Genomic DNA, 144,179 nt, shown 5'->3' on the forward strand with positions numbered 1-144,179 from the left:
ACAGTAAACTTGCCAGCAGTTGGATCAATTCCAGTGCTAAGGTCAGCCTCTGAGGACTGTCCTTGAGTTCTTAAGCTCTGAGCTGCAGAACTACGTGAAGTGCGTCGTTTCTTTTTGATGGGGCCTGCTTCATCTTCTAGTACTGATGAGCCTTCTTCGACATTGGGTTTTGGAAATTTGACAGAAGAAGTAAGTGCTTCAGCAACAATGGTAGGATTTTTGACTGGTGTACGTAAAAGTGCTTCCTGATCAGTAAATTCCATGGCAATAATTTCCTGAGCTGATTGAAGTTTTTCTCTGAGCTGAGCTGGTCCCTTAACTGGTTCAGAGAGATCTTTTTGTTCAGCATAGAACACTGCAAGCTCTTCATTTTGTGAGTGCTTGGTCTCTTCTGAAGTATGCATAAGATCTTGCAATTCCTCATCCATTTCTTGGTGCAGTATGTTAGGCATTTTGGGAACTTCACTTTGACTTTCGACTTCAAGTCCTTTTAGTTGCCACTGGAGCACATTGTTTCTTGATAGTGCTAATGTTAGTCCAACCTTGATAAGAACTGGTTTCGTCTGGAGCAAATATCGAATATACTGAAACGCTTCATAATTTTCCTATTTATATAGAAGGAAAATAATCATTTTGGTGAATAGAGGCTATTAAAAAAGGACACTTTCTATTGCTTGAATAATATGAAGTGCATTGCTATGTTAATTGATTAGTAATTTTTTTTTTCGCTTACAAACAATAGCTTTTAAGTGGCTGAGTTGTTTAGTATATAGAACTTATGTAATTAATTCTCTTATGAATTAAGTGTAACAGAAAAGCATATTACTTTTTCATTTTTTTTGTGTACATTAGTATATACTGAAGTAACTAACAGTTGGTTAAGAAGAACTATCATGCTATTAGAGCTTTGTCTAAACAATTTCCTAAACAGTGAGGCAAATGCAATTCATTGTAATTTTGTTCAAATTTTAGCCAGTTGTGTTAAATTTAAGGACCATTATATTCTGTTGTTTCTCTTACGCATAAAGAAACAGAACTTACAGTGTTCTTATGCAAGAGATATCAGCAACTGATTTTCCTAGGAGCTTTTCAGTATCATCATTGAAGGTTGTGAACGACATTGAACCAGTTGCATCTGCAGCATTGAACTTAAAAGCCACTCTGTAACCAACCAGAAACATCTTCCATTAATTGATAATTACTATATCCCACGATATTAAGCTAGAATGTGGCTTCATACCTGTGTGTGGATACACAATCTGCCTTGCGGCATACACTGCAAGGGTACGGAGTTCCAACTGGCACATTTGTATGCTTTGAGCAGTTGCTACAACCAGCATATGCATTGATTTTCTCCAAGTTTGGTTCTGGAATTGTTACCCTCAACCAGAAGCGGTCATCCTGAAGTGCATTATAAGCGTGTGCAAATGTATATTGAGCAATTATGTTGAAGAGAAATCGCTGTAGAAACAATAACAGATAAATATATCGATGTATTCTTTGAGAATGACCTTTTTTAATTTTAGATCAGCCACTGTTACCAATGTTTTTCCGTCACATGGGTATCTCACTTGTAATACTCTTAATTGTCTATCTAGCAGCACTTGTGAGTATTGTCTGACCCTATTATTTAAAAATTCAAGTCTAAGTTTCATGTTTGAGAAATATATATGTGACTGTTAGATATGTAAATACATTAATACAGATACCATTCACGTAACATATTAGCCCTATCTCCTTTTGGCTCAAAGATAATTCTGGTTGACATGCTTGTGGTTAATGCAAATCCTGTGTAAGAGTAAATAACATGTGTAAAATTTGAAGTCATTTAATTTATAAGAAAACATCTAGAGTTTGTTATGCTAACCTCTTCTGGTGACAAGTCGGAGAGATGTGAATCCCACAATTTGAAATTTCTCAGCCCAATTAGTCAAAACATCACATTCCTTTCCAGTTAAATCATTCCAGGTGGAAATAATTACTGGTTGATCATTGCTGATAACAGAAATACCAATCACAAGAAGTCATGAAATATGAATACTATAATGCATCTGAAAACTGTAATTACTAAAACTGCAACAAACAAATATCTATTAAACCTCTGGTATGTAATGACAATTTCTCGAACAAAGTTTTTCCGACCAGTGCTAGAGATAACCTCACGTGGCTGTTCTTCCACAAACAAGACCACACCTACAACATCTACAGTACATATAGTAAAATAAGTAGTGATCACTATACAGTTTTATAATAACTCATAATATATTGAAATTACTATACCATATTTGGCATCACCATCAACAACACGTGGAATAGAAGCGAGAGGCTGATAGTCTGGTAAAACAGGACCTGCAGTAGCATCAGTACGCTGAATGAAAGTCTTCTGATCAATGTTCAGTTGATGTGGTTGTTCATCCTCAAGCTGCCGGAAATTCTCCTCTAGAACTGCTATGGGTGCATTTGAAATTTCATATTGTCCTTTGTGTTGAATTAAGTCATGGAAACTTTCAATCTGATCTCCAAAGAGGGTGCAGCGCATCTTGTTATTCTACAAAATTTAAAAATTATATGGTTAAAGTAAATGTAAGTTTAACTAAGCACTTTTTATGAGAATTTATAGCTGCAATACTATATGTCATAGTATCGGCAGTAAAATTACCCTTCATGATTAATGCAACGATAAAATATAAGGTGAACACCCAGTCAGGGTGATGCAAAATTGAAGGTAACAAGCAGTGGCTTTTTTTTTTAAATTTACATCCAAATTATTTCTACATTTACTATAATCATCTGAATATATAAGCTGCATGTTCACTGCTTTTGAATTAACCTTATTTAGTTAGTCGTTGAATTGTTTTTTATATTTCAATTTATAGTCTGGATATAATTACACATGCTGATAGTCAAATTCTGCATTGCTTAATTGATCTTTAACTGTTGTATGAATGAGAGTATTTATCGAAGACACAAACATAATAACCCCATAGAATTCAAAATCCTAACGCTTATATAAAGCTACAAGTTAACTTTAAATTCTCAAAAACAAAGTCCTTACATCTTGCAAAAATTAAAATATATCATTCAGCATTAATCCGTCTTAAACTAAAGCAGAGAATGAAAAGATATTATAAATACATACTTTATCATCTCTAAGGAACATTGTTTGGAACCGTATGCCTTTCTTTGGAGAGACTCTAGGTCGCCCTTTTTCGATGACAGTAACCTTGACCTTGTAAGATTGTATTTGTGGTGTAAGTTCATCTAATGACATCTCTTCAAGCTTCTGTTTTCCCTTGTCAGGAGTTGCCATGGTATACACTACAACAAGAAAATAGTTTAGTAAGAAATCAATAGGATAGCGATTTGTTTATATAAATATGTTACTAAGTGCACATATAGAATCAACAATGTTTGCGAAAAAAAAAGCTATTAATAATTTATTCTATGAAATATAATAAAGTGCATATAACTGCTAGTGAATATTCTTTCCAAAAAAAAAATGCTAGTGAATAATACTCTGCTGACAACAGTATATCCATTTACTTAAGGAAACATTAATAACAGAATGCTATCATGTTGTAGAATATACCACTGCTTCTGAAAATCTGATACATTAAGGAAACATATTTACTATCAAACACAGGTGTACATGGAGCATTTATGATAGAAAATTCCCTCTTCAATGTAGAAAATGCACATAGAATATTTGTTGAAAATGAATGATTACATACCTTGTAAGATAGTAAATGGTGCTTCGAATAAAGTATACTTCCTTTTTCTGATTGTGAAGTATAAACCTCCTTTTAAACCCTGAATCTTAAATAGTTAATTTTTAAAACAGTAGTAGCAGTTAAGATTCAGGGTATAAAAGGAGGTTTATACTATAAACAGTGGTGCAGTACTGTAACACCATACTGCTTTAATTTGTATACAACCAACAACCAAAATTTTACTCTTTCATAAATCATAGTCCATACAGGAAATAGTGTATGTGTATCTAGATTTTAACCCAATTAATAAGCAATAGTACAAAATGAAAGCGACTACACTAAATTACTTTTTTGTCAAGCAAAATAGTACAGTTATGAAACTACTTATACCATAAGCTAAGATCAGAGTACATTTGGTAAAGTACACTATCAATAAGCTATCACTTTTAAAGATTAAACTATATTCATTGTTTTTTGAAGTTATATAAAACAAAATATAGCAACAACATATTTTTCATAGCACTTTAAAAAGAAACTACACACAATCATTTGTACTATAATTCAGATCATAAGTCCCTCATAAAGTCAAACTAAGTTTTTCCATGGATTGATAACAATTCGACTGAAAAATAAATACAAAAGGCAATGGCATTACCAAAGATGATCAATTAATGTGTTAGATAGCAGTAATATCAAATACATATCAACACAGAACTTTTATCACAGAAGTTATTTTGATAGAGTTATAGCAGCGGAAATTTATAAATGCAAGACGACCCTTGCACTAATTAACAATACACGTGCTTAGCAGACTGAATATTTGAAATTGCGCCTTTACCAAAATGCATACTTCAAAGGCATCAATGCCAATTGACCTGGTACATAATTTGATGACAACTTCAGTAAATGTTAATAACACAAAAAAAAAAACACTTAGTATAAAGGGTAGATGAATTAGAATACCTTTGATAAAATACCAATTGTCATAAATCAGATGATCCATGAATAATACCAGCCAAACAAAGAACATCATAAGAAAAAACATTTTTAGTGTAGTTCTCAGTATAATGCTCTGGTGGTCTAGCAGTATACACAGTTATTTTAGCAGCCGTTTTTGCTCGAGATAGAGCAACATACAGTTGACCATGAGAAAAACATGGTCGTGGAAGATATACAGATACTTGATTTAGAGTTTGCCCTTGAGATTTATTTATAGTCATTGCAAAGCTCAGTTTGATTGGGAATTGGGTTCTTTCAAACTGAAAAGGATACTTAGCTGAACCAGAAGGTCTAAGCCGAATTCTGTGTATGAATACATGTTTCCCAGCATATTATCCAACATCAATCATACACTCAATGACATTTGGGAATTTTTTTTATATATAAGTCTTGTGCCATTACATAAGCCAGCAGAAGGAAGTATATTCCGAAGCAAAATCACAGAGCATTCCTTCTTTAACACAAGTTCATGCGGACTCATTCCCCCAGGACATAATTTATTTATAAACTCTATTGGGTACACACTGCACATTTCATCAAGAATATTGTCATAACTTTTATAAACTACAGGAGTTCCTGGGAATTCTTCAATCATGACAGAGTTTATAAGATCTACATCATCATTCATTGGTGTAAGTATTGCCCTTTCACTGAAGATATCACTGCAGAAGCCCCCTGCCTTAAATTCAGGGAACGTAGCTGCCATAATTTCTTCAACAGGATCCTTATCCATGACAAGAGACCTCACTATTTCCACGGGAAGCGGAACATATCCATTCTCAACTTGTTGTAACTTACCATTTCCCAAGGACAGCAAAAATGCAGAGTATACAGGATCAGCTCGAGCTCTTATATTTTCTGTGAGTCTGAACTTGTACAACCTATGCCACAAGTATGAAGTTACAATGCTTGCCTGAACTGCTTCTCGTTGTGTCTTTTGCGGAACAATTGGCAACACTTGCCGGAAATCTCCTCCAAACACTACAAGCTTTCCACCAAATAAAGAATTATTCTCACATAAATCTTGTAGTAACAAAACTAATGATTCCATATTCTCTTTATGCGCCATTGAAGCTTCATCCCATATTATCAGTGTTGTCTCTTTCAACAAAGCTGCAAGGCTACCTTGTTTAGGAAAAACACATGCTAATGATGCATCAGAATCAAGTGGTATTTTAAACCTTGAGTGTGTTGTACGTCCAGAATGGATATTTGCTGCAACTATTCCAGATGTAGCTGTCGGCAACACAATCTTATTCATGAGCCTTATTTCAGCGTACAATGCATTATACAGGAAAGTCTTACCCGTACCTCCTGGACCATCAATAAAAAATGCACCTGATTTGTTATCTTTCACATGTTGCATAATGCAAGTAAAAGCTGCATTTTTGTCTGGATTTAAGCAATCTCTACAATTTATACACTCTTGAGGTATAGGCGCATCTAGAGCATCAACAATGTCCTTTGTATGTCGTATCTCTGGATCACATTCCTCATTGACCTCTTCAATACCAAAATCGTTCAGCGACTTACCCATGGTTTCTAAGTACCGTTCAATGTCCCTCACTGTCAGCCTACAAACTTTGGTGGAATCATTACAGAACTGATGATTGTAATCATCAGATAATGAAGAATAGTACTTATTCCAGAGTGCCACAAGGTAAACAAGCTGACAAAAAAAAAGTACGGTTGCAAATAAGCGACATAATGCAGCTGACATCTGCACCTCACAAGCCTCCTGAAGACACAAATTAGCTAAGTCTTCAGCTTCTAGCAACCCCAATTTTAAAGCAGCTTCTTGAAAAGTAGATCAAAGCAATCCATCAACAGTATGTAGATATTCAAATGATGTGGGACTTCGTACATGCAACAGCAATAACCGCAAATAAAAGCGCTCATCTTCTGCTGGGAACACGAATGCCAACCGTCCTACCTGAAATCTATCAATTGATCTTTCACTCCACTCTTTCTTTGATGCATTCCATTTATAATGCTCACAAAATTCACTATATATATACCCAAGACCACCCGAAGCTGCAGCATTCATAGCAAAGAATTCAGTGAGCTGAGTCCGTGAACGCTTTGAATTCCCAACAACAGCATTTAGTTGTTCAGATGGGTGAAGATGTATAATTTGTTGCTTTGGTAAATGCACTTGAAGTAGAAGCACTGGAGGATGCATCTCAAACAAATCAAAAGCAAACAATCTCCATGCAGCTTCACAAGGGGAGATCCATCTCCCAGACTGAAATTGTTGAATCTCATCTATAACTTCATCATGTGTCGGGACTACATTATATGAAATCTTGTCATGTCCCTTGTATACATACTTGTACAAGTACTTAACAACTTTGATTGTAGAACAAACTTCCACATTTAAATGACAATCAAATAGAACCGAAAGATAAGGATTATATGGTATAACCCATCTATTATCAAGCTCAGCACCTCGGATCTTAGTTGTGTCTCCAGTGTCTTTCCTACGATATGTAGGAAATCCATCATCATTTGTTGTTGTCTGTGGGATAAATTGTTTGGGAAAAGAATATTTGCACCGCACTTGTTGGCCTTTCTTACGCATACAAGAGCACTTTGGATTCAAACGACCACATGGGCCGTGCATCATATGCTTAAGCACAATTTTTCGAAGAACTGGTTCACTTGTTGCTGAAATTTCTACACACACAAACTTGTCATAATCTTCTAGACATTTAAGCTTTGATTCACCATGTAAAATAATAAAAAAATGAGCATGTGGGAGACCTCTTTTCTAGAATTCAATTACATATATCATTGCATCCACCACACCAAACACTTGATTATCCATAATTTCCTTTTTCAAGGCCAACAGCTTTGCATGGAACACTCTAGCCACCAGATCAGGTCGATTTTGTGGCAATTCTCCAGGAGCTAACTTGTCCTTAATCTCAGGCCAATTTGCATTGCAAGTGATAGTGAGAAATAAATCTGGCTTCCCATATCTCTGAACCAGAGCCATAGCATTTAAATATCGTTTCTTCATATCTCGCGGTCCACCAATAAAGGTTGGAGGCAAAATAACCCTTTGGCCAATGTTAAATGCTAAAGTCTCTCCACTCTGTAAGGAATCTACAATACCTTGATAAAGATCAGACCTTATCGTTGCTTGATTGTTACGAAAATAGTCCAACTGAGTGTTTTCCATTTTCACATACATGTCAACAATATATTGCTGAAGGAGTCTCGCAACTCTTAATAACATATTACCTATGCGCATTTGCAGCAGGTAAGCATAATACTCTCTTGGCGAAATATACCGGTCTGCTCTAGTTCTTTTACCAGCTGCCCCTGCATAAACAAAATTGGGAAGCTATAATATTCACAGGAACATTGTATAACAATACTATATATGTCATTTTTAAAAAATATATACTGAACAAACACTTACGTGATGCTTCTACATCTAATAAATCTTCAGCGGTATGAATAGCACATGATAATATTGGATCAATGTGTGTCATTGCCTGCTGTCGACCACTCCAAGACTTTTTCTTTAACCCTTGCACCAGCTACTCTCCCCTCGATGAAATAATAAAGGATATTAACAGGGTAAAGTCGTATCCCCTAATCAAAAGTAAATACCTAAGTCCTCTAACTAAAGTAGATAGGGAACTAGGGTCGAACTCCACAGGGAAACAAGTCTTTCTACTCCTAATTAATTATTATAATCTAAATTATCTAAGTAACCAATATTTTTGGGAATAAATTCTATACTACGAAGAATAAGGTCGAAAGAAATAAAGTAGGGGAAAAATCAAATATTAAAAGACCTGGGGCATAGGTTCACTAATAAACAATATTCCAGGGCAAATCATAATAAGCAATCATCAAGCATTGATCAATCAGATTATAAAGGGCTTTCGCTACGTATTATAATCACAGAGTTAATTTACCGGTATTAAATCTCATCTGTCGAATCTAGACTTAACCATTTATAAATTAGTCCGCCTATTGAAACTAAGCCTAAACATCAATTCTCATCTGTCGAATCTCGAATTAATATTGCTAAACTCATACAATTAAATCTGGCCAAACCTAATTGCATAGCATTAAATCAATCAATAGGAAATTAACCAAGCATTGATAATTAACAATCACAAAATTACCCCTTCATATCATTTATTAGATCCCCATAAACCCTAGAAATAAAACTACTCAAGCATCATCATAACCAAACTAATCAAATAAATAAAGCAAAGCATAATCAAAGAAGTAAATAAAATAGCTGAAATTAAAAGAGAAGAAATTGTTACCAAAAGAAATCTGAATTAATGAAAGTAATTAAGAACAAAAGTTGAGAGAGAATTTAAGAGAGAGAAATATCCTAAGTAGAGAGAGAAAATCTAAAGAAGAAGGTAATCCAAAATTACGTACATAATTCGTACTTAAACATTCCTCAAAACAAAAATTAAAACTAATCTAATCAGCTTTGAGAAAAACACGCGCCCGATCGGGCCCGCCTTTTTTGCCTTGCCCGCTGCTGGTGTGCCGCGCCCGATCGAGCTTACGCTCACCCGATCAGGCGTGCCTCTTCCTTGAGGGTCTTTATGCGCGCAGCCACCCGATCGGCGTATGCTTGCCCGATCGGGCCAGGTCTTCTTCTTCGAGGCTTGGATTTCGATTGGGCTAAATTCCTCGGCCCAATCTAAGTTTCCTCATCGGGTCTTGATTAATCGATCCAATAGCCCCGGTATCTCATACCGAGCCCTTAATCATCGGCTCTCACCGATCTTGGGCTTCAAGAGTGGCCGTGTCCTTCTAGCTTCCGTAGTTGATCCATAAAAACCCGGGAAAATGCTCCAAAAGTGAAATTTCCTGTAAAATACAACTAAAACTACGCAAACACTAGAAAACACAAATTAGTAATAAAAGTGGCTCTAAAGAGCCAAAAACACCACTAATTATGACCGTGGGACGGGGGTAAAACACTATATAAATTGGATATATCAAACTCCCCCAAGCCAAACCTTTGCTTGTCCCTAAGCAAAGAGCTCATCAATGAACATATAAAACATTCCTCATCCTAATAAACCAAATCAAGCACAAACGATTCAAGATAAATCTAATGAACATGCTTCAATGTTAATCAATCTCATACATCTAATTATCATTCATCCCTAACAATTGTCAAGTAAAGTAAACCACATGAGCATATAAAATTCAAGACTAGTGCTCACGCACTCAACTCTCATTTATGTGGCGAGTAAAAGATGTACTCGATCGCTCTCCAACCAACCCATTTATTTGTGAACAATGCCCACCCATCTCACACTCTCGTGTGTTTAAAACAATGAACGCTCAACCTACTAGTCGACTCGAAATATGTCAAATCATAACTTGCATTGATAAACAACACTTTCACATTCACACAACTCTATGCACAAAGGTCGGAAGGTCTTTAAAGTTTGTAATGTAAGGCTAGGGTAAAGGGTAGGATAAATTTGGGAATATGTGAGAGAAAAGCTATGCATTAAGGGAGCCAAATCCTAATAAACCCATGATCAAAATAAATGATGATCATACATATCCAACAACATAACTAACTCCAACAAGAATCCACCAAATACAACTCCAAACAATATAAACAATCCCAACACTTACAATTTCACTCATAAAAATATGATAATGTAGAACTTAAGTGAAATACAAACTTTGGACTCATTCTTTTTTTTTTCTTTCTTTTCAAACTTGAATTTTTTTCCTTTTTTTTTTCTTCTTGAACAACTTCAAATAGAACATTTGAACATTAAAATTTTTTCCTTTTGCTCTTTTTTTTTTTTCTTTTTAACTCATATTGGAAATTTCAACTTTGTAACACAACATATCAATATTTTCCAATCATAAAATCAAAGAACAATCACTCTTCTTTTATTCCCACATTGTGCAAATAATGTGCACACCACAACTCCCTCACCTCTCCAACTAATAGCTCCCCCAAGCCAAGCTTGGGACTAGTAACCAATGGGGCACATATAGGCTTGTAATGTGGCTAAATAAACAATAAAAGGGCACAAGCAACAACATGGGTAACAAGAAGGGAACAAATGTATCTAATATCGTCTGAAGGCTTCCTAAGAGAACAAATGCCTTCGTCTTCCTCAATGTGCATAATATTGAGCTATATAGACATTACTAATAGTTGCAAACCAATACTCAAATTCATTGACATACCAGGAACTATGGAACTATCACACATTCCTAACCAAATCAACTAGTCAAGCACTATATTCACAAATAGTTGGCAAAATTGACGCATGTTTAGGAATCCAAACAATTAAACTTCAAATTATGATCAACAAATTCACAAAGCTCATTATCATATACCAAGAATCAAAACAATATTTTCTAAGTATGGGACACAGGAAGCATGAATTACAATTCATTGGAACGTATTTTTGGATTTTTTTTATTTTTCAAATTTTTTTGTATTTTTTTCATAAGGGAAAGCAAAAAAAACTACACTAGGAAAGCAATAAATAGAGAAGAGAGAAAGAAAGTTACCATATATACAAGAAATCTCCCCCCAAGCCAAATCAAGCAATGCCCTCATTGACTTGGAAGGGTAGCTAGGAGAAGCTACTCCACATCGTCGTCCATCCTCTCATATCCTCCTCCATAGCTTGAGCCGGCACCACCCTGGCTCGGTCCAGCACCACCATAACCTGAACCACCTACAAAGTAGTTAGGGTTCACATTCCCCCCATACCCCCAAAAGGAGCGTCACCCCCATATCCATGGACTGAAGAGTAGTCCACATAAGTACCATATGCACCGGGGTGAGAATACCCTCCTTGGGGGTATTGGAACCAATCAGGAACTAATGCCTCGGGGGGAATAGCCCCTCGGCGTGCATAATCATCGTACATGGGGTATAGACCCCTCCCGAGGTTCCTCTCTATGTGTCCTACTCGACCATCCAAGGTGCTTAACCTAGAATCTAGGTTTTGCATCATACCCTCAACTCTCCCTTGCCCCATCTCGATACGGTCCAATTGGCTTCTAAAAGCCGAAAAGTCATAAGGGGCATTGGGGTCGACGTTATAGTCGACCGAGAAAGTGGGTACGCCATAGGTGAAGGGTGGAGGTGGTGAGTAGTGTGGTGAATGGTGATGGGGGGAATGGTCTTGGGGAGATTGGTGGGGTTGTGGTGAAGGGTGAGGTGGTTGAACCTCACCTTGACCGTTAATCTCAAAAGTATAAGAAGGCTTCCCCTTCTCAAATTTGGTCAAGGCGGGGTTGGGTAAGGTGAAGGCTTGGTCCCTCATACCCGATTGTCGGTGGACTATCCACCAAGTGTCACCCCCCACGGGTTGCACCCAGTTTAGACTCCCTAAATAGGCTAGGTCCATGAGGTTTGAGCCTACAACTTTCCTATGCCCATCCGGGTTCCAACCTAGGTGTTTTTTGGCAATGTGGGTCACTAACCCCCCAAAATAAATAGGTGCCTTAGACTTACTTGCTTCGGCCGCATTGGCCTCCCTTTGGAAGTGATTGGTTATCCTATGGGGTATGTTCAATTTTTCAGCGTTAGGAATTACATAAGATGCCAATAGTTCCAATTCATCTCTCCTCACATTTGTCGGTTCATGCCTCCCAAAAATAGTGAGGCCGGCAAATCTTTGCCAAAATTTTGGGACGGGATGTTGAATCCACGTCCCTTTGGCATGTTGGAGGTTAACCAAATCCTCCCCGGTTAGCCTCTTGTAGATCACGGTAGTGTGGTCTTGAGAGGGTTCAATTGGTTTATCCGATTTTAAATCAAACAACTTTCCAAATTCTTTAAGAGTTAGTCTCACATCGTTGTTTAATAATCGGAATTGTACATGAGTGATTAATGCATTCATTTTAATAACATTAAAACTTGAAATAAATTCTAATGTTAAATAGTCATACGTATCATGGCACATTTGAAAGAAACCACTCATGCCTATACCTTTGAACAATTTTTCCATATATTTATCTAGACCTAATCTAGCTAGTGTGGGATGATGAACAAAACGGGTTGAGATTACCTGTCGATCAATGAGGTTTAGCATCCTAGCCCGTTGCTCCTTCGAGGAGATGACAACCTCCTCCCATCCCGGTATTTAAAGGTCCAGGTTGACCGTTGGTTGTGGTGCCCTCGAACTTTCACCCCTTTGTGTCCTTGAACGCTTTAAAGCCATTGTATGTGGAAAATTGGGTATTTGGAGCTTTCTCTCTTTAAGGGTTTGAAGGAAGTATGAGAGAAAGTGGGAGAAAATAGGTGGAAAATGTAGAGGAAGGTGTGAGGATTAAGAATATGTAAGAAATTTGAGGTTTGGATGGGTGAATTTGAGGAGATCTTGGGTTGAAGGTGTAGTTGAAGGTTTGAAAATGGAGGTTTTAGAGAGAGAAAGTGTGAAGGAGAAAGAAGAAGTAAGGAAGAAAAAGAAAAGAGAAAGGGAGAAAGGGGTTTAAAACCCCAGATTCAACAGGCAAGCCCGATCGGGCGAGCCTCGCCCGATTGGGCGAAGGTGGTTCAGGAGGATTTGTAAAGTGCGCACCCGATCAGGCGACCTCCGCCCGATTGGGCGCGAACTCGAACCTGGAAATCGCCCTTTGCTCGCCCGATCGGGCGAGCTTCACCCGATATTTCTTTTTGTGGCACTCGATTTCTCCAAAACTCCTCCCGATCGGGCGAAATTTCCCTCGATTTCTTCCCTGACTTGCGCGCCCGATCCGGACTCCTCGCCCGATCGGGAGAAATTAAGCTCCGATAAAATCAATATTGTGTGCCCGATTGGGCGAAGTTTTCTGCATTTCTAACCTTAGGTGCGCGCCCGATCGGGCCCGTACCCAAGCCTGGAGCTTCTCTTTCTTCGCCTAATTTTTCTTTTTTTTTTCTCTTGAAACCTCCGTACTTTGTGATCTAAAACCTGTACAAAAACACTCATGAAAGTTAAAATTCACTCTCCTCACCTCTCTAAGAAAAAGTAAAAATAAAAAATTAGTCTAGAAAGCAAGAAATACGGGTTACCTCCCGCAAAGCGCTGGTTTATCTAGGTCCCGCACGACCCTTTTACCACAGTGAAACTCAGAGTGAATCGGAACCACTTAGGTGAATTAATTCAACTGCACCGATTGTAGCCCTCTCATGATATAGCTTGAGTCTTTGGCCATTAACCTTAAACTCGTTACCATGTTCGTCGAAAACCTCCACAGAACCGAATTTATTGGCCCTTTTTACAATAAAAGGACCCGACCACCTTGACCTTAACTTTCCTGGGAAAAGTTTAAGTCGTGAGTTGAATAGTAACACTTTATCACCCTCCTTGAATTCTCTCAGAAGGATCATCTTGTCGTGCCACTTCTTCGTCTTCTCTTTGTAGACTCGAGCACTATCATAGGCCGTCAACCTAAACTCATCGAGTTGATTAAGTTGAAGTAACCTCTTTTCTCCCGCTAGTTTGGCATCTAAATTGAGCTCCTTAATAGCCCAATATGCCTTATATTCCAATTCGACCGGGAGATGACATGCTTTGCCGTACACGAGTCTATACGGAGTAGTACCTATAGGGGTCTTGAATGCAGTTCTGTACACCCAAAGGGTGTCGTCCAACTTGTCGCTCCAATCTTTCCTTGACTTTGCCACCACCTTCTCTAGAATGCCCTTGATCTCACGGTTAGAAACCTCAACTTGGCCACTAGTTTGGGGGTGGTAGGCTAAACCTGTCCTATGGTAGACACCATACTTTTTGAGGAGGGTGTCTAACTTCCGTTCATGAAAGTGAGATCCTCCGTCACTTATTATTGCTCTAGGTACGCCAAATCTTGGAAAGATGGTCTTCTTGAAAAGTCTGTGGACCACCTTGGCATCATTGGTAGGAGTGGCGATGGCCTCAACCCACTTGGATACATAGTCGACAGCGACAAGAATATAACGGTTCCCTTTAGAAGAAGGGAACGGTCCCATGTAATCAACACCCCAAACGTCAAAAATTTCAACTTCTAAAATTCCTGTTTGGGGCATCTCATGCCTCCGCGAGATGTTGCCAGTCCTCTGGCAAGAGTCACAAGCCTGCACAAAAATTTTAGCATCTTTAAACATCGTAGGCCAATAGAATCCCGACTCATTGATCTTGGCCACCGTTTTAGTGGGGCCATGATGTTCTCCATATGGTGAGGTGTGGCAACTAGTAAGCACACCGTGGACTTTCCATTTGGGAACACACCTGCGAAACAATCCATCTGCACACTCACGAAACAAAAAAGGATCATCCCAAAAATAATGTTTAACATCAAGAAGGAATTTCTTTTTCTGTTGGTAGGACAAGTCAAGAGGTAGAGTACCGCCCACTAAATAATTAGCAAAATCCGCATACCATGGGTGTCGCTCTACAACTGCATAGAGGTTGTCATCAGGGAAAGAATCATCTATAGGTAGAGAATCCTTACCCTCATCATACCTGATATGTGACAAGTGGTCTGCCACTACGTTCTCTGCTCCATTTTTATCTTTGATTTCGATGTTGAAGTCTTGAAGCAAGAGAACCCATCGGAGTAGCCTTGGCTTTGATTCCGCCTTAGCTATCAAGTACTTCAATGCTGCATGGTCATAAAAAACAATGACTTTAGAACAAACAAGATATGATCTAAATTTTTCTAAAGCATAAATAACAGCAAGAAACTCCTTTTCCGTAGTGGCATAGTTGACTTGAGCTTCATCCAAAGTTTTGCTTGCATAATAAATAGCATGCAAAACCTTGTCCTTTCTCTGTCCAAGCACGGCTCCTAGCGCAAATTCACTTGCATCACACATGATCTTGAAAGGAAGATTCCAATCGGGAGCACATATGATGGGTGCCGATATCAAAGCCTGCTTAATCCTGTTGAAAGCCTCAAGACACTCGTCAGTAAAAATGAAAGGAGCATCCTTGAGCAAAAGTTGAGTCAGTGGTTTAGCAATTTTAGAAAAATCTTTGATAAAACGGCGATAAAACCCCGCATGACCCAAGAAACTTCTAACTCCCTTAACATTAACTGGGGGAGGTAATTGCTCAATCACTGAAATCTTAGCTTTGTCTACTTGTATGCCCTTATCAGATACAATATGACCTAGAACTACTCCCTCTGTCACCATAAAGTGACATTTTTCCCAATTTAGAACTAAATTGCACTCTTCACATCTTTTCAAAATTTTAGCGAGATTAATTAAGAATGAATCAAATGAGGAACCATACACGCTAAAATCATCCATAAAGACTTCCATAATAGACTCTATGAAATCGGAAAAAATGCTCATCATACAACGTTGAAAGGTAGTGGGTGCATTACATAAACCAAATGGCATTCTACGATATGCAAAAGTGCCATAGGGGCATGTAAAAGTAGTCTTTTCCTAATCTTTAGGGTGAATCGGAATTTGGAAAAATCTCGAATACCCATCCAAATAGCAAAAGAATTTATGATTAGCTAACCTCTCAAGCATTTGATCTATAAAGGGAAGAGGGAAATGGTCCTTTTTAGTGGCGATATTTAATCTACGATAATCAATGCACATACGCCACCCTGTTACAGTTCTAGTGGGAATTAATTCATTTTTTTCATTGGTTATCACAGTCATCCCACCCTTTTTAGGCACTACCTGCACAGGACTTACCCATTTGGAGTCAGAAATAGGATAGATAATACCTGCATCAAGTAATTTCATAACCTCCTTATTGACTACTTCCTGCATGTTGGGATTTAATCTTCGTTGGGGTTGAATGCAGGGCTTATAGTTGTCCTCTAGATGTATCCTGTGCATACAAAAATCAGGGCTAATACCCTTGAGATCATCAATACTGTACCCGATAGCCTTCTTATGGGTTTTGAGAACCCCTAGAAGTTGGGAAGTTTGTAGGTCAGTAAGTGCAGTACTGATGATCACGGGGTATAGTTCCTGTTCACCAAGAAAAATATATTTTAAATGAGAAGGGAGAGGTTTTAGCTCAGGTTTCTTGACCTCTGCAGGTTTTGATTCCTGAACTAAATTTACTACCTTCATTGTTTCCTTGGGGCTTAACTCTTTTAAGGAAAGAGCCTTTTCAATATCTTGTACTTCATTACCCCAAACGCTTGCATTGTCTTTAGATAAATTCCCGCAGAGAACTTCCTCTAGGGGATCCCTCGCAAGAACCTGTGGCAAGCTATCATCACAAATATCATCCATTATATCAACTACATCAATATAACAACAATTTTCCTCCAGCATAGGCCCCTTCAAAACCTTCCCTAAATTAAAAGTAACATTGTCGTCACCTACAGAAAGGGTTAGTTTGCCATTTTTAACATCAATAATTGCTCCTGCAGTATGGAGAAAAGGCCTACCTAATATAATGGGTATTTGTGTATCCTCTTCCATGTCTAACACAACAAAATCAACAGGAATAAAAAATTTACCAACTCTGACAGGGACGTCCTCTAAAATACCTAAAGGGTATTTTACCGAACGATCTGCCATTTGCAAAGTTATATTAGTAACTTTTAATTCTCCCATATTAATTTTAGCACAGACAGACAATGGCATGACACTGACACTAGCACCCAAATCACACAAAACTTTATCAATAAAAACATGCCCTATATGACAAGGGATAGAAAAACTACCGGGATCCTTTAGTTTAGGAGGGGATTTGTTTTGCAATAAAGCGCTACACTCCTCTGTGAAAGCTACAGTTTCTACTTCATTAAAGGCCCTTTTCCTAGTCAGAATGTCTTTCATAAATTTAGCATAAGCAGGAACTTGAGTGATTAAGTCAGTGAAAGGAACTATTACCTGCAGGTTTTTCACAACCTCTAAAAACTTACCGAATTGTTTATCGAACTTACTCTTCAGTTGTCTATTAGGGAATGGAAGTTTGATAACTGAGCTCTGCACATCTCCTCCCTTATCCTGCGATTTACCCTGCACAGAAACATTAGTAGAGTTAGTATCTATTTGTAGCCCTGCAGGGCTAGCAGGATTAGCGTTTGGTATAGAGGAATCTAGATCAGGAACTGGTCTATATTCCTTTGGCATAGGAGGTCCATCATAATGTGAACCACTCCTTAGAGTGATTGCATTGGCATGATCTGTAGGATGGATAGGTTGTGATGGTAGAGCTCCCTGCTGACGGGATTGTAGGGTAGATGAAAGTTGTGCAATTTGATTGTCCATGATTTTATTATGGGCTAGGATGGAATCAATTTGCGCATCCCTACTCTCCATATGCTTTTGCATATTGGCAAGCATTGCTCTAATTTCTGTCATGGCAGGGTCGGAAGGTGATGAGGGTGATGCTTGGCTTTTCTGGCCGGAATTAGGATGATAATATTTTTGCTGTGGTGGGGTTTGCTGTTGTGGTTGTTGTGGAGGTAGAGGATTTTGTACATTGGTGCTCCGGTATGAAAGATATGGATGGTTCTTATAACCGGCATTGTAGGAATTGGAATATGGGTTATTCTGCCTATAGGTTCGAAAGACATTAACTTGTTCCATAGAGCTCCTACAATCTTGCTCCCAATGCCCTACAATTCCACAATTTTCACAAAAAGCTTCATTGTTAGCAACAGCAGAAACATTAGCTACAGAGTTAGGAGCAACAGTAAGATTATCTAATTTTTGACAAATAGACGTTAATTGAGCTTGCAAAAAGGATACGGAATCGACATTATGTTTTCCTTTATTTGCAAACCCTCTCGGATTCCCGTATTGGGAATTGTGTATTGCCATGTCTTCGATAACCTGTCCTGCATCGTCCACATTTAAATTCATGAATCTCCCACTGGCTGCAGAATCTAGCACTCATCTAGAAGAATTTCCAAGTCCATTGTAGAATGCTTGGATCAATTGCCATTGTGCTAGATTGTGGTGGGGGCACTCTCTCTAGAGATCCTTGAACCTCTCCCAAGCCTCATATAGCGTTTCGTCGGCCTCTTGAGCGAAGTTCTGAATAGCACTCCTTAGTACCGCTGTTCTCTCTGCAGGATAGTATTTATTATAAAAATTCAAAGCAAGAGTTTCCCAGTCAGTAATACCAAGTGCAGTTCTATTCAAACCATTAAACCATAATTTAGCTTTGCCACATAAAGAAAAGGGAAAAAGAATCTCCCTGATTTGGTCTTGCGTGACCCCGGCTTGTCTAATGGTGTTACAATATTGGCATAAATCAGCGATGTGAAGATTAGGATCTTCACCCTTAGCTCCACTGAATTGCTTCCTCTCTATCATAGTGATAAATTGGGGCTTGATTTCGAACTGAACTCCATCTAGTGCCGGAGTGGGAGTAAGGTGCGGGAAATCTGTGAGCTTCGGCTGAGAGTAGTCACTGAGTTTCTTCTGGGCCGTCATCTCTGATTCGGAGTCTGAAGGAATATCTGTGTCACTAGAATCAGAGGGAGGATCTCTTCGACTGTTGTCCTCCTCAGAACCCGCCAGAATTTGTCTATAGATTTTCCTTTGCCTATGAAAAGAGCGCTCGATCTCAGGATCGAATGGGATGTAACCTGATCTGGAACACCTGGGTATAAACAAGGAACTAAAAGACAAATATGAGAATTGCCTCAAAGAACTAACGTTCTCTAAGACAAAAGGGGATAATCTAGACTACAAAAAATAATCAGAAAATAAAAATAAAACCGTTTCCCCTGCAACGGCGCCAAATTTTGACAGGGTAAAGTCGTATCCCCTAATCAAAATTAAATACCTAAGTCCTCTAACTAAAGTAGATAGGGAAGTAGGGTCGAAATTCACAGGGAAACAAGTCTTTCTACTCCTAATTATAATCTAAATTATCTAAGTAACCAATATTTTTGGGAATAAATTCTATACTACGAAGAATAAGGTCAAAAGAAATAAAGTAGGGGAAAAATCAAATATTAAAAGACCTAGGGCATAGGTTCACTAATAAACAATATTCCAGGGCAAATCATAATAAGCAATCATCAAGCATTGATCAATCAGATTATAAAGGGCTTTCGCTACGTATTATAATCACAGAGTTAATTTACCAATATTAAATCTCATCTGTCGAATCTAGACTTAACCATTTATTAATTAGTCCGCCTATTGAAACTAAGCCTAAACATCAATTCTCATCTGTCGAATCTCGAATTAATATTGCTAAACTCATACAATTAAATCTGGCCAAACCTAATTGCATAGCATTAAATCAATCAATAGGAAATTAACCAAGCATTGATAATTAACAATCACAAAATTACCCCTTCATATCATTTATTAGATCCCCATAAACCCTAGAAATAAAACTACTCAAGCATCATCATAACCAAACTAATCAAATAAATAAAGCAAAGCATAATCAAAGAAGTAAATAAAATAGCTGAAATTAAAAGAGAAGAAATTGTTACCAAAAGAAATCTGGATTAACGAAAGTAATTAAGAACAAAAGTTGAGAGAGAATTTAAGAGAGAGAAATATCCTAAGTAGAGAGAGAAAATCTAAAGAAGAAGGTAATCCAAAATTACGTACATAATTCGTACTTAAACATTCCTCAAAACAAAAATTAAAACTAATCTAATCAGCTCTGAGAAAAACACGCGCCCGATCGGGCCCACCTTTTTTGCCTTGCCCGCTGCTGGTGTGCCGCGCCCGATCGAGCTTACGCTCACTCGATCGGGCGTGCCTCTTCCTTGAGGGTCTTTATGCGCGCAGCCGCCCGATCGGCGTATGCTTGCCCGATCGGGCCAGGTCTTCTTCTTCGAGGCTTGGATTTCGATTGGGCTAAATTCCTCGGCCCAATCTAAGTTTCCTCATCGGGTCTTGATTAATCGATCCAATAGCCCCGGTATCTCATACCGAGCCCTTAATCATCGGCTCTCACCGATCTTGGGCTTCAAGAGTGGCCGTGTCCTTCTAGCTTCCATAGTTGATCCATAAAAACCCGGGAAAATGCTCCAAAAGTGCAATTTCCTGTAAAATACAACTAAAACTACGCAAACACTAGAAAACACAAATTAGTAATAAAAGTGGCTCTAAAGAGCCAAACACCACTAATTATGACCGTGGGACGGGGGTAAAACACTATATAAATTGGATATATCAGATATTGCAGTGGATCATAGCACCCGTAATTATGGTAAATCCGGTGAGGCTCATTTGATTTCCAAGAAACCAGAATATGAGGACTACAGCTACTACTGGACGAAGCATTGTCAAGCCAAATGCCAGCAACTTCATCAACTGAAGGAGCATTATACAGCCGTTGATCTAGCACAGAACTTTGATTTAACACAATGCATGTTTCTTCTGCTACTTCAATCTCGCGCAATGACCGAAAGAAACAGGCATATGGGTTTTTCTCTGACACTCACATCAAAATATCAATTATATCTTATCGAACCTTTGGAAAGGAATTAACCCTTTTTCTAGCCTCGTGCTGGCCATCATAAAAATAGAGCTGTAAATACTTTGCGTGTCCATCACCAGGTATAAGATCAGGAACATGATGATATAGCTGCCCGTGTAACTTGAACACATAAATTCCCTTATATGTGCTAGCACAATAATTCCCACCTAACGAGCGAAATGCAAACAAATTGTTATATAAACGAGCATATTTCTTAAAATGTGCGGCATCTTCTTCTTCAGAAGTAAACAATCTAGCTAGTTCTTCAGGGTATTCATTCAAAGCAATTACTATATCTCCATCACCACAACAAAAGAATTTAGATTCGCATGCAAATAACTTTGCAAAGCAATGGTGACAATAGTATGGGGCTTTTAACTGCAATGATTCCGTGGGTAATGGCAATCCAATTGTAGCAGCAGGATAATTTATATCTGTAAATATAAAACACTGAACAATATATAATACCATACTTTAAATCATTAGCTGAATACATTAGATAGAAGGTACAAGCATAGAATATTACCATATTGGAGATGTCTTTTTTTAGGTAATCTGAGCCGACAATTCCCCAAGTTACTGCAAGATGTTGCAAGTACCAGATCAGTTTCCATCATGCAAATTGTAAAAATACAAGCACGTATAATACCTGACAGTTACAGGCAGCGACTCTCCGAAAAGTGCCCGTCTTCTTTTTGTTGTGCGTGTCTTAGAATTACGGGGCATCTAAAAACATCATTCCACATAACAACATAAACAGCATTCATTTGTCAATACCCAGCAAACAAGTTTTACAAAAATAACTATCAAACAATCATAAACCAATTCAGACAAAAACGTTTATAAATAACAACAGGAAGACTGTACTATCAGCTATAGATACAACAAAGTACTTTGGGAAAAAAAGTCTTTCAAACTTGTATACAATACACTTTCTCACCATGTATAGATCTATGACAGATGAACAATCAAGATTGTTTTACAGCAACTTCACTGCCCAATAACATCAAGCTAGGTTGTCCAATTGCATCAATATTATACACAAATTTCAATTCCTACAACCAAAACACTTTCTTATGTGCAATGGTTTTCTCAAAGCCCTGCCAATCTATTTCAATTTTCAATTTGTTCATATGGATCCATATTCTATCACAAATCAATAACTTATTCATATATTTAGTTGGAAATCATACGCTCTCAATAATAAAACAAACTTCAGTATTCATTTGAACACTGATAATCATGCAATATACAACCATAGATAGAATAAGGTCAACAGTCGCAGTATTCATATATTTAGTTACTGACTTGTGATAATGAAGCAAACTTCAGTATCCATATACAAACCAAAGTATAAAGATTTCCATGTGCAAACACGGCGAAATAGTTGTATTTATAAACTGGGTATCACCAATACTATAATTGCAAAGTTTTTTTCAAAATAAATTGAACATACTAACAACCAAATCAATAACATTGTGCACGAAACACCAAATAAAGCCGATATTACAATGCTTAGAAAAAGCGTAGATATGAACACATACGAAAGTGTTCACCAAAAAGCCTTCTAAGCAATCTACATAAAATGCAAGGCAATTCTACAACCCTTTAACCACAACAGCTTTACTAAAGCTAAGAGCATTATGCCATAACAAAAGCATTAGAGCCAAATAGCTATACAATTCTTGCACGCTTGAAGAAAGCCTCTAAATCTTCAGCTGAAGGCATTTCTATACGCGATGAGGATGCATGTAGTGAACAACCCTCAGCAGGTATAATCCTACGCTTGACAGGTGCTGCAGGTGGAGCAGTGGTTGCTGGAATTCTACAGCACTCGTCAGTGGGAGTAACACACTCAGAAACATTAACACCCATCACATGGAAATCTCCAACCTCACTCGCTAAGGGAGGGGTGTTATCAAACAAACACCTCTCCCTCCACATAAGACCAGCAATGTGGTGAACTACTGCTTCCCCATAATTAGCATCTATAATCTCCAAGTGAAACCAATGGGCTAAAAAATGAATGGTTTTCTTAGCAACTTGTTGTTCAGCAATAACCATCTCATAACAGGGGTCACTAAAAAAAGAACTCCAAATTAGCCCCTGTTTTAGAACAGCTAACCATAATCCAGGAAATAAAACCATTACTATCAACTGAGACTGTCTCAAACGAAAACACTACAGCCCCTGTTTCCCTAACAACAACTGCTAAAAAAGCCACATAATCCACATAAACATGGGCTACTTTGTTAAAGGGCTTCTCATACACAAGTTCCCTTGAGAAAGGATGCAGAGCATTCTCTTTGTCAGGAGAAAGCACTCCACGTTCCTCAGCAAACAACCGACCAGCAAACTGGCACATCCCAACCCTAGCAGATGTGGAGTCGTCAACACATACACCATGATGACGTATCAGGTGTTGAACAGCTTTGTGCGCTGCCTTTTCACGTGATTCCTCCACTGACGTGGCATCCCCACCAACAAAATATACACAACCTGGCCCAACTGCTTGTTGGACACATACATAGGCACAGTTATGTCCAACAGGCCTGGTACCATAAACTGGCTTTGGTAAATGTAGGCATTCAGTTATCCGGACCAATAATGGTTGAAAAGGAATGCAAATTCTTTTCCTTTCAAGTGCCATAACCTGTAACTATAACAGGTACACTATAACAAGCATATACACAATGATCACCAGTATATAGATTACTAACGGAGAAACCCACACACACATTAGAGCAGTGTCCAAACACGTACAGGGTTTCCCAAAATAGCCAACCAAAAACACACTATAACACTACAGAAATATCCAAAATAGACAATAGGCTAACAAACTAAGCATAAAGTAAACACGTCACCTGTAACCAAGCATAATACCCAACATAATCGAAGCTCTTGATTACAATAACTGTATTTACGGCTAGATTATAAGAAAAAAACACTGTCATGGTAATCGTAACAACAATGACAAGAACCAAAGGCTATTCCTTTCCACTCAAAATCCTTCTAATGCATGAAATATTTCCCAGTAAACACACTACTTAATTAAAACAATCTACCGAGCAATAATTTCCGTAAACCATATATTGCTTTATAATTAGCAGACACACCAACACCTAAAATTAGAATATTCAAACTGCTATATAAAGTTCCTAAGAATTTCACTGTAACCACAATAGTACCCATTTCTATTAACTGACTGAGTAAATTAGAATATTAACTACAGCACTAAATCATGAGCACTGCCACATAAGCACGAACAGTTGCAACATATAAAAATCATTAATAACAAAAAATAACTACTTGCGATTGACTAAAAGCAGCAACAAGGGACTTCGATGATACACTGCAGCAACAACAAATAGCCACCCTAAACAACCATAAGCCAGTGTTAAATACTGCTAAGAAATTTCTGACACCAAAAACTCTTTAAATTACAACTCGGACACCAATCATCTTCATATACTCAAGAGGACAGCTAAAATATGTAACAAATCATACAACAATGTCCTACATTAAATCTAAATTCAGATACTGCTAGCTTTTGCACTTGTAAGAGTAAGAAATGTTCTCTGGAGCAAGTATTCTTAAGCAAAAGTCCAATAATAATCAGCATTAATAAATCTACATTCAAATACTGTTAGCTTTTGAACTTATAAGAGTAAGAAATGTTCTCTGGAGCAAGTATTCTTAAGCAAAAGTCCAATAATAATCAGCATTATTAATATATAGCCATAGATATTGGTAAATCCAGTATTCTCAGGCACAAGTCCAATATTAATAAGCAAAACTAACATAACCATAATGAACGAAACTCAAAAAGCTTGTTAACTTAGATACCTTGCTGAAAGCTAAATCTGTCAACCACAACGAAAAATTTACCCAACCCCTCAAATATATAGTTGTGTCCAAACCAACTCAGAAAAGGAAAACGCCTACCCCATAAAAGACAAACTAAATAGGCATATATAAAACAACCTAATTTTCCACCCCGAAATTAAGCATTCTAAACTGCAGACACTGCCAAGCACCCACCCCAATCCTCCCAGATAAGTCAACTGAAGACCTCAAACCCAAGAAAACACCATACCCCGAATAACAACCCCCCCCCCCCAATAATTCTATAATTCAATTAAGCTTAATTAATGTACTTTATTAGCTTCAACCAGGAAGCCTAAAATGTGTTGAAACTATCAATTATTATCCACGGACCTACTAAAATAAAAAATGCTTCACAAAAACCTTAATTACACCAAACAAAACTAAGCAAACACTATAAAGTTCTTACCCACAACGCAATCCACCATGAAAGCTGCCATCACCTCCACAACTCCCAAACAATTACCAATAGACGGCACCAAAACAAATTTCACATCAAATACAAACACCATAACTTTAAATGCCAACAACAACAAGCTTTAACAACGGTACACGTGGCACTAATCCAGAATGCACACAGACCACTTGTACTGTCCACAGACAACACACACTACCCCACACACTACAAAACGAAAACGGACAAAAGCGGCAAAAAAAAATTTAAACAGGAGCATTTCCAGAAGAGCTCTGTAGTTAAGCTACAGTAGAACTTCTCACTTTTATAAGGGTTATAGATAAAGACTAAACATAGTCATGTAAGTACTTGTCAGAATTGTTTCAATGTACAGGATTCACATATCAACTTTTATATAATCTATGTTGATGGATAATGAAAGTTATGCGATGAAATACATGGGGCCTTAAAAAAATCTAGGTATCGGAAGGAGGTCACTATGACACCCACAACGTCACACACTAGGCAGTCAACCAAAATTTCAATCCAATCAACCAAAAATTCTTACACACTAAAATCACACAACCAAATTAGCAACAAATGTTGTAGCAAAACAATAATAACACTGACAATACTAGGAAGAAACAATATCAATCAGCACATAAGAATTATACGTGGAAAACCCCTTCGACATGAAGGATAAAAATCACACCAATGTTTAAGGAGTCAACTCTAACTTCTCTTATTGATAAATTGAGGAAAAAAATTAATTTATAAAGATTCACAACCCACCAGCAACAACAGCAATAAGATGTCAAAATTAGAGAGTGAAAGGAGTATAATTCACCCAAATCACAACAGTTCTATCCAGAGACAATTTTGAACAAATTAGAGCTCAAAAGACAATCCAATTGTCCAAAATAGGCTCTTGATGTCAGAATTAAGTTGTTAAATTTGAGCACAATTTAACGGTTGAATTTTTGAAAGCAAGCGACTGAAAGTTATGTTGAAAAAATCTGAAATGGAAGCACTTTTGAAACCCTCACTTAGCTCTCTATTTTGTGTGTGAGTTTTATCTCACAACTAGCTTAGAAAAAAAAAAAACTATCATTGACATAACACAACTATAACATAGGTTGTGTTTAGTTTCTTCTTATTTTGCTAATATAAAATCAAACATAGCATATAACAAAGAACGATTAGACCATGAGTATATTAAAATTATGTATTACACCCAATGGGGTGGAATAAAAATCCCGTTTTAATGATATTTGGTTATTTTTTTCCCTAAGAAAAAAATTTAAAAAGTGCATACATAGATTAGAGCTTATAATAATTATAATGTTAAGCTATATTGTATACTCCCTTCATCCCATTATGTTCTTCGTATATACTATAATTAGGTGAGAAACCAATTAAAATATTAAAAAAATTCCCATTTTATATTAAAAAAGAGATTCTAATCAAAATATTAAGAACGTAAAAATTGCACCGAAACTTAAACTATTGTGCAGTTAATACACTTTGTAATAGTGGAAAACATAAATAAGTAATATATAATAAATAGCTGAAAATTAAAAAAAAATAAAAATAGAATAATGTTATATCTTTGTCCAAGAAATACTTCGTAAGTTATTAGTACTTAAGTGGGAAGATTTCTAATAAATTAATATTTTGAAATTTCCCAATGAAAAATATTGCAAGAACAAACTAATAATAATAATAATAATAATAATAATAATAATAATAATAATAATATGATAACAATCTATATATAAACTAAAATAACAACCGCTGATGTCATCATTACCTACGTGTCACTTTTTTATTTAATTTTTTCCCTCCAAAATGCAAGAATGATGTTATATTTTTTTTTCCTTTTAAAGCTATCCTATTTAACATAGCTTTAAAAATATATTCCATTTGAATTTTTAAATTTTAAATTGCATATTCATACTTAATTAGAAATTAGTTAGGAAAAATGAGAAAGTTATTTTCTTTCAATAAGTTTTAAAAGTCTATAATTCAATTCTTATTTTAAAAACGTGCATCGCACGGGATTAATCTAGTAAGAATAATAGCAATAATAAATTCATTGGTTTTTTTTTTTTTTAAATATTGTATCACAATTACCTTGTTTAAAATAATTCATATTAATAACTATAAAGAGTAAAATATATATATATATGTATTGTGGTATTTAAAGATATGGTGGGGTAATATTTATAAGATATAAAGTAGTAGATTTGGAAAATATTTTTTAACAAATAAAAAAAAGTATGTGAATAAAAAATAACATAATTATATGATTTGGTGAATATTTTGTGTATAAATATAATAGGTAACATTGGGTAGATTAAGAAATAAATATAAATATAAATAAATAAAATAAAAGGAAAGGGGGGATTTTGGAGAAAAAAACAACACCAGAAAGTGTCACGTGTCATATATGATGTCTGTTTTAGTATTATATAGTATATACTAGTTCTTTGCCCGAGCAACTCCGATATTCACATGAAAAAAAAATTATATTTATATATTATTATAAGTTTGTATTTTTTTTATAGATTGTGTATATTTTTAATATTTTATTTATTTAAATTTGTTGTTATTGTTTTATTATTTAGGCTGTATATCTTTTTTTTTTTTGGTTTAAATAAGGCTATATATCTTTTTTTCATCAATTATCCTTTTATTGTTTAAAAAAAAAGTTTTTGGTGGGAATTTTTTTAATGTAAACATGACACGTGTAATTCTAGAAAATTCCTGGTGATTACTATAGTATATAGTATTGATATTGATTGATTGATTGATTGATTGATATTGATATATTGATTGATTGATTGATTGATTGCTAAGTATTCTCTCGCGAGATAATTTCATAAGACTTCTCTTAGAAGCCACAAAACTCATGTCAAATATAGATCCAAAAATAAGACTCAATAAGTCCATAAAAAGAACCCATAATACGTGAGAAATATATTAATTAGTGAACACTAGACCCTAGTGTAGGGTCTACTACCTACACCCCCATGCAAAACGGTACCGTTTTACCATTTCTCCCACTAACTCCTCACTTCTCATATACTATCCACTTGCAAGTTGCTACAGTAACCATCTATACCCCACACACTACATTATTAAAAAAAAAAAAAATTGAACCACCATTCAAATTCTCTCTCTTCATTCTTTTCATTTTATTTCCCCATTTTCTCTCTCATCAAAATTTTCAATATTTGCAAATAAATTTCAGTAAAAAGTTATAATTCTCTATAATAGTCAAGCACAATGTCTAATACTACGTATATGAGACGAATTTACACAATCGCTGGAAAAAATACCAAAGCAAAGTCGAAAATCAAAATTGTAAGTGTTTTTGTTGATTTTTAAAATGAAAACACAAGTATAAATGTCCTACTTTTTTTTACTGGTTTTAGTTGCAATTGTGTTTTCATGAAAATAAAATAAACATCCAACTTGAAAATGTATCAACGTAAGTATGATGATATAATTTTACTTATTTTTGTAAAAAAAAAATGGGAAAAAAAAAGTAAATTTGTGGTGTGTTATTAGTTTATAAAATTGTTGGACTCAAAAAATTAAAAAAAAAAGAGTTTAATTGTCGCAAATTTCTGGATGATTTAATCTATTTCGCATGAGTATAGATTTGTAAATTTAGTTCGTAGTGGAAAGTTCTATTTTTTTTATGAATGTTCATTTTCAATTTGGTAAATGTTCATTTATATATTAGTACGATGTTATTCACATGTTAATAGATTCTTAATATAATTAATGTTCATTTATATATTAGCACATGATCATTCACATAGTAATGTTCGTTCTTTTTATATTTTGAAGTGGAAAATTCTTTGATAAATGTTCAATCACATAATATTATATGACCAAATACATATTAAGATACATTTATTAGAATTTTGATATATGATAAACATATTTTTGTATCTTTTTCAAATATTTGCTACAGATTTAATAAGGAATTTCAATTTGAGTGTGTGATTTCTTGTACTTCTCATGGAAGCGATTCTTACAATTACAATTGAGTTATATGATCGAGTTTGTGGTGTGCTCTTAAATTATTAAAATGTTCTAGATTTTGAAATGTAAATTGTAAATAATAGATATTCATTTCAGTTTTGAATTTCAATATTTGTCTTTTCTCATATGGATATATGATCAATCACATGCATATTGATAGTTTCAAAAGTTTATTCACGTATATATATTTCATGTTAGCTAATTAATATCTTTAATTTCATGGTCATTTGCAATATAATATATGTTCATTTATATAATAATAGATGATTATTTCTATATTGAATTACTTTAATCAGTATCATGTCGATTGTCGCGTCATACTCATCCGTGTTCATGTTATATATGAAAATTGGTTCATTTCAACACTAATTCTTGTTTAAATCCAATAGTTTATATATTTTATCTATTAGGTAAGAAATAAATCATGGATATAATGAGTTATACCACACAATAACAAGAAAAAAATTGAAGACGACAAAAAGAGGGAAATCAAGAAGGCATGGTGTCGCCAAACAACATGAATCAGTATCATCCATGAGCTTGAATTTTTCGAATTTGGATCAAGAAGCTTGCCGTGTTTGATATTATGTGTGGAGTTGTATTGTATATTTTGATATTCAATATATATTTCAATTTTTGATGATATACAAATTCACTCAGCTTAGATTTTATTAAGAAGAAACAATCCTTTTCTTTTTTTTTCTTGAGCCCTACATACTGCAACCAAATCCTTCAAAAATAAATATCTAGTGATCTAGGTAGTGCCTATTATATATATATATATATATATATATATATATATATATATATATATATATATATATATATATATATATATATATACAATGGTCATACCAAAGAAGAAATTTGTTCATTAACAAAAAACTAAATGTTCAAAATAACTTAAAGTTGTGATTGAGCATTGCCATTTTAAAACAATTGTCAATTATAAATCTTCAGCTAATTGGAAAAGAAATCACAATTAAGCTCCCATCATCCTTAAACAAATTTTATGTGATATTTTGTTCATTAATAAACAGCAATTTGTTCATTTTTATTTTGATACTTGTTCATTTTTCATATAGATAAATGTTTGTTCATAAATAGTAACACATATGTTCAAGGATTAATAATTCCTAAAAAAAAAATACTTTTCAAGCATTAATGAACCATTTTTATAACCCTCATTAGAACAAACAAATCTTTTCATCTGTATTGAATAATCTATTCGCCTCTTACTCTTCCCAACTCTAATTTCAAATCATTTTATAATTAAATACATATTAATTATACATTTCATAAGCTTTTGCATCAAATTTAAACTATTTTTCCACTAACTCAGACTGACTTCCTTCTTCAAAAGCAATATCATTCATTTTTCCCACTAAATAAAATACAAATGAAACAACGTTATAAACTTATAAATGAACAAAAACAGTAACAAAAATGTTCAATTACAATAATACATTTGATCATAAACAATTTTAAAAATGATCAATCATGAATACCTAGAACGAAGGTTCAATAACAAAACTGCACATAATCAAAATTTAAAATTTTAACATATAATATTATCAAAAACAAAACTGTATGCACAAATGATCATTTATCACCTTAAAAATGAACAAAATCAATTAATATATCACTAACAGATGTGCATATGATAAAACATAAATGATTATTTAGCATTGTAGATTTGATCACAAAAACAACAAAAAATAAAATAAATTAAAAGTATCAACGAGAAAAAAAATCTACGCATTTCTCTAACACAAGTTGAAAAAACAACAGCCAAAGAATGTTCATCATAATAAGCCATAACAACAATAAAATTTATGATCTCTCAAAAGGTAATTTTAATTATCCATTAGCGAACACGTAAGCTAGTTAACATATTATAATCACGAAATTAAAACTGCAAATATAAATCGAATAACAAAATGAAGATAAAAAATTGAAATATAAACAGAGTATAACACAAAAACAAGAACAGAGAATTGATAAACAAAAATAACCAAATTAAGATCCTAATAACTCACATTTATGAACAAATAAGTCTACAAATCCAATACCATATGAAAATACAACTTCACAATCACAATCGAAATCCGCAATCGAAAAATTATCCACTAATGAACAACGCAAAGTATCAAAATCAGAAGAAAAATTTAGTTAAAAAATTAGATGAAATTAGATGAATAATAGTGAAAGACAACCACAAGATAGAGAATATAGTTAGTAAAATCAGATGAAGATTAATTGAAGAGAGAGAAAAATGTAGGAGAGAGAATATAGGTAGTAAAATCATATACATAACTTTAATGATATGAAGAGAAAGTAATTAGAAAAAGAAAAAAAGTAATACTCTGTAAAAATATAGAAAAGAAAAGGGAAAAAAAAGAAGAAGATAATGGAACAAATAAGTTTACCATCAAAACAATACTGGAACAGCGATGAAACGACGTAGTTTCGAAGGGTGTAGGTAGAAGACCTTACACCCTGGTGTAGGGTAAAATTTGTAGCAACATATGAGTATGCAAATTGGGCTGGAAACATAACAAAAACACATTCAATTGAATCCATTTAGTCATGCCCGTTGTACTCCACTATATGTGATGCTACATTGCCACTTCCCCTTAACCTTAGCCTCGACGCAGTCCACACCTTCATGGCTCATGCCTGGCCGCGTCTGGCTCGCGCTTAGCCGAGTCATAACTGGTTCATAGCCCAAAAGGTATAGTATATTTCAAACAAGGCCCAACAGAAAGGGTCTTAATTTTAATGTTACACAATTTCACAAGAATACATCAATTAGGCCCTGTTCTTTTGAGCTTCTGGGCAGAGCAAAGCAGATTTCAGTAGAGCAGAGCAAAGCAGAGCAGAGCAGAGCAGATTTCAGCAGAGCAGAGCAAAGCAGAGCAGATTGAAGCAGAGCAAAGCAGAGCCGAGCAGAGCAGAGCAGAGCAGATTTCATTATTATTATTATTATTATTATTATTAATTTTTTCATTTTTTTTATTATTATCATTATTATTATTATTATTACTAATATTGTTATTATTATTACTATTATTATTATTATTATTATTATTATTATTATTACTACTACTACTAATACTATAATAATAATTTTAATGCTTTATTATTGTTATTAAATATTAAATATTATTATTATTATTATTAATTTTAATATTATTAAATATTAATTATATTATTGTTATTAATTATATTATTATTAAATATTAATTATATTATTATTAATATTATTATTATTAAATATTAATTAATATTATTATTAAATATTAATTATATTATTAAATATTAATTATATTATTATTATTATTAAATATCAATTATATACTTCCTCCGTTTTCTTTTACTTGCAACACACCTTTTAAGCACGCAGTTTTAGGAGATGATTAGTCAGGGTAAACGAGCGATTTTATCAATATAATTTTTACACGAAAATTAGAATAGAGTTAAGTATCATTTGTAAAAATTATAATGAAAAATTTGTCCATTTACATTACATAAACCAGAGCTCAAAACACGTGCCACAAGGCTGTGTTGCAAGTAAAAGAAAACGGAGGAAGTATTATTATTAATAAATATTAATTATTATTAATAAATATTATTTATTTATTATTATTAAATATTAATTATTATTATCATTAAGTATTAATTATTTATTATTATTTTTATTAAATATACATTATTATTATAATAATTCAATATTAAGTATTAATTTTAAGCAGAGCAGAGCAGGGCAGAGCAGAGCAGATTGAAGCAGAGCAAATTTCAGCAGAGCAAAGCAGAGCAGATTTCAGCAGAGCAAAGCAGCTCTAAAGAACGGGGCCTTAGTGTCACAGCCAATTTCTGCCAAACTCTGGAATAAACTATACATTCTCCTTCACTATCCCCAAATTCACGCTCTGCCGCCGACTTCAGCGAGACAAGCAGAGCTTTGCCGTGCGAAGAAGATGGAGGACATGAAGAAGAGAAAGCTTGATGATGTTGAAAGTGGTCAAATTTCTCCTGCTTCTGGTGAAAAGCTTCGTTCTTTGCTTGAACCGCTTGCTAAACCCCAGTTGGTTGATCTCCTTGCTAAGTTGTAAGACTCTTTTTACTTAATTTTCATTATTTCTTTTTATTTTGAGATAGTGATTTATGCAATTATTGGGTTTTGTTTGGTTTTATTTCTTGTTTCATTGAATATGAATTGTAAAGGTTCAAGCTGTTGTTATTGGGTTTTCAGTTTTTGTATATAGAGTCATACATACATTGATGTACATGGAATTTGATTTCGCGGCTTGGGTAATATCATCCCGAAGCTTGTACCAATTAAGCTAGTTGACATTCGTAACATGACGCCCAAACTTAATTATAAAGTTTTATAGGGTTTTCTTTGGGTTGTGAAAAGATTGAATGTTAAGGGGTACACTATAATATGTTGATACATATAAGCTTTAAGGTTATAAGCTTTTAAATAACTAGATTAGGCTCGTGTGATGCACGATTTTAACATTATTTTACGATTTTAACAATATTTTTAGCTTATTTGTGTGTAATACGTACGTATTACAAATAATTGAAGCAAATTATAATAAAATTGATAAATTAATAAAGAGTGGAAACCCCAATACATACAATCTGTGTAAAATATACTAAGTAGGAGAAAAAGATAATGTTTATAAGAAAATGAAATAGTCCGACCTTCCTTTAATTTCTCCAATGAAAATTGAATAATTAGTCTATTTCAATATAAAATCTGTTAGGAAAATATATAATTAATTTACAATTTTTAAATTTTTATTTATGTTGAAAAAAATAATGATGTTATTATTAGTTTTGGTGGGAAAATTTTTTATGAGAGGTTGACATGTGAAAAGTAATGACATCAGCGGTAATAATTTTAGTTATATTTATAGATTAGGATTTCAGTGCTTCATGGTTTAACCAGTAGGCAGTAGTATATCTCGAAAGTTGGTCTGAGGCTTATTATGTGTATGTCATATGTTGGTTTAACCAGTGTCTTAAAATGGTGGATTTAGGTCTATAACTAATGAGCGTTGTAATGTTGGGAAAGAGCGCATTCTGCCCATTCGATGCGTGACACTTCAAGCTCTTGTCTTGCATGTCTAAGCTTTTTGAGTGCAAACCCGGCTTTTCAAAGTCAGTTATCTATAATGGGATAATAGGGCTAGCTGTCAAGAGCCAAATATAAAATATGTCATTCTTTTTGTTATGATTTATTTCCTTTTGTTCTCAATTGTCTTTCCGATCTTCCCAATCTTCATAAATCGAAAATATGCTTGCTTTAAAGTGTTATTAAGATTTCGTTGCTAGCAATACCGTTGTTGATTATGTATTTAAGACCACATGCAAGAAAAATGTAGTAATATTATGATTATAGATGAGGCAGTGAGCAAAAGTTAGCTAAGAAGTTATTTTAAATGACAATCACAAGAAGTGTTATGAAGCCATGCAACAAGAGATGATGACCCATGTGTGATAATTATGCTTGTGGAGTAGATTAAGGGATTTCGGATAAGAGACAAGAAATTTCTTGTTAGTAGGTTGTTGTGAAGTTAATATGGTCTCAAGACGTGGATTAAAATGTTTGCATCTTATAGAGTCAATTGTGGTTGGAAGTCTTGAAGAATTATGTGCATGTAGATTAGCATTCAAGGGAATAATTCTTAACCTAGAATTTGTCACTTTTGGGGAAGAAGCCTCCAATTTGAGTTATTTGTCACTTTTAAGGTATTTTGTCACTTTTGGTCAAGAATTCTTAGAGAGGGCATTGACTTTTAAGGTACTTGCCACTTTGGGTGAAGAAGCCTTCAATTTGTGTTATCATTGAATTAGCTAATACTTTGAATTATCATTTTCATTAGGTTGGCAATTTGGCATGAAGGTAAATATTTCGGGGTGACCTTGAATATTAAATCTATGTGGAGTAGATTAAGGGACTTTAGATAAAAGACAAGAAATTTCTTTTTTGTAGGTTGTCGAGAAGTTAATATGATCTCAAGGCATGAATTTTGGTTACATCTTAATAAGATATTTGCATCTTATTAAGTCAATTGTGGTTGTATATAGTAAAATATTGATCATTTAAATTCACTTAGATATTTAGCAATGGATACTTCATTATTAATTTGCTATATCTGGATTGTATCATGGTTCAAACACATGGTTTAGGTCGCAACGCCAGGAACGGTCATGGTGTCGCGAAAAATGGAACTGACGTGCTGATTGGATCGTGTCATTGTTGTTGTGGTGCAAATTTACTTGTAATGTTTTCTAGGATTTAATAATACCTGTAAGCTATTATAATAGCTAGTGTAGACTAATAGAGGCTTTGGGGATACATGGGGAATCTCGCAAGTAACTTTTGAGTGAAACATGGATGTGACATTCAATGCAAGGTGATATGGGGTTGCAACATGTGATTTAAAAAGATTGTGGATTTTTGAAAAACACTGCACTTAACTAAATGATTTTGGTTTGGTCAATTGAAAATCCTTTACAATATGGCCCAACCTAAGTGATGTGGTTGTATCTTTGCACTATGGATGATATGTTTTGTTGGTCATCATACTTGAAGATAGATAATCTAAAGACAACAATGGAAAATTTTTACGCAATTAGAGATTTTACCTGAATAATGAAGATATTATTGATGGATGTATATTGAGATAGAGAGGGCATAGTGCAATGGCTCTCACAAAATATGTAAATCTGCTTTAGATTCAATGTGGTTGAAAAATGTTAAATATTATTCCTTTTGTAAGCCACTACAGCTTAAATTCCCATTACTGCTCTTAAAAGTAAAAGCGAAAGACAAAATTTAAATGAAGCAGTTTTTGCTTGCATCAACTATCTACAACTTTATGTGTGCTTATATACCAGCCACCGGGCTTGATACTGCCTATGTAGTTTGAGCTATTAATCAATTTACTAGATTTCTTCAAATCCTGGTAGAGATACTAAGGAGTAGTATAGGAACAATTGATGTGCTTTGATCTATGCAAGTGTGTGTAGAGAACTCTCAGATGCTGACATGGCTGATGATTTTGATTCGCAATGTTTATTGATTTATATGATTACATTTGTTGGGTGAGCTCAGCCATGGAAGTTAAAATTCAAGAGTCTGCCTCCTTAAATGGAGACTTTTAGAGGAAAACTGGTTTGATCTTTCTTTTTTGCGAGCTTTGATAAACACAAAAATATATATATGTTCGCTTTTTAGAACGGATATTCATTATGAAGCATAGTTTCTCCCTGACAATCTGACATATGTTTTCATTACCGGAAATAATTAGTTTTATTTGATACTTATTATGGAATGTGATCAGGTAATGCAAAGACATATGAAGGATTTTCAAGTTTGCATGCCTCAAATGTTCAATCCCTTATCTAGTTGCTTTTATGAGGTTGTATAGGCTTGTAACATATATGAGGGTGGGCATGCATATAATTGTTTTAGAGAATGGGTGGATGATTGTTATCTTGAATCGGTTGTATTGAGTTACTGCTTGAGAATTGACTCAATTTATATCATTGTTCAACTTATTTCCTAGATCCATTTACTGCTACCCGTTCCCCTTTTTTAATTTATTTTCTAGCATGGATCGAGGAGTTTCTTTGGTACAAATTGCACTAGTATCAGCCTATAGGTTCCTTGTTCAATACATTCTCCTAATGCATATCATTTATAAATTGTGAATCTATGTCAATAAGTCAGATAACGCAAATTTAAAATTAATTTGTCTGTGCCAGTGATGGTAGAACATCTACGCTTATAGTTGTGTGTAATAAATTGACTTTGTGCATGTGTGTTTGCCTGCATGTGTGGCGTGAAGAGGGTCCAAATATTCTCCAGTTGCAGGAGAAATTATGAGTCTTGCAAGTGCTGATCCTGTTCACAGAAAGCTATTTGTTCGTGGCTTGGCATGGAATACTACATCAGAAACCTTGTGTGATGTGAGTGCATTGTATGATTGCTGATCATTTTTGCGTGTCATGATGGGTGATAGTTACTTGTTTGGGTGAATTGAAACATTTGAATGTATGCTTTTAGGTACCATTTCCCTTTGATTTAGTTCTGTTGCTTGTAAAGCTCAAAATTCTCCTTTTCAGGCATTTGCAGTTCATGGAGATATTGAGGAAGGGGCTGTGATCACTGACAAAGCAACCGGCAAATCTCGTGGTTATGGCTTTATTACTTACAAAAATATGGAGTCAGCTCAGGATGCTCTAAAGGCATCTAGCAAATTAATTGATGTGAGTACAACTGCTACAACTCAGATTCTTTTTTTGGATTTTTTTGTGATTAATTAATGAAACTAATGCACTAATTAGGAAAATATGATGGAAAGCAAGATTATAAGGGTAGGCTTGCACTATATTATCTAATCAGTGAAATTATTCAATACAAGCTAATATCATCGCACTTCAAGGGTGTGATTCCTCCAGGTCGTGTTTCCACTCAATACTTTCTCCAATATACTCCCTCATTATTACAAGCCTTCTCCTATTTATACTCCTAATCCTTGCTGCAATAACGCTTACTCTTCAACATAAGTTCATAACAGAATCCCCTTAATTTGCGGTAACCACCTAACAACTGATTCAACAACTTGCCACTTGTGGTTAGTTATTGATTGTTGCTGGCTTCTTCCTCGAGTATGTGTTAATAATAGTGGGTCTATTATAAATTCTTGCAACAACCTTTATAGATTACTTTCTTGGCTGATAATGTGTTTGGTGTTGTTGGAGTTCTGGTTATATTCTTTTGATGGTTTGTAATGGAATACATTTTCTTAGCTTCTTTTATATAAACATCTACTGGAACTTTGAAAGACCCACCTTCAGTAAATTGTTTTCGAGTTCTGAGATATAACATAACTTTCTCTGTTCCATTTTGTATCGCAATATATGTTTTCTGGTGGCCTAACTTTACAGACGCTGATTGTATATTTTTACAAATGTAATACTTTTTATAATTCATGTGAGAGTTTTTTATTTTTATTTATTTATTTATTTATTTATTTATTTCAATGTGTATTTTATAATATCAATTATTTAATATGTAGTTTTAAATTATACATAAGTCGAGTATTTATGGCCAAAGTTCGCATAGGAGCCTGCAAAAATTTTTTTTTGGTTTTGATTAAGAATGGAAGAAATGTTATGCATCATGTATTGAGGATTTCCCTTATCATTTTCGAAGCTGGATTGCTTCTGCTCTGCCGTAGGTCCTGCTCTTGGATTGCTTCAGCTCTGCCATAGGTCCTGATCTTTAAGAGTCTTTTACTTGACCATATTAATAAAAAATATAAAAAACATTGTATTAAGAGACTACATAACTTAATATCTTGCCACAGTTGTATTTTCCACTGGCATGTAAAGATTATCAAAACTACCCCAAGGGCCTCAAGGATTCATTCATTTGGTTGGGAGTTGGTTACTTTGTTTGAAACACAAGACTTGCCGAAAAAGTCCAATTTTGCTTATTTCTGAAAAGTTGTGTCATGTGGCGACTGGAGATTATATATATTTGTATGTTTTCAGTCTTTCATTTGCTCTTCTGCTTGTCATTACTGCAGGGCCGCTTGACTGTCTGCAACCTTGCTTGTGAAGGCTTAAGCAGTGCTAGCACTGCACCTGATCAAGCACAGCGGAAACTTTATATAGGAGGTTTGTCACCAGAAACCACTACCGAGATGTTGCTCAGTTTTTTCAGCAGGCATGGTGAGATAGATGAAGGTTCAGTTGCGTATGACAAAGATACAAACAAGTCTCGGTATTCTTCATCTAATTTTTTTGTTCTTAGTTACTTTTGTGCAGACTTCAGTATCTTATGTCTCTAATCTTTTTTTTTCTTCTGTAGTGGTTTTGGGTTTGTGACTTACAAGACAGTTGATTCTGCGAAGAAGGCCCTTGATGACCCTGAGAGAACTCTAGGGGTAATTGATGTCTGAAAGTTTCATGTCTTTCTATGTTTGCTTCTATGCTCTAAAATCTAAATGCACGATCTTCCAGTGAGAGGTGTTATTAGCTGAAACCGTTGGGCTGTAGTAGCATTATTGCATAAGCATTCCACTTATTTTTCTAAGCTGAAGGCTTTACTACATAATTCCGGACTTGCCCTTTGAACATCTTCTCATTCTTGGATATAAGATAATGTCAAATTAGATTTATTTAGCTTTTAGCTCAGCAGCCTCAACAGTAACCAAGCCCTTCTCTTTCTGTTTGTTCCCTTAACTTTGTGCAACCATGTTCTTAATTTAGTAATGTTGCATGGAGCCTGAACTTTTACAGGAATAGAAATTTGTACTTCTTTGTTGTTGAATTGCTCACTGGAAAGAAAGGATGTAGGAGTTAGCTTGCATATGTCTCACCGAACTATGTCAAGAAAGGTGGCACCTTACTAGTATCACTGCAGTACAAAATTACTTTTCCTTCTCTTTGGGTTCTGTTTCCTAAAAAAGCTTGTGTTGTGTTGATTTTGTTTGGTATAAGAAATTTTTAACCCCATTATCTCCATCTTTTTTCATTCAACTGACAAGTGTTGTGTATAGTTATTACTTATTAGCACTTTAAAGAGAATCAGTGGCAATCAACTGTTAATTGCTTTTGGCAAAAACTTGTATAGTGAGACCTAGGGGGCTTTGTCTGTTTCTCGGCGCGACATAACTTGTTACAATAAGTTATTGTGAGACTGTCTTGCTCAATAATTACTCATTGCTTGTTGAGAACTCCATCATCATTAATTACCTTTGTTAATTAGAATTTTATTGCAGTAATAGGTGACTTTAGTTGATATGTATTTGACTTGAGCAGCATCAAACCCCAATGTGCTTCATTCAATGTCGAATTATTTCTTGCTAGAAATCAATATGATATTCTGTTCTATACGCAGGGCCGGAACATTACAGTGAAGTATGCTGATACAAAGAACAAAACAACTGCAAACCAATATCCCTCATCAGCAGCTCCTATGGTCCCTCCTACAGCAGGTGGATACCCACAGCATGGGAAACCACAGGCACCGCTTGGATACAGTTACCCTCCACACATGACATCATACCCACCGGTCTCTTACGCTAGTCCTCCAGCAGCAGCTGCAACTCCACCTCCACCTGCAATGGCACCAGGGCCATATCCTCAAGGACCACCACCATCCCAGATTTCTTATGCACCACCACCCATGAAAGACACATATGGAATGCCACCTTCTATGCCCGTTGGCATGCAGGGCTACCCTTATTACATGGGGAAACAATGATCAAATACAGCTGCACTGTGGTATTCAAGCTTTGAACATCTCCGTGTTTTCTCTACAGTCTGGTATATGCTTGAGCCGAATTGATGATTTCTGCATCTATCATCTGCTCTTCTTGACTTCTTCAGTATTTTCGCTTCTGTATCTATAGGCAGTAAGTTATAATTTTGATTCAATCAGAGTATAAATGCCTTTTGCTAATTGAAGCATCGGTAATAATTGCGATTTAGAGAATATAGTGGGGAGTTTTGAGGGCTTTCCTTATAGGTTAGAATCCTAGATTACAATGTATCTTGTACTATTTATTAGTTAGACGTCTAGGGAAAGAGGTAAAAGATTTTTTTTTTTTTTAATATTTAATTTTGCGATCTAGCATAGTGTTGAAGATGCTCCATGTTTGTGAAATTCTGGTCCAACAATTGAGTGTACTAGTGAAAGCATTATAAAAGGGGCATTTTCTTGTTTTATTTTTCTCTTAATTAGATCAGAGTATATATTGCAATAATTATTATTTATTTCTTTTGATTAATTATATACTCTCTCCATTTCTAAAAAAAAAAAATATATATATATATATTTTAACCTTTGAGGCTCTGATAAATTGTAATTTGCTTTTATTTATATAGTTCTCATTGTCATAAATTGTTGTTGTTGTGGCAGAACATAACTCTAGTACACAGGTTGGGTCATGGCAAGTAGGTGCAAAGGTAGTAAGGCCCTATTCTTTAGAGTTACTCTACTATTCTGAGCTCCTCTGCTTTGCTTTAATCTGCTCTGCCCTATTCTGCTTAAAAATAATACTTAACATAGAATTATTATAATAATAATTAATATTTAATAATAATAATAATTAATATTGAATTATAATAATAATAATAATAATTAATATTTATTAATAATAATAATAATTAATATTGAATTATAATAATAACAATTAATATTTAATTATTATAATAATAATTAATATTTAATAATAAAAATAATAAAAATTAATATTTAATAATAATAATAATAATAATTAATATTTAATGATTATAATAATAATAATTAATATTGAATAATAATAATAATAAATATTTAATAATAATAATAAGTAATTAATATTTAATACTTATAATAATAAAAATAATAATAATTAATACTTAAAAATAATAATGATAGTAATAATAATAATGATAATAATAGTAATAATAATAATTAATAATAATAATAGTAATAATTGATTTTTTATAATAAAAATTAATATTTAAAGATAATAACTAATATTTAAAGATAATAATAATTATTAATTTTTAATAATAATAATAATTAAATAATATTTAATAATAATTAATATTTAATAATAATATTTATTGATTATAATAATAATACGATGATAATAATAATAATAATATTATTATTATTATTAATAATGGTAGTGGTGGTGGTAGTAGTAGTAGTAGTAGTAGTAGTAGTACTTATAGTAGTAGTAGTAGTAGTAATAATAGTAGTACTTATAGTAGTAGTAGTAGTAGTAATAGTAATAATAGTAGTACTTATAGTAGTAGTAGTAGTAGTAGCAGCAGTAGTAATAATAATATTAATAACAATAATAATAATAATCTGCTTTGCTCTTGAGTCTTGCTCTGCTCTGCTCTATCTAGAAGCTCAAAAGAACAGGGCCTTAAGAATGCAAATGGCAGATAAAGATTGGTGGGAAAATCAGATAATGGCAATAGTAATTACAAGCAAACAAACTATTTATCAATTATCATCAAATCATTAAAACCAACGCATATACAGTATTACAGATTATGGTAAAGGTTAAACTGATCTTAATCATGTTAAAAATAAACTCCTGATATCATAAAACAAATACACACGATTTATTAACATCATGCAAATGGAGATTATGTGGCTATAAGCCTATAACTGAATTTGGATGAAGAATAATTGTAGGTGCAGTAAATTAAAGTTTAAACTAATGACAATCATGTAGATTATCATGATATCATTAGGGAATGACATGTAATCAATTAATATCCAAAAGGGGGACAATGGGGTTAGAATGTATAGTATAGAGCAGAATAGATGCACATTTTTCATGTTGTCAACAAGAGACAAAGAAAACAAATGGAAACTCGATACTAGTGATATTTATATACATAGGATAAAAGCTACAAAGTATTAGAATCAACACCATTAACAATCCATTGATACACATAAATCATTCAAACAGATTAAGAATAAAGAATTGCTAATAGAAAGAAACTATATGAGTGTAAGATTAGAAGTGAGGAAGAAGGCCAAAATGTGTTGGTGAGAACTTTAGTGGGGCTTAAACACCATGTGTCCAAAAGATAATAGGTGTATGAACAACCAACTTCCAACTATAAATGGAGGAAGAACTCTCCCTAATAAAGAACAGAGGTAAACCCTAATTTCACCAAATAGGGAACATTTATTGGAAAATTCATCTGATTGCGTATAAATAAATTATCATTTTAAGGAAATTAAAGGTTTAAAGTAAGTTTTAAGGAGGATAAGATAATGGGGGAGGGAGTTTTAGAAGAAGATTAATCACATTTTTAGATGAAATAAAAGATTAATCACATTTTATGGAGAAGCCAATCTGTCAAATTATGATTGCTAGTTGTTTATGTTACTGAATTTTATTTCTTTCATGTACTATGTTTTAACCTCTTTATCTACGTAGAGTTTTTAACTTTGATGTAATAACAATTAAATAAAAGAAACTTTTTATCTACATAGAATTTTTACGTGTACTAACAAATAACAATTAAAAAAAAAACATGCAAAATAGGAGGTAGTCATTGGGTTAATATTGTCATTCAATTTTAATTTGTCATCAATAAATATACCCTTACATTAATAAACCGTAGAATTTGGCAATATAAAACGTTTACCACTATATTTTTCTTCACTCCTCTCAAGTCTCAAGTGATCCTCACTCTCCCAATTTTTCCTCATTGCTCAAGCCATGAATTTTTATTATTTTATGTAAAAAAATTTTGACAAGAAAATCAATTTTTAAAAAGAAAAAAATGGGGGAAATTATACAAGTAATAAAACAAAGTAATAAAAAACATTTCTACCTTTTACTTGCGCAACCCCTCCACGTCTCCACCCTTATGCCCCTGTCGCTGTTGACTCCCACTCTCTCCTCCACTGGCGTCGCCGCTTTCTCCTACTCCGACGCCTCTGCCGTCGCCGCTTTCTCCTCCTCTGTTGCATCCTGTTTTTGGTTGTTGTCTCCTGCACTTCAAATTCAGGTAAAAACATCCGCCATTGATGTCTTCTTCGAGCTCCAAATTCTAATTGCTTGTTTTTTCTGAAACACTGTAATACAAATTAACGATGACCCATTACCGTAAACTTAGATTATATCCTATTCTCAGATGGGTTTCTTCTGATTTTCCCCTAAACCCCTTTAAATTACCATCAAAATACCCTATTTTTCCAAGCAGTTTCCCATGTTCTTGTAATTATAGTAATTGTAATTATAGTAATGTACAGCATTATTCTAGTTTGATTAGTACTATGAATGTTAATTTTGAGCAAAATGAAGGTATTCAAGGGAGTTCAACTTCCAATAATGGTGATACAGTTCGTAGATTTTCTAAAACTATTAAGAAAGAGGCTCAAGGTGCACTGTTAGATTATTTGCATTCTACTAGAAGCTTACCCTTTTTGGATGCTGAGCATATGAGCAAAAATTCCCCTCAATTTTTGAGGAAGCTGGTAAATAATGTCAAGAATGAGCCTGAAATTGGCCGCTCTGTGGCTCGTTTCTTGCGTTACCATCCTATTAATGAATTTGAACCGTTCTTCGAAAGTATAGGGTTGGAACCCTCTGAGTTTGTTGCACAACTTCCGCGTGATTTGATGTTTTTGAGTGATGAGGAAGGTTTGTTTGATAACTACTATGTTTTGTGTGAATATGGGGTTAATCGCTATCATATAGGAAGGATATATAGAGGGGCAAGAGAGGTGTTTCGATATGGTAATGGGGTTTTGATATCGAAGCTACGAGAATTTGAGGAGCTCGGGTTAAGTAAACCTGTTATAGCTAAGGCTGTTGTCTTTAATCCTTGTCTTTTGATTGATGATGGGGGAAAAGAGTTTTTTAAGGTGTTAGTAAAGTTGCAGTGCCTTGGTTTTGCATATGAATGGGTTGAGCAGCATTTATTGGAGAATGCTTCCTACAATTGGAGACAAGTCTTTGAGTTGCTGCATATGCTGAATGATATAGGCTGTGAAAACGAGGAATTGGGGAATTTGTTGAGGCGACATCCAGAACTTTTATTTGATCATTCTGGTCGATTGACCTTTTCATTGATTGGGTATCTGCTAAAATTTGGATGCACAAAGAATGATATATGCTCACTGTTTATTCACTTTCCACAAATCAAAGTTGGAAAATTTCTTCAGAATCTTGGACGTGCTTTTAAGTTATTTTGTGAATTAGAGATGGATGCTTTGAATATTGAAAATATTATTCAAACACATGTCATGTTGCTGGGTTCATGCTCAGTGAAGAAAGCAAACAGTTTAATTTGTAATTTGAACATAGGAAAGAAACGCTTGTGCGAAATCATTATAGAAAATCCGTTGGTGCTAAAGAATTGGGTTTTGAGAGCAAAAATTAAGCGCTTGCCTGAGACTAGAATGTGTCCTCGCAAGGAGAGGATTAAATTCTTATCAAGCATTGGCTTCACAGAACATTCAAATGAAATGGAAAAGGCACTAAAGCTATTCCGCGGCAAAGGAGAGGAACTCTGGGAAAGATTTGACTGTCTTGTCAAAGCAGGGCTCAGTGAAGAGGATGTTGCACAGATGACAAAAGCGGCACCACAGATTCTCAATCAATCAAAGGAAGTTATAGAGACAAAGATTAGATATCTCGTTAATGATTTAGGCTATCCAGTGTCAAGTTTGAAACCATTCCCAGGGTTCATTGCCTATACAATGGAAAGGGTAAAGCTTAGATTTTCTATGTACAATTGGCTTGTCAATCAAAATGCTGTTTGCAGTACATTGAGTTTGAGTACCATAATTGGATGCACGGACTCATTTTTTGTGAAAAAGTATGTAAATAAACATCCTAGAGGCCTTGATGTGTGGCAGGAGTTGAAGAAGACGATTTATGTGAAATAAGTTTCCCTGCTCATTAGCACTGTTAACTTGTGCATGCTGAGCAACTGATTCAGATTTTCAGCTATTATTACTCCAAGTCTCAAAGCTTTTGGACTCTATTCAGCATAATCACAAAGTGCGTTCAGTACTTGACAGGTACTCTGTAATCACTAAGAGAGCTTACATCATCCATTTGTCTTGTTTATGTTTCATCTTGGTTCTTGAACGTATGTTACAGCTGAATATTTGAAAGCATACCTTGTAAGATTTTTCTTTCAATATCTGTAATCTGCCTTGGTTTTGGAGTGAAGTTACTAAGCTAGGTGCCTTGATTGTTTTAACATGAATTTTAATTTATGCTTAGGTCATCAGATTTTAAAGAATAGGAGACTAGAGATGTCAATAGTCAAGGTTCTTTGAATGTATTTCCAGTTTTCTGAATTGCAGCATTTTTGTATATTAGGGTTGTGCTTATTTTGCTTTATTTTATATAATTATTATTTGGGATTTTAGGATTTTTAGGTTATATGAAAAACTTGGTGCTTACTTAACAATTCAGCCCAACTGAGAGTTTTGTGGTCTTGCTTTGGTACTGTTTAGCTTTGCCTTCTGCAGCAACTATAGGCTACTAATGCAAGTGTATAATTATTGCATGAAGGTAATGTTATCCAGGTCTCTGTCTTGCCGTGGCCTACTCTGTTGTAATTGTGAGCGTGAAGATGGGGACTCATAGCATCATAAATTCTGTATTACGGTTTATATCAGAATAATCTAAAATGTAAAAACTCGAAACTCATTTTCCGACATTAAGCTCAATTACCTATCTCCTGGCCTCCTGGGGCCCCTAAGCACATAATCTACTAAAGAACTTGGTTTGGTCAATAATCTTAAAAAATGAATCTTTTGATGTCGAGATTCCTTTCCTTCAGAGTGTGCTTGTTTTGCAATATCAGCTGGAAGGAGGGGAATCCTCCAAAAAAAACAAGTTAGGCGGAGAGGAAAGGGAAGGAGTTGACTTACATTTTACTTCCAAAATTTATCATTATTGAGAGACTAGTTATTATTCAAGGAAAATGAATTCCTCCAAGTTCGTTCTTTTCCTTTTCCCATTTCATACCTGAACAATGGAAATAGATCTTCATTTTTTCTTCCCATCTGTCGAAGTTTCCTCACCCAAACTCATCATGTAGGCTTTCCGATCCACAATTTAAAAAATGTTCTATGGCAAACTCCTACTCCCCTGAATACGAAATTCCAGAGGAGGGATATAGGGAAAGAGAGATTTCCTTTCTGTTGTTGCAAAGATAGTTGATCTGCTTCTTTCAAGTTTGGTGGTCCTCCTCCCTTCTAGTCTTCTATGTTCTCTTACTGTGTTTCGGGTCTTTACTTGTGGACATTGTGGTGCATTCCATAGTTTCCAAGCTCAAGTGTCGGGTATTAGAATACCACCCATATCCTTGCTGTAGCTTGTCTTAAACAAGTGCAGCAGAAAAAATCCCCTTGTCTGTGCTATACAGGCTAATAAAATGGCGGTGAAAAGGAAAGATCCCATGCATCTACATTTAAATCTGATATTCTAACAAAACATTATTTCTAGAGTGGTATTATTGAATGTAATTTTATGGCCTTCAGTTTATTCTCTAACTGTGGCTCCTTGTTTTGCCTGAAGTTTTTTAGAGTATACCAACTGAAGAAATTTTCTTTCTGTTTTCAGGTTTTACACTGAACTATATACCATCAAGCAATGCTGCTCTCTGTGCTAGCTTCCGACTGTTTGGGATTTCATATGTAACTCTGTAAGCACAACTCAACACAATTACTGTTTATCTAATATTTGAATCGTGTTCTGTTTCCCTCCATAATATATTTTCAAAGCTTGAAGGAATCTCTTACCTTTGCATACCCAAATAAATCAAAAGGGGGAAAAAATAACGGAAAGAAGAATTAGAAATCCTCTATCCAAGGAATTGCAGAACATAGAATGATAGATATTTTGAGTTGAGGCTGCTAGAATTGAATCAGGCACCCTTGGTCAGTAACTCCAGATCTTTATGTTTCTTTGTTTGGGGGAAGGACAAATAATTACCCTTACTGCTTCCTAGTATGCTCCCCCAAAGCGCTCTCTTTTCAACAATGATCTTTTATGTACGAGTACATCTCTTTGATTTTTTTTTTTTTTTTTTTTTGTTTTTTTTTTTTTAAAAAAAAAAAATCTATTATTTAGTTGATATTCAAATTGCAAGTTTGCAACCCTCAATTTGGTCAATTCTATCTATATCTCTGATGGTGAGATATTTTTCTGAAATTTTCTTCTTTATCTCTTGTCCTTGTAGATTCAAGCTACAAATCAAGAACTGGTGATCTGAAGTACATTTTCTTTGCTGTTTCTACTTCGAATTTTGCATGTATGAATGTCGTTATTGGCTCTGGTGTCATGGATGCGTTCGTGAAGGAAGTAGATGAAGTGGATGCTAAATATCGGTTAAAGTTTGAGATTTCATGTCTCTGCTTGTAAAACAAATTATCATTTTTTTCAGGAATGTATTTAACTTCACACATCTGTAATTTTCACCAGTGTAGGCGTGTAGCTAATTGTTTCCACACTAATACATGGGTTTAAGTTGCTTCTATTGAGATTAAAAATATGAAGAGGAAAAATAAAAAATAAGAGAAGCAAAGTATTACAAAGAGGTGTCTGATTTGCTGAGCCCTCTTGAAAATCTTTGGCAGGGGATAAATGTTTTGAGTTTCACTTACCTATAATTATTGTTTTACTCGTACAATTTAAGGTTACTAAACTAGAACGATGTACGAAACAATAGCAAATTTAAAGCATACTAATTGGCAAGCTACGGCTTGTCATGGTTGGACAATCATCGTATTTGGCTTATGATGAATCTTGTTTGAAGTGACATAAAATAATAACAAGGGACATGGAAATCATTAAGACCAAGTTAACTTCAATGAAGTGTCTGGAGTTGAATGAAATGAAACATGCTAGGAAAAAAAACTGCGTTTTGCTTGCTCATTTTTGTTCCTACTTAGAACCTGTTCTCTTCAGCTTAATTTCATTTCAGTTCCTAATTTCCTTCTCTCATAAACAAGCCAGTTTAGCTCCGTTCAACTCAATTCAGTAAATTAGGACAGACCTTTAGTCATTATGATTAGCACAATTGATTTGAAAGTTCAGCATGTAGAGCAAAGAAGCAATTCTTACCTTCACTTCAAATAGGAAATTTTATCTATAACTACCAATTAAAGCATGTGTTTTGAAAACAACTACCTATTAAATTTTTTTTTAATGAACTACCACAAAATTGTAAAAAGTTTAAGTAGCACTACCACTCTTAACAGTTTTGGCTAGAATCTCCGACATTTGGGTATCATTTTTTACCACTTTTTAACTATATGAAGGGTAATTTAGTTAATTTAGATGATTATTTTATGAGGTAAAGGTAAAAAGTGAAACTTACATGCCGAATATTCTAGTTGAAATTATTAGAGTGATAGTACTACTTAAACTTTTTTACAACTTTGTGGTAGTTCTTTTAATTTTTTTTTAATAGGTAGTAGTTTCCAAAATACGCGCTTTAATTGTTAGTTTTTGACAAAATTTCCTTTCAAATATTACGCATCTGGAGGGTAGGTTGGAGCAAATACACAAAGTTGTTAAAATCGAGATCTACGTTGGATTGATGATGTAGGGAATTCTCACCATCAGATTGCCTTGCTGCTCATTTTTGTGACTTCATCTTTTTGTGCGTGAATTAGAAATCAGCGTTTTTAGCTAGATAATTTGTGAACAGAAGCATTTCTATGTTGTTATGGAAGAAAGGGGGATGGATTTGCTTAGACTAACATCTGTTATTTCAATGTTACAAATCTTACAATGACACCTCCCAAGTTAGGCCCCATTCATTTCACCTTATTTTTACTGAACTGAAATTATTTTTGCTGAACTTAAATTATTTTTACTGAACTGAAATTAACTATACTGAACGAACTTATTTTACTGAAGTGAAATTATTTTTACTGAATATTATTTTTATAAGGTGAAGTGAACAAGGCCTTACAGAGGAAATAAGGTCATGTTCACTCCACCTTAAAAAAATAATATTAAGTAAAAATAATTTCAGTTTAGTAAAAATTAGTTCAATTCAGTAAAATTAATTTCAGTTTAGTAAAAATAATTTCAGTTCAGTAAAAATAAGTTCAGTTCAGTAAAATTCAGTTATCTTAAAGAAGAATTATAATAGAAAATCAGTAAAAATAATTTCAGTTCAGCAAAAATAATTTCAGTTTAGTAAAATTAATTTAAGTTCAGTAAAAATAATTTAAGTTCAGCAAATATAATTTTGTTTCAGTAAAAATAATTTCAGTTCAGCAAAAATAAGGTGAAGTGAACGGGGCCTAATTGGTTTCAGGAGAATAATGTAGGGGCGCAACACAAATCAGGAATGTACTTCTATACACCTGAGCAAGAGCAAGCTGCAATTGAATCAAGGGATCGTCAGCAAAAGATTCTGTATAGGAAAATCGTAACTGAGATTTTGCCCGCGAAAAATTTCTACATGTCTAAGGAGTACCATCTCTATTAGATGTTATCGCTGAGTTCCGTCAAACCTTGGGTGCTCAAACCCTATTTGGCTTGGAGCCTTTTTCTTGGTTAATATTATGTGTATATGTAAGTGTACTGTCATCTTTTAAGTATTCTTGAGCCTTGACTTTGAACTTTCAATATGTATGCTAGCAAGTTCTTATAAACTTAATTATGAGATCATGTGATAAAAGAAGCTTAAATGGGATGTTGTAATTTGTTTTGCAAAGTTCAAATGGGCTGGGTTAGGCCAAGCCTAGTGACCCATTGACCAACCCGTTCTAGAAGCCTTAGCCCGGCGCAGATCCAACCTATTGAATGGATTCAATAAGAATATGATGATGTGAGTCATAGGCAATGTTACTCATAAATACAAACTCGAATCAAATTTACGTCGACATATAAACGAGTTTGGGTACCAAAAAAAAAAAAAAAACAAAAAATATGGCCAAATGAGATTGCATAAGTGGAAGCTTTGAGTCATAGAAATTTAAAAATAGTAGATGATGCAAGAATCAAGATAACTTCCAAACCCAAGTGTACTACACTATGCAATCTTGTTTGCCCTTTCCTTTCTTGTTTCCTGAACAACCCACAACTTTTCAATACAAAAATTAAACTTAACACTGACTTCCCCTTTTTTTTTTTTTTTTTTTTTCTCACTTTCCATCATTTTTTCTTCCTCTTCTCACACTCCCCTCTTTGTTTCAGCCCCTGGTATAATTCAATAGAAAAACCCCTCAAAAAAATCCACTCCTTTCTTTTTCAATCTTTTCAAATCACAATATCTTAATCATGATTTGATCTGGGTCTTTAAATTTTTCTTTACCCAGATCATAATTTTCAACCAACTCTACCAATCTTCTTAGTTTTTGCCAAAATTAAACTCATTTTTTTCTTTTTCTTGTTGGGTTTTTTTTAATTAATTACATTTTGATTATCCCCTTTCATTTTAATGATGGTTGTCATCTGTTGAGGTCAGCTTCTTGTAATTATATTAAATTTACTGGGATCAATGCAAGAAATTTAATAAATTTGATATATAATGTGTGTTCTTTCTTCTTTATTTTTGCATGCTTCATTGTTTTAGTTGGATTTCTGTCTTATCGAATTTTGTTGTCTTTGTAACTTTGATTTTTAATTGGGTTATATGATTTTATCTTCTTCCCTTAACTATAGTTATAATTGAAGGATGTAGATTTTTCAATGCTTTTGTATATAAATATTGAATGAAGTTGATGACCTTTTTTTTTTTTTTTTTTTTTTTTTTTTTTCTTCTCTTTGGTTTATTGATTTTGAGTTTATATTTATAGTTTTAACTTTGAGCATGAATTATGATTGAGATATATTTTGATTCCGATCTCATCAAAAAGGATTGTTTTGTTTGATAACAGTTTCTGATTGGTCAAGAAAGATCAGGGTTCAACAAAATTTTATGTGAGTTTAGTGTAATGCTGTTGATTTTTCTCCAGATTATAGCTTGTTTTAGTAATGTATTAAAATAGTTTAGTTTTCAGCATTTTGTATTGAAATGAATGAATGTTTTGACTTGCCTGAATTTGGGGAGTTTAAATCTGTCAATTTTCGAGGACTTATGAATGTTATGATAGAGATTATGTTCCGCCTATTGTAGAATTCTGAGTCTGAAGTATGTATGTTAATAAGTTATAAAAGGAAATTACGCCCTATATTAGAATTTCAAGTCTGAAGTAACATCACTGAACTTGTGAGTGTTAATGTGTTACTTGTATGATCGAATTTATGTTCCGCCTTATTGTAGAAGTTCAAGTTTGAAGTCTGTTGGTCATGGAACTTTGACAGGAGAACATGGTTCATTATTGCATTCTTCCTTTAGAAGTTGTAGTAGGTGTAAAGTAGTAGTTGATATTTTCTATAAACTTGCTAGTTTTTGTTTGCAGGCTTGTTAATCCATCGTCTTGAGCTTTAATCCGAAGTTCTCCATCATGGTTAGAGGTAGAGGAAAAGGCAAGAAGCAGACTGCTGTTACATCTAACAATGACGTAGAGAACGCGAAAGAGGAGAACATTCCGGCATCTAAGAGAAGGGGGAGGCCACAGAAGCCACTGAAGGATGAGGTCGATGATGTAGAGAGTGCAAAGATAGCAAACGGTGAAGAAAATGCTAACAGTTCAATGACAAGTAGAAGCTCAAAAGGTCAATTTACTGCTGTGAGTGGAACAAAAAGGAAGAACTCATCACAAGTGCCGGAGAATTTAGATTCCGTCAAGGAGGAAAATGGTGCAGAAGCAAAGTCTATTACTGAGGGTTTTGTGAAATCAGTAGGGTTTAGACAAATTGGAAGCAGGAGAAAAAGCAAGCCTCATCGTGCTGCTGAAGTTGGTGTAAAATGCAAATGAAAATGAAATGGAAGCGTCTGCTATGACTTTCAGCACCCTCATTTTGTGTTGGCATATGGTTTATGCTGAGGGTCGACCTGTATTGGCTCATTTTTCGTGTTCAGCATTTTCTTAGTTTCAGTTTCTTGTGAATTGTTCAAGCTCTTCCCACCCGCCCCCACCCCACCCCACACATTGAGATTGTGGTTTTATTCTGGTGAACATAATTTGCTGATTTCGAATTTGGAAGAATTTTAAGCAATGTATAGTTTCATTAGTTATTTGGATGACATCTATTACTGTTTTATTCCATTTCCTCTTGTCTAATTTTTGAACAGCCATTCAACTATTTTTCTCTCGTCAGAGCATCTGAGGATAATGTTAATTGTGTCTGTGTAGATATTGCGAATTGAACTCTGAAGCATAAGCAGCAGCTGCTTCAATAAGAGGTAATTAGCTGTCTGAACAAGCTGTGAACAATTGAGCATTTTTGATGCAGGATGTTGTTTGATAAAAAAAAAGTTTGGTTGGAATTCATCCGACAACAACCGTTGCACAAGCATTTAAGCACAAGATTTTGCCCGAGTAGTAAAAATATGTGCTGGATGAACCGATGATGTAAGTTGCTACCCACCACCCACGCCCCTCGTCATTCTATACTGTCTGACCACTTAGCTGTTCTTTACTCTATTATCGTATTATGTCATCTGTCATTTTACTGTTTACCAGGTTTACTTTAAATTACAACGCAAGAACTACTAATATCTTTTGGTTGTGTGCATAAAACTTGTATGGGAATGGTGGGAGTAAAACAATCCTTGTGGTTAGCTCTTCGATCTTTAATGATATTTTACTGTCGACCCTACCTTTTTTTACAGGGGCTTCCTCTAGCTAAATGCTTTCCTCGCTGAATTAGTGCTATGTACTCTGTTTGGCCCTAAGTTTTCGATGACCTGCCTTTGGTGGCAACACAAGCATGACTCATGAATTATTAATCTCCTAAGATTTTCCTCTCTGGATGAATGGTGTTAAGCTGTTAACAATCAACAGAGGTTTGCAATTATTCCATAAAGTCTGCAAGAGGCTTCATTATATGTTTCAACAGTGACACAAGCTTATAGTTCTTGTAAGGCTTGCATATCAAAATAATATTCCATTTCTTATGCTTCAGTTTTCAGGTTAAGTCATCCCGAATTCTAAATCAAGATTCAAGAAGCTAGGTGTGCTACAATGATCGTAATTTGTATTCTTGCTGCATAAAGTGTTTCGCTTGCACAATTATCCTAAGCACCCCCATTTAGCCTCATTGTTCTACTGTATGATACTATGATCTGTAATTGTCAGCAACCCACGCAAGGCAAGTTTCTTTAAATCATTTAAGGTTATGCTATTACATTAATTGCCAAAAAAAAAAGGTTATGTTATTACTTTACTCATTTCATTTTCTTTTGTGAGAACAAAATTTCCTCCTTATTGGCCCATCTATTGTTGTGGCCATTTCATGACTTTATTGTGAAACTACTCGAGTTATGATATTAAAGATTTCCACAGCTCTACTCCATTGTACCTGCAGCAAATATAGTTTCTGTTTTTTGTTTAATTACAAATATTTTGATCATTAAGGAGCCTAAAGAGCTGTAGAGCAGCTAAAGTAATCGAGTTTTCCGAATCTTGTCTAACTATTCATTTGAAATCCTACAAATACCCATTACATACATATAGATGGATTTATCATTTATTTAATGAAAATAAAAGGAATAAAGACACACACACAAGCACAACATCAACTGAAATCACCACAAGAACATAAGTTAAAGAGTTAGCATATATATATAAGTATTAATTAGGAGTTTAGGACTAGCTCTAAACCCTTCTTTAGCCTACATATTCTTGGAACACCATAAACAACCAATAAGACCGGCGTTCTAAAAACAAAAAATTCTTTGTCTCTAAAATTACTTTTTATTAACGAGACAATCACCGTCCAAATAGAAAAAACTTTTTTTTTTGCAATATGAGTATTTCAAAAAATGATTAGTAGGGACGGGTGCCAATGTAGTTGCCAGGAGGATCATAGTTACAAGTAATGAAAACACCACCATTATAACAAGTAACCCTAGCACAACCAAGGCGAGTCGATTTCCTCCAAACAATCTGAGTATAATGCCCACAATCCATACCATTAGCACAAGAGTTAGTGTACAAATCATAGTACCTACGCTCCTCCACCCATGTTTTCGTTGCGAAAGCTGCTGAATAACCACCACTACCCCAAAAGAGGTTCTCACCATAGGGACCATCAGAGTGAATCAAATGACAATCCTTGATACGTTGGTTAGCCCATGATTGAGCAAAGGAAGCTAGCCTGTCATCCCAAGTGAACGGGGGAAGTCCTACGGCTGCCCTAGCTTCGTTGTGGACTTGCATGAAGGCGGCCTTATCGGAGCCAGTGGCACCACCACCGTAGTAGTAGTAAGGGTGGTAGTTGTAAGATGACGATGACGGTGTGTACGTCCTAGACTCGGATGCGTAAGAAAGGGTTGTTGCAAAGGCTGTGATTAGGAGGAGAGAAAATGTTATGGTTTTGGCCTTAGAAGAGGCCATTTTTTTGTTTTTTCTTTTTGACTTGATTGGGGTGTTATTTTTAATGTATTGGTTATATTTTTGGTTGATATATATTTTTTGGTGTAGGGAATTTATATGATATGGTGAGAAGAAAATATAGAAAAGGTCATAGATTTGAGGAACAAGTTTGTGAGATGCATGTTCGATAATGGAGGGCACGATGTTTGAAAGAATTAAGAGATTTGATGTAATATAATAATGTTTGAATATGGGATGATATAAAAGTAAGTTGTACTTGCTAAAGTCAATAGTTTATTTGATTTATATTAAGTCATGGGATTAAGTAGTTTTCTCTTTTTTCTTTTTCATGATTTTTTTTTTTTTTTTTGGAAAAAAATATTTATTTCAATTCCTTGAGCATGAAGTTTAAGGTGATGTAATGATAACATGAGTGTATGATAGTCAAATATTATTCTTGCATAATATCAACCAATTGACCTAGATCGGCTTGATGTATTCCATGATACAATACACACGTACTTAGTATGTCAACTTATTTAGTAGAGGCGTAGTTCTTGATTTATTTATTACTCCCTTTGTTTTTCGTTTTTAAATACTTGCTTTATTTCTTCATGTGCGGAGTTTTAGGAGAAATTGAAGAAAGTAATAAAATATGGAGGTAGTGGGATAGGTGAAAGTAGGTGAAAGTAGGTGAAAGAATAAAAAATTATAAAAAAACAAAAGTATTAGAGAGAATTGGAAGAGAGAGGATATGAAATTAATAAAGGGAAATTGTTCCGTGTACCTCTGAGGTTTTGAAAAATGCACCGTTGTAGACACCCATTTGTGTCTCCCCAAAAACCAAACCCAGTGATAAATACCTTTCACGTCATTTGATTATCGAACAAAGTGAAAGTGTGAAAAGTCTAGTGATGAGGATGTTTTTATTAAAATATCTCTTCTTTCTGTTTTTGAAAATATTTCTTTTCTCACCCTATTTTATGAAAACGTGCATTCCAATTTAGTTTGGTCCATGATAAGGGTTCAATAATAGTGTAGTTGGATGAGGCTTGAAAAGACCTTTCCAACGATATATTATAAGCCCAGTTCCGATGAATAATGAGGAAGTTATGGCCAAAATACTAAACTGGGCTCAAACCGGATTTTACCTACGGCCCAATGATCATGTGGAGGGTCCAAAGGTTTAATCCTATTTCTAAACTAATTAGGATTAATTAGATGTTTCCATAAGTTTCTAAAAGATCTTAATTATCCTTTTTTGAAAAGATAAAATCAAAGAGTTTTAAATTGAATAAAAACTTTCCTTTTTTAAAACTTTCCTTTTTTAAGTCCTAATTCTATTCGAATTTAAAGATGTTCAAAGACAGTCAGATATTATTTTCGTGCCTCATAATTTTTATCCAAATCTTATATGGTTAGATAGATATTGAAATTATCTTTCCAATGATATATTATAATATTAATTCCAAACTATAGCGAAAAAGATATGAAAGGAATACGAAATTCTATCCAAAACTGACACCGTTCCACTATTTCGACCATATTTTTTTATCTACAAAAGATTTTAATCTGATTCCAATTGGGTTGGAAAGTAGACTTCAAGAGCTTTCCAACGACATATTATATGACTTATTTGGACTTCAATCAAAGTTATGATGAAAACAAAATTCGCAAAAACTACTGACCGACGAGTTTTATTTCGATTCGAATTCGGATTCTTTTCTTATTCTTCGACTCTCTTTTTTCCTATAAATAGAGGTCATATCTCCCCTTTTTTCAATCATCTACAACAATCATCTTTCTCTCTCTAAAGCTAGAAGCTTTCCTTCTCTCTATTCTTTTTCTAAACCTTCCCTCTTACACAATTCCTCATACATTAGCACTAGACACACCTATTCAAGTTCGAAGTTGCCTTCGCCCTAGACGTGAAAGGTTATAATTTCTAAGGGGTTGGTAGCCAATCAACGTGATAGGGAGAGAGGAAAGAAAACTCCCAAATCTCTATTTTAATTATTTAATTTAATTGTTTTATTTTATATTTTCCTTGAAGTTACTAACGCGTGTATTTTGTTATTAGAAAGAGATACGAGGCATCAAAGTATGTAATCTTATTGCTCTATTCTTGTGGAAAGCATGTTTAAATTTGTTTAATTCCTAGTATCATGTTAGAATGTCTTTATTGCTTTCTAGTATCATGTTTAGGGTGCTTCTTATGCTTTCTAATATCATATCAATATCATGTTAGGGCTAAAGCTTTGATTTTTATTGTTTAGTGACATGATAGGGTTTGTTATTAATCTTGTTAGTATCATGCCTAGGATCTTGCTATTAATATTATGCTTTAACATGATTATGATAATTATGATTATTATGATTGTTATTAAGATTATGATTATAATTATGATGATTGTTATTATGTTGCTTGGTGATTATTATTGTTATTGCTTATCACGCCGTTTATGCATGCCTAAAGGGAATTTGTACTTGTAATCACACTTAATAAGATAAATAATAATCTTGTTTAGACTAATATGATTATAATTCAAGTGATCACCAATAATAGTTTTATTTGTGCATTAAGTTCAACCAACATAGATAAACAGGTTTAGGGTTAATCTGTTGATTGCATGTTAGTCAGAAAGCGCACATGAATACGAGAAAAATAAAGTAGAGGTCTATTATTAGGGCAGGTTCAATCTCTTTTAGGTTAGATTTGTACCTTCATCCCCGAACCCTATTTGGTTCAAGACCTTTTGGAGTTGACGATCTCCTGGATCGTTAAGGGGTGTAATCTTCACCTTGTGAACGGTTTACAAGTTCCTAAAACTTGTTGGCGACTCTTTTGCTCTAGCTTCCTTCCCTTTGGACGCCACTACACTTAAGTGTATGATCACAGTAGGGTTCAAGTTTGGGGTAATGCTTGAAATATTCCCTACAACCGTATACCCTTAAAAACTTATGCACTATGTACCTTTGAGGTTTGTAAAAAATGCATCACATACCCTGATCGTCTTACAAATGCACATATCAAACTAAAATTATGCCCACACACTGACTCATTTTTAGTACTTTATATTTATGGTGTATAACCACCTAAAAACATAAATTACATCAAAATTTGAACTCCATCGATCATTCTAAATCTTAAACTTTAAGGTGTTAGAATTTGATTTATCAATTAAGTTTGCTTGATAATTAAATGTTTTAGCATTATACTAGCATTACGTTGTAACAATTTAATAGAATTTAATGCTTATAGCCTATATGGGGTCTCAATTTAACAAAATTATCATTTGTTATATAAGTCTAGGGGTATTTGGTGCAAATTCTTACAAACCTCAGGGGTACACGATGCATTTGAAAGTTTTCAGGGGTACACAGTGCATTTTTTAAAACCTTAAGGGTATACGAAACAATTTCCCATTAATAAAATATGATTCCAGGTGGGTCCATTAGGTGAGAAAAATTAATTAAATATTGTAAAACTTTCCAAATAAGGAAATGGAGCAAGTATTTAAAAATGGTCGAAAATGAAAAGAGGAGCAAGTATTAAAAACGGAGGGAGTATAATTTTTTTGGATGCAAAACTTTTCGTTTTAATTAGTTCGTGTGTCACTGTTAGGATTAATATAATTTGCAGGGTGTATATTAGATGCCTAGCTAGGTTTTAGTAAAGGTGTCAAAAAAAACTGATCCAACCGACTTAATTGATTCAATTTGACTTGTATGAACACAATAATTTAGCATGATCCGAAAGTGCGAGAGAGTGAATGTAAAAAGGTGCATAGGTTTAATGTAAGAAGGGTAATGTAGTACTGTAAGGTGGATTTTTCAAATATGGAATAAAGTGAAAGTGTTATAAAATCTGAAAATAGATGAAAATTAATTGTCATATTATGCGTTAAATTTATCTTATTAAATCATAGTTGGTGTTACCGTGTGTAGTGTTTATGAAGTCAAACTATTGCTACTAAAGTTAAGAAGGGAAATGTACAAAATGAAAAGAGTATGTGTGCACACCAAAGAACTATTTAAATATATAACTAGTGAGTAGCCCGGGCGATGCCCCGAGGTGCTACTTTTGTAATTGTACAATTTTAGGTTTTTTTTTAGGTTTTTGTGTTTTTAATTTGGCATTGTTATAAGGTATGAAATTGCATTGTTGTTAATTTTGTATTCCTTTTTTTTTGTTGTCAAACCAAACTTCCCGTTTTTTTTTTTTTAATTTTTTTTTATTTAGCCATGTATTTTCGAAGCACTGCAATACTATTGTTGTTTTACAAAGGGACTTTAATCTTAAAATCGTTCTACATCAAAAGAAATAGCAATGTAAATTTGTAAAACATTAGTTCTTTATTTTCTGTCTTGTTCATATTTTTCAGTCCTGTTGTTCCGTTGATTGGTCATCAGTTGTTGCCGTGTTGTTGATTTGGTCGTTGTCTTTGTCCCTGACTCCCTGCATTTGAAATATTGTTAATGTCATTATTTTTTTCCATTTTAACCTGGTGTATGGAGATAATTTATTTTGGTTGGGTTTGTTACCTTTGTTATGTGTCTCCTGTCTTTGTTGCCTTCTGTACTTGGTCATTAGTTTCCAAGCTTTTGACGTCCAATTGCCTTTTTGTGGTCGGTTTGTTTGTCTGCCATTTGTTTGATGTTTGTTTGTTAGTTTTTTTGTTATATGTTTTTTTTTTTGAAATTGAAAGTAGTAAAGTTGGGTTTTTTGTTTATTGTACTCACCGCTTCTTGGTTTTTCTGTTTGTATGCATTTTCTAATTGGTAGTTTATCTCAAGAGTCTTTTGGCAGAGGAGCTCTGTTATTTCGCTTCTTGTACTAAGCTTGACCTTGAATGCAAATTGCTTTCCAACACAGAGCTGCAATCTGTCCAGCACCTTTTGCTTTCCGTTAACCTGTAAACATTGTGTTTTGTTATAGTGTGTTATTGCATAAAAATATAAGAGTATTCGGAGGGTTGATTAAATTGTTTGCTTATGCTCAAAGATTTTAAATTATAGCCTTAGAGGTCTTACTCTGTTTGCCTTTGTACATTTATAATTGAGATTGTGAAACCCACTATTCAGAGCATGTAATGCCAAAAAAATTCATTTTTTGCTACCTCTATTCTCAAAGACTCAATTTCTTATTATAGTTAAGAAAATTGCTTGCCAAATTGCATGTGAAATTGTAATTGCTATTCTGCTTCAGAAAAGTTGACAAAAAGCAAAAAATAGATATAGACATCATTGTTACCTTGAATAGTTGCTATTTAGCTATTTGCTCAAATCTGTCTTCCAATTAGTGCGAAACTGCATCACAACATACCCAAAAAAAGAATTTAAATTGCATTCAAACAAAGATCTCAATAACAATTGCATTTTTGTTTCATCAAAAAAAAAATAAAATTGCATTTTAATTTTACGGAAAATTAATCTGAATAATAATTAACCTTCTCAAGGAAAAATAGCAAAAATAAAGGGTTAATGAGTTACCTAGTTGTTTGACGGCATATATATATAGATATAAAAAATACATAAATGCTGCATATTGGAGCTTAGATTCAAAACGCCAATCTCAATAAACATATAACTTTTCTAATTCCCTGAAGAGTTAATTACCAATACTACCTCTATAATGATAATTCAGATCTTAAATGCTATACCTTTGAATATCCAATTACATGCAATTTCAGTTACCATCCAAATAAATTTAATTGCATTGGATGAAAAAATAAGCCAAATTAATGATGATTATTTAAAGTTTAAAAATAAATGGAATATCAATAGATTTTTCATTGGTAATTATTGAATAAACATACCAACAATTGTCGACATTAATGTCGGTACAGCGGACGTCGGCGGCAAAAGTGAAGTACTGAAGTCCACCAAAGCCTTCGACAAAGAACCAATCTTCTTGATCATGGTTACTCCAACCATGTATTTAATTGGTACCGCCATGGATGTTATAAATTTGTAAAGTAATCCGTATAGGATAGCTCTGACTCTTCTTCAATTTTGCAACAATGAAAACAAAGAATAAAGGTAGTCTTCTATTTTGCAAATTTAAGCTCAAACACTTTAATGTTGCATTAATGAAAAGAAAGAGTAAAGGTAGTCTGCTATTCCTCTTTTTTTTTTTTTTTAAATAAATAAATAAATATATATATATAATACGAAGTGGGGAATAAATATGTGTATTTTTTTAAAAAAAAATTAAACCATGTCATTTAAAGTTGTATATATGTCTTTTTCACAATTATATCATGTTTGATAGTTAGCTTAGATGGCTATATACTCAATTTTGTTGCAAGTGGTATGGGGTTCAAATCCTCTTATCATCATATTTCTTTATTTTTTTATTTAGTGATGGTGTGACATGTGGAGATGTTGGGTAGATGACATGGCGCTGTCACATGTTTGTGAAATGACGTGGCGTCACGAATTGTTGGTGAAGTGACGTGGCGTAATTTGGAAGAGGCTACGTGGCACGTATACGTTTTTATAAACGCCTTTTAATAGATTAGTATAGATGATACATGGAGTTTACCGAATCATGGATAACCGAATAATCAAAATGGGTAAAATTTAAATGACCGAATTATGCAAAGTGGGTAAAATTTCAATGACCAAATTATGCAAAGTGGGTAAAATTACATATTTTGGGCCTAAATAATATGGAAAATTTCAAAAAATGGATAACACTTTGGATTGTTTATGGCCATTTTTTTCCTTCCAAGAATCACCCTTTTCACTTTGTCTTCTTTGACCCTTTGATTTGTCTTCTTCACTTGATTCCTCCTCTTTCTTGACAATCTCTTTTATTCCCATAAATTTAATTTATATGGAGTAATTTAGGTATCTTCTCTTATGGTCCAAAACTTAGATCATATATATAACTTCAAATTCCAATTTAAAACTAGGTTTTTTTTTGTGCACCTCATATCAACAAGGTTTATTTGCACCTCCATTTCAAAGGACATGTTTAATAAATGTTTAAAAGTGTGTTATTTTAAGTTATTATTCTTTTGTTTAAATGGTATATAGGAGTATTTGCTTGGGTGTAAGATGCTTTCCTTGAAAATATTTTTCTCATTTCTCACATTTTTCTTTAGGTTTTAATTTTTTTTTTGGGTGTTTGGTTTAAATTGTAAATATTTAAAAATTAGTCTTTCAATGGTGGACAATAATTCCATTCTTCACCTCATTACCTCCATTTTTTTTTTATTTATTTTTTTTATTATTTTTATTTATTTTTGTCTCCTTCATCCTCATCCTTCCACTTCCATTTTCTTTCTCCATAACTTTTCTTATATGAAGTAATGGAGAAAACAAAGGAAAACTATTTTACAATTTTGTTTTTTCTTTTCCCCTTAAAAAAACCATTTTCATTGAGACCGTATTATCTCAAATCAAACGAAATCTAACTTAAAACTTTTTAATAATATAATTTATCTTAACTTAAAATTCAAAGATGAGAAAAAACAAAGCTTAAATTCAAAACTTCCATCTTCCATGATTGAGTTTCATCACCATAAAAATCGCCATAAAAACACGGATTAAAAAAAAAAATGCTACATCATTTTATTTAAAAAAAAAAAAAAATCATAGGAAAGAGGGGACCATATTAACATAACGTCCATAAGTATTATAAGTAATAATTAATTGAAGTGATTAGTTTATCTTAATAAAATATAATAGATTAAACCATATTTAAATATTAAAGCACATATTCAAAGTACAAAAATCTTCTGATTTTCTTTTCATTTTCAATTCTTCACAAATTTTCATCTTTTTTACCAACTGTCTAACCTCCACTATTTTTATATACTTAGGACATTAATTTTTTAATTTTCTTATATCTTGTTAGTGAATTTCTATAGTTATTTACTCCACTTTACAAGTACGGAGTAGTAATAAGAGTATAAAAAAGCAAACAAACGACTGCTTGAAAAAGTTACAAACTTGGAAATATCAAAAAAAAAAAAAAAAAAAAAAATCAATTGACTAAATCTACAAGTTAAAGGGACGACAAACATAAACAAAGCTAAAGCGTACAATCTTGGTATTTATTGACACTTTTTTGATTGTTGATTCTATTTCTCTCTTTACACAAAAAAAACAGCTCGGAGCAACTGGCCAAACTTTTTCGACTTTTAGGTGTAACTCTTTACATTAGATTCGAGTCGATTTCTGTGACACACCCTTTTAAGTTTTAACTATGTACCATCTAACATATACAAATAAGTGAATAACATACGAGTAGTCAAATACAAATCTTTTTATTGACCCCGACCATTCAAGGTGTGCCATCAACCTTACCTATTGATTGTCGATTAATAGATTATATAACTTTCCATTTTCTCCTACAACAAACTTGTTCTGTGTCTCTCTGAATGACACTCTAAAAATTCAGAGAGACGAAGAACTAAGATTACTGTTGAAAGATTTAATTTTTTTTTTTTAATTTTTTGTTCAAAAATTTAGGAGAGAGAAAGTGAAAGTATATCTACTGATAACTCGAGTTGTCATGGCCCATAACAAGTCGCTCTTGTCTGCTATCTTTCCAATTCCCCACTAAAAAGAAACAAACACCACTCTTTTTAAAATCCCACAAAAACCCAGTAAAAAAAATTCATTCATTCATCCCATTTTTTCTCTCTAAAAAATATACCCACTTTCTCTCTCCTCAAAATCATGAGGAATTGGGCATAAACAAACATACTCTCACTCACTCTAATGGGTTCCAACTACATGACCGTTGAAGGGTCTTCAACAGTCTCTTCTGGGTTGTCTGATTCAATCAACGGTCTTAAATTTGGTCAGAAAATCTACTTTGAGGACGTGGGTAGCGGCGGCGGCGGCGGCGGAGGTTCCGGCAAGTCTTCCGGCGCCGGTGGTGGTGGCGGTGGGCCGGTGAAAAAGGGAGGAAAGGCGGTGTTGCAAAGCGGGCAGCCGCCGCGGTGTCAAGTGGAAGGGTGTAATACAGATCTTAGTGATGCAAAGACTTATTATTCAAGGCATAAAGTTTGTGGAATGCACTCTAAATCACCTATTGTTATTGTTGCTGGTATTGAGCAGCGTTTTTGCCAGCAGTGTAGCAGGTTTTTTTTCATTAATTTCTCTCTTGGAAATTTTTATCAATTTTTTTGACATTTTCTTTGATTTTTTTATTTTAGTTTTATATTTTTTTTGATGTTTATCTAATTGTTAATCATGGGTTCTGTTTTATTTTGATTAATTTTAGAGTTTGTTTCTGATTTTGCTTGGTCTAATTAATTATACCTGTCCTTTTCTGTGATCATAAAATTTGTTATTTATCAATCATTTAATGTGGCCAAGTCTCTGAAGTCTGAAGATTTTTAATTAAAAATATAAATATTAGTAATTTATTTTTGTTGGATTAAGTGGGGACTGATGGTTTATTGAGTAATTAATAAGGAAAACAGATTTGATTATCGTGATTTGAGGATGAGAAGTTTTTTTTCTTAAAATTAAAAAAATTAATTATGTGGTATTGGTGTTAGGTCTAATTATTTATTTTTATTTTTTTCATTCTTCTGGGGTTAGGTAATGATAGTTTGTGCTTAAAGAATACCTTATAATTTATGACATTACATTATTAGGATGTTGATGGTTGCATTTAGGAGATTTGGAATGAAAAGAATATAGCATAACATTACATTATTAGGGTGTTGATAGTTGCATCTCGGAGATTTGGAATGAATAGAATATAGCACAGCATTACATTATTAGGGTGTTGATAGTTGCATCCTGGAGATTTGGAGTGAAATGAAAAGAATATAGCAGTTGACATTGTGTTGTATTACTTGGACATTATTTAAGTGTAATCTTGGTAAGTTGGTTGAACAAGAATGGTTGTGAGAGATTGTTTAGCTTGAAGGATGAGAGAAGTCACTAAGTCAGGCATTGGTCGTTACTTGTGATCGGTCCTTGTGTAGGTTGGATATTTTCAGAGATAAGAATTAGAATTTTAAGTTTCGCTTACAGTGAAAATTGATTGTTAGACAAGGCTAAAGAGGCCGAGTATCTGGAGGTCATGTTCTGTTTGTCGCTTTTGGCTTTGAAGAAGACAGAAAGAATAACATGTTCAAAGCATTTGCTGTTTAAGAGTTCATACTACAGTCACAGTTACCTTTGGGCTTTGGCTTTATAATGCTTATTTGTCATAGTACTGTTTCAGATTCTTGGCTCCTTCCACTATTAGTGTCCCAAATTTAAACAATAGGGTAAGGGGAAAAATGGAAAACATATACCAATTGCTGAACACCCCTCCCTCCCCGACAACCCAATAAATGTTATGATTAGCAACTTGAAGTGCTTTTGCCTTTCAGAAAAGGACTTTGATGTTTGTCCTTCCATTATTTAAAAAGCTATTGCATGTGCAGTTGAATCATGGCCATGCCCATGAATCAAATTGCTTGTTACTTGGAATTGTAAAATTCAGTTAACGGTGGCTTACATTTCATTCATCTTGGCCTTCTTTCCTTTACATCTTCGAGTACAGGGTGCTGGGGGTTTGTGTTGGTATTTTCTTCTTAGAAAACATATGTATCAACTATAGTTGATAGTTCTTTGCTACTTATTTAGGGAAGCCATTGTATCATCTACGGTGAAGTTTATTTATAAAATCTATGAGGAATGATGTTATTATAGAGAGTCCTTATGTTTTCGAGATATTAGATATAGATCTAGATGTTACAGTGTTATTGATCATCAGAATATAGACTATGACATATTGACATACCTTCAGATGATTAATGTTTAGGAAAATACAAAATTCATTTGTCAATAAAGAATTCTTTCTCTATGTAGCTGGAAACTGTTATAAAGTTTTTTGGTGGAAAATATTAATGTTGTATTCTAAGTTCTAAATTGTAGTAATACCTAATTTTTGTCGTTGTTGGGGAGAATGACCAGATGTTTACAATTCTAAGTTCTAAGTGATTGTGGTATAAAGTTCTCTTGGGGTTGGCCTTCGTTTTAGTAAAGTATACTATTCATCGTACATTTTTAGTTATACATCGGCATTTTGTCATTAGTGAACATTAAAAAGTGGCCGGTGCCTTACATAGATTTTTAATGCAATGGCTAGTACAATCTGTATAAAATGGTACAGCTGTGTATAAATTAGAGCATTAGCAGTTTTTGTTTTATTTTTTATCAGTCTTTAAAATTGTCTAGTTTTCTAGTATAAAGACTAAAAATTGATCAGTTGATTCCTATTCTATTTCGCTTTTGATAAATAGTTTTTCGTTAAAGTTCAATTTTTGTGACTTTTGACCTAGTGTCAACATGTCATGAATAACTGCAGCTTTATAAAGTGATCTAGTGGTGTAACACTGTCAATTTATGTGTTGCCCTATCAACTTCAAAGCTTAATTTGACATATGTACTTAAGAAATTTTAAAAATTGAAAGAATTTACACCTTGGGTGCTTCATTCTTACAACAAAATTGTGTTAATTGGTCATTTTATCTTAGATTTCATCGGCTTCCTGAATTTGACCAAGGGAAACGAAGCTGTCGCAGACGCCTTGCTGGTCATAATGAACGTCGAAGAAAACCACCACCTGGATCTATGTTATCATCACGTTTGGGACGTCTCTCTTCTTCCTTTTTTGGTGGTGAGCCATAGTAACTTTAGGGACTTTTTAGGCATGTATATTATAACTTGTGAAGATGGCTTTTTGCTAAGAAACTTTATTCATGTCATTGCAGACAACACCAGCAAAAATGGTGGGTTTTTATTGGACTTCTCTTCGTATTCAAGGCAGTCTGAAAAGGATCTGTGGCCAGGTTCAGAAACCTCTGAGCAGGTATCTGGAAGTCAGCCCAGGTCCATTATGTGGCCAGGTGATGTAATCCTGCAATCTGTACATTGAACCTACTACATTGTATCTAGCAAGAAAAACCCATTTAAACCCACTAATTAGTAGTTACACGAGTTTTTTATCGTTTTGTTCAAAAAAATTAATAATTAATACTGCTTCTGATATTTGAATCTCTACTGATGCTCTTGTTGCTTTCATCTACTAATAAATTGATTTAATCGTATCATCTACTGATTAAAGTCTTCCATACCAATAAAACCTTCATATTTTTGGGGCATATTATTCATATCGTATTATGATTTCAAATACTGTATTAAACAAAACCCCAAGTGTATTGTAAATTTGTAATCATCCCAACTAGTGTATCGTGACCTTGTACCTGTTCTGCTTACTGAAGCGTACTACGTATTAGGTAACCCCGTCATCATTATAAGTTCATGTTCAGATTCAAGTTTGATATAAGGCTATGAATTAATGTGATAGAAACAAGTTCAAAATTTCTGCATGAAGTGTATCTTGTGGACGTCCATGATAAGATATCTCCTGTCCTGGGGTGGGGGAGGAGAGGGGGGGGGGGGGAATATTTTGTTGGGATGGTGTAGATGATTTATCATGAATGAAACATTCCTTGCATAATCTCACAAAATTGCTACTGTTGCATTTTTTTTTTTAACCAAATATGCCGTCATTTTTCAAGTTAAATCATTCACTTGCTACTTCCAAGGGGAAAAATTGTTTCTTCTATTTACTTCACTTAAACTGCTAATTTTTCATGACTTTTAAATTCTGTTAAAACTCTTTATTTGTGGATGATTGATCTTTTCAATTGTCCTTGTTTTGATAATTCTCACTATAGAGTTTCAACAGATAACAAGTACTCCCTTTGAACCATTTTGACTTTTGCACTATTTTCATATACTTCGTATTAATTGAAAATTGTTTTTTTTCAAAACTAAGATGTAGGATAAAAATTATAATGTTAAGTTATTGGATTTGTCTTAAGATAACCTGAAACATAATAAATTTTGTAGAATTTCAGAAGTCTTGGAATTTGCCTCATTTTTTTAGCATGTTGCATCTACAGGCCACTCTGAGGATCATCCTTCGAAGATGTATCTGCATGGTTCAGCTAGTGAGTCCAGTTATTCCTTCCCTTCTGGAGAATGTATCACAGGCGTCTCATCTGACTCTAGCTGTGCTCTCTCTCTTCTGTCAAATCAATCTTGGGGCTCCAGAAACAGTTCATCAGGTACTGCACTAGGTAACTCGATGAACGTTGATGGAACTCCCGTCTCCCAGTGTAATGCAGCTCATGGTGTTACAGTTGCACACTTTCCGAACAGCAGCTCATCATGGGGTTATAAAGGCAATAATGATGCCAGTTGTGGTTTACATGGTGTGCCATCTGGTCATTTGGGACTTGGCCAGATCTCCCAACCACATTATAATGGTCAATTTCATGGTGATCTTCTGATGGACCATGTCCAAGATGGCGGACGGCAATACATGGATGTCGACCATTCTAGGGCTTACAACTCAAACAACACAAACCATGTGGACTGGTCACTTTGACTGTACTTTTCTTTGCTTTGTACTGAGCAAAAGCAAGTGCTGCTGTGATTTCTGTAGAGCCCTTTATGATGACTGCTCTCTGTTTCCCGAATCCTTAAGTTGGTTATTTATTTTCTTAGGTGCGTAGCATAACAGAATGATACTCTTAACTGTTATCCGCACCACTGACTCAAATGTTGTGGGACTGAACTGATTACTTGTCCCTCTGCTCGTATTTTCTGTTTCCCTGAAAGGATCAAATACTGTTGTGTTTTGCTATTTGATCTGAATCACTGTCTGCTCACTACCCCTCTCTTCTGTATCTGTGATCTGTTTTTCCGTGACCTATGGTGGTATCAGATGTTAAAAAGCAAGTGCTTTAATCACTATTGCAACTTGATCAGCTGAGGTAGTGCTTCTATAAAGGGCCGTTTATTTATTTATTTTTGGGAAATTCTCTTTGGTAGACTTGTGTTAATTTAAATTATCAGTGGTAAAATTTTAAAATCGTTAATATCCTTGGTAGACATTGTTTTAAAAAGTTGATTCAATGGTAATCTTAATTAATATAATTAGCATTTGGTTAACCATGGTTAATGAGTCTAATAAAAAAAAGGCTGGAAGTGACTAAAATACCCCCATTTAATTACCCCCACCCACAAATGTCAAATCAGTTTATTTCTTTGTCTCCAAACGATCAGCCTTCCTTCTTCATTTCCTTGCGCGGCATTGATGAATGCTCTGTAGAAAATTGAAAGCTGAGTGTGAAATTTTTCGAGCTTTAAAATTCTGGGCTTTATGAAACAATTGTTCTGGGTATTTTTTCCAATTATTAGTGGGGGTTAAACACATTTTGAGGGGAAATTGAGGAAGGTTTGAGGGTTTTTGTTCGTGAATTGCGTGGAGTGGAAAGTTGTTTGTGCTTGACGATCTGCAGCAAAGTTTGAATTTTTACAGAGAATCTCACCATTTGTCCTTAATTGAAGCAAGGTATGTGCTTTATTTGCGTATAAGGTTTATGCATGCTCTGTTTTTTTGGTAAATGGGGTTATACATGAAATGTGGTTAATCGTATTGGTTTAATTTGGTTGCCTAGGTTGATCCAGTACTTTTTTGTTTGTTTAGGGTTAAATTATGTGGTATTATGTTGTGTTGGTATGTTATTTAGGTCAAATTCTTATTGATGTGTATTGTGGATGTTGTTTGGTTTGATGATGCAGAATGGTTGACAAAATTGTACTACAATTTCAGTACAATGGTATTGATGTGTCTGTTGTGGTTGATGATGTTGATAAGGTTAATTTGATAGACCTTATTGTAGAGTACTGGAAAATTGCTAAGCAGAAAAATATAGAAACACCAGAACACCCCACCTTTCAGTATGTGTTCAAAATGAAGCATGTTTCTTTACTTAGTGATGCTGATTTGATGAAGATGTTTAGGAATTTACCTGAAAAAACTGAGATATACATATGGGTTGGGTGTGGTGCTAAAGATAGTAAAGTTGTTGCAGCTGCAAGATCTTTAATGAGGGGAAAGCAAAAAGTGAGTGAACCTGTAGCTAATCCAGTTGTTGAACCTACAGCTGACTTAGTGGTTGATCCAGTACCAAAAGTAGTAGCTGCTCCTAGGAAAAAACTCACACCTAGGAAGAGTAAGCAACCTGAGAATGTGGAAGCTGTAGTAGTAACCAAGGCTGATTTTGATAGACATGTACAGAGTCTAAGAAAGTCAAAGAAGATGAGTGAGCTTCTGAGTGAACCTGTGAGTGAACCTGTGAGTGAACCTGTGATTGAACATGTGAATGAACCAGTGACTTTAAATTATGACCCAGATCAAACATGGGCTGAGTTACAAGCTGAATTGGAAGCAAACCCTATACCTAAGGGGAGAGGGAGGGGGAGAGGGAGAGGTAGAGGGAGAGCATCTGAGAGAGGGAGAGGTAGAGGGAGAGCATCTGAGAGAGGGAGAGACAGAGGTAGGAGCAGAGGGAGAGGCAGAGGTAATGCCTTGGAAAATTGGTTCACTATTTCCCCTACACCATGGCCAACTGAGCAAGAAATCCAACCCCAGCAAAATGACCAAACTGATGAACCAATTGATGATCAATACCAAGTGCCTCATGATATTATCACTCAAAATACCCAAGCCCAACAGTCTACATAGTCTCTGGTACCTCCTTTGCAAAACATTGGTGAGTTTGGACCTAGGGGTAATTCAGGTGAGAATCAATCATCAAATTCATCTAGAATATCTTCCTTTTTTCAAAAGAGAGTGCCTAGAACAACTGCTAAGAGAAAAGGGATTGTGATTAGCACAAGTACAAGTGGGGGGGATAGTGAACAACAAAATGGGAATCAGAATAGGAATAGGGAGGTTACTGTTAGTTTAGGTGAGGACAATGATACTGTAAGTTTGGCTGTAGTTAGTCAGGATGGTGACAGTGAAGATGATGGGTACATTCCTAGTAGAGGGGATTCTGATGAAGACATGAGTGATGAGTCAGAGAATGTGAGCTTAGATGATGAAGATGACTTGCCTAGGGATGAGTATGGGCCATTGATTGAAGACAGTTATGATCCCTTTGAGGATGAGGAATTTGAGTGTGAGAATGAACAGGACAACTACTTAACAAAGCTGTATAATAATGGTGAGGTGTATAAGGATGAGGGTTTTGGGAAAATAGTTCTAAAGCCATGGCAGCTGTTCATGGACAAGCAACACCTAAGGGATGTTCTGAGGGATTACTGCATCCAGTGTGGATTTCAAGTGGTTGTTGAGTGGGCTAGCAACAAGAGATATTGTTGTAGATGCTCTGATGTGAACTGTGGCTGGAGATTGGCTGCTTCTGTCCTTCCAGATGAGTGTACTTGGGCAATCAAAAGTATACAAAACCCAGAACATACATGTGCAGGTCTGGAGACAAGGAACAATATGGTGAATGTCAAGTGGGCTATGAGGGTTTTACTTGAAGATATAAGGGCAAACAATGATGTTCCTGCCAAAGCTTTGAATGAGTTGCTGTGTAAACATGCCATGAGAGCCATTCTGCACTCAAATGAAGACCCTAGTTTCTACATCAGTGAGTGGTTTTCTGTCACAAGGTATAAGTTGGCTTATGGCAACTCTATCAAGGCCATACCAGATGTGGAGCAATGGCCTGACAGTCCTTACCCAGAGATTGCCCCACCAACTATGAAAAGAGGAATAGGGAGACCTGCAAGGAATAGGAGGAGGGAAGAGGGTGAGCAAGCCAAAGGGAAAAGGTCCAGAACTGTCAAGTGCAGCAAATGCCAACAGTTTGGCCATAATGCACAAACCTGCCAAGGTGGCTTGACTGGTAAACAAAAGGTGGCCCTAAGTGAAAGCTCTGCAGGTCAGACCAGCAAAAAACCAACAACCAGGAAGGGCAAAGTGGCATCTGTCAGCCAACCTACACCAACACCAGTGGCATCACAACCATTAAGAGTTTCACCAAGGAAACAGAGAGGAAAGGGTCCTATCTCAGCATCACAACCATTAAGAGTCTCACCTAGGTCTAAGAGAGCTAAAGGAGGGGTCTCAGCTTCTCAGCCTGCATGATGTTTTTCTCCAGAGTAGTTGGTCAGAAAAGTGTTTGTCAAACTTGGATATGATCTGTTTCATGATGTCAATTTCTGGTTTTTTTGAACAAGACATTTAAATTATAAGTTGATGAATTATTTTCCTTTTGGCAAATCAATGACATATCAGCATTATTGAATGAGTATTACCAATTTCATGTCACAAAAAAGCTTGCAAAAATTCACAAAATTAGTACCACTTTAAGGTGTCAAAAATGATTCCAGAAATTGACAATAGTAGTACCAAATTGTATGTGTAAATAATGGAATAGGAAGAATTGAGAAACATAGTACCAATTTCATTGATTCATCATTCATTTAACAAACCAAATTACATCATTTCCATACCTATTACAAAACATCCAACTTCCACATTCTACTTCATACTAATACACCAAAATCATCACTTACAAACAACAAATAACATAATGAAATACATTATCAAAGCCATCTTCACGATTAGCTTGATGAAATTCATCAATTCATCCAGCCTTGAAGTAACACCAGCAAAACCACCTTGTTCAACTTCCAATTCATCACCAACCCTTATTATATCCTCCTCCTTCAACCACGCAAAATAATCGCACCCTCTGCACTTGTAAAAGAGTCTTCTAGGGTTCTTCGTGGTTTCTGAAATCTTCACAGCAGCCACTTGAGGGGGAGAACAGTCGCAGCGCATATGCCTAATCCAAGCAATCCTATCGTCCATGGTGATTGGCTTCAAGGAAGAAGATGAACGACTGTTCTTCATTGGCTCTTAGAGAGAATTTGGGGAAATCGATTTCTAGGGTTCTAACAAAAAGAGGGAAATCGATTTTCATTTATAAAAAAAGGGGGAATTCGATTTGGAGGGAAATCAGGTCTGTTATTAGGGTTAAGTTAGTCATTAGATGCTTAATTAACCACAGTTAAGCTTAAAATGCTAATTATATTAATTAAGATTACCATTGAATTAACTTTTTAAAACAATGTCTACCAAGGATATTAACGATTTTAAAATTTTACCACTGATAATTTAAATTAACACAAGTCTACCAAAGAGAATTTCCCTTTATTTTTTTGACAAAAGATACTATTAACGAAAAACAGTATTATAACCTAAAATAGACACTAAACAACCTAAAAGATACACACTAATAACCATACCCATAACAGGAAGAACGAAGGAAACAAAACACCGAAAGAGTCTTGCAACAAATCAATAGTTGCTGAGCCCGGACAACCAAGAAAACCGAACCACATCCCTACCATGGACCCAGAGAGGCCAAATTAACTGAAACAATCGAGATGGACCGAGAGCGCAGATCATAAACATTGAAGAGAACCCGAACTGGCAGTGACAACGAAGGAAACCCATGATGGAAATCGATGGGAGACGGAAGAACCTGAAATATGTGTCCTGTTGCTGAAGAACGAACCTATAACACCATCCAACTCATAGGAGTTGAAAAGCACATCTGCATCCTAGGAGTCTGGGAACACAACCTATAGAGTCATTTTCGTTAACGACACTATGAGAAACTGTGCATTCAAATGCAGGTTCTCTTCTTGCAACTCTACCAATAGAGAAAGCAAGAAAATGGAGGACTTTGCTTAACCCAAACATCAAAGATGGGTAGCCTCCTTCAAGATATGGATTAACAGCGATGATTGACCTTGTCATCACCCAAACTAACAAAGGGATGATAGCAATTGTATGAATGCCCATATCATCCCACAACCAAGCAACAAGACCTGCAAACCAAACCCTTCCCTCAACCACACTCCTCCTGCAAACTCCATATGCAGGGAAACCTATCCACCTGCGCTAATAACTTCACCCCCTGGAAAATTGTTCTAACCACCAGGGGAACATATTCACACCCCGACAAGGCTACTAGAAGGCCCACCAACCCAACCAACAAGGGATTGTGTAAGTGTACAACCCCTAACACCGGCTAACATGGCTCAAAAGACCACGTCAACACTTCGTTAACTTCCAAAACTAGAACTACTAAACAGAACTCTAACTCATGACCAAGCAGAGAAAGAGGATTATTTAAACATAAGAACCCAAACAACCAAACAAGCAACTTAAACAAGAACATAATAAAATTAAAGCAAACCAAAAACAACTCAACGAAAACAAGCACAAAAACAGCGTGAGAACACAAGGGGAAGACTACAAGAACCTGACAAACCCCACCGGCAGCAACCAAAACTAACACCAAGAAATCGTCAACGGCAACGCAGCAAGAACCCCTCGTTGAACCTAACCTTGGTTACACGAAGAAACCCTAGCCTTAACTTCACCTTTACTGTTGGGAATTATTTAAAAAATTCCTTTCGACGTCGGCGTTAAGAGTAGCCTTTGGTTCCTAAGTTGCTGAAATTAGCCGCAAAACACTTGACGAAATACCAGAAACCACGAACCCACCGAAGAAGATGCTCGACGCTCCCTTGAAATCTTCACCTACGGACACTAAAAAGCAAAATAAACCACTAGAAAAAGGAAAAGACAGACAGACTAGGCTCGCCGGCGACGGCTAGGCAAAACTAGCCCAGTCGCCGGCGAGCAAGGCTTGAGAAAAATAGGGGCGGTGGAAACGGTGGAGATAAGGATGGGGTTAGAGAGAGAAAGTTGTTAGAGAGAGAAAGTTGAGAGAATCTCTCCATAAAGGGCCGTTTATATAATAATTTAGTGTGGGAAATGATTTTGGCATATCAAAAATGATTTTGACACACCCTTATGTGAGAGTATAGTTTTCTATACTCTTCTCACAAAGGGGTGTGCCAAAATCAATTGGTGGTGTACCACGATCACTTTCCTTTAGTTCCCTTTTCACGTGTAAGGGACCTTACTCTTGACTACCATTTTATAAGCACTATCGATTGTCATCATAGAATCACTATAGCTCTCCTAAGTCTCAAACAAAGCATTTTGTTAGGACAATCTTTTGTTTTTCCGAATACTTGTTATGACTATCTCATCTCATTTTATTTAGAAACATACATAGTTGAAAACTTGACGCACTTGTTGCTGTGAAACTAGTAAAATACTTGAAAATTAATGCTTGCTTTTCGGATGAGGTGACTAAGCAGTTGTTCTAATTATGTCATACAGATTCCCTCTTCTGGGCCGTCTGTAGCTGCCCCCTGTTTCAATGATTCTGTAGAAGATACACACCACAGTAGTAGAACAACTCATATCTTGAAATTTTTTCAACACAGCTTTTTCAATATATTAGTAACTCTGGAAGTGCCAGTTTACAACGTTAACATCATGGAAGTGGTTTTCTAAAATGCACATGGAACTATGGAAGTGTCAGTTTACAACGTTAACATCATCAATATTCAACCCTAGTGCACAGCTGCACAGCTACAGTGAAACTTGCAGAGAGGCTGTTAATAGACTCAATTCAGTCATCCCTATTTTACAAGCAACACAATGAGTATGCATCAATAGCCAACTCACTACCAAATTATCAACAATGGCAACATCCGACGTGGGTTATATGCCTACATGGATTGCAATCCAGCAGTCCAGCACCCAATCCAGTCTGGCCACAATGTCAACCATATCACCATCACACATGCTTTCTGTTTCACCACCTAAACCACAGCAAGTGGGTGTACCCTATCTCCAATAAGCAAGGACATTGATATGACGAAATTCCATATTTTAAGCAAACCCAATCTAATGAATTGGGTCTTCAGAAATTTCTGCAAGAAAGCAGCACTGAATGGATTAAAATGAGTTGACCAGCATAAAGAAACGGGTCAAGAATTTGCAGTCACAAACTCACAACCATAATTGCCCAGTCTTACAGAAGATATGAATGAAAATTCCCATAATCAGCAATTAGCCCCTCAACGCTGTCAAAAAATCACTTCAATGGTCATCTTCGTTTAGTCCAGGGCAGTTGGAGAGGAGAGCTTCCATGGATTCATACTGAAATTAAGGTAGGTAAACTTCAGGGGTTAGCTATCAAATTATGCACCTTACTGTTTGCCTTTCTAACTGAATGAGTAACAAAATTAATATTGAATAGGCCTCAGAGTGATTTAGACACACACCTGACATCCACAAAAGAGGCAATAGCGATGTTCTTCTCTAAGCTTCTCCAATAACTCCAGCAAATCCTGTATCAGATGCACCAGAACTGTCATTTAGTGAATTCATATAGTAAAAACGAAATAACTGTAACACACCATCATTTCATTTCAGACATAAATGAGGCAAGAGGGAAAAAAATTCAGCCATATATTTTTATCAATTGCAGACATTAAGAATCATTGCGGCCCTGGTAAGTAGCACTCTCAGGCCCTCAGCTACATGTGAACAAATTTTATCAATTGCAAACATTACGATTCATTAATGATAATAGACTTTGTCACACAAAAAAAAAAAAAAAAAAATGATAATAGACACTTTATCAAAAATTATACTTCGGAGATCACTGAGATCGGTATGCAGAGCCAAAAGAGTCACAAATGCAAGCTTCAGGCATAAATTGAAACTCAAGTCAATTTAACACAATAAAATACTCAAATTTCAGGCATGAGCATGACTTTTCTTTCCACAACTAGCCACACCATGGCTTGTGGCAGTCAGTAGAAAGATATGGGAGTCAAGAACAAAGAGTAAGTTAAAAAGGCTATTCAAAAAAAAAAAACAAAAAAAGTTAAAAAGGAAGATGCAGGAATCCATTTAAAGCAAAATCTAAGGGTGTATTATCAATTTAGTTCTTTTTTAACCATTACACTTTTGAAAATTGTATTTACTTATGATTCGACTCTCGTACTTAAAAGTTAAAACTTATTTAGCCAAAACTTATTCCAAACTAGAAAATATTTTTCTAGCACCATATAGTCATGGACTAACTTTCCATTACACCTATTAACAAACTGTAAGCTCCATCCAAGTCATAATACAATTCATTAATTCTATACTAGGGTTGTCCCAAACTAATTATCGTCTTTCCCTGACTATATCATGTCACTCTCCTTTAATGACTTCAACCTAACAACCTTTTATTACTTTTGTGGGATATTATTTTAATAAAACTCACCCAATTGTCAAAGGATCATTAATCTACAACGATGCATTTAACCTTTATTTTAGCATGGCGCAAATTAACTTCCAATAACAAGGTGAAAACAAAGTAGACTCAGAAAATGACCTAACCGTTGAAATTAAAACACGCTTAGCCATCATCAAAATTCAAAGTTGTCTGAGTTATGATACAAATTGTTCCTGCAACATAAATTAGGAGGACTCACAAATCTAGTGCAAGTGCTTCATATGCTGCTTGAAAGCACTTGAACAGGCTGAAAATCTATGTAGCTCACTACAACGGGCAACGGCGCTTTGTTTAGTCATAACCAAGAAAGGCCAAAGCTGAATATCCATAACCCTCAAGAAAGTGTAATAATCACATATTTTCGAGGCTTGCCATTTGTCTAAAATCAGAACAGTAGCATTTCTTACACTGTCAAGGTTACTTTTTTTTTTTTTTACCCCTAAATAGAGTGGTTCCCACATCATTTTGGGACTAAGGCTTTGTTGTTGTTGTAAATATAGTGGTTCCCCCGTATGTAGCCAGCCAATCATTACAAAAACCTCTCCAACAAAGAAAGACTTACCTTAAATTCATTCTTTCCATTTCAAAATCTAGAACTCAATTAATAATCCAGTACAAATGAGTGTATAGATTATAATAAAATAATAATAATAAAAAATAAAAAGCTACTTGCCAAAACAAAATATAACTTATGGCCTAATAAATATGTAACTCAAGACTTGGGTACCCATAACCCATGCCCAACACAGCCATGTCTCCAAGTTCCGACTTGGCTATTTTGTAAAAACTTAAGAACTAAATGAAATGTCTAAGTGTCCTATACCCCTATCCATGTCCGAGTATCAAAGGTCCCATACTTGAGGCGAAATAAAGATTCCAAGTAAAGTAGTATAACTCAAATATTTATTTAAAAAAAAAAAAAAAATCTATAAGAGGAAATACTCTACAAGAAACAAGCAATTCTTTAGCTACCACATCAAACTTGCCAACTAAAATGAAGAGTCTAAGTGTCCTATACTCCTATCCATGTCCGAGTATCAAAGGTCCAATACTTGAGGTGAAATAAAGATTCCAAGTAAAATAGTACAACTCAAATATTTATTTAAAAAAAATAATAAAATCTATAAGAGGAAATACTCTACAAGAAACAAGCAATTCTTTAGCTACCACATCAAACTTGCCAATTCCTTTTTCTAGTAATTGGCATCATTGAAACCATAACCTATGTCTTCTAGAGCAGATCCAATTGTTCATGAGTTTATGAAATCATACATCTCAAGACCAGCCTGAGTCTTACCATATCCATTAACATTGGATATTTTGGAGACATGACCAGGTAATGATGAATGTCAAACTATGACAATCTCCCTAAGCTTTGGGTCACAACTTGAAAGTTGAAACTCAACTGATTATATAATTTATAACTAAACCCTAACAATAGATTTTACAGGTGTTATGATTCCTTCCATTCTATAAGATACAAATATATACATTAGATACGCTCCCAAAAAAAAAATGCATAAATGAATAAACTATCTTGTTCTAACAATCATTTCTCTCACATGACTACATGAGACATGAAAATTTTTCACAGTGATGAACTAGATACTCTGATGTCTACGAAATCCTTTCCCTGCATGTGGTTCCCGCCACTTTACAGTTTACACCCTCACATTGATGGGAAATTTAGGAGAGGAGACAAGACATAACATGCATTTCAACTGAATGACACCAGAGTACCACACAGATTAAAATCCCCCATCATCATATAACCATAAATTTTAATCCTCCGGGCCATGAGTCCACAGCTACAAACCATGTATAAAGCCACAAAAAGAAGCCACAAACCAAACTCTTTTCAACTGAACCAGTTATTCATTAAATAAAAAAGATGGATCTGTTATTTTTAATAATGAAAAATCAAATGAATCAGTTATTCCATTCCCTTTCAACATCTAACACAGAACTAAACATAGCATATGTCATTAACCCAATAACACATGATATACTCACAAAGTATTCTTCAGGATCCAACAGTCATAGATAGAACCCGGTCACAATTCACATAACTCCATGTGTAGAAATTAAGGAAAAATTCCAAGTGAGATTTGAGTAAGGATATCAGCAATACAATACAAGAATACCTACATAAACCAAATCTCTTATAGTCTTCACCCAACTAAGCTTATGAAAGTGAAATAACAAATTCCCTGCAAGATAGTAATCAATATGGCAAATCGGCTTTCACCAGAACTAAAGATTTCTGTACACTTAAAAGTGGAGCGTCATTGCACATATAATGTTCCTAGCTTAATAGAACAAGGATACAAGTATGATAGAAGAATACAGATCCTAACAAAAACAGATATTACCTTGAAAACATTAAACCTCAAAGGTCTTCACCCATTTAATTTCATAAAAAAGCAAACAACAATGTCTAAACAACATCAATTTAGAGGGTGAATGACAGCCACACGGCAATAATTTGCACCAAAAGGTCCTGTAATATCATTGCAATTTCGACTCTGCAAACTGGCATTCAAATTTTATTAAGAAAACAAAATATTGGCAATACCAAACAATATAAGATTACAAATTACTCCACTAAGATAAATCACGAATACATTGAACCTAAGATGAACACAATTCAACCATTTCCCATCACAAGAAAATAATCATTAAACACAAACACATCAAAATGCTAGTAAAAAACACAGCTCAAAATTCAAAAAACTAATACAACAAATACAGTTCCAATAAAATATACCTCTTCAGTAATCACTTCCTCCTCCTCCTCCTCCTCATCTTCCCCATCATCACCTTCCTCCTTCTCCGGCTCAACCGCCGGCTCTCGATTCTCCAACTGATCAAGCGCCGCCTTCGCCTTATTATAGTTAATCATAACCCTCTTACTCTTCCATTGCATTTTTTGTCGAACCCCGAAATCCTCCAACATCACCTCCTCCGTTTTCTTCTTCCACACTTCTTTAACTTTCTCTCTCTTCACCCTCTCCTTCGCCGGATCCTCCCGCCCAATCCCCGCCCTCGACCGGCGTATCTCCAACCCAATTGGCTCCTCCCGACCCACTGAACCCTCCTTGCCTAACCCTTTTCCTGGGGTATACCCCATTTGTTTCAGCAATTTGAACCCAATATTTGATTGAGGAATCGCTGATTGTAGATTTTCTAGGGTTTTTTCATCTTCTTCTAGCTGTTTTCGCTCTTTCTGATGTTGCCATGATTGGAATTTGGGTTTCTTCTTTGAGGGTTGTTGCGATGAATTGGGTAGGGTTTTGGGGGCGAGCTTTTTGGTTTTGGGAGTTTGAGAAGATTCGGTTGTAATGAACTTTGAGAGATCTCCCATGTAATCTTCATCTTCTTCTTCTGGTGATTTTGGTTTAGCGTTAGTTGCTTCTGTATCCGCCATTGATGAGAACTTGCGAAAGGTTAAGTGTCGGGTTGTATAAGAGGTTTACAGCGAGCCCATGGATCTTTTTGATAAACGGTTTATGTTTATTTGGGGGTAAAATCGTAATATCATACGTAATATTTATACTAAAACCGCTACTTGGTGTAAATCGCTATTCTAACTTTTTAAGTACTTCTTCCGTTTCGCATTAGTTGCAACGGTAGATTTGACTTATACTTTAAGAAAATTATAGACTAAACTTATACGCTGGAAACTACAAGTTTATGTTCGTGATAAACAAAAATTGTTTATCTAGTGATATTTTCGTAAATAAATTAACATAACATCTCAGTTAGCATGACATTTTCGTAAATAAATCAACAAAACATCCCAGTCATTATGGTATTTTCGTAAATAAGTCAACATCATTTAATAAAATGCGGGTCCCACAAATAAAAACTCTAAAAATATTTTAAGTATTTTTGTTCGATCTTCTAATCCACAATCAATAGTATACTCGTAATAACCCTAAATTTCAATGTCCACCACTACTAGATAAAAAATAACAACTACTCAAAATTGTGACAACAATTAACTCTAATAAGTAATAACACAAACTTAGTATAAATTTTAAGTGCGTCATACAAACTAGCTCACTTTCTTTCTACAATAATACAACTAGTGACTAGCACAACTAAAAACATGTAAAAATCACCAATTTACACATTACATTTTGATAGTTAGTTACATTTAGCAAAAGTTTATCAATCAACCAAAATATTTCATCAATATTACTCAAAATATAATCACTCAAATGCAGCACATAAAGACATAATTCTAGAAGTTGACTCCACATTCCTCCGTCTTACAATATAAGCTGACCTGGCACCTTTCTCTGGGCCCACCCATAAAAACGGTTACAGCAATTAGATTTCCTCCGGCTTTCTCTCTCCTCTGTAATAACAAACACTCACACTCCCATTTTCTCTCTCCTCTTTCTCTCTCCTCTTTCTCAACAACTTCAACCTTAACCGCCATTGTTACTCAAGCTTTTGCGCTATTCTTCGTCATTTACTCCATTTCTACTACTACTGCAATTTCCGAGTACTTCGCTTAATTCAATCATTCTTTGGTAGAATTTCATTTGTTCGTTCTCAATCGAATTCATAGCTTTCTTCTTCGGTATGAACTTCAATTTTATTTTTGTTCTTTAGATTTCTTGTGATATTCGATTGTTAATGGCGTTTTTCTACTTATTTTGATTTATTTATGTCTATTTTGTTCTTCAATGTTCAGCTTAATTTTCGTTGTAATTATTGACATTTCGAACTCTATTTTTTTCCGTAAAATTGGTTCAGCGTATATTCGAATTCATCTTCATTCATAGATTTCTGATTAAAATCTTGTTATTATAATGTTTTTTCTGCTTATTTTGATGTATTCAAGTACAATTTATGCTTTGGTTTTCTGCTTACTTGATTCTTGAATACTGGAACTCTGTTTTTTGGAAGATTTTTTTGATAATATTTTCTTGATTAAGAGCTACAATATTTCCTCTATTTCTTTGATTTCTAGTGGAAAATTGAATTTCTAGTGGAAAATTGAAGATGGCGTTGTTTCTGCGCTTTTCGAGTCTTTGTTTACTCGTGTTCGTTTCGGCGATACTCTCTTCCGAAGCTGCTACTGATCCAAACGATGGTAATTGCTCAGTCAGTCTGCAAATTATTCATACAATTTATCTTGTTATTTCTGTATTTCGTTGTGCTTCTTCAGTTGCTAGTATAATAAGAACTTAGGAATTTGAACATGTTTTGTGAAAAAATAGATATGATCCGAGTAAAAGAATAGTACTGTGTTTGTTAGTTATTGATGTTTATTAATAAAATTTCATGAATATATTGTGATTTACTACTATCTGCAGCGTCATTTCAGTCTTGAATAGATTATGAGTTGAGTGTAATTTCTTTGAAAATTGGTCTAAAGTACATTTGGTGTATGAAATTATGGAAGTATTAGCTCTTTATAAACGAAGTATAAGATTTGTTTTTCCCTGCTTAAGGCGATTATACTTGGTTTTCTATGTACTAGCGATGATAGCCGACTTGTATTTAATTTCTAAGGTGAATTCACTAGCTTTTTAACTATGATAATTCCAAATGTTTTGTGAATTGTCCAAGTTCTATGTTGAAGACAAACTTCTGTGAGCGAGTCTATAACAAATGACCAATGTATTTTGCAATTGTGATTTTAGTTCCTTGTTATATGGCTTGGAAAGATTATCAAGGACTCAATGAGAGGGGATTATAATCTGATAATATGAATGGAGAATTGTTATTCAAATACATTCTGTAATGCTGTTACAATATTTAGGTTATCAGATAACTTTCTGTGATTATAAAAAAGTTCAACTAAAATTTGTTTGAATTGAATGTGAACGTTTTATTAAATGCAGCTTTAGCACTGCATGACTTGTACAATGCCCTAAAAAGGCCAAAGCAGCTTAAGGGTTGGACGGCAGAAGGTGGAGATCCCTGTGAACAATCTTGGACTGGAATCGAATGCTCTGGCTCATCGGTCATACATATGTACATCCACTCAGTTCCCTCTACATTTCTCTTTGATGCAAATTTGTTAACTGTGTACTAATGCTAACTCGTCCTGTTTGTTCTCTGCGATGAAGCAAACTGCGTGGACTGGAGCTTGAGGGATACCTTGGTGGCCAGCTTTTCAATCTCCACAGCTTAAAACACTTGTAATGGGCCTCTACTTGTTAATGAGCTTGTTGTATTACTATTTACTAGTGTATAATCTTTTCTGACTTCTCCTTTGCAACACTAGGGATATTAGCTCAAATCAAGTAGGAGGAATGATCCCAGATGGCCTTCCACCTAATGTCACCTACTTGTAAGGCCTATTCTGTCTTTTTTTAAAGATTATATGAGTTATAGTTATTGAATGCCCATGAGCCTACAATTCCTTCTGTTATGTCATGCAGGAATTTGTCAGAAAACAAATTTTTACTGAGCATTCCACAGACCCTTTCTTTCTTGAGACACTTACGACATCTGTGAGTAGCTTTGCTTAATTCTAACTTGAAGGTCTATTCTGTCAGTTTGTATTACGCTGGTCTGATAATAAAATAACATACATTCATTCTTTGGTAGGAATCTCAGTCACAACATTTTATCTGGACCCATTGGAAGTGTGTTCAAAGGTCTTGACAACTTGAAGGAAATGTAAGTTGCCTTAACACTATATATTCATCCTAGCCTAAGTTGCTGGTTTCAATTAATATAGGATCATATATGCACATAATCTAACAGCGCCAATTGTTAAAATCCTGCATGCACATAATAAGACAGTACAGGCATCAAATAACATTTCTTGTGTGCATATTATTGTTTCTCCATCTTATTTTGCATATTCTAATCATTGACATCTTTATACTTTTCTTCATTTGGTGTAATCATTGTGGCTCAATCACTAGGAATCTGCTAATGCCGATACTGTTCATTTGTTATCCTTATTGTTTAATATTAATCTACTGCTACAGGGATCTATCATACAACAAGTTCAGTGGAGATCTACCGAGCTCATTTGCATCTCTGAAAAATCTTACCAAACTGTAAGTTCGAACAAATTCTGTAGAGATGATAACCAGACCCGGTCATGTTTAAGATCTATCTGTCAATGCCTCTTCAGTGTTAAAATCATCTTAGTTAATTGAAGATATGAATATCATGCAGGTATCTGCAAAACAATGAACTCACTGGTTCAGTGGTATACCTGGCTGACCTAGCATTGATTGAATTGTGAGTCAAATTTTATATATGCAATATGACTTATTTGTGATTTTCTTCAGTAAAATTCACATATCAGTGGCTACGATGTATTTCCAGGAACATTCAGGATAATCATTTCAGTGGCATCATCCCACAGCATTTTCAAACCATTACAAATCTATGGTAAGAGCCTAAGAGGAGTCCCTAATTAGTTATTACTATATCAAATTTCACACTTAATATCACTTCATCATTTTTTTTTAGGATTGGAGGCAATAATTTCAGTCGAGTTGCCTCTTACTCTCCATGGAATTTTCCTTACGATAAGATCCCCAGTGAGCAGAATATTTCTAGTCCGCCAATAGCTGAGTCAAGCGCCATAGAAAAGAATCCTTCTAGGGGAACACAACAGCAGCACAAGAGAAAGGGGAAGGCCTTGGGAATAATAGCTTTAGGAGTTGGAGGAGCAGCCTTCATTTTAACTCTTCTGGGAGTTGCTATTGTTGTCCACATTAAGCGAAATCATACTGCTGAGCCTGAAAGCTTGAACAGCAGTCGTAGGTCAATGTGCTCCTTTCCAGTTAGTTCAAATGGAGGTAATCATATTATTTATTATAGAGAATTCTATTCCTTTCATAATTTCTTTCCTTAATTCCTTTCACACTGATTTTGCATTTTGCTCCGGCATAGCATCTACTGTAGGTTGGTGGAAGCACTGATTTTGGTGTATATATGTTTCTAACTTCAGAACTTTAATTCTTGTTACTTTTTTTTTGCTCGTAAGCAGATCATTCTTCTGGGAGATATGAAGATGTCCCACAAAATTTGTCATTCACCACTCCACCTGTGGCCTTACCCAGACATACATCTGCTGTTCGTGTGTCCACCAAGGGAAAAGTGCCCCCAAATGCAAAACTTTACAGACTATCTGAACTCCAGTTGGCTACAAATAACTTCAATGAAGAAAACTTTCTTGGAGAAGGATCGCTAGGTTCAGTTTACAAAGCAAAGTTCCCTGACAGCCAGGTGTATTTTAGAGTGCTAATTTAATCTTTTCAAATTAAGTTAAGTCTGATGATAAGCTGATTCAAAATATCCATGCTCTTGGTTTTCAGATTGTTGTTGTGAAAAACATAAACTTGGTATCTCTGTCTTTCCATGAAGAAGAACAATTTTTGGATGTTGTTCGTAGCATATCTCGTTTGCAGCATCCAAATATAGTATGTCTTACTGGCTACTGTGTGGAGAACGGACATCACCTTCTTGTATATGAATATGTCAGAGATTTGACTCTTGATAAAGCTCTTCATTGTAAATTCTTTTTGCCACTTACCTGGGACCTCCGTATTCAGATAGCAGTTGGTGTGGCAGAAGCCCTGAAGTAAGCATCTTTGTAGTTCCTTGAAAAAAATACAAAGATCACTCTCACCTGTGCTGCTATGTTATCTGCTCTCTTATCTCACTGGGATTTTTTATTCAATGTCAGTTATATGCATTCCTTGTCACCCCCAATTGCACACTGCAATCTGAAAGCCGCCAACATTTTGCTTGATGATGAGCTTAAGCCTCAAGTAGCTGACAGTGGACTTTCTATATTGAGGCCTCTCACCAGCAACAGTGTCAAAGTCAAGGTAAATACAATATTTTTACATAGATAAGTGGTAATGACATTGCAAGAGTATACACTGCATTGACCTCCCAGTTTCGCTCACATCTTGTATTTCAATGCTTGCAATTCTCCAGTTCCCAACGTGTGGTTCCGAAAATATTATGGTCATTAATTATCACTGTCTTTTACAACTGCGATAAACAGGCTGCTGAGATGGCTATCAATGACAGTGGCTACATTCCACAAGAATATGGGCAAACAGGAATAGAGAGCATAAAGACTGATGTATATGCCTTTGGTGTCTTGCTTCTGGAACTTTTGACCGGAAGAAGGCCATTTGACAGGTTCTGTAACTGCTTTGATAAATTTATATCACACTGATGGATATGTTCTGCATCTGCTAACAAAATTTATCATTCCTGTAACATCGTGTTTCAGCTCTAGAGCAACAGAAGAGCAATGTTTGGTAAAATGGGCTTCACATAGGCTTCATGATTATGGATCTCTTGAAGACATGGTTGATCCAATCCTAAGAAGATCAATCTCTGCAAAGACTCTCTCGAGATGTGCTGACATTATATCTTTATGTGTTCAGGTAAAAACTTATCCAGAACAGATTTGAGGCATGCTCAAACCTGGGTGCTTTGGCTTATTTACTAATCCATAAAAATATTATTTTGCATTTTGAAAAAAGCCCCTTTGAAATTTAGAATAGTTTTCTTATTTTCCCACATGATAGGAAATCAACTAGCAATTCTTGCAACTTCTCCCCTGTTTGAAAAACCAAAACCTGTATACATCCAAAATCATTTCACTGTAGTTGTTCATACAAAATTCTACATGCTCATCATCCGTAATTCTTATGACCACCCAAGTAGTATGTGGACCAACACATGCCTCTGTTCCTTAATTGTTTTCTTTGCATCTGTAACAGCCTGAAAAAGAATTCCGGCCACGAATGTCAGAAATTGTTGAAGCTCTTATGAGAATCTTGCCAAAGCCTGGGGCAGATGTTGTAGAAGGTGATGCCTTTGAAAGATCTTTCCGGTCAACTAAAACTCGTTTTTCTGAACTCTCCTGAGAAGCTTCATGCCTGTATGAATTGGTCAGACCAGAAAATACATTGTTGCAGCAATGCCAACAACTGCCATTCAACTTAGAGATAGGAATATAGGATGTGCAAAGCTATTATCGTTAACAGTTGGAGTCTTATTGTATGGTTCAATGCCTAATATGGCGCGGTTACACTGTAATACTGTGAATCCAATGCAAGCTAGCATTGGTGAGTTAGGCTATAACTGAAAAAAAATAGGCACAGAGTAAACAATAGCTCATGGTTTAACAGTTTCTTATTCATAGGTTCAGTTTATTTTTGTTCAAGGTTTGTTCTCAGCAATGTTTGATTTCAAATTCAGATTATGTCGAATACATTCAGCTAAACAAAATTCTGATGGGAAAAACAAAAAAAAATAAAAATAAAAGGCATTCATCAGATATACTGCTTCATGTTATATACCATCTTACATAAATGAACATGGTCGGGCCCTTAGACTTAAAAGCAACTAGTGATAAACAAGCAAAATTAAACCAGATGGGAAATTGAGAAATTGATCCTTATTTGAAGCTTAATTTGTTAAGAATATATACCAAAACAGAGTTATACAACATTAGAAACTTTAAACTTTCTAAACTATATTCAACGTCCTTATTGAAAACATAACAAAGTGTAGGAATGCCAAGTTAGCCTGGTGGCTGGTTCCTATTATTAATACATGCTAACACTGGTAGAAAAGCTTGGGAGAACAGCTAAAAAGATCACACAGATACACCACTATTTAACAATGTATTAATTTCTCCAATTATCTTGACAGGTCTTCCGTTGAACATGGATGAAAGAGTGGTTTCACATAGTTTCTTCAGCTCCCTTGTTTTGTTGATTGCTACTTCCTGCAAACAAAGAGCACTCGTTAATTCTTCTGCTCATCGGATTCAGATAAAATTACAGTAGGTCAAATAAGAAATATGAATATATGAATGCACACACTAAATAACAGTCTGAATGCAGGCAACAAAATAGCATAAAGTCTGAAAGCAAAAAGAATATAAAGACAATCACATTTAGAGGTGCATTTTTGAAGTACAATAACACCAAAACATTTTCATATATTCATCCCCAACTCTTCCACTGGATTTAATATTTAGCACTACAGTACCAAAGTAAATGAAGGAGAGGCAGAACCACAATAACAGCTCAAATCCCATCAAATGCATCAATAGTTGACAATCTTTGAATAAAAGATAGTAAAATCTCATCATCTTCTCTATTAGTAAATAAACAAGTGAAATAGTTTTAAAAAAAAAACCACACACAAAATACCGCTCTTTGCTGTCTCTTTTCAGTTGCATTGAGCATTTAGGCTCCTATATCTCACAAACTGAGATTTAAGTGTGAAAAGTGTCTTCCTCCATGACATGTATTAAGCCGAGGCCAACTATACTAATATGGTTTTGCAACTTTTGCTATCTTCTTTTTCTAATAATATGGACCCCAGATTACATTTGAAAAATCTTGTTCACAAGGCACGCCCACACACACACACACATACATAAATTATATTTAGCCTCTTTATCTTTCATGAACATTGCACCCTCCTCAAGGATAACTCTTCACTAACCCAAACTATAAGTTTTCAGGCAAGAAGATGTAGGGATTTCAAGAACCATTTAAAATCTTAAGTAAGGTCCTATTTTGTTCACTTAATTTCCACTTATTACAAAAAAAATTATTCAGATAAAAATTATAAGTTCATATAGGTTCAAGAAATATAAGTTCATATTATTAATAAGGATTACATCAAATTATAACTAAAAAAGTTCTAAGAAGCACAGATAATTTCAGGTTAGCTCAAATAACTTCAGAAAAGTCCAGATAAGTAGATTGCACCCTAAGTGTCAATATGTACAATTATACATGTACAATTATACACTATGAAGGTGTGTAGTCATTTCTCGCTTCACCCCAACAGCCAAACAAGACTATTAGTGTTAGCACCTCAACATCGTTAAATTATTAAACTTGAAAATTCAACTTCTTAAAAGAAGACTGTATTGGCTTCTATGGTTTCTTAAAAAAAACATCATCGTTAAAATTTTGTAGATTATTGTCCTGCTACAAATCCATAACTTCCAGTAAAGCAAATTCTTCCCAAATCAATTAAAGCATGGCAGAAGAAACAGAGCACACAATACTCACTTGCTTTGGCCAAGATGAAGCCATTGAATTCTGCAACTCCATACGTTTTGCAGACAAGTCTTTTAAACCGTCTTTCAGCTTTACTTCATGATGCTTTTTTTCTTCCAAGTTTTGCACAAGTCTGTCTAAGAATCTGTAGCAAATGATAATAGTTAGAGCTGTGGCTCCAAATACATCACAAAATTAATGATGTTTTGAAAGCATAAAATTCTGTCAATGATCTGTTGAATTATTATAGCAAAATGCAGAAAGCTTATGTGAAAAATAGCAATAAGATGATTACAATGACATGCATAACGGAAATCTCAGGACAAATTCTTAGTATTGGTAGGGGGGAGAAAATGCTAATATAGTCTCATATAGTCATATATGTAAGCACCTTCTTGAATTTAGTATCATGATCAAGTCTCTTGTTTTTTTGTTCGTTAGTAAAGATATGGCCATTGAAATGTCAGAAAGCATTTTCTGAATGTTATCAGTAGAATACTGTTGCAAGACAAATGGAGCAACTGCCTGAACTTGATGTTGCAAGGACAAAGTCTCTTCATTTTTCAACTCCATCAGCCGCTGGTTTAAAAATGCCTTGATCTGTGAAAAGGTACAATCGGAACAATAAGAAACACTGCAGATCAATTCTATTTCATCCATCCCTTTATGTTTACCAGATTGAAAGATAAAAGGCAAAATTAACAAGTGAAACAAGGTGCTGGTAACATATAGCAGAAACATATAAATACCTCAAAGAGATCATCAAGAATTTTATTTCTGTATTCCGTCTCCAAAAGTGGACTTCTATCACCTGAGACTTGAGCGTCAGCTAAAGTATTCAGAGCAGATGTCTGAGCTTCCTTTGCAATATGTGTATCAGAATCTTCTGCTGCTTCCAATTGAGAATTGTCAACACTATAATCCCAAGATATTTCTGAAACCTCAACATCAATGGATCCTCCACCACTTGGAGCAGCCTGGCCAAACTTTTCAGACTCAATTGCAGAAGAATCTTGCAAAAAATCCTCAGCATTTATAATTTCATAAGGACCCAACCCATTAGCAGCATCATCCGTCTCTTCAACAGTGCCAATATCCCAGTCAATCTGAGAGCTATCTAGTGTAATATCCCAATCAATGCCATCTGCCCCAGTGCTCATGGTTCCACAAGTATCACAATGTTCATTAAGGTTGGACACAGCATTTGTGGATTCGACCAAATCAGATCCCACAGAGACACTGAGTGTAGGTGGGTTTTCAATGATATTCCTTAAATTTTGAACCACAATGCCAGATGTACACTGTATCAAATACATGAACCTATATTAGCAACAGGCAAAATTGTCATTGTAAAGCAGCTTTCACCAGACAATGACAAGCAACAAGTTGGAAAGATAAAAAGTAAAGATCAACTTACATCCTTATTTGTATGAAGCTCTGTAACAATACTGGAGTAGTATTCAATAGCTTGTGCAACAGAATCACCACTTACGACTTCCATAATATCACTGAAGATAGTTGGAAGAGATTTTGTAGCACTCCCTAAGAGTTCCAATCTAACATTATTCCCCTAAAAGCAAAAATTAAACTCAAACTGTTCAGAATCATTATGAAAACTCGCTTCACAGGATTCAAGACAATGGGGCTTAGTAATATAGCCCAACTTATGAAACAAACACCTGCAATCCTAGTTCTTGACAAGCTTCAGCATACTTTGCTGCTGATGAAGCTGCACTTCTTTTTATATCAGCTTCCTTGCGATCAAGCTCTGAAAACTGTTGCTGTGTCTTCTGAACCTGCTTTTTTAAGTAAGGGCTTCAAATTGAGGGGGAAAAAATCAATCAATCAACAACATGATTGGCAACAAAAAAGTTTGCTCATAATGACAGTAGATCAGACTTTGGGCTTACATCTCATAATTAGCATTTTGGGCCATAGTTTGAGCAGCCTCACCAAGGAATACATGATCCTTCTCATATGCCTGGACAATTGCTTCCCATACACCCTGTCACCATAATCACAAAATGAAAAATTAGCACTATGATTTCAAGTAAAAAACATACAGCTAAGCATCGAGGAGAGAAACAAGAACTTACAGCAGCACCTGAAAGCCGACCAAATATGTTCCGACTTTCTAGATTGGTCTGCAAGAGAATTTCATATATTTTTTTTGCTTCCAAATAATCAATTCCTGAAAAAAAAAAAAAAAAAAAAAAAAAAAAAAAAAAAAAAAAAAAAAGAGGAAAAATCATTATTATACACAGAAACCAGCTGGACAAGTATAGCCACATCACTAAAAGAGTAAAACCTATTATCTTTACTAAAATCAAGTTCAAAGCTATTAAATAAGTGAACAAGCGTTATATGATATGTAGAGTGAGGCAGAGAACTTGAAACATCCATGTAATTAATGAATTGTAGGAACTTTGATCCCAGACAATTTCAGATATTACACATTCAAAAATTTAAGATTTTATTAAGAAAATGTAAAAAGAATTTTTGGTGCTAAGTATAAAAATGTAAAATGAGCAAAACAAACAAATCATAGAAGTAACCAAAATAAAACTCCTCATCCTGGGCTTCATCACTTAAAAACTCTATTTATAAATCCAAACACTTATAGTGTCAAAATTCAATCACTTTAAACAGCTAGAAACTCATTTAGGAGGACCTAAAACAGCTACCTGCTCTGCAATGGGATCAAAAATAATTTGAAAAACTTTCAGCCCCATAAAAAGCACTTGCTACTCCAGGGATGCATAAATACTTTTGTAACTTAGAATAATATTTTTACTTCTCACTTAGTAGTTAGTTCTGTCTCAGGAAATAAAAAAAAAATAATAATAATAATAATAAAAAGAACTTTCTTAACACAGCAAAAACTTTTTCATTGCTCTTTTATTCTATGTTCCAATACTTTCTTGGTTCTTACTTCGTAAACTATAACTTTTTGAATTAATTTAGCACGAGATGAGTGAAAAGGTCTGTATACTTGAGTGTGAGTGATGGAAGTATGCCAGAAAGAGCCTAACTATTATTTGTACCAATTATCTTCTCAAAAAAAGAAAAAATTAATTCTGCAAACAATAATTTAAAATGAGATACACTCTACTTAGAGGCCAAGCATTCCTTTGCTAAAAGCTAAAATCAATGCAAGTATGATGAACGGCTGGACAAAAACAACAAAACAGAACAAGAACTCGTTCAAATTTTTGTTACAAAAAACTTATACTTCCTCTGTTTTTTTATACTTGCAACACACCTTTTATCACGCTTTTCGAGGAGGTGATTAAACTAGGTATACGAATGAATTAAGCTATGAAATTTAAACCGTAGCAATTTATCACTTTCTTCTTATAGGTGGTAAAATTTTGTAAATTAATTTATCCGTTTACCTAGTCTAATATCTTCCTTAAAATGCGTGTCGAAGGGGTGTGTTGCAACTAAATAAAAACGGAGGAAGAATATAAACACGTTAAGAATGGAATGGTAACTAATCAGATGCTCAAGTGCTTTCAGCTATAGTTTAGATTACCCAGACACACCTATTTGGCAAGACTTGCGGCACGAAAAGATAAACAAACATCTAGTTCTTATGATTAGAGGGGAAAAAAACCAAAAAATTAGTAAACCATATACCAAAAATTGTATTCAACTTCCTCTCCTCCACCCCCTCTTTCAGCTAAGGAGAAAGGTCAGCGACCTTTTTACTGGGAAATCAGCAAGCAATTAGTCAAATCTTTTTCACCATCTCACAAAGTCCCATCCAAATTTACAAAAAAAAAAATTATCGTCCGCAATCCCAAATAAATTTACATTGAAGGTCCGTCATGTAACAATCTCAAATGAACAACTAATGTGGCATTTTTTTTGTTCTGGTGGAAATGTAGCAACTACTCAACCCCATATACAGTCGAGTGGTTTCACTCCTTAAGCATGGTGATTTTGATGTAGTTCTTTAATTCTTAAGCATAACTTTGTAGATTTTGGAAAAAAATTCTAACTAATCCAACAATGACTTGTCTAATAATTCGTATCAATTCCTCCAAAATAATGCTAAATATAATTGCAACATTTGCAATTAATCATGGGAGATTGCTCCTTTGAGAAAATTAAACCATAATTTTGCAAATAATCAAATTAATATGTATATAAATATATCAATCAAACTAAAAAATTCTTAATCTTCAAAGTAAATTACTATTACAGAAACAAAAAAGGGGGGCAATTAATTTTTTATTGAGTATTTATGATTAAAACAAAAATTTATAAAAAAAAAAAAAGATCAACACACCTTCAGAATCGAGAGTATGGAAGTAAGGATCAACATCTTTAGGAAGCGACGCAAAGGCGGATGATATCTTAGCTCTGATTGCACTTAATCGTTTTCTCCAATCCCCAGGAATTCTCTTCCGATCCACAAGCCATTCTTCAATTTCAACAAAATTAAAAAATTACAATCAAACAACAAAATCAGAAGAAAAAAAATTCAATGAAAGTTGAGAAGATGATTACGAAAAACCTAACCTCCGAGGCGAGAGAATGAGATGTCAATTGGAAGATTTTGAATGTCTTCTTGAGATTGCATTTTGGGGTTTTTGGGTTTTAGGGATTGATGAATTTCACAAGTATGTTTCAGTTTCTATCAATGCTAGGAATTCTAAGCAGAAGTCTATGGAATTGAGATATGCAAAAGAGTAAAAGACAATTAGTTCACCAAGGAACTGTCCTAGCACAGTCAAATTTCAAATCGAAATCGTTTAACTATTTGAAATCAACCGATTCAAATGAGAATCGTACCGATTAAAAACTGATTTTTTGAAACTGAAAATCGACTCGAATCATATTTTAGCAAATTCAAAACCAAACCGATCTGAATAATGTTAAACCATATTAAGAACCAAACTCATTAACAACCGGTCCAGTTCTAAACCAAAATGAAATAAAACTGAACCAAAAAGGAACCGAACCATTATTAACCCGATACCGTTTGAACTATGTTAAAAGTCATTTATACCGAACTGTTAACAAACGCAACCCATTTGCACCGAACCGCATGAACTGATTATAAACCGAACTGTGTACAAACACTTACTATAGGAAGATTAAAATCACGTTAAAAAGAATTTTAAATGAAATATAGTTTGTTTTTTTTTTTTTAAGAACTAAAAGGCATAGAAAAAACAACTAAAAAGATCAAAACAACAAATCCCGATGCCTAGCCGTCCCAACCAACCAGTGAGTACGAACAATCCATTGTCTAGGAACCTTAACTATTCGACACCCATCTTGATCCACGATTAGAGAGCGAATATCCTGGAGCAACTAGAAAACAAACATGTCAGGCTGACGAAGATTCCCAAGAAGTAAACAAAAAACCTCGCAATCTGAATTAATCAAAATGTGACAGTAGCCCCTTCTGTAAGCGCTACGCAAAACCCAAAAGCTGGCTTGAAGCTCAGCTTGTAAAGGAGACAAGGAAACACAAGCCCGAGTCCCACCACTATACAACGCTACAGACCTCACACCTAGAACACCTACCCTACCCCTTTAAGATTATCAGCAAAAGACCAAGCACCATCACAAAAGCATGCAAATGTCCAGAGGACTAGAAGCGTCACCCTGAAGCCATCCTGAAAAACGCAACCGAGAGACCTGCTGTCGACAAAGACTATAAGTGGAAACGTGATAGGTTATCGTACATGAAAGAATTATGTCTTCGATAAGTGCAATTACTAGATATATCAAGGATCACTATTATGGAGATAATTAGTTCATTCTATAGGGTCGTCATTGTCTGGTGCTAGATATGGCAAATGATCTTTGGGCTAGTTAAATAGTCCAAAGCCCAATAGAATGGATCCTATGAGTTCACACAACAAGGGTATTGGGTCAAACAAGTAAGAGGCCCATTAATGGGCCTCATGAGATCATGACATACCATAAGGAGTGTTGGGCTAGAGTAGTTTGATTAGGACAAGAAGTTTGGGCTTGACATGGACTCTTATTTAGAAATATGATCCATAAATAAGATTCATGACTTAGATTGAAATAACAATTTACAAGTCAGTTAATTGTAACTCAAGAAAACAAGTCCCAAACCCTAATCTCTCTCTCACTCTCACGGCCCTACCCTCTCTTTCCTTATCCGTACGGCCGTCCACCCCCTTGTTAGCTCGTGGTGTTCGTGGTGGTGGATCGTAGTTAGTTCGTCTCTCTCTTCTCCGTTGAAGGTTGATTAAAGCGTTCAATCATAACTAACTAGCATTAGTAGAGGTTTGATCTGTGCCCGTAGACTAAGTAGAGGAATCAGACTTGGGGTTCTATATCTCCCGTTGTTCTTGCTCGATTGCACGTGGATTCACGCTTCAAAGGTATTATTATTTGTTCTTTATGTGTTATGCATTGATCTCGGTGTTTAGATGCTTATGAATGTGATTCATGCAATTCCTCTTATAGAATGTAAAATCCTACAGTGGTATTAGTTAGCCTATGCATATACATATAATGAATATTAATTCTTTAAATGTCCACAATTTTAATTCAATCAGGAGGGAGAATAATTTAATTATGGGTCAATTAGTATTTTAAATGTGATTTAACATATGGAATTATTAAAAGTTGTTTAATTTGCTCAAAATTAATCCATGAAGGTCCGAAATTTTGCCCTAAATAATTCGAAAAATTCGAACCCCTAAACCCTAATTTCGAAAAATTCGAAACCCTAAACCCCTAAATTGTGATTTTTGTGTTTTGGTTTTGATTTAATTCGATTGCTATGTGATTCATGATTTTAATCTATTTGATTTCATGTTAAATTATGAATTTTCATGATCAAATTATTTAAAATGGTCTCCCTAAGATGTTCATCTAATTGAGTAAATCAATCAGTTCCTTCACATGGTTCTTAACTGACTGACCAGGAATGAGTTTCATAGCCATTATCTTACAATGAATTTTGTAAGTCTCAAACCTTACACTGTCAGTCCAGGAGTAGTATATTTGAGGGATTGAATTAACGACCTCTCTAAGATTCTAATCATTGATGCCTCCACTTCCTAATGCCCCAATGCCACCTCGACAGATGGCACGTAGACAATTTTGCAGTTTGGTCAACTTATAGTCCTTGAACCTTCTCTTCCAACAAGTTGGAATAGATGCCAATATGAGATTCCTTATTTTCTCTGCATCCAAAACATCTTTCGGGTGCCTATCAGGAGTGAAACCTATTGTGAATCTGCTTTCAATGGGAATATAGAGTCGAGCCTCAAGCTTGTGGCCCCTAAGAACATTTCTTATCTCTTCTTCCCATTCCCTGAAGTTTCTGAGATTTAGCCTTGTTTTCAGTTTGGTTGGCAAGTTAGTGTTGTCGTTAAAGCTATTCATCTACAAACAAAATCAAAACGAGGCAAAGTTCAATAATTATGTTTAATAAAATTAAAGTACCATAAGCGAATTAAATTGGTAACTTTAAAACATTTTATTCAATATTAATTTATCCTAATTAAATTAAATGATTCCAAGATCCTTTATTTGTGTAATAGTTGACCAGACCGAGGCCCTACCATCATGCATTACATTTTCAAGGCGAGTAAACACTTTACTGATTACAACTCTTGTAAATCTTAGTTGAATAATTAACCATCACATGTTTAATTATTACCCTTTGCTTCAAGGTTCTAAACTCTTTAGGTAACCTTGTTGAGTATAACCAATTAAATATGTAGAACGTGATCTACCCCAAATTACCCAAGATAACAAGTGACACTCTGCTGAGGCTGACCCATCACTTACGATCGAAGGATTGTTGGGTATCTAATTGGAAAAGCAACCTCAATATTACTGGGACCTAGATTCATTATATTTGTGATTAATTTAGTGAACTCTAGCGCATCATCACAAGCATCAATAAAATCTAACATGCATAATCTACTAATGCATAAACAAAACATGACATAGTATGGCTCCTTAATCCTAAGAAAACTAATAAAGCAAAACTCCCACTTGAACCTCCATGGATCTCATCCATCTAGCTCCTTTGGGCCTTCACTCCATTGGCTTTTTGGATCAACTGCAACCTGTAATACTATTCTATTCTATCTACTACTTAAATAAAATAAAATAAATTACAAAAATACTTAACGGTACGCAGACCGTATTTAGATTACAAAAATACAAAACGATGCACAAATCGTATTTAGAATCTATGGGCCATACAAGTCTATATATAGCAATAAATAACATCGTATATTATAAAGTGCCATATAATAAATCACTCATCATACTTTCCTAAACTACAACATCGAATGTTCATAATTAAGAAAACATGGCATCTTAATATCTCATATTTAATTAAATTACTGCAATTAGATAATATCTTACTTCCTCCGTTCTTTTTTACTTGACCCGCTTTTACTTTTACACTATTCACTACCCCTCCTTTGACCGTCTATTGTGAATAATATGTAAGGAAAAACATATTCATGTTGGATCTTTTTAAATTCGTCTCAATAAGTACTATTATAATATATAACTTTTATATTTTTAACTTATGGAGAATTAAAGTTATTGATAGTGAAAGTTTTGCATTAGCAAGCGTGATAAAAGAAACAAGCCAAATAAAAAAGAACATAGGAAGTATATTATTCATTACCAATAATAAAATGTCATATATTCTATCTTAGGTATAAGATAGAATCAAATCGTATTTTAATTATGGAAGATAAATCATATGTATTTCCCATGATTATCCTAACTAATTTAGGAGATTCTATCCTAATTGCTTAGCTAATCACAATATTTTAAATCAATTATTATCCTAAAATAATTATGGGATAATCTCATTATTTAATCAATTATTATCCATATAGAATCTTTTTGCTCAAAACTTATCTTAACTTAACAATATTAACAAATTTAATTTTGATAATTATCTTTTCGAAATCAAAATAAAATGAAATAAATTTTTTTTTTGAAAACGCGTCAGCCACCGTGGTGTGGCCAATCGAAGCCAGCCGCGGTAGCCGTACACCGTGCTAGTGTACGCTGCACAGTGGCGATGCAAGGACAGCAGCAGTGCACGTAACCCTTGCGCGACGCTGCTGTTGCAGAACCTACTGTCCGAGCCTCTTGCCCAGCCCCGCCCTCCCTCCTAGACCACCTGGTGCGGCAGTCGACGTGGTTGCGCCACCCAGCCGTGGCTGCCGTACCCAAAAACCTTTTTTTATTTTTTAGATTTTAATTTAAATTAAAATAAATCTTTTGTTAAAAAATAAATTAATTTAATGTGGTCCAATTAATTTCAAAATTAAATCATATTCAATCTTGAAATTAGGGTTATTCATGAAATTAATCCCCAATTCAATTTAACTCTTAAATTGATGATGACTTTACTCATGACACTATTCTGTTTTTACTCCATGATGGATTTGATCTCGTCAAGCTAATTCATGATGATGAATGCTCGATAGTGACACTAGTCAACCTATTGATCAACCACACAGAGGAGTACTTGAAGAAGGAGGGAAACCAATGCTTCCATTGCGGTAGGTGGTCTTGCCACATACCAGGGTGTCCCCATTACACAGCAGTGAAAACGGAAGGTAAGGAGTTACCTAATGTTTTTGTTGTAGAAATTAACCTTACTTCCTCTTCCACATGGGTATTCGATACCAGTTGTGGTGCTTACATTGTTAATCAAATACAAGGCTTAAGAGTGAGTAGAAGGCTAGCTAAAGGGGAGATGATGCTTCGAGCAGGAAATGGAGCAACTGTTGCTGCACTTGCTATTGGAAGCTATGAACTCAAGCTCCCATCTGGACTCGTCTTGGTGCTTAATAACTGTTATTATGTTCCTGCGATTACTAAAAACATTATTTCAGTTCCTGATTTAGATACTGAAGGTTTTTCGTTTGAAATTAAAGACAAGTGTTGTTTATTTCAAGGGAAAATATGTTATATGCTAGTGCTAAATTGGTTAATGGTTTATGTGTATTAGATTATACGACCCATGTCTACAACATAGATCATAAAAAGCAAAGAACAGATGGTTCAAACCCAACTTACCTATGCCATTATAGGCTAGGTCATATTAACCAAACGCGCATCCAGAAATTACATAAGGATGAAATCCTTTAATCATTTGATTATGAATCATTTGAAAACTGTGAGTCATGCTTGCTCGGTAAAATGACCAAGTCACCCTTTTCGGGAATAGGTGAAAGAGCTAGTGACCTTTGTTGGACTCATACATACATATGTGTGTGGACCAATGAGTTCAAAAGCTAGGGGTGGATTTAGTTACTTCATTATTTTCACTGATGATTTAAGTAGATTTGGTTATATTTACTTAATGAAGCAGAAGTCGAAAGCCTTTGAAAAGTTCAAGGAATCCCAGAATGAAGTACAAAATCAACTTGGAAAAACGATTAAAGCACTGCGATATGATTGTGGTGGTGAATATCTAACCCAAGAATTTGATGCATATCTGATTAATTGTGGAATACTTTCACAGTTAACTCCTTCAGGAACACCACAGTTAAATGGTGTGTCAGAACGGAGGAATAGAACCTTGCTAGACATGGTTCGATCTATGATGAGCTTTACTGATCTTCACATATGGTTCTGGGGATATGCATTGGAAGCAGCTGCAAAAGTACTAAATAGAAGCCCGTCAAAAGCGGTGGAAAAGACTCCATATGAGATGTGGAATGGAAGAGTTCTAAAGTTGTCTTTTCTTAAGATTTGGGGATGTGAAGCCTATGTAAAACGTTTACAAGGCGATAAACTAGGCCCTAAATCAGAAAAATGTTTCTTCGTGGGTTATCCCAAGGAAACAAGAGGGTATTACTTCTACAATCTCGTAGATAACAAAGTGTTTGTTGCTCACGATGGTGTCTTTCTAGAAAAGGAATTTCTCTCTAGAAAGCCAAGTGGGAGTAAAGTGGTTCTCGAAAAAATTCGAGATGAGCAACAAATGGATGTGGATAACACCACATTAGAGGCGAGGGCACATGAGTCGGCTAATTCGACAAATCATGTGCCGGAGCAAGCTAATTAAACTAGCGAGACTCCTATCGTCTCACTTGAATCTAATTCTTGCGAAAATCTTCAAGGAGTTGAATAGAACATTTCTATTGTTGCTCCTACCCCACGTAGGTCTACCAGATAAAAAATAAACAGTTTGTTAAGGTTCTGTTAACTGAGGATTCTGAAATCTTCTTGTTGGAGAATGAGGAACCCAAAACCTACAAGCAAGCTTTGGCGAGCCCCAACTCAGATAAATGGCTTGAGGCCATGAAGTCCGAAATGGAATCGATGTCTGAAAATGCTATGTGGACCTTGGTAGACTTGCCTAATGGGGTAAAACCTATTGCTTGCAAGTGGGTCTACAAGATTAAAACAGACAAGGATGGAAATGCCTACATCCACAAAGCAAGACTGGTTGCAAAAGGGTACAGACAGATTCATGGTATTGACTATGATGAAACCTTTCCCCAGTAGCTATGCTAAAGTCCATTCGGATTCTTCTAGCGATTGTTGTATTTTTCAACTATGAAATTTGGCATATGGATGTCAAAATCGCCTCCTTGAATGGGTTCTTGACGGAGGAAGTGTATATGATACAACCTGAGGGTTTTGAAGATCCAGAAAATCATGTAAAAGTATGCAAGATTCAGAAATCCATTTATGGATTGAAGAAAGTATCGAGGAGTTGGAACCTTCGTTTCGATGAGGCAATCAAACAGTTTGATTTTCTCAAGAGCAAAGAGGAACCTTGTGTACACAAGAAATCCAGTGGGAGCAGCGTAGTTTTCTTAGTCTTGTATGTAGATGACATACTACTCATGGGAAATGACATACCAATGCTTGTGTCAGTTAAGGAATGGTTGAAAAGTTGTTTCTCCATGAAAGACTTGGGTGAGGCTGAGTACATTTTGGGAATCAAGATCCATCTAGACAGATCTCGAAGGATGATTGGACTAAGTCAAGAGACTTATATTGATAAGGTTCTTGACAGGTTTTCGATGAAAGACTCTAAGAAAGGATTTCTCCCCATGTCTCATGGCATTATGCTAAGTAAATCTCAGTGCCCTAAAACACCAGAAGAGATGAGATATATTGTTGATAAACCTTATGCTTCGGTAATAGGGTCAATCATGTATGCCATGATATGTACAAGGTCGGATGTTGCATATGCTCTAAGTATGTGTAGCAGATTTCAGGCAAATCTAGGTGAAGCACACTAGACAGCTGCCAAGAACATCCTTAAGTACTTGAGAAGGAGTAAAGGAATGTTTCTAGTATATGGCGGTGAAGATGAGTTGGTTGTCAAGGGCTATACGGATGCGAGTTTCCAAACAGATAGAGATGACTTCAAATCCCAGTCAGGGTACATTTTCTGTCTGAATGGAGGAGTAGTGAGCTGAAAGAGTTCGAAGCAAAGCAATGTCACAGACTCTACGACAGAATCAGAGTATTTGTGTAATCCCCCATATTTTCAACCTAATTAAATTATATTTATTTATTATTTATATAGATATTTTAATTTTAATTTTATAGTATGAATTATTTTGATGAAAGAGTAACAATATTTTCATTATTAGTAAGCTAAAACTACTAAGTTTTAATTTAGTTTATAAGTCTCTCTTAACTTAGTGGCCCAAAGTTTGATTCCTACTCAAGCCCAAATCACATAAATCCTACTCCTAATGAAATTAGAGAACTAAAACCCAAATAAAACCCTCACATTATCCTTCCTCTCTTTCACGTAAAAAAAAAAAAAGGAAAACCCTCAATTCCTCTTCTCCTCTTTCACGACATTCAAAAAAAAAAAAAAACTTCAAGCTTCCTCCGCCGCTGCCCAGCCGACCACCGCCGCTGCCCAGTCGCGCCGCCGACCTCCGGCCACCACCACGAGCCTGCAGTTCGCACCTCTTCTTTCCTCTCTTTTCTTTACTTCTTTTTATTTTATTAAATTGGTTTAAAGTTTCAATCTTTGTTAATTTTGATTCAAAATTATTATTATGGGTTGATATTAAACATAGGTTATAAGAGACTATAAATTTATGAATTTTGATATGTTTAATTTATAATACAAAATTTCAGATTAGTATAATTGAGAAAATAAGGGTTAAAGTATTGATTTTTCATGTTTTAGGGCTTGAAAACGTGTTAACCAAGTTATCTAATCATTTTATGTTTAAATTACATTAAAGTATAATTATTTTGATTATTTATAAAATTTCAGATTATTAAAGTTTTAATTTTTTATGAACAATTTGTGTTAATTTCATATTTTTATGCTTATAATCCTATAAAATAATTATTGTGGGCATTTTATGATTAAAAAGCTTTGAACTTTAAATTATAACTTCAAGAATAAATTTTCGATTCTATACTTTTTATTTTGAAGCCTCTAATTGCATTGAATTGGTATTTTTTTGGTTTTTAACACACTAACCTACTATATAATGATTATTTCAAGTAATTATGTTTATGGGGTTATTTTATACACTTAAACCAAATTTTCAGATTTATTCACTTACTTTAAAGTTGCTGGAATTTTATGTTATAAGCTATATTTTTATGATTTTAGCACATAAACTTATAGTGAACTAATGAATTATTAACCTTGACTATTGGGGGTAATTTAAAAGTAATATTTTGATGGTTTAAGAGGTTTTAAAGTAGTTTGGTATTGCTGTAAATTTATTTGCTTGGGTGTTGATTTAATTCTTGTTGTTTGGTTTAGGAGAGGACTTTGTAGAAGGCGACTTCTAGTTCCTAAAGTGGCCAACCAAATCGTTTACACAAGGTACATACGAGTTACGAAACCTTGCTTTTAGATGCATATTTAGGGACGGAACGAGAACTTAGTATCATGTATAGAGAAGATTGGGTTAAATTGTTTGGTTATACATTGTGATTTCCGTATTTTGTGCACTACTCTATATTGCAAGTATTGTTTATGCTCTAATTATGCAAGATGCGCTTAGAGGTAGAGGTATGTGATTTGGTGAAATGATTCATTTATTACTCGTTCATGATCATGGAGATAGAATGAGTAAAGGAGGAAATTTAAGTCTTATATGACGAGGTTAAGATTGTGGGGTCCTTTATGCACTCAAGGTGTTTATACACCGAGGTAGTTAAAGGAATAAACAATAAATGTTGCTTGTCGCTAATAAATCAAGAATTGAAATTGGAAGTTTGCTTTACTTGATTGAATTGATATTGGATTGATTGTATTGTTTTGCAAATGAGTCATCACCAAGTCTAAACTTGTAAATCACGTAAAGTGCAAGATGGATGAGCATAAAACTCTGGATTTGTGCACATCTGGAGTAATGACAATCAGGGGTAAGGGTACACGGGGTATTAGCCGTGCACTTTTCTTGAGGCCGTCTGATCTACGAGTCTCTTATTTCAAATACTTTTCAAAAACTAGGAGTTAGATGAGATCTCATACTAGCTACGGTCACGGAGTCGCGCCCGTGGTCGTTGGATGTTTTATTGATGTTTCCAAAAGGAAGCTGGGGTTTTTCTTTTATTGATGTTCCAAATGGAGCATGGGTTGGACAATCTTGTCTATTGCTTAATCTAATGAATAAAAATGATGAGTTAACTACTTTTAAACAGTGAAGTCTTAATAAACTGATAGTTGGGTCGTGTGTTGAGTCTATAATTTGATAATGTGTGATGATTGATTATTAGTAGCATGCTAGGGATTTCTTATTATGTTTTACAGCTTGTATGTACTCAGCTTTGTTGATTGCGTGCTTTGTATGTCTTTCTTTGGTCATGGCCTTCGCCTTTCAATGACCCTGTGACGATCCAATTTTTACACTTGTAATATTAGGGAGCAGATTAACCACATGTTCTTACACATGCAGCTTTCATATCTAGGTGGTGGGATCTTGAGTGGAGTGTTGGTTGCTTTTCTCATTTTAGTTGCTATTTACTTTTGAAGTTACTTAAACTCGATTTCATTTTTATACTACTTCTATTGGTTTGAGTTTTGAATAAGGGCCTTAATGGTTCCAAGTTTTAAGACTTAATTTGGTTTTGTTTGTTGGATTTGAAACTTATTTATAACTGATTTAGTTTTTCCCCTACTAATTTCTGATATAGCCTTAACGTTTGAACGTGTGGCAGTAGCACGTCAGTAATTCTCTTGAATATTGTTCAGGGTACTCACAGGTTTAAGGGGAGAATTATTAGGGTGTTACAATTTGTCTGCCGTTGAAGCAGCTAAGGATGCAGTTTGGATTAAGAAATTGCTCACAGAGTTGGACATTGTACCAAGTGCTCAGAAAGGAATTGAGTTGTATTGTGACAACAATGGCACCATTACTCAGTCAAAGGAGCCAAGGTCACACTTCAAATCCAAACATGTAGAGAGGAAGTATCACCTCATTCGAGAGATCGTTGGCAGAGGAGATGTCAATATGTGCAAAGTTCATACGGATGAGAACATCGCCGATCCACTTACTAAACAAGCCTAAGCATAAGGGTCATGTTAGAGCTACTGGATTGAAGCTAATGATGTAATTTAAGTTGTATTTGTTTTTGAGAAAAACTTATTACATATGTAATATATTCATTTGCAGAATTATGTTTAATTAGAAATTTATTATTTCTCTTATTTAATTATGGTTTTGGAAATTAAATAAAATGTCCAAAATAATTATGAATTGATGGGCTCATTAGGTTGATGACCTGGTGAATGAAACCCCACAGGTGAAAAAAATTCATATATTATTTAAATTCCTAGTTCGAAATCATTAAAGTGGACATAAATGATTTCAATAAACGAACTAGCATGTAAGATTGATTAGATAGTGCAGTTTCATGGGCTATAGGGGCATAGTGATAGATGCTTGGTCAATCACTTGGATATGCATGAATGATGCATGATCAAACAATTGACCTACTTTGAAGTTCAAGTATAGAGCTTCTGGATATATTAGTGGATTCCTTTGACACGAGTGGAACATTGATTCCATTCAATGATTGATTTAACTGTGGTACATTTAAACGTCTGCCCGTAACTCGAGATTATAAAGGATGTTTCCCGGTTGCTTCAAGAGTTGAGTGGGAGCTTTGGTTGCCACAAGATTGGATTGAGTCTACCTATTTAATTAGGAATGTGTCTTGGCCCCTTGAAGAGGGAGAATTCAGAAAATGCATGGCCGTGCTCAAATGGATTAAATAGTAATCATTTGTTTTGTAATTCTAACTCAGATTTCAAGAAACATTTGTAGCTTAATATGATCTCAACATGAGATGTAACCATATTATCAAATCGACGCACATTGACTTAAGGAATTTGAATATTTTGCACTTGTCTCAGACAAGTGGGAGATTGAAGGAATAATGTCTTCGATAAGTGCAATTACTAGATATATCAAGGATCACTATTATGGAGATAATTAGTTCATTCTATAGGGTCGTCATTTTCTGGTGCTAGATATGGAAAATGATCTTTGGGCTAGTTAAATAGTCCAAAGCCCAATAGAATGGATCATATGAGGTCACACAACAAGGGTATTGGGTTAAACAAGTAAGAGGCCCATTAATGAGCCTCATGAGATCATGACATACCATAAGAAGTGTTGGGCTAGAGTAGTTTGATTAGGACAAGGAGTTTGGGCTTGACATGGACTCTTATTTAGAGATACGATCCATAAATAAGATCCATGACTTAGATTGAAATAACAATTCACAAGTTAGTTAATTGTAACTTAAGCAACCAAGTCCCAAACCCTAATCTTTCTCTCACTCTCATGGCCCTCCCCTCTCTCTCCCTATCCGTACGGCCGGCCACCCCCTTGGTGGCTCGTGGTGTTCGTGGTGGTGGATCGTAGTTAGTTCGTGGCTCTCTTCTCTGTTGAAGGTTGATTGAAGTGTTTAATCACAACTAACTAGCATTAGTGGAGGTTTGATCTGTGCCCGTGGACTAAGTAAAGGAATCACACTTGGGGTTTTATATCTCCCGTTATTCTTGCTCGATTTCACTTGGATTCACGCTTCAAAGGTATTATTATTTGTTCTTTATGTGTTATGCATTGATCTTGGTGTTTAGATGCTTATGAATGTTATTCATGCAATTCCGCTTATAGTATCTACAGTCCTATAGTACACTTATCAAAAATAAATTCCTAACAAAACCAACCAACAATATTGTAGGGTAAGTAGGGTCAAATCCATAGAGAGATGGTATTCAATCTAACCTCTAAGAAATTGGAGAAACTAAACAAGTCACGAAATTCGAAAAGAAAAGTAGTCTAAATTAAAATAAGAATAAAACAATTAATAAAAATATCTAGGGTTATGGTTCACCATGTTTATAGTTCTAAATCTTTAAATATCAATAATAATTTAATCAATCAATTATCTAGAGCAATTGCTAAGCCCACGGTCGGGTCTTAACGCTCTTAATTAAACATATGTAGTTCGATCGCTAACACACTCAGAATTGCTAATTGTAGGTAGGCCTCTAAAATAAGATCTTTTGATTCAAACTCTCATTAACAATAATTAATCAAACAATTGATCAGGTTGCAAGAGTAATAAGAAAACACTATTGATTAGAGAAACCAATAATTAAAATATCAAAAACATCAATCAAGATTTATTATATAAACATGGATTCCCAAACCCTAGAAATAAAACTACTCAAACATGAACTAAATAATAAAAACTAACTCTAAGAAATAAAACATAATTAAAAGTAGAAATAGAAATAAAATATCTCAATGAATTGAAATAATAAACCCAAGAATCATCAATGGAGATGCCATGAGAAATTAGGGTTCCAAAGAAAACTCTAACAAACGTAAAAAATAATAAAAGGTATAAAAGACATAAGGGAAAAATAAAATCCCTTGGAGTATTTATATTATCCTAAAACTAAACTAAAGATAAATAAAAAAATTTAATAAATAAGAAAATATAAATTTCACAAGTTGTTAAACGATTGGACGATATGAGTCTAGGAGATGACGTGGCACGAAGATGCTCGATGGGACCAATGGACAAGCGAAGGACGTGCATTGATGAAACCTCTTGGGCTGCAGTTCACTCGCCAAAACCTACAGGCGCAAGTTAGCCCGCTGCCCGACAGTAGCATTTGAAGGTTCGCTTGGGCGCGGGGTTTGGTCGCAGGCTACCTAGCTCAGATCAAAACGGCCATAACTTCTGTTCTAGAAGGCTTCTTAGAACATGTGACCTATCCTTGGAAAGCTCTTCAAGTCTAGTTTCCAACGAAATTTGAATCACATCAATCCCATCTGTAGAACTCAAGTTATGATCAAAAGAGTGAGAAAATGTCTGTTTTAACACTTCGTAAACCATCGGTTTCCTTCGTTTCTAACTCAAATCCATTTTCGTAAGATGCATAGAAACCCTTGTGGATGTTATATTCATTTTCCATGCACACAATAATCAAAATCAACATCCACGAATATGGGATCTTCGATTAATAAACTCAATGCATCTACTTCCATCAAAATATCATCTGAATCAACTCCAAACACTACGAAAGCGTCCAAATGACTGTGAAATCACTTAAAACATTAAGAAAAACACAAATAGAGTGTAATAGTGTACAAAACAAATAACTCATGCATTTACAACCTAAAAAGCGACAAAAAAACCTAAAAAGCAACTATAAACTTAGCATAAACGTGACTATAAATCCGATATAAATGTGATTCATCAAAACGTTACAATTAAAATCTTGTGCCAACATAACCTTGGATTTACATTGCGAAGCTAAACATAAGATATCCCTCGGAGAAGACTCCAACTAATGAAACCACCCATTGTTACGGGACACCTAAATCGCCCATAACATAGAAAAGAAAGAAAACAACTCATCCCAATCCTTTAATGACCCAAAATAAGAAACCGTTTCCAAAAACCAACCAAAAAACGTTTTTTCATGAAGGCACAACCGCTGGAAACCCAAAGGACCACAAACCCAAAGATGAATAGAAAATGAAATGTAATTATACACATATGTTTACTACGAAATACATTATTACTTAAATGTTGTTTAATTGCCCAAAATCAACCAATCTAAATGAGAAACGAACCGATTAACAACCGATTTATTGAAATAAAAAATTGACGCGAATCGTATTTTAGTAAAATCCAAATCGAATAGATCTGAATAATGTTAAACCGTATAAAACCAAACCTGTTAACGAATCGAACCAGTTCCAAACCGAACCGAAATAGAATCGAACCGAAAAAAAAAACAAACCATTGTTAATCTGAACTGTACGTTTCTAACCCAAAATCGTTGAATCAGGTTAAAAAACTGTTTACACCAAACCATTAACAAACTGCAACCCACTTGCACCGAAGTGTTGAGAAGCCGAAACAAATTTAAACCGCACAAAAATAAACCGAAACCAAACCGAACCGATAAAAATTCAAACGAAACCCAAACCGTCCCGTAGGTCACTTAAACCAATTTCAAACCGACCCATTTTATAATCGAACTGTCAAACCGTTTTGACAGTGCTAGTTTGGACGATTCTTGATTAAAGGTTACTTCAGTAACTAGGTTGAGATGAGGAATGATGCAATTAGACCTAACAAACGGGTTATTTGAGTTGGGTCTATTACAGGTCATTTTGGGTCAACTAGATATCAGGTCGGATTATTCATTTTGTGTTGTTACTGCGGATCAAGATCAAATTAATAATTTTATTCGGTTTGTGAGTTTAGCTAAGGTTGGGGATGAAACAATTTGAGTCATTTATGGTATTAAGTATTATTTGTTCGGGTATTAGGTAATTTTAGTTTTGGGCGTTTCAAGTATCGTGTCTGTTCGTGTCAAGCAATTCGAGCTAAAATCAAATCAGGTTAACTTCGGGTTAAGTATCAGATCAACTTCAAATCGAGTACAATCAGGCAGGGTCTTTTCGGGTATTGAGTAAAAAATAAGTCAACTCTACTTTCGGGTTGAGTACAAGTAGGGTCTGGTAGATTTTGAGTTTCTACTCAATTTCGGGTCATTGCTTTTAGGTCAATTTTTGGATCATGAGTTAAGTCATTCAGGTCGGGTTAAGATTGTCAAGTCTAGATGCAACATTGTTTTAAATTTGGATTTTTTTAGGTTTTTTTTGCTTGTTTAAGTGCAATTGAATTTCTTTCATTCCGGGTTTTAATGAAAATAACTAGTTCATGTTCGAGGCATACTCAATTCTAAATTTAATGAATAGTATAATAAATTAGAATTTAGGTGATATAAATTAGTCATCAATTGTTATTTTCTCAAATCTATAATATTGTTAAAACTCAAAGGGATAACATGGTAGTGTCATGTGTCAACCGTTACACCAAGATGATTTGGCGTCATGTATGATCTTATGTGTCGTAACTCTCTTCACACACACACACACACACACACATTGTAGTAACGTTTAATATCTTATGATAAAGGCATAACCTCCCTATAGTAATTATTTTAATCTGCTTGAAAAACTATTCATATGTGTTCCCTAGTTCTCTATTTAATTTTCATCTATTTTACCATCTAATTTGTAAGAAATTTATTATTATTATTATTATTATTATTATTATTATTATTATTATTTATTTAAAATCTACCACTTTGCTACTTTACTTTTGGATATGGTTGACTAATTAAATTACTTTTTGTTTTTAAGTGTACATAATATTCACTCATGATATTACATCAAAATTTTGAGTCATCTTTATTTTATTTTTTTGCATTTTATCATATAAGGTAGTTATAGAGTAATATTAAGTAGCATTATTATTATACATATATCAATGAAAAATTATATTATTATTATTATTATTATTATTATTATTATTATTATTATTATTATTATATATTCATTAAATCATTATTATATTTTCATTCACTTACTAATATCGTTGAACATTAACCTTCTAAATTTAACTTTAATCAAACTTACAAATTTATAATGATCTGAGACATTACCCAAGCCAATAACTAGTACAGTTTTATGTAGTTTGTACAATTACGTACAAATATGTATACCAAATTAAATAATATTTGGTCTATTGATAAGATTGTATCTCACAACTGTGAGGTTGTGGAATTAGTCCCATTAGAGGCTGGTTGGGGGTGAGGTTTTACCCTTCTTTCCCCCCTCCACTAACAATGGGCCATGATCGTGTACCCTAGCTAGAGTGACGTACATGTGAGAGGCTCTAATTTGGTAGGCGTCTTCTCCTTACCTACTATAGACACCTAAAAATGTCTCCCCAAAATCAAACTCGATGATGAACAACCTTTCACCGCCATTATTGGTCGGGATGAGTATTTAATCTTTGGAGTGCGCGCTTAAATCCATGTTCAATCCAATACATTTCATAAACCAACCCAATTCTGAACCCATTTGCCCAAACCATAACTTATTTTTCACTTTTCGTGTCCACAACACAAACTGAGATAAATTGATTTCAAAGCCCTATAATTTTGATCCAAATATTATTTGGTTGGATATGCCTTGAAATAAGATTTCCAACGGTATATCATAAGCCTAATTCCGAGTTAAAATGAAGAATATATGAGCAAAATACTAAACTCGGTCAAAAACCCACACCCTTTCACTTAAACGGCCATATTTAAACTTAAAAAAATATATTGACCTGATTTTAATTGGGTTGGAAAGTAGACTTGATAAGCTTTCCAACGATATATTATATGCCTCATTCCGAGTTACGGACTAAAAGTTATCATAGTTTTAAAAACATGTAAAACTGGAAATTACCGCGCCGCGGCATATTGTGATGTGTCACGACACTTTGTACCGTATCACGGTATTTTGCACCGTGACACGACAATTTTCTAGGGTTTTATTTTCGCGGCGCTTCAATTCTAGGTTCTATATTCTTCACTCCTTATATTTTCTCTATAAATACGAGGCTGCGGTGCACTAACAATCATTCTCTTCTCCCACTTTAGCTTACACACCTCCCTATTCTCTCACAATATTTCCCTAAGCACTCCAAGGAGTCCATACTTGACCCAAATTTCCGTACTTAAACCAAGGTGCGAAAGGTAGAACTGTTTGAGGGTTTTGACCCCAAATCAACGTTAGTTTAATTTAATTTAATTTTCATTGATTATTTATTATTTTCCTCGAATTTACTAACATTATTCATGATGTAGCAATTTAAAGAAGCGCGGAACGTGAGTAATTTACTCAATTACTCTTATTTTTATTCTTAATGCTAGCATCATGATTAGGGTTATTATCATTTGATTTGACTAACGTTATTATAGTTCAATTGCTTTCAATATTGATGTTTATTCTATTATTGTATTGATCACCATATTGCGTGTTTAAAGGGAATATGTAATTGAATATAACACCTAATAAGATAATTTGGACGACCGGTTTAGGTTCCTTTTTAATCTTGTTGTTTAATCAAGTGATCACAATATTTTAGAATTATATGTTGCATTAATATTCAACCAATTTAGCCTAATATCAGTTCGAAGCAAATTTAATCTTTGTTTGCATGTCTTTGAGATCACAGGGAATAGTTTTCACAATAAGAATCGAGTAGAGGCCATTACGGGCGAATGTGACTCCATGACTCACTTCGTACCATCATCCCCGATCCTCCTTTCGTGGTTCCGAACCATATGGAGTTAGTAACCTCATGGATTATGAATGGAGTGTAACCTTCACGGGTCAATCGTTGTTGCCTATTGTTGTCCCTTATTCGTGGTTGCCTTAAATGATCCATGAACGGTTTACAAGTTCCTTAAAAACTTGTTGGCGGCTCCATACTTTGCTCTGTCCTTAATCATTGTCCCTAATCGTATGTCAATTCCCACTTCCTATGAGTGCCAAGCATATTCACCACATGCATGCTTTACGTAGGCACGCTTCAAATGACGCCTACAATTTGGCGACTCCACTGGGGAGGATTATTGGTTATTTATCGATTTGAGTGATCGGTATTTAATTGAGATGAGTGGATGAGACTTGAAATATTATTGAATTGTATTCGTGCAATTTAATTGGCATTGTTACATATGAATATGCATTTTAGCTTACCTATTTTGCCACAATAGTACGTGTTCTACGTATATGGCTAGCCCGGGGGATTTAAGCTCTATCAACCCGAAAACGCTCATGGCAATAAGGGTTCATCCGAGTTTTTAAATCCACCCAACACCATGGAGTCGAGTTCGATTTCATCATGTACTCGCAGAGCCGCCCGTTGCACTACAAGAAAATTGTTTATTGGCAGCGAGGAAAGTCGTTGCCAAAAATATTATTGGCAACAATTTTGGATTTTTCGCAATGGCTTCTGTCCGTTTTGTGAGATGTTGTTACTAAAAGTATTTGCAACGAGTTTTTTTGTTGCTTTTACATTGTCTTTTTCGCAACAACATTTTTGTAGCAAAGAACAGTTTGTTGCCATATATTCGAATCCAAGGTGAATGTAAATCTTATTATTAGCTACGACATTGGTCGTTACGAAATATATTGTTTTTGCTACAAATTTTATTATGACTAAATATCAATTTTCGCAACGAGTAACTTGTTGTAAAAATTTCAATATTGTTATCAAATCTTGATGACATTTATAATATGATTAATTTTTTTTGCAATAAAAATGGATTGTTACAAATAATATTCATTTAAAATAACAATAATCGTTGTTGCAAAAAATTAAATGCAAATTCATTTAATCATTATAAATTACATTAATAGCATTGCCCTGTTCAAACAAATCAAGCAAATGTGAAATAAATACTTATTTTGTACCCATGACAAAACTATCATTTATAAAAATTTCTACTTTGATAAATAGTTCACAAAATATAATTAGCATACATATACCAATTAAAAATATTTTTCTTACATAACCCATCAATAATTGGCTAATTGCCCAAAAACCATCTCCACATTCTCCCATAAATATATACCCAAAAACCATCACCACATTCTCCTAAAATTATATACCTTAAACCATCACTGCATAGTTTGCATTCTCCCAAAATATGTGCCTAATCCAATATCCATCACCACAATATCCTACAAATATATACAACTATTAAGTGTAACTCTAAGAGTTTGTCCGACAAAATATGGTTACACAAATTTTTAGCTATACTTAGAATTGTTAGCTGTCATCACATAGTTGTCTCCTAATACGACCTTTCACTCGATATCAATGTCATTACCATTAAACCCATCCTGAAAAAAGGAAAAGAAATAAGTTAGCAAAAAAAAAAAAAAAAACAACAACAGCAAGAGACAGTTAGACAAAGTAAGTCACACTTATCCCAACGTAAACCCTGCAGCCAGCAGGAGCTGACTCTTACAATCTGAAACATTTACACCATACAGTATGAATTTTGTTGATGGAGGATAGAACAAGTGATAATTCAGTAAGATAGAACACAATTTATCGACAATTATAACATTCTTATATGATTACGTAAGCAAAACCCAATTCCTTATTTGTATTGGGAATTTATTGCAATTAGGTACCATCAGGTGGTTGAATGGTTAGGCCGACTATCAAAGAATATACCTTAGGAGCTAGTTTATTGCTAGCTCAGAAATTCTTAAGCTAAAAAAAGTCTGCTGTTTTGTCAAAATAGGGGAGTTACTCCAGTGTATGAGATTCAATATGAAAAACTAAGAGAAGAAGTGGAAGAATTATCGGGGACAAAACAAGCATCATGGTAAAACGACGGCTTGACAACATATTTTTTTTTTTACTCTCTACCTACTTATTCCAAAGCATGAAGAAACTCTTGAAATTCAACTTGAACTTATAGAACTTGCTTCTGACTTTATTTGTAAATTTTCATCAATTAGCAGCATTAATCAATGATTATGTACAAGCAAAGATAGGCTAATTTATGACGGTTCACAGTGCACAAAAGTGTGCGGCTTATAGGGGGCAAAATCAGGAGGGATAAAATAATTAGCTGTACAAGCAAAGATCATAACATGCTCACAGGTGTTAAAATTCATATATATGTGAGGAAAGCCGAATCAGACAGTATCATACCTATTCATGTTGCTATTTATCATTTGCATGAATCGCTTCTCCATCTCTGCCATAATACGCTTCTATTTTTCTTTGTATTCATCCATATCCTTCTTACTTGCCTCAAGCTCACTTTGTAAATGAGTTATCTGGTCTTGCTGTTTAAGCATTATCATTTATTACTCTTCTTGAAGTCTTGCTTTAGTTGAACCTCTATACCCATTACCTTTGCCTCGAATGTACCTAGATTTTGCCCCAAGTACCTGAACCAACATTTCTTCCTGTGTCTTGGGGCGTATTTGATCTCCTTCAGGTTCTTCATCTTTATCTTGCACGAGTTGATGGAGTTGCGCCTACAAAAATAAAGAAGTAATTCATACACAAGTAGTCATTGCTGTCCTTTGAACAGTACACAAGGTTTTTAAAGGATCTTCTCACATGTATTTCTTTAGAACGAGCATCATTAGTCCATCGCAAACTCCTCCATCATCTGTTGTTGTGAGTTGGGTTAGCCAAACTACATCAGCAGGAGGTAAAACCCCGTTGTTCTTCTCAGTCTAAACATTAGTAAGATGTGTTAACATCATTACAAAAAACCTTTCACAATAGTTACACATTGTAATCTTACCAAGATATACTCTGTCTCGGGGAAAGATAAGTTCCCTGCTGAGTGTTTGATCCATTTATCAGACCTTCGATTCTTACGGTTTTGTATGCTTCTTTTCTAGATGTAAGATATAAGATCATCAATAATATTAATTTAAAGGTATGACAACATAAGCATGATTATTTATATAAATAGGGAGAGAGTATTTACCTTAAACTAATCAGAATTAAATGTCTCACAGCATGCTATCCAGCTTGAAAGTGGAAAATCAGTAGGAGGATTTTCAAGTCTCTCCTCATGCGTATCTCCACATTCCTTGTAATAAGCATGCAAACGAGCCTTCCAAAATTGATATAAGCGTTGCATTGCATTAGTTACTAAAGCTTGAAGTCGAGGTAGCTTGGTAGAGGAGTCTTTAATGTTGAACTTGTTCTTTTTTTAAACTAATTTATTATGACACAGAGAGGAAAACTAATGTAAATATTATTAGAATGTATGAAAAATGCTAAAGTCTACCTTGACTTGTAACCACATTGAAGAACCATGTTTAGCAAAAACTTTAGACCAATCTCCTGCATCCATTAAAGTTGTTGTTCTAACAACATATTCACAAAAGTTAACCAGTGAGTGGGCATTTTCTCCAACAGCTTGCAGAACATACGGGGGTATTTTAATATCCAACTTAAATTGACCGCCCTTGGTTTTCTTTTCAAGAGCTAAACTTCTGTACTTGCCTCTCTGACCTCTTTTTTTTAGTAGCAAAGGCTACAATAATACCACCGAACACAATAAAATACAGTAAGCAACAAAGTTGCCAAAACAAGCAATTTAGAAAAATCATAGTATTATTGTTACCTTGGCTGCTATTAGATCATTACGTTGAGATTTATCCAACACTTGTCTGTTTTCATGCATGTACTTAGTTCTCAACTTTTTAGGTCGATTTTCACCTACACCATTATCTTCATGAAGAGTAGGATCCGATGCCTGGTAAGTAGTTAACACAACGTCAAGTCTCCTCATAAAATTGCTAGCATATACACGCTTAGTTCCCCCTAACAAATTAAATTTCATGAGACAAATTCATTAGATGGATAAACTTGTTGTGAAGTTCAAGAAACTGAAAGTGTTTGTATTTCATAATTACCTATGTTTGAAAAAACCTGATCTCCACCTGGATTTTCTTCATTTGGATTTTCTTCATTAGTAGGACTATTTGTACTAGATCCAATGTCATCCATAACAAAATCATCACCAAATACATCTTAAGGGCGTCGTTGGGACTCTTCAACAAATTTTACAGTTTTTCTATTTCCAATGCTTCCAACTTTTCGTAGCTTAACTTGTCCTCTTCCTGCCATATCTGCAATATTTTAAAACATATATTTAAGAGCTTCGTAATACTGTATTTTCTATAAGCAGCTATTAAATCATATAACCATATAACATAATCAGAAGGAGTATTAAATAAAATACAAAGAAAACTTACCATGCTTTTATAGTTGGAAAACGATTGAACATAATAATTATTATCATATGAAATTGTAATGGGGAAAAAAAACTAGTTTCATAAATCAGCTTTTGAAAATAACAGTTCAAGTTAGATGTGAAAGTTGATTGATGATAAATTTTGCAACCTAACACAGGAAACTAAATAACTATCTAAGAAAACAGAAGTGACATAAAGATAGATGTTTAAACTTCAACATCATCATCAACAATAAAACCATCCATATCATTATTTTTCTTTTTTTTTTCGTTTGTTTCCCATGCTTTTGTTGCTTAATCCTCTCCATTTCTTTGGTTACCCATTTTACAACTCGAGGATCTCTTTCCACCGTAAAATGTTTAATAACCAAATAATGATTCTTTGCATTTCCATATGAAGTTTGGATATTTGAAGTCCTAATCTCCTCTTGCTGCACAACTCCTTCATCAATAACTTGAGCAAGTGCAGCTTCATCGGTGTCCATTTCAGGAAAGTTGTATAAATCTCGAGGCTCTGTCTTTATAACAGCTAGCCACTTATTTTCCCTTGGTTCTGGAACATAAAACACCTATTCCACTTGTGATTCTAATACAAAGGGTTCTTGAGTTGATAAAGATAAGTCACTGCAGACACTGGTTATATCAAATTCATCCACTTTATACCCTCTACCCTTATGTTGAACATCATACCAATCACACGTAAAAACGAACACATGATTTCCACCAGGATATTAAGACTCGTAAATGTCTCTTAGAACACCAAAATACTCCTTATCCAATAGATCATCTTCGCGAACCATAACCCCACTATTTTGGGTTTTTCTATTTTCTTGGCGATTAAGAGTGTGGAACCTAAACCTGTTCACAATGTAGCCACTATAACGCCTTACAATGCGTAAAGGACCACAAACTAAGTAATATAATTCTTCATCAACCAATCCTTCCTTATACATATGCTCCACCTATTAACAAAATGAAATCATTATACTATTATTGATGAACCATAATATTGCTAATATGTATATATAAAATAGGCATATAACTTACATGATTGCGAACCCATTCAGAAAATTGAGCTTTATGTCTTTTCTCGACACTTCTAGGAGTTGGATTTTCAGCAGCAGGTAACTCTTTATGCTGCTTGAAGTTAGGGGAAAAAAAAACAACCCTTAATATATCTAGATGAAAAATGTTAAATTTCTTACAAAAACTATTTTATTATTTACTTACTTAGCAAGTTCCATGAGGTCATCACAGTTATTAAAGGTATAAAAGTGGACTTGTTCAAAATCCTCTATAATAAGATGATGAGGTGTTGGCTTTCCTAAAGGACGACCACGTGGGATAAATAAGTCCAAATCCCTTCTACTAGTCTCCTGACCATCGCCATCCTTATCTTCATTTCGAGACTGGGGATTAAATTTTGTGGTCATGTCATCCATGTATCTAGAGCAAAATGTTAAACATTCATCAGCGAAGTAACCTCTTGCAATCGAACCTTCTGGCCGTGCTTTGTTGCGAACATAAGATTTTAATGTACGCAGGTACCTGATATATGAAAATAAAATATGTAACAGGAAAATAAAATATATTATAATGAAAAAAAATCAACAAATTGCCTTCTACACATACCTCTCTATTGGATACATCCACGGACCACTAATCTTAGCTTCTGCCACCAGATGAACAACTAAGTGTGGCATGACAAAAAAGAAAGAAGGTGGAAAAATCATTTCCAATTTGCACATGGTGTATGGAATTTTGTTTTCATGCTTATCAAGTTCCTTCATTGTCAATTTTTTTAGCACAAGTTCTTAAAGAATGAGCTTAGTTCAATTAATGGCTCACAAACGTGTTTTGGAAGGAGTCCATGAACAGCTTTTGGAAGTAATTGCTCTAAAAAAACATGATGATCGTGACTTTTCATGCATGAAATTTTGTTTCCATTGTCTTTCACACACCGAGAGATGTTTGAACAATATCCATCGGGAGTCCTCAAGTTTTGAAACATCTCACAAAATGCAGATTTTTCATGACCTCTCAGTGTATAACATGCCACAGGTATGCGCACTTTATCTTCATCAACAATGGGATGAAGTTCTTGCCTTATACCAATTTTAACCAAATCTAATCTAGACTTTAAATTGTCTTTAGTCTTATCCTTTATATTCATCAATGTTCCAATGATGTTTTCAGAAACATTCTTTTCAATATGCATAACGTCCAAGTTATGACGTAATTTCAATTTGCTCCAATATGGCAATTGAAAAAATATTCTCTTCTTTCTCCATCCATACAAGCTATTTGTCTCATCCCATTTCCTTTTGAACCGACCTTGCCAAATGGAACTTGAGAAAATTGGTTGCATTGCCTTACTAAATCATCGCCAGATAGTGGGAGGGGGGTTGTTTCTTTTTCAACTGTTTTATCAAAGGCATTTTGCAATTTTCTCCATTTATGATTCAATTGCAGCAAACGTCTATTCCTCACATAAGCAGTCCTGCTTTTTATGGAACATGATGAGGGTTTATTATGACAAGAAGGACAAGCAAAGAAACCTTTTGTACACCACCCAGACAAGTCTCCATATGCTGGGAAATCACTAATTGTCCATAATAGACTTGCATGCATCACAAAATTTTGTTTAGAGTATGCATCGTAAGTTTTAGCCCTAACCTCCCATAACTCTTTCAACTCTTCAATCAAAGGTTGAAGGTAGACATCCAAATCCATTCCTGGAGAATGAGGGCCGTCAATAAGTAACGATAACATCATATAAGGAGGCTTCATGCACATCCACAGAGGCAAATTATAAGGAACCAGAACAACTGGCCAAATACTATGAGAGGTGCTCCAAAATTGTTGAAAGGTTGGAAACCATCAGCAGCTAAACCAAGCCTAACACTTCTAGGGTCAGCTGCAAATGACTTGTATTCCTCATCAAATGACTTTCATGCTAGAGAATCTGCTGGATGTCTCATAGTATCATCATTAGTTCTTTCCTCTTTGTGTCAACGCATTTCTTTTGCAGTCTTTGATGACATAAATAACCTTTGCAATCTAGGTTTTACCGGGAAATAACGTAACACCTTATTTGGTACATTTTTCCCCTTCCCCTTCCACCTAGAAGTTTTACATTTTGGACACTCTTGAGCCTAACTATTTTCACGCCAATAGATTATGCAATCATTTGGACATGCATCAATTTTGACATAATCTAGGCCTAGTTCACTAATAATTTTACGACATGCATCAAATGAATTAGGCAAGTCAAAACCTAATGTTTCATTTTGAAATTTCACTAATTGAGTAAAAGAGGTATTTGTCCAATGGTTCAAGCACTTAAGATGTAACAATTTCATTATGTAAACTAACTTTGACACTTTTGTCCCATCTACAACCAAAGGCTCTTTATAGTCCTCTAATAAGCGATAAAATTTGCCTGCTTTTTTAGAGGGTTCTTGAGCTTCGTCAATATTACTATCCTTAAGCAATCCCATTCCAGCCACCCCACATCCTACTTGTAACATGTCGAGCATATCATCATCATCATCATCAAAAGTATTCTCACTTTCAAAAGTCATGTCACCATGTCTTTCACCATGTTTATCCCATACAATGTAGCATGGCAAAAAGCCATTTTTTAGCAAATCAACTCGAACTTCAGTTCTAGTTTTAAAATGCACGTTAGCACATCTGCAACATGGACATCTAATTGCAGTGCCATTACTGCAATGCTCATTAGCATTAGAATTAGTAAATGCAAAGTCTAGAAAGCCATCTATTCCTTATCCTGTTGAACCACGGTTAGTTAGTTTCATCCATTCTTTATCCAGTGTCATCTCCTAATTTCAATTTACCACCTAACACATGTTGGTTAAACCATGTAAAAAATTACAAACTTGTATACACTCTGTAGACACCTAAAAATGTCTCCCCAAAACCAAACCCGATGATGAACAACCTTTCACCGCTATTATTGGTCGGGCTCAGTATTTAATCCCGAGAGTGCTTAAAAATCATATTTAATTAAATTCGTATTTCTGAATAGTCCATGAATCAGTCTTGGTGTTTGGTAAAAGCATAGTTTTAATTTCAGCCCAAACCTTTTTTTTTATTGTTTTATTATTTATTTTGGCCCAAACCTTTTATTTTCTTATTTTAGCCCGATTTTAATAAATCAGAAAAATGGCCCGAAATTATCAATCGGCACCTAAAATGCTGAATTTGGATGGAAAAAAGGATAAAACTGTCCCGTGTCACGGCAAGGAATCCCGCGCCACGGGAATCTTTCCCGTTTGACGGCAAAGAATCCCGTGTCACGGGAGACCTGATGTGACACGGGTACAGTATGTGTCCCTTCCGCGTAAACCCTAACGCGTTTTCTTCCCCGTTTGTTTAAAAGTATCCCGCGTCACGCAATAAAGTACCGTGTCACAGGATTCTCTCCCGTCTGACGGTGGAGTTTACCGTGTCACGGTACACTTTGCCGTGTCACGGGATACTGTTTTAGGGTTTCTGTCATTTTAGGGTTCCGTGTGTTCCCTCAGCACATTTTTCCTACAAATAACCCCTCATTTCTGATGTACGGGGCATGAATTAACTCTCTCATTTCTCTTCTATGCTCTAGCCTAAACACTAGCCTACCCTTATCTCTTTCAAAATACCTTCCTTAAGCACTCCACGGAGTCCGTACTTTACCCGGGGTTCTATCCTTAAACCACGGCGTGAAAGGTAGAACTGTTTGAGGGTTTGGCCCCAAATCAATTCTCAATTAATTTAATTCCATTTTAATTATTGTTTAATTTTCCTTGAAGTTACTAACGCGTTTATTGTTTTTATAGTAGCAAGCAAACAAAATCAAAGTAAGGAATCATGTTCCTTTTATTTCTATTTTCTAACGATTTTATATTATTGGATTTATTGTTGAATTGTTTCCAATATTAATATTTATTAATGTCTATATTTTATGATCACCATATTGCATGTTTAAAGGGAATATGTAATTGAAAATCACGACTAATAAGATAATTTGGACAACCGGTTTAGGTTCCTTTTAATCTTACTATTAAATCGAAGTGATCACCAAATTTATAGAATTATGTGTTGCATTAATATTAAACCAATTTAGCATAATAATAGTTTGGAGCGAATTTGAATTTTGTTTGTATGCCTTTGAGATCACAGGAATGCTTTTCACAATAAGAATCGAGTAGAGGCCAATACGGGCGAATGTGACTCCATGACTCACTTCGTACCATCATCCCCGATCCTCCTTTCGTGGTTCCGAACCATATGGAGTTAGTAATCTCATGGATTATGAATGGGGTGTAACCTTCACGGGTCAATCGTTGTTGCCTTTCGTTGTCCCTTTTCGTGGTTGCCTTTTATGATCCGTGAACGGTTTACAAGTTCCACAAAAACTTGTTGGCGGCTCCTTACTTTCCTTGTCCCTAATCGTGTCCCTAATCGTTATGTCAATTCCCACTTCCTATGAGTGCCAAGCATATTCACACCATGCTTAACGTAGGCGCACTTCAAGCGACGCCTACACACTCCAAAAAAAAAAATAAATAAATAAAAAAAATATTAATATTGACCTAAAAAAGGGAATTTTGAGTATTCTTTTTAGTAAGCAAAGAACAATACATGAATAATCTAAGTATAAACAAGTAGTTTTATTTTATTTTTTCCAAACATTAGATTTTTTATGTTCTCACTTAATCTAATTTTTAAAAATCAATTTATATGTCAAATTCATAGGAGCCCATCCCCACCCCTTCCCTCTCACTATACTCAATTTAGTATGTTTCTTACAAGCGGGTTATCTTGTGATTATAGGCTAGGAGCTAACACACACTCCCTCTATCCCTTAAAATGTGCCCCATTTTCTTTTAAAAGTCATTCTTAATATATAGTGTATTATTCTGTGAAATGGTACATTATATCTTTATGTATAAACTAGTATAAATTAAACATCATATGAGCACAACTTGATGATCAAATTTAGGTAAGAAGCCAAAGAACCATAAATACATAATTAATCAAGAAGACAAAAAAAATAAGAAACATTAAGATGTAAACAACAAAAGATAGAAGAAACTTTAAGGTATAGACAACAAAAGGCAGAATAAAAACCATGACAATCTATGAAATGCACTTGCAGGTTACAACTCTTATAGTTTTAGCATATATCCTTATGAATTAATCCATCAAAAAGCAATACAAATACAATAAACCTTTACTCCAATCCCCACCTTCCAATAGTCTACTAGCTTAGCCATCTAAATTGTTAACAGAACGTATTATGTCAACAACTAAGGACTTGACAAGCATTATACTTCCATCTAATATTAATTTTACTCATCTAAATTCACAACTATCCACTCATAACACCAAAATGCATCTAATTATGTATGAATTCCTCAAAATATGCTACTCAAGGGTAAAAACTCCCTGATTCTTTTTAAACCCAGATTAGAAATATAGTTACAAATTAAATTAATCATAATAATTAAAAAGTAAGAAGCAAAAATCTGATTTTTGCCCCCATCATTAGGGGTGAGAAAAGTGGGAAGCAAATTAAACATATATCAATAATGAATTTATTTAACCCAAACAAAATCGAAGTATAGAGCACAAACACAATTACATTTAAATGAAATAAAACCATTCGACATGCAAGTAGCCCAAATCTACCAAAAATCATTGCAAAAAAACCCTAGATACAAAATTTTAACACGAAATCAAAAAATTATCTCATGAAAGCAAAATATATATGTAATTTAAAGTACTTTCAAGGTTCAATTATATAAATTTCAAGAATTTAAACTACATTGGTTGAAAAATATCGCTGAGAAACTTTAATAATTAAGCAAATCGCCACTTCTTCGACCAACTAATCCCGACGAGCGCTTCCCAAACCCTATATCACCATAAAAACCATTGATTTACTAGAGTTCTTAAATGGGGATTTTAGATAAGTAGTAGGGATTTTAGATAAGTAGTAGGGAAATAGTTTTGTTTTGAGAGTGTTTTGGAGTTCTTGAGTTGGAGGGTAGCTGCGTAGCAACTAATAGAAAGTGAGGAACTTTGGAGTACGTGAAGAGAGTTAATCTTTTTTTTTTAGAAATAAAATAATAATATCTTACACAACAACTTCTTTTGTAGCCATTGTTAATTTTATATAACGCAACAATTAAACTTGTTGCGATAACTTATTTATTTTTTCACAGCAACAATCTCGTGGCCAAAAACAACTCCTTTTTTCGCCAAATCCCGCCACACGAAAATTTTGGAGGGGAAATGAATTTTATTTTTTTTGCAACAATCTTTAGTCACGGACTTAAGTTTTACGTAGCGGAAGCTGGTTTTTAGCTACAAATTTTTTTCTTGTTGCAAAAAATTGTTGCCAATAAACAATTTTCTTGTAGTGTTGGCATACACCCTCAAGAGAGGCTGCCTTGCTAACGTGTCCAAACTCTTAACCATGTTACCCTTTGACACCCAAATAAGCTTGACCATAGTAGAACATAGATCTTGACTTTAAGTTGCGAACTTCATCGCATCATGTGTGACAATATGCTTATATGTGCATTTTCTTTTAATGTTTTTTTTTATTTCTTTTGTTTATCTAACCTTTTTTTTTAATTAGAGTCGAGTCATAGGTTTTTTAATTTTATTTTTGAGTGAACCCAGATTTTTATTCCCGTATCCCGTACAAGCATCAACTTATTTTGGTCATAACCGGGGTTTTAGAAAGAGTTACGTGTCGTGCCACCTATGGATCTATAGCTCCATGTTTTATCTTTCATTTGGCGTTGGTTTTGTCCCAATCAAAGTCATAGATACAAAGGTATAACCGATATACTACAGCCTATCCAGTTTAGGTGTCTTTTTAGCGTCCAACCTTCTTTTTTTTGTTTTCTTTTTCGTATCTTTTCGTGTCAAGCTTGTCTTAGCCAATCTTCTACTTCTCTTAGTCCTTTAATCCGTTTCAACTCGTATAAAATAGGATTGTAGTTTTATTTATTTATTTATTTATTTATTTATTTATTTATTTATTCCCATGAGTCTTAACTCTTCCAGAATTTCAGTCCTCTTATTTCTTGTGATTATTGTGCTAACCTTAACATGTGTTATTTGGTTGTGTTTGATCTTATTTATGACTAACAATTGACAACGGACCGTTTTCATCTAATATATAGCATAAACATTAAAATTGGACAAAATTAATCAAGTCAGTTTGCCTTTTTATTCTTCCGTGCTATTTTGGTGCATGCATAAGTCGTCTTGTTAACTTTTACATGTCTAGCTATACGATCATACCACGAGTCTTATAACATCACTTAATCACTCACGAGTCAATTTGAGTCTACACACTTTATTTTAGACTTGAGTCGTGCACCATGACGTCTATGATCGTATACTAAGTTCATGCATGCATAGTTTTTCATCATAATAAAAATGAGTGGAGTTTTTCTCACCTGTTTTCAAATGTCTATCTTTCCTCGTTTCTTTCTTATTTTGAGCAGTGAGTCAAACCATTAAGTGAATTTATTTTATTTCACAGTACTTTGTCAAGGAGTAAGGGTAAATTGGTGCGGTTCGAGTCACTACCATAACAACCTCTTAAGCCTAAGAGGCATTCAAAGAAAACTTCACCATCTCCACATCAATTATCACCTTCAAAATACTTTCAATTCATTCCAATGGCCACTAAAGAAGATATTGAGAACATTCATAAGTCCATCGACGCATTTTATGCTATGATGCAAACCCTTACCACCAAGGTCAATACCATAGAACCAACTAAAGTCACTATTATTTTAGTTAACAAAATCAAAGAACAAGTAAGCAAAATTTTTGAAGATTTCACCTATGTGGAACAACCTTCCACTACTTTGGTTGAGAAGGACAAGCTTCCTGAAAATTTCTCCACTTCAGACATACCCAACTTTAAACATACTAACAATCCAATGTTTCATTTGAAGGCCTTCTCTGCAACCATGGCTCTCAAGGGTTTGGATGTAGCACTCTTCCTGTAGATAACTAAAAATGTCTCCCCGAAACCAAACCCGATGATGAACAATCTTTCATCGCCATTATTGGGCGGGTCGAGTATTTAATCTCAGGAGTGCTTAAAATCCATGTTTAATCAAACCCAGCTCACAAAATAGTCAACGATCAGTCCTAATGTTTAGTCAAAGCATAGTCCAATTCATATGTTCGCCCGAGCCTTTTTAATTCATTTCGTAATATTTATTAATTGAGCCCGATTAATGAATAATAAACCTAAATAAGCCCGAAACTATGAAACAGCACTTAAAAATATCGAACTTAATGATTAAAAATTAGGTTAAAAATGAATTTAGACGCATTTTGGGCAAAACTGTACACCGCGACACGGTGTGCTATACCGTGCCACGGCGGATAGTACCGTGTCACGGTGCACACACCATGACGCGGTGCTCAATTAGGGTCTTTCCACGGCTCTTATCACTTCTAGAGTTTCGTGGAACCACCTATTCATTTCCTCTATAAATACCCCCCTCATTTCTGTAGTTCGGGGTATCAAATAATTCTCTCTTCTCTCTTCTATGCTCTAGCCTAAACACTAGCCTACCATATTCTCTCAGAATACTTCTCTTAAGCACTCCAAGGAGTCTGTACTTTACCCGTAGTTCTACTCTTAAGCCAAGGCGTGAAAGGTAGAACTGTTTGAGGGTTTGGCCCCCAATTAACTTAATTTAATTTAATTTAAATTAGTGTTTATTAAATTCCTTGAAGTTACTAACGTGTTTATTATTTTGTAGTTGCAAGAAACAAAATCAAAGTAAGAAATCATGTTCCTTTTATTTCTATTATTTTTCTAACAATTTTTATTTTGTTTGTCATATATTAATTGTTGGATTTATTGTTAAATTGCTTCCAATATTAATGTTGATTTTATTATATTTTTTATGATCACCACATTGCATGTTAAAGGGAATATGTAATTGAAAATCACGTCTAATAAGATAATTTGGATGACCGGTTTAGGTTCCTTTTTAATCTTGTTATTAAATCAAGTGATCATGAATATTTTAGAATTTGTGTGCATTAATATTCAACCAATTTAGCATAATAATAGTTTGGAGCGAATTGAATATTTTGTTTGTATGCCTTTGAGATCGCATGAATCACTTTTCACAATGAGAATCGAGTAGAGGCCAATACGGGTGAATGTGACTCCATGACTCACTTTGTACCATCATCCTCGATCTTCCTTTCGTGGTTCCAAACCATATGGAGTTAGTAATCTCATGGATTATGAATGGGGTGTAACCTTCACGGGTCAATTATTGTCCCTTTAATCGTGGTTGCCTTTTATGATCCGTGAACGGTTTACAATTTCCTTAAAAACTTGTTAGCGGCTCCCTACTTTATTTGGCCCTAATCTATCGTATATGTCAATTCCCATTTTCTATGAGTGCCAAGCATATTCACACATGCTTAACGTAGGCCCACTTCAAACGACGCCTACACTTCCCTACGGTGTTCCCTCTCTCATTAGAGCATGCGTGCCAACAATGGTTTTATTCCCTAGATGCCAAGCACACTACAACATGGCAAGATGTCACTGAAAGTTTTATGAATCGCTACAAGTGTAACATTCTAACTAAAACTTCTAAACGTGAACCTTCCATTCTCAAACAGAAAGGGAATGAAGGGTTCACTGCTTACCTGAACAGGTGGAGGGAAACAGCTGTACCCTTGGTGGATCCTCCCAAATAAAAAGAGATGGTTCATCTCTTTATCCAAAATCTGACTCATAAGTGGAGGTAACATCTCAAATTCCTCCCATTGAATACTTTCGAAGTTGTATACGATATTGGCATTAATATTGAGGATGAGCTAATAAAGATTGTTGGTAGTAACAACAATAATAACACTTGGAAAAACAAGAAGAATGACCTTCCTTCTTCTTCGTCTTCTAAGCCCGAAAACACTACCAACATTGTAAGCCAGGTGGATCTCAATGAAGTTTTAGCTCTCAATGCTCCATTGCCCAAGAAAATGAGAACTTATACTCCTTTAGGAATGACGTATGACGTTGCTTTTGATCGCCTCTACAGTCAAGGCTTGATCACACCTATTAGGCCATTTCCAGAGCCAAAACCTGAAGAAAGGAGCGCCAAGTGGAATCCCAATGCCCACTGCAAGTTCCATCAAGAAAGGGGCCACGCTACTGAGCAATGTTGGAATTTAAAGGACGTCATTCAAGACTTAGTAGATGCCAACAAACTTCATGTCCCTCCAGGTGGTAAGAAGTGACAAGCAGCAATGAAGACAAGGCGCACGGCGAACCCTTCGTGCAAGATTTCATGACTTCTTCTTCTTCTTCTTTTTTTTTTAATTTCCCTTTCCCCATTCATGTCTAGCCTAGGTTTTCCATCTTGAATTTCTATATGTTTCTTGTGTTTCGTTCACCTTTTTCATCAATAAAATGAGCATTCTTTTCCTTTTACATCTCGATCATTCGCGAAAAAAAAAGACAATTGTCGAACCAAACACAAGGTACACTAATGATTTGAGGTAACCTTTTGCAACCCATTATTTCTCCTTTAACCATCCTAATACATATTCCACTTCTTCATTAACCACTTTGAGCCTCGTTTAACGTTTGGCCTCATTTGTTCAACCCACATTCACCTAACCTTGGGATGGGAAGGTGTGTGATTTGTGTAATATTCAAAAGCAAGTTCAAAAGAGAAAAAAAATAAAACAATATCTAAGGGCAAGTGTTCCAATGTCTTTGATATGAACATGTCTCAAATTGCGTCTCTCATCGAGTGTTTGGTACCGTGCTTGAGAAACATGAATGTTAAGTGAGTGGTGGACCGTATGATCCAAGATTGCCCACATTGATTCAAAAGAATGAAAAAGAAAAAAAGAGAAAAAAATCAAAGCAAAAATTAAAAAAATAAAGCGAAAAAATAAAATTTGCAAAGTTCAAATTTCAAATACACAATTACACATCTTGGGGGGCTTCCCGGGTCTTGAGCCTTTTACCCTTTCTTCTTCAAACCACTAGCTTAACCACGTTATAACCCTCAAAAGACCTCTTTGAGGTGTACATACACTTTTGCAAAGTTCGTTTAGAGCTACGTTCGGCTTGATTCCTAGCGGATACATAGGCAACCTCACATCGAGGTGCGGCCACATTCATATGCATGATCGAGTCAAAGAATGCTTATCTCTATCCATCTAGATCTAGACTTGGGGGCTTAAACCTACATCATTTAGCCTACCTAGCCTAAAGAGTTATCATTTTTTACTCTTCTTACATCTATTTTCCTCGCCATAGCCTTTGCAGCCAGCTTTAGTATCACTTTTTTACACTTCATTCACACATACATGGCTATTTCCTTGTTCCCTTAGGAACTCTTTGTCATGAAATCTCATTTCAACACTGTGCATGCTTCATCACCTTTCAAGACAACATCCATGAAAAGAAACATTGCATACTTGCTTAGCTTCCTGACCTAAGTAATATTCATTGTTTCATACATCGCATAATGTGCTTAGCTTCCTAACCTAAGCGACATTTATCAAAGATCTTTAATAATCATAAAAAGCATATTGTGCTTAGCTCCTTGACCTAAGAAACATTTATTATTTCATACAATACTCAGCAATCATCATTATATACGTGCTTAGCTTCCACACCCAAGCAACATTCATCAAGATTGTTTTTCATACACTATATGTTTCTTAGCTTCTTAACCTAAGCAACATACATTGACAAGAAAAACTATTGTGCTTAGCTTCATAACCTAAGCGCATTCATTGATCGTGTCACATGATGTAATTGTCCTTAGTCTCCTAGCTTAAAAACATTCATCATGCATACATTATTTTCAAGACAAGCAATTTAATTTGACCCATGCGATTTATCTCGCTTTGTTCACTAAGGAAGTTCCAAACTTCTTCCTTTTTGATGTCTTTTCTTTTGGGGAAATTCAAAACTTTTTCAAAATTTTTACTTCATTTTTTTACGTCTTTCTTTTTCGGGAGAAAGTTAGTACCCTCCACTCATGACAAAAAAATGACAGAATTTTATTTTATTTTATTTTATTTTTGCTTTTGCATTTTCATTTGCTTGTGTCTACACACACACTCAAATCATACACATACACATACAATCACAAGTCATACACATGTCATGTCGTGTCAAGTCAAGTTTGGTTAAGCTAGTTGGTCAATTCAATCACAGTTTATGTGAGTCCCTTAGAAAATTTTATTTTGTAGGCCTCAGTTATAGAATCTGTTCGGGGAAAACCGAACAAATTATCATCTTCATCCCACGTTCAGGATAATCGAACCATCATCATCTGTAGCCCACGTTCGGGGTATAATCGAACCACCATCAAACATTTATCAAATATCTAGTGACCATCTCCCGAGATGAGGACGATTTACGAGACACAAAGACTTGTAATCTCTCATTATCAGACAAGTTTTCCTCGAGGCGTGGAAATTTGTCAGTCGAGGCAATTGTGTCCCAAGGCATGGACATTTAGTGTTATTCCCGTAGTATGGAATTTTACTTATTCATGGTCGGAATCATAAATCATGTTATTGGATATATTCATAAAACTTATTATAAAATAACAAAAATATAAGGTCATTTATTATCGAAATTCACTAATGTGTAAACTGGCTTATAAAATGAACTTTGTTTTGGTGAGTTTACACATTTTATAAGCAAGTTTACACATTGAAGAATTTCGATAATAAATGACCTTATATTTTTGTTATTTTATAATAAGTTTTATGAATATATCCCTTAACATGATTTACGATCCTCCTCTTCCAAAATCAATATCTCTTATGCTTTTCTCTCTCTAGAAAATATATTCCTCTCTTCTCTCACCTAGACTTCTCCTCTCCTCCTCGTATACCTAAGGATCTCGCCGCAGTTCAGGCGCCGTCAAGCCTTCTCCGGTGAGATCCTTCAAATTTTATTTTTCAAATTTCTTTTCTCTTGGCGTCTTTTACTCACAAATCAAGGAGAATTACTCTGTTAATTCGTGTTCTCATCGCAATGCCCATAACTTGAGCAACGTGAATCAATCAATTCCTGATCTCTAGTTGTTTGTGAGAATCTATCAAAGTAAAGATGAAGGAGAAAGAAGAAGAAGGAGCCTCTTCAGTTTATGTACTTTGATCATTACCGGAGTGGAATTGAAGCTTTTGTTTAAGGTTTGGGGTTTTATCACTGAAACAAAGGACCAAGGCTAGCCTTAACGCCACTGTCAAAGGACATCCAAAATTCGATCGCCCAATGGTAATTAGGTAAAGTTAGGGTTAGGGTTTTCTTGCCAAATTCCTTGTGGGGTTTTTTTGTGGGGAGATATCTTGTGGTGGATCCCTGCTTTCAAAAGCGTTTCTTTCATTAATTAGTTTAGTTCAAAGGGTTTGTGACTCTTTGTTTCAAGTGGAGTCAGTGGAGTTTAGCCTTCTATAGTAAGTCCTCTTTACTTTTAATTTAATATGCTAGTTTTTATTAAGAGTATTTCTTGGGGAATCTTGTTGTTCGTGTGTTTAATTTATTCGTAGTTATTTGGGTATTTTTTGTTGTTGTTTTTGGATGGTTTGTCCATGGTTGCTAGCCTTGTTGCTATGAGTGTTGGGATACCCTTTACAATTGTTTGGTATGGGAAGTTTTGATTCTAGAGGTTGTAGGAGGCTTGTTATTGGAGTCTTGTCTTTGGCAAGTTGTTTTATAGTACGGGTGCCCGGGTGGTGGAGTTTGTTTCAATTCTCATTTGAGTAGGGTTGTTATTGAAGTTGCTGCTTCTTTTGAAGGTCAAAGGTTATTTGACAGTGAAAGGATACTTAGTAGTTTTCTTGGGTGTTGAGGGTTTGGTTTTGTTTTCATGACTTGTGTTGGCTTTGTTTTTCGATTTTAGATATTAAAAATTTGATAGAGAATTAATTTGTTTTCTTCCTTAAAGTGTCTTTGCTATGGTTGTAGTGATCATTGCCTTGAAAAACCCAAATTCGAAGGCGGATCTCCAAATTAAAACTTTGGGGGTTTATAGCGTGTCAAACTTTAACTTCTTCCGGGAAGAATCTGGTACCTAATGTTCAAGGTACCGAGTCACAATTTGTGACTTTATTCATTGTTTATGGTCGTGAGAATTCCTTCCTACCACCCCTTTCTCATTCTTCCTAGTTTCAAAGGAATTATAATATCCAGTCAGTTTGCCAATGGTGCTTGAGCAATTTCTTTGCTTCGTCAAAAGAAGTATGTTCTAAGGTAAGCATAGGTCAGTTTTACCTCCTCTAGAAGCATGATCAAAGCTGAAGCAAGGTTATCTTAAACAACATATGCCCTACGAAGATGAAGTTTATAAGTTTTCACTCCCCTTGTTTTATTTTATGTTGCTTAGTGTACATTGTAAACACTTTTTAATTAATGTCAATTTCACTGTTGTAAAAAAAACAAAAAAACATGATTTACTAATGATCTACAATGCTTTAAATTAAAATTACACGTGGGGCTCATGGATAACAATCCCTCCACTCCTCACTCCTCTTTTAAAAATATGTATTACAAAAGTATTTAAATTCATTAATTTTTTGTCAAAAAATAAAAATTCATTTATTTAAATTAATAATTTTGTTTATTAATAATTAGTATGTGCCCATGATTATGCATTACATTTTTATTATTTTTATATAATTTTGTATATAAAAAAGTTACAAATTACAATTATTAGCCATTATAAAAATAAAAAAATAAAAAAGTGGACACGAAAAATGATCACTCTACACTGAAAATATTGAATTGACATTTAACAATTCAAATAAACCTATTACGAAATTATTTCAATTTTTGTTAAAATTAGAACTGTCAAAAGCTGACCCGACTCGATAAATTTTCTCGAACCCAATTATTAACTGACCTATTTGAATGCGGAAAAATGGTGACCTGAACCCAATATGACCCGACTTGAAAATAACTCGAGACTCGAGTAATCCCGAGTATTTGAGACCCAAACATGAACCGATCTGGAGATGACTCGACCTCAATATAACCCGTAAATTATTAACTAGAACCGAACTCGACTTGAACCAAGATTGACCCGAACCCGTTTTAACCCGTCAAAACCCGAATTTAACCCGACCTGTTACTTACCCGACCCAAATTCAACCTGACCTGTTACTAATTGTAGGGAATAATTCAAGCATTCCACACTTGAGCCCCACTATGATCATACACTTAAGCATGGTGGCGTCCAAAGGGAAGGAAGCTAGAGCAAAAGAGTCGCCAACAAGTTTTGGGAACTTGTAAACCGTTCACAGGGTGAAGGTTACACCCTTTCACGATCCATGAGATCACTAACTCCATAGTGGTCCTGAACCATGACTGGATATTCGGGGATGAAGGTACAAATCCAACCTAAAAGAGATTGAACCTGCCCTAAATAGGCCTCTACTTTATTCTTCTCATATTCATGTGCGCTTTCTGACTAACATACAATCAATATATAAACCCTAAACCTGTTTAATCTATGTTGGTTGAATATTAATGCACAAACAAATCTATTATTGGCGATCACTTGAATTAAAATCACATTAGCCTAAATAAAATTATTAATTATCTTATTAAGCGTGATTTCAAGTACAAATTCCCTTTAAACCTGCAAGAGAGGGTGTGATCAAGCAATAACAATAATATATATCAAGCAACATGATAATATTAATTGATACAATAAATCATCATCATCATCATCATCATCATCATAATATCATCAAAGCAGAATATTAGCAAGATCCTAGGCATGATACTAACATGATTAATAACAAATCCTAGCATGTCACTAAATAATAAAGATCAAAGCTTTAACCCTAACATGATACTAACATGATAGAAGAAAATAGGAAGCAACCTAAACATGATTCTAGAAAGCAATACATAACATCCTAACATGATACTAGGAATTAAAATAATCTAAGCATGCTATCTGAAGATATATAGAAATAAAGCTACTTACTTTGATGCCTCATATCTCTTTCTATCAAAACAATACACGCGTTAGTAACTTCAATAAAAATATTAAACAGTAAATCTAATCAAAGAATTGAAATAAGATTTGGGACCAAACCCTAAGAAATTATCAACCTTTCACGTCTTGGGCGAAGGCAACTTCGAGTTTGGCTATGTGTGTCTAAGTCTCGTGATGGACGTATATTGTTTTGAAAAGGCTAGGCTTAGAAAGAGGGAGAAAGAAAGAAAAAGCTTATAGATTAGAGAGAGAGAGAATTAGAATAGATGATTGTTGATGATCGAAAACGGGGGAATAACGCCCCTATTTATAGAGAAAATATCCGAAACATTTAGAAAAGAGTCAGAATTTGACTCGAAGTAAAACAGTCTCTATCGCGATGCGATAGAGCTATCGCCACGCGACAGACCCTATCGCAATCGCGATAGACACTTCGCAGCGCGATGGCGCGATTATGATAAAAATCATGTACGGAGTCCTTTTCCCAACATAATTAGGTGATTAGACTCCGTAATTATCTTAATAAAAATCAGCTTTATCTTTTAAAACACTTGTTTTATTTCAAATTAAATTCTTTATCTTTTTTAAATAAAAGTATAATTATTAATCCTAATTCCATTAGAATTTAAAATAACCTTCTAGATTATTCTAGAAGATTAAAGTAATTCCTAATAACTTTAGGAACAATTAATGGGCCCTCCACTTGATCCTTGGGCCATATAAAATCATTTTGGGTCCAATTTAGTATTTTGGCCATAACTTCCTCATTATTCATCAGAATTGGGCTTATAATATATCGTTGGAAAGCTCTTTCCGAGCCCTATCCAACTACACTATTATTGAACCCGTATTATGGACCTAACTAAACTGGATTGGACGTTTTCATAAATAGGGTAAGAAAAGAAAGATTTTCAAAAACAGAAAGAAGTATTTTTTTTATTAAAAACAAAGAGATTTACGAGACTCTTTCACATTTCACCTCATTCGATAATCAATGACATGAAAAGTATTCATCACTGGGTTTGATTTTTAGGGAGACACAATCAGGTGTCTACACTAACCCGACCTGAATTTAATTAATCCGACTTGCATGTTACTAACTCGACTCGAAATTCAACCCGATTTGTTACTAACCCAACTCGAAATTAATACAACTTGTTATTGACCCAACCCAAATTCAACCCGAATTGTTCTTAACCCATTTCGAACTCAACCTAACCTAGTATTGACCTGACCCCATTTCAAATCACCTTAAATTAAATTTAGACCACTTTATCAATATATATTTATACTTCCTCCGTTCTTTTATTATTGCACCATAGAGATTGATACACTTTGTTTTGGTAGTGGGAAATAGGAAAAGAGAGAGAGAGATAGAGAGAGAGAGAGAGAGATAGAGAGAGAGAGAGAGAGAGAGAGAGAGAGAGAGAGAGAGAGAGAGAGAGAGAGAGAGAGAGAGAAAGAGAGAGAGGGGTGAAATTACATAGTTATCCATGTAATGTAAACAAAAACTAAAGAATCAAGTGGAAAAAGTAAGGATAATATTGGTATTTATAGTGTGAATAGAGATATTTTGTTTTCTAAAATGAAAATGGTGCAATATTTGTGAAACTTCTTTAAAAGGTAAGTAGTGCAATACATAAAATACGGAGGAAATATATATTTACGTACTCATTTCTAAATTATTTCTACTAAGAATGTGATGTTCGTCACGCAAATAAGTTTAGGGTTTTTTTATTTGAAATTCCGACAAAATTCACATAATTGAGCAGTGTCAAATTCATCTACAAATCATAAGAAAGGTATGTTTTCAAATTTTCAGTATTAAATTGTTGTTTTAATACCAATGGACATGTTAGATTATTTACATGCTATGTTTTTTCATTTTTAAGGTAATTGATGAACTATGATACTATAACTGAATTTATGCAATTTATTAGATGATAGTGTTGATTTATGTGTTTTGATTTTGAAGTATTTAGATTCTGTTTTGGTATGTTACAGAATGGAACAGGTTACAGTTAAGTTTAAGTACATGGATAATGAAATTGATATGATGATTGATGATGTTGATAAGGTTATGTGGATTGATATGATTATTGAATGTGAGGGAAGATTTAACAAAAACAACTATCAGTTCCCCAAATTTCCTACTTTCCATTATTGTTATAACATGAAAGATGTGAGGATTGAATTTGATAATGACTTAATGGCAATGTTGGATAGGCTTAGTAAGAGAGATGTTATTATTGTGTGGATTGGTGCAACTGAAAAGGCTACTGACTCTGTTATTGCTGCTAGAAATCTTGCTGGAACAATTAAAACTAATCCTAACATGTATTTTGGGGCTAGTCCACCTAAGAAAAATAAAAGTCCAATGGAAAATGAAGGTCCAGATGCTAATATGGTGGGTTGTGAGTATTTCCCAGATGTTGAAATGTTTTGGAGTAATGTTCAAATAGAACATGAAACTGATGTTGGTGTAGGGACAAGAGGGTATGCATGGGATGATGATAATGCTAATACTAAAAAAAAGGTAAAGCTAAAATACTGCCTACTAAAAAATTACTTGTTAAGAGAAAGCTCAGTGTGATTAGTGAGCTTGAAACCACTGTCCAAACACAGTCCTTTTCTAATTCACCTTTAGCTACACCACACTCATCAGCACCCTCATATGTCTCTGACACTTCAAACAACTCAGCTATAGTTTTGCACAAAATACCTAAGAGTATAGCTGCTAGGAAAAGGGGCTTATTGAACACTAATTTGCAACCTGCAACTGTGGTAGTGACTGAGGATGAGTTTAATGAAGTTGGTAGAGCTAGACAAGTTATCTCTGATTAGGAAACAATACATAGCTTGCCAATTAACACCTTAGATACAGGCCAAAGTAGTGGGCAAGTTGTAGCATTGGTGGTAATGAACAGAATGAAGATGTCCTTAATAGAGAAGATGTTGATGATGACTATAAGGACATTGAAGACATGGGGATCATACATGATAATTATGATCCATATGAGTCTGACATATGGCAGAAAGATTTGGATAACGATGATAATTACTTTAGTAGGCTGTACAAGAATGGTGAATTTGTAAGTGAGGTTGAATTTGGGAACATTGTGCTTAAGCCTTGGATGATATTCAGTGACAAGGCAAATTTTATGTCTATTCTAAGAGATTACTGCATACAATGTGGATTTGCACTAGTTGTTGATAGGAGCAGTCCAAGGAGGTTCACAGCATCTTGCCTTAACTTACATTGTTCATGGAGAATCTATTCAAGTTTGTTACCAGATGGAGTAACTTGGGAAATTAAGAGCATAAAGAACTCTAAGCATACTTGTAGGGGTCTTGATGAAAAGAATCCTTTAGTTAATATCATGTGGGCTGCAGAAAAGTTAATGGATGATATTAGAGCCAATAATGATATCTCTGAAAAGTCATTAAATGAACTCCTTTGGATTAGATATGGAGTTAAAATGGCAACAAGTACATTATACAAGATGAGAGGGGTTGCTTTGAGGGAAAAAAATGGAGGTTATGATACTTCATATGGACACTTACCCAAATATTGTGAGATGGTCAAGGCAACCAATCCAAATTCAGTAGCATACTGTGCATGGAAACAACTCAATCATCCAGAAGCTGCCTTGACATTCTCAAGTATTTTCATCTCCTTTAAGGGAGCAATTGATAGTGTTATTACAAGGTGTAGGAGTCTAGTTGGAGTTGATGGTGCTCACTTGAAGGGCAATTATGGTGGAGTACTCTTGTCTGTTGTAGCTATAGATGGAAACAATGAACTGTTTCCTTTTGCTAAGGCCATAGTATCTGTAGAGGATGGAAAGAATTAGAAGTTTTTCACCTGGCTCTTAAAATCTATATTGAGAGAAAGTGGAAGGGGTGATGATTGGTGTATCATCTCAGATAGACAGAAAGTAAGATACATTATTCTTTATGTTTTGAAAAAGTTGTTATTGCTTATTATATTACTAAATCTATATTTAATCGAACTTAATATGCAGGGAATTAATCTTGCATTGACGGAGTTGTGGCCAAAGGCAGGAAGGAGATATTGTTGTAAACATTTGGCTAAAAATTGGAAGACTGCATTCCCTGGACCATTAATGCATTCCCTTTTTTGGTTAGCTTGCAGTGCTACCTCCCCTTTTACATTTAAAAAAGCCATGGACAGAATTCAGAAGGTGAATCCATTAGCTTACATATGGTTGTCAAAGTTGGGGGACCAAAGCAGGTAGACAAGGCATAAATTTGATCCAAAGATATGTAGTGATGAGAATAAGACAAATTTTGTTGAAAGTTTCAATGCCACACTGGGAGTAGATAGATGTAGGCCTGTGTTGACTCTATTAGAAGGTATGATTTGCATCTTTTTCATCCATATTTATGATTCATGTTTAACACTTAGCTTAATTAATCAAAATATTTTGTCATTGAAAGGTATAAGAAGAATGTGCATGGTAAGAATGTCAACAAGAAGAAAAAAATGCAGGGATTGGAATGAGAATGACCCATGCCCTAAAATAGTGAAGAGGATACAATATCTAAGTTTTGAATCCAGAACTTGCAAGGTTTTTCAAAGTAAGGAGGGTGAGTATGAAGTGAGAGATGGCAAATCCATGCTTCCTGTTTCCCTAAACAAAAGAACATGCATATATGGGGCATGGCAACTTTCAGGGATTCCTTGTAAACATGCATTAAGAGCAATTATGTCTGCTGAACTTGACCCATTCAAATATTACAGCACATGGTACTCTGTACAGGCTTATAAACAAGTATATGGGAATTCAATCAACTCTATTCCTGATTTTGAAAATTGGCCAGAGATTGACCAGGCCACCATACTACCACCACAAGTCAAAAGGGGTATAGGAAGGCCATCTAGGCAAAGGAAAAGGGCAGCAGATGAACTAGAGAAAGGCAAGAGATCAACAATTGTCCAATGTCAAAAATGCAAGTGTTATGGTCATAATTCACATACCTACAATGGAGGGCTTACAGCAAAAGAATAAAGTGCTGCTGATGGCATCAAAATTACAAAATCAAGAGCAAAGGCAATGAAAAAGCTTGCTGAATCCTCTTCACAATCTGCATCCAAATCCCAAGCTGCACTAAACCTTACCAGAGGCCAATCAGAAACTCAAAGTAGAGGGTTCACAAGAAGCTCATTGTTGTCTGCTTCTCAACCAGAACCTACTATTTGGACAACTCAAATGTCACAAAATGCTGTCCAAGGTTTAATGAACCAACCAATTACTGCTACAAAGAGGGGTGGTAAAGGGAAAAACAAAGTTTAGGATGTTCTGAATTTTTCTTTTGCAAGTTAGGACTTTTTTTGTGTGATTTTTTGCTGAAACAATATTTATGTTGAGCAACTTTACTTAGTTGCTTTATTTTGGAAATTTATAAAAACAACAGTTTGAACATGCATTTTCAGTACATGCTCAATTGGTTTGTATTTTGACAAGTTGCAATTTATTTGAGAACACAGAGTTGTTCTGTTTTTTGACAGTGTTTTGTCAACAATTATGTGCTCATCACTCGAATTATTGCTCAAATGCTTCTATATTTGTACTTAATATTTGCATAATTGTACAACTATTAAAAGCAAAATGCCATGACTAACTTTTATTTATACGTAATCGAATTACACATATTCAAATACATCCTACATTAAACAACATCTCATCTAAAGTTGCTACTTTCCACCATGATTACATCTGCGTTTTTTGCGAGGGTGTAGTTGTGGTGCTTCATATTCACCTAATTGAAACTTCCATCGAAAGCGCACATCTTCCTTGCAGCAACACCACGAAAATTCATTTTCAAATTGCTTGGAGATTACCAGAAACGAAACCTAAGTGGTAGATGATAAACCCTAAGTCAGAAAATGGAAGAGGGCTGCAATATACAATAGGGAACTAAGCAGCCTTTCGGGAAATAGATGAAAAAATACTTGGGAAGGATTATTTTAAGGATTATTTTAAGGGTAGGTTAGTCTTTTTAATAATTTAGGTTAGCAAATGGGCCATTTAAGTCATGGTTAGTCACTTTAATGATAATTAGACCACTTAAATGAATTTAGTAAGTATACAGTACCACTTTATAGAATTAAAAAAAGGTTCTTCTTCCACGTAGAATTTTTACTTCCATGAGGCCACCAAGTAGAATTTCCCAATATTTTTTTGAAAACCGTGCCACACGCTGGCCACCGTGGTTGGCTAGCCGAAGCTAGCCACGGTGGCTGGCTGCCTTGGACAGCAGCCACTGCCGTAAGGCATGTAGCAGCATGGCAGCAGCTACTGCTGGGGCTACAGGTTACCATGTGCGGCCAGCCTTGGCTAGCCACGGTGGCTGGCCGCCTTACGACAGCTACTGCCGCAACCTGCAGCAGCAACAGCACAGTCGTGGTAGCAGCCGTGCAACTCTTGCATGCTGCTGCCCACAGCCACCTCGGACCTCCTCCCTCCCCTTCCCCTCCCTCTTGGACCAGTAGCTGCGACAACCACCGTGGCTGCGCCACCCAATCGTGGCTGCCGCCTCTTAAAACTCTTGTTTTTATTTTTAATTTAATTAAAATAACTTTTATCAAAATTAAATTAAATCAGTCCAAAATTAAAATTAAATCCCCATTCAATTTTAAAATTAGGGTTCATCATAAAATTAATCCCAATTTAATTCTAACTTTTAAAATTAAATTGATGATCATACACAAAAAAATTTTATGCATAAATCAATTCAATTAAAATTATGAAACATAAAATAATTCTAATTATATCAAAAATCAAGCACAAAATCATATATTAGGGCTTAGAATTTTCGAAAAATTCAAAATTAGGGTTAGGGTGTTCGAAATTTTTGAATACTTTAGGGCTTAATTCGTTCCTCTTCATGGCTATTTTGAGCATAATTAAATCATATTTAATCAATTCCAAAAGTTTAATCACATTAAATATAATAATTGAACCATAATTAAATTAATTTCTCCCTCTTAATTGATTATAAAATTAAGAACATGAAGACACATAATCATACCTTTGAAGCGTGAATTACATGAAGCTATTTTACTGGCAAATCAGGAAGAGAATAGAGCCCCAAGCGTTGATCCTCTACTTAGTCCACGGGATTTGAACGAGCCGTCCTCCAATACTAGATTGGTCGAGTAAAGGGGAAAACTACGATTACCACCTTTAATGGACAAGACCGACCACCACGAACCGCCACAACCGGCGCCGAGGGGAGGAGAGAGCCGTGAGAGTGAAGGAGTGTGAGAGGGGTTTGGTCTCATGTTTGCTAATTAAGGTTTGATCAAACTGATCACTGAATTGCATTACCGAAAACCCTAGGAACCTAGTCTTTATATAATCCTATTATAATTAGACTAGGTCACGAAGCCTAAAACCCTCCATATCACTCCATATGGCCGGCCATACTAGGGGATGAGGTCCATCATGGGCCTCGTCCTCTCGTTCTCGATCTAGGCCCTTTGTGTGACCTTATAGGATATGTCCAATTGGGTTTTGACATATTTTACTAGCTCAAAAATCGTTAGTACCTCTAGCTATGATATAACGACAACCCAAATGTACGAACTTAATTATGTCCATAATTTGATCCATTTATATATCTAGTAATTGCACATGACGAAGATCCTTCAACATCTCCCATTGATGTTATGTGTTTGTGTCTAAGGTTTTTGTGTGAAATAATGTAAAAAGTATAAATATAAAAGTAATTTTGCATGGACCAAAGGCTTACTCTATTAATCTAAAATTGACAATTAAGTTTAATTTGTTTTTAAATAGTCACTATGTATCCAACGTAAAAATATTGTAATTCAATTCTTTTATTTGCTCAGCTAGGGTTTTAATTATTTTGATGATCTAATCAGATGAAAAATCGTTAAACGATGAAAAAATTAATGAGTTGAAGATGAATAAAAATATAAAAATATTTTCATAACATGGCCGGGAGCTCGAATGACAACTAATGTTAAACAATACTAATGAATATATAGATATGATCATTTTGTGGCTAGCTTTAAGAAAGAATCTACAACATTATTTCTTCTATAAATTAGTACACATTTGGGGTATGCTCTTTTAATTCAGATTTTTAAAGTGCTTACTTACTAATTTGCCTTTGTTATTCCTAATTTTCTATGATTATACATACTTAACAATAATATTGCTAACGTTTAAGTTTTTATCTTATTTTATTTATTAGGGATCGGAGTATATTGAAGACTGGCTATATAATGCTGAAGTGCAGATTAATATTGCTTATTTAGTAGAGGATTCCATATACATACATAGTATATATATTTAATTTTTTAAGATAGGTTTTCATATCTTTTAAAACAAATCAAATATTTGATGATTTTGTTCATTATTAAGCAAGAGTTATTTAGCAACAAATTAAATTGCAAATTGTGATATATTTCTAACTTCCTATATACTTCATATATCTTTTATCGTCAATTGAAAAAATATTACAATAAAAATGGATATAAATAGAACATAATATCACCAAATATTTTATAAGTTAAACAATAGCGCGCTTAACTTCTACAAGATGCTTAAATTCTCATTTTAACTAAAAAGAATGCCAAATTATGGTCCTCATATCTAAAATTTCACAGGAAATCCCTATGTTTAAGCACCATCAATACTATTTGTAAAAAGAAAAAGAAAAAAAAAAAAAAAAAAAAAAACTCACCTATATATATATAATTTCCTCTAACTTTTTATCATATCTTTTCATTCTCACACCCTTCATAGTTTCAAACTCACCAAAAACAATGGCTATTTTAAATCTTTTCTTAGCCATTGTTTTGGTAAGTGGGCTTACCATGACTCATATATGTTGGGCCTCATCCTTATTTGATTGGAAACTTCAATATCTTGCACCAACCAATGCTGCCCGTCTTGCGGCATTGCAACCCCCTTTAGTTTGGAACGAGACTCTTGCAACCTTTGCTAGATCATATGCTAAAGAGAGGGCTGTAGATTGCAAATTGCAACACTCAAATAACCCAATATATGGTGAGAATATTGCAATGAGTCCTGGAGAATTAAGCCCAACTGAAGCCGTGGATTTATGGGCCAAAGAAAAGCGTAATTATGATTATGGCTCTAATAATTGCAAAGAAATGTGTGGGCATTACACACAAATTGTTTGGAAAGATACACAAAGTGTTGGGTGTGCCAAAGAAAGGTGTCAAAATGGAGGCACTTTTATTACTTGCAATTATTATCCTCCGGGAAATGTTATAGGGGAAAGACCTTTTTAAGCATTTTTTTGGTAGGAGAATTCTATGTGTTAGGGCCATTTTTTATAATTCTTCATATTGATTAAAGATTTTTGTATATATAAACATAAGTGTAATATATTGACACCATGTTTTATATTCAACCTTGCTTTTGAGAATCGGTGATATTGTTAATTTGCTACCATAATGTTGCCAATGAAATTATGAGGCATAAAATATGCAACCGATTACAATCAATTGTTAATTACAACGTTCCACCATTGTCGATATAGTCTAAGATAGAATCCTTGATGGTATTAAAAATTATTATCGCAATATTTCAACCTTTTAGAGTAAAACTAGGGTAGCTAACGCGTGATATGCGCGTCATACCTAGTCATATTCGGAAGTTCTTTCGGTTTGGCCTTAAATCACAAATTTAGTTGTTCATATGTAAACAACTATGTTTACGAGGGTATAAATGTCCAAGGCAACTAACATTCATGATAGAAAAATAAGTAATTAAATATTTTTAAGGGTATAATTGTCCATACACTTTTCATTAATGAAAACTTGTACATATTAATCACATTTCATAAGAGTAAGACCCTGTTCACTTCACCTTATTTATGCTGAATTGAAATTATTTTTACTAAACTGAAATTATTTTTGCCGAACTTAAATTATTTTTACTGAACTGAAATTATTTTTGCTGAATTGAAATTAATTTTATTGAACTGAAATTATTTTTTCTGAACTGAAATTATTTTTACTAATTTTCTATTATGTTTCTTCTTTATAATTACCGAATTTTACTGAATTGAACTTATTTTTATTGAACTGAAATTATCTTTACTGAACTGAACTTATTTTTACTGAATTGAAATTAATTTTTTAAGGTGAAGTGAACCGGACCTAATCTTATACTTTTTAATTGTAGTGATATAAAGTGCCTTTGTTTTAAAACAAATGACACAATTTGACTGATACATTTGTCATTGTAAACTTTAGTCCTTATTATTTTTAATTATCAATAAGTTTAAATCATAAAATTGATATTCAAAACTATACATTGAAACTATTTTAGTAAGTACCACATGCCATTTAGCATTGAAACAATTTTATTTTTGAAAGTACGGAGTACATGGCATTTCACATTTAAATTTTAATAACATAGGGAAAAAAAATGTCTAAGTGTGTTAAGCTTGTTGA

General features: G+C 34.6%; 8 protein-coding genes and 2 pseudogenes across 9 annotated transcripts; 7 read left to right on the forward strand and 3 right to left on the reverse strand.

Moving 5' to 3' along the window:
* Positions 1-33,300: 33,300 nt before the first annotated feature.
* On the forward strand, positions 33,301-41,254 carry LOC145582327 (UBP1-associated protein 2A-like). The gene is made up of 6 exons (XM_081639333.1): positions 33,301-33,543; positions 37,301-37,421; positions 37,578-37,721; positions 39,047-39,243; positions 39,331-39,406; positions 40,363-41,254. The coding sequence occupies exons 1-6, from the start codon at positions 33,413-33,415 to the stop codon at positions 40,726-40,728; spliced, it is 1,035 nt and encodes a 344-aa protein (XP_081495459.1). The 5' UTR covers positions 33,301-33,412; the 3' UTR covers positions 40,729-41,254.
* A 2,807-nt stretch (positions 41,255-44,061) lies between these two features.
* On the forward strand, positions 44,062-48,510 carry LOC145582328 (transcription termination factor MTEF18, mitochondrial-like). Its single transcript, XM_081639334.1, has 3 exons — positions 44,062-46,017; positions 47,576-47,657; positions 48,195-48,510. The coding sequence occupies exon 1, from the start codon at positions 44,083-44,085 to the stop codon at positions 45,880-45,882; it is 1,800 nt and encodes a 599-aa protein (XP_081495460.1). The 5' UTR covers positions 44,062-44,082; the 3' UTR covers positions 45,883-46,017; positions 47,576-47,657; positions 48,195-48,510.
* Positions 48,511-51,805: 3,295 nt separating this feature from the next.
* Positions 51,806-53,156, forward strand: LOC145582329 (uncharacterized). The gene is made up of 2 exons (XM_081639335.1): positions 51,806-51,895; positions 52,378-53,156. The coding sequence occupies exon 2, from the start codon at positions 52,423-52,425 to the stop codon at positions 52,834-52,836; it is 414 nt and encodes a 137-aa protein (XP_081495461.1). The 5' UTR covers positions 51,806-51,895; positions 52,378-52,422; the 3' UTR covers positions 52,837-53,156.
* Positions 53,157-54,849: 1,693 nt separating this feature from the next.
* Positions 54,850-55,419, reverse strand: LOC145581269 (pathogenesis-related protein 1C-like). Its single transcript, XM_081638304.1, has one exon. It carries the CDS (start codon positions 55,417-55,419, stop codon positions 54,850-54,852), a length of 570 nt encoding a protein of 189 aa, XP_081494430.1.
* An 8,427-nt stretch (positions 55,420-63,846) lies between these two features.
* On the forward strand, positions 63,847-69,219 carry LOC145582330 (squamosa promoter-binding-like protein 17). Its single transcript, XM_081639336.1, has 4 exons — positions 63,847-64,499; positions 66,900-67,042; positions 67,137-67,271; positions 68,334-69,219. Exons 1-4 carry the CDS (start codon positions 64,135-64,137, stop codon positions 68,819-68,821), a joined length of 1,131 nt encoding a protein of 376 aa, XP_081495462.1. The 5' UTR covers positions 63,847-64,134; the 3' UTR covers positions 68,822-69,219.
* Positions 69,220-75,596: 6,377 nt separating this feature from the next.
* On the reverse strand, positions 75,597-80,970 carry LOC145582331 (uncharacterized). 2 transcript variants are annotated; one of them, XM_081639337.1, is made up of 4 exons: positions 80,233-80,970; positions 76,459-76,524; positions 76,210-76,333; positions 75,597-76,104 (listed from the first exon to the last, which is right to left on the reverse strand). In XM_081639337.1, the coding sequence occupies exons 1-3, from the start codon at positions 80,890-80,892 to the stop codon at positions 76,274-76,276; spliced, it is 786 nt and encodes a 261-aa protein (XP_081495463.1). In that variant the 5' UTR covers positions 80,893-80,970; the 3' UTR covers positions 75,597-76,104; positions 76,210-76,273. The 2 variants fall into 2 exon arrangements, with proteins under 2 accessions (XP_081495463.1, XP_081495464.1); XM_081639338.1 differs by having other exon boundaries at positions 75,597-76,120.
* Positions 80,971-82,481: 1,511 nt separating this feature from the next.
* LOC145581270 (protein STRUBBELIG-RECEPTOR FAMILY 2-like) lies at positions 82,482-87,425 on the forward strand (annotated as a pseudogene).
* Positions 87,426-87,879: 454 nt separating this feature from the next.
* LOC145582333 (CDK5RAP3 protein homolog) lies at positions 87,880-94,195 on the reverse strand. Its single transcript, XM_081639339.1, has 10 exons — positions 94,034-94,195; positions 93,801-93,935; positions 91,603-91,697; positions 91,417-91,511; positions 91,186-91,321; positions 90,924-91,076; positions 90,256-90,807; positions 89,898-90,106; positions 89,519-89,651; positions 87,880-88,212 (listed from the first exon to the last, which is right to left on the reverse strand). Exons 1-10 carry the CDS (start codon positions 94,092-94,094, stop codon positions 88,081-88,083), a joined length of 1,701 nt encoding a protein of 566 aa, XP_081495465.1. The 5' UTR covers positions 94,095-94,195; the 3' UTR covers positions 87,880-88,080.
* A 43,520-nt stretch (positions 94,196-137,715) lies between these two features.
* LOC145581271 (uncharacterized) lies at positions 137,716-138,729 on the forward strand. Its single transcript, XM_081638305.1, has 3 exons — positions 137,716-137,951; positions 138,018-138,073; positions 138,158-138,729. The coding sequence occupies exons 1-3, from the start codon at positions 137,716-137,718 to the stop codon at positions 138,727-138,729; spliced, it is 864 nt and encodes a 287-aa protein (XP_081494431.1).
* Positions 138,730-142,492: 3,763 nt separating this feature from the next.
* LOC145582334 (pathogenesis-related protein 1 pseudogene) lies at positions 142,493-143,009 on the forward strand (annotated as a pseudogene).
* Positions 143,010-144,179: the final 1,170 nt, after the last annotated feature.

This window comes from Chenopodium album, chromosome 15, assembly GCF_948465745.1.
Source record: "Chenopodium album chromosome 15, dcCheAlbu1.1, whole genome shotgun sequence".
NCBI lineage: Eukaryota > Viridiplantae > Streptophyta > Magnoliopsida > Caryophyllales > Amaranthaceae > Chenopodium > Chenopodium album.

Excerpts from the sequence above, each read along its gene's own strand:
- LOC145581269 (XM_081638304.1), bottom strand. The coding sequence starts at position 55,419 with ATGGCCTCTTCTAAGGCCAAAACCATAACATTTTCTCTCCTCCTAATC.
- LOC145582331 (XM_081639337.1), bottom strand. The coding sequence starts at position 80,892 with ATGGCGGATACAGAAGCAACTAACGCTAAACCAAAATCACCAGAAGAA. Across the intron at positions 76,525-80,232 it reads AGGAAGTGATTACTGAAGAG|GATTTGCTGGAGTTATTGGA; the intron begins GTATATTTTATT and ends CATCTGATACAG. Across the intron at positions 76,334-76,458 it reads GCCTCTTTTGTGGATGTCAG|TATGAATCCATGGAAGCTCT; the intron begins GTGTGTGTCTAA and ends CCTTAATTTCAG.
- LOC145582328 (XM_081639334.1), top strand. The coding sequence starts at position 44,083 with ATGACCCATTACCGTAAACTTAGATTATATCCTATTCTCAGATGGGTT.
- LOC145582330 (XM_081639336.1), top strand. The coding sequence starts at position 64,135 with ATGGGTTCCAACTACATGACCGTTGAAGGGTCTTCAACAGTCTCTTCT. Across the intron at positions 64,500-66,899 it reads TTTTGCCAGCAGTGTAGCAG|ATTTCATCGGCTTCCTGAAT; the intron begins GTTTTTTTTCAT and ends ATTTTATCTTAG. Across the intron at positions 67,043-67,136 it reads CTCTTCTTCCTTTTTTGGTG|ACAACACCAGCAAAAATGGT; the intron begins GTGAGCCATAGT and ends ATGTCATTGCAG.
- LOC145582333 (XM_081639339.1), bottom strand. The coding sequence starts at position 94,094 with ATGCAATCTCAAGAAGACATTCAAAATCTTCCAATTGACATCTCATTC. Across the intron at positions 91,512-91,602 it reads GTCGGCTTTCAGGTGCTGCT|GGTGTATGGGAAGCAATTGT; the intron begins GTAAGTTCTTGT and ends TTATGGTGACAG. Across the intron at positions 89,652-89,897 it reads ATGATACTAAATTCAAGAAG|ATTCTTAGACAGACTTGTGC; the intron begins GTGCTTACATAT and ends CATTTGCTACAG.
- LOC145581271 (XM_081638305.1), top strand. The coding sequence starts at position 137,716 with ATGCAGGGAATTAATCTTGCATTGACGGAGTTGTGGCCAAAGGCAGGA. Across the intron at positions 137,952-138,017 it reads AAGTTGGGGGACCAAAGCAG|TTTCAATGCCACACTGGGAG; the intron begins GTAGACAAGGCA and ends TTTTGTTGAAAG. Across the intron at positions 138,074-138,157 it reads TGTGTTGACTCTATTAGAAG|GTATAAGAAGAATGTGCATG; the intron begins GTATGATTTGCA and ends TGTCATTGAAAG.
- LOC145582327 (XM_081639333.1), top strand. The coding sequence starts at position 33,413 with ATGGAGGACATGAAGAAGAGAAAGCTTGATGATGTTGAAAGTGGTCAA. Across the intron at positions 37,722-39,046 it reads CATCTAGCAAATTAATTGAT|GGCCGCTTGACTGTCTGCAA; the intron begins GTGAGTACAACT and ends TCATTACTGCAG. Across the intron at positions 39,407-40,362 it reads ACCCTGAGAGAACTCTAGGG|GGCCGGAACATTACAGTGAA; the intron begins GTAATTGATGTC and ends TTCTATACGCAG.
- LOC145582329 (XM_081639335.1), top strand. The coding sequence starts at position 52,423 with ATGGTTAGAGGTAGAGGAAAAGGCAAGAAGCAGACTGCTGTTACATCT.